General features: G+C 42.6%; 1 protein-coding gene and 1 pseudogene across 1 annotated transcript; one reads left to right on the top strand and one right to left on the bottom strand.

Annotated features, from left to right (window-relative positions):
• The first annotated feature begins 31,216 nt into the window (after positions 1-31,216).
• Positions 31,217-32,027, top strand: LOC120869769 (annotated as a pseudogene).
• A 25,441-nt stretch (positions 32,028-57,468) lies between these two features.
• Positions 57,469-122,972, bottom strand: TNFRSF21 (TNF receptor superfamily member 21). Its single transcript, XM_040249506.1, has 6 exons — positions 122,453-122,972; positions 104,582-105,233; positions 102,560-103,054; positions 84,676-84,941; positions 60,477-60,705; positions 57,469-58,869 (listed from the first exon to the last, which is right to left on the bottom strand). Exons 1-6 carry the CDS (start codon positions 122,537-122,539, stop codon positions 58,640-58,642), a joined length of 1,959 nt encoding a protein of 652 aa, XP_040105440.1. The 5' UTR covers positions 122,540-122,972; the 3' UTR covers positions 57,469-58,639.
• Between the last annotated feature and the right edge of the window lie 21,207 nt (positions 122,973-144,179).

Here is a 144,179-nt window from a genome sequence, read left to right as displayed (position 1 = left end):
TATCTTGGACTGCTCCTTTCATCAGGATGTTAGTCTTTATTGTTTGGTGAAGAGTATCCTACTATTATAGTTTTCCTATGAGTTTGCATGTTTGTCTGTGTTTCTAAATCAGAACTAATTATTAAACTTTATTAACTGTCTTTAGGCCATGAAGATTTTTTCCTTTGATTGATATCAGGGTAGTGCATTATGATAATATATGTCAAATACTTAGCTTTCAAGACAAACTTCATTTGCTGTATTTTAATGTCAAATTATATGCTTTTAATATTTAATATAATATTTTTCAGCTTTATTCTTAAGTGAGATTGGATGTTAGGTTTCTTCTTTAGTGCTATCTTTGTAAGATTTTGATACAATGTTTTGGTTTTCTAAAAATAAACTGAAAGCTTTGTTTATTTCTCTGTGCTCTGGAATAAGTTAAATAGCACCGAATTATCTGTTACTTAAAAATTTGAAGCAACTCATCCATAAAGCAATCTAGGCTGTATTTTCAGCAGTGGCCAGTGGGTACAGAAGTCAAGGAGGTGGGTGGTAGATCTTTAATAATCTTTTCCATTTCTTTTGTGGTGGTTGTTCTCTTTCATATCTTTGTATCTTCTGGAATTAATTCTGTTACTTAGAAAATGATCTTCTCTTTCAAGTCTCCAAATACATTTAAAAACATATTTAATAGAGCTTTAATATTAAATATTTCAAGAAAAACATCTACTTTTGCTTCAATGACTACACTAAAGCCTTTGACTGTGTGGATCACAACAAATTGTAGAAAATTCTTGAAGAGATGGGAATTCCAGATCAGGGTCTTTTCCAACGAGTCAGCTCTTTGCATCAAGTAGCCAAAGGTAGGTCAAGAAGCAACAATTAGAACCAGACATGGAACAACGGACTGGTTCAAAATTGGGAAAGGAGTACATCAAGGCTGTATATTGTCACCCTGTTTATTTGACTTATATGCAGAGTACATTATGCAAAATCGCCGTGCTGGATGAAGCACAAGCTGGAATCAAGATTGCCGGGAGAAATATCAATAACCTCAGATACACAGATAACACCACCCTTATGGCAGAAAGCAAAGAGGAATTAAAAAGCCTCTTGATGAAAGTGAAAGAGGAGAGTGAAAAAAGATGACTTAAAACTCAGCATTCAAAAGCAAAGGTCATTGCATCCGGTCCCATCACTTCTGGCAAATAGATGAGAAAACAACAGAAAAAGTGACAGACTTTATTTTCTTGCACTTTAAAATCCCTGCAGATGGTGACTGCAGCCATGAATTAAAAGACACTTGCTCCTTCAAAGAAAAGCTATGACAAATCTAGACAGCATATTAAAAAGCAGAGACATCACTTTGCTGACAAATGTCCATATAGTCAAAACTATGGTTTTTTCAGTAGTCATGTATGGAAGTGAGAGTTGGACCACAAGGGAACCTGAGTGCCAAAAAATTGATGCTTTTGAACTGTGGTTTTGGAGAAAACTCTTGAGAGTCCCATGGAATGCAAGGAGATCAAACCAGTCAATCCTAAAGAAAATCAATCTTGAATGTTTATTGGAAGGACTGATGCTGAGGCTGAAGCTCCAATACTTTGGCTACTTGATGCAAAGAGCTGACTCATTGCCAAAAATCCTGATGCTGGGAAAGACTGAAGGCAAGGAGAAGGAGATGACAGAGGATGAGATGGTCACCAGCTCAATGGACATGAGTTTGAACAAGCTTGGGAGATGGTGAAGGGCAGGGAAGCCTGGTATGCTGCAGTCCATGGGGTCACATACAAATGAGTGACTGAACAACAACAATAAATATCTTCAGAATGTGTGGTTTTTTCTAATTTCTCATTTATAATTATATTCATGATTAGTGATGGTTTTTCCTTTTGTATTCTTCATTAAGCTGGCTCAGGGTTAGCATATGGTTAAGATGTAACGGGCTCCCTTGTAAGAATACCTCGATTCAAATACTGTCTCAATTACCATTTGTCCTTAGTGTCTGCACCTATAAATGAGAGTATCCATCAGAGCAAATTAGGTTATGTCATGGAAACAACCTCACCAACATCTCCCTGACTCGCCCTCCAGTGTTCCCCATGTTCACTGCAGGTCATGCTTATCCCTTCATTGTGTCACATTCTCTCTAGGACCCCAGCTAGCAGAGCTGCCTCTTTCTGGAATCTTGCCTGACTCTTAGCAGAGAAGGGAAAGAAAAGAACACAGAGGCTCAGATGCCGGTTCTTAAAACTTCTGTTCAGAAGTGATATATTACACCACTTCCGCTTAGATTTCACTGGCAAAACCAAGGCATGGCCAAGCCTGCATCAATGAGGCAGATCAGTTTAATCCTTTCCAAGGAGGGACAGCAAATATCTTGAGGGATTCTACAGTCTCCTGGGGCAGTATCAATAAATTTGTTGGATCAATCCACACAACTTCCTATGCAGATGCCTAACCGTAGTAAGGGCTTCTCAGGTGGCACTGTGGTAAAGAATCCACTGGCTAATGTGGGAGACCCAGGAGACTTGGGTTCAAACCCTGGGCTGGGAAGATCCCCTGAAGAAAAATAATGGCAACCCACTCTAGTATTCTGGCCTGGAAAATCCCATGGACAGAGGACCCTGGTGGCTATAGTCCCAACTGAGCATGCATGCACGTATGCAACTATAGTAAAGACTCACTAAATGTTTCAATTCATCAATTATCACAGAACCACTCTTATAGCCTATGCACGATGCCGGGATAGACGGTAAGTACAGGGGTTCTCAGTTACAAATTTATCCTAGCCAATTCAATCTGAAGAATTGAATGATTTATCTGTATTATCTGTTTCTCAGAATCTGCAGAACAGCCAGAGAATTTGGCTTTCAGACTGCCAAGGCATGAACAAGCCCCAGTCCAAATGCAGACCTACTCCAGGCAGAGCTCACAGCCCCATGATGACATGAGCACAGACTGTTCCCACATGGCTGAATGTCAGATGCCAGAACCTTCACCACTCTTGTCTTTTAAACACTTGAGGCCTTCACCACCATCCTGGCTAAAATGTGCATTCCTCATGGATCCTGCTTCTTCATACTGGTGCTTCTCAATCAGCTTCAAGCAGGCTAGTGTGAGTGGCAGAGCCTGGACCACTTGCCTGAACTCAAGTCGAAAGGGAAGATATGTGACTTCTGCCTGCTTTCTTCAAGATGTAAGACTCACAGTGAAGAAAACTGGCCAAATTTTAAAAGGCAGTTTGAACATACCCAATGACTACACCCATGATAAGCATCTACGTCCTACTGTAAGGGAAAAGGCCCTTACTCTTGTGGAGCTTTGTAGTTCAATAGAGATACTGATATTAATCAGAATTTTATCAGATATGAGTGTATAAGGGACTATACACAGTTCTGTGAGAACTGAGAATGTTCAGGCCTAGACAGATGGTCAAATGTTCCCTGAGGAAGTGTTAATTGAGTTGAGTTCTGAAGAAAGTGTAGGATGGGGGCATTTATCCGACTCAAGGTGAGAAAAAAGCATAAGAGGCAGAGGGGAGGATTTGAGCAAAGGCCCTTCTCAGGAAGGAGCCAGGAACCTCAGGAGGGACTAAAAGAGAAGTCCCCAGGTCAAGTGGGTGGAAATCTTGCGGTAAGAACACTGGAGAAGGGACTTCCCCGGCAGTCCAGTGGTTAAGACTGCATTGCAGTACGGAGGGTACGGGTAAGAGCTAAGGTCCCACGGGCCACAAGGTAGAGCTAAAAGAAAAAAAAAAAGCAATTAAGCTATAACTATCTATCTATCTGTCTATATAAAGAAGACTGGAGAGGTGGGCGGGACTACCCCCTTCAGATCCCCATGCAGGGCTCTGAGATTCTCTCCTTGTCGGGGGTGGGAGAGGAAGTAGGGGAGACCATGAGGGGGGCGTTATCCCCACCACTTGTGAGTCAGTTCGTGAACAGGAGACAGGAGCCTGTATAATTGTAAACTCTCCCCAGGGGCTCTCGTGCACAGTCAGGATTCAGACCCATCAGTCTGGCCTCATACTTCAAGCGACTTTTCCAAGGGTATCAGTAAGGCCAGTGAGAGAGAAGGAGTGATCATTCTTTAAATACCTATCATTTGCCAAGCGCTGTGCCTCAGCACTATAGAAATGACCTCACAGGTGGGTGTATTTGCTTCTAGGAGGGAATTCATTCTCAACATGGTTAAGTAACTTGCTCAAGGTCATTCAGGTAATAAGGAACAGGAACAAACTTTGGGTTTTTTTAAAAATATAAATTTATTTATTTTAATTGGAGGCTAATTACTTTACAATATTGTATTGGTTTAGGAACAAATTTTGTGCTCACAGCTCTCTGTTTCCAGACCCCACAGTCTTCCCAAGATAGTGTGTAGCCAATGCATGTTGGGGGAATGAGGCTCCAGGCCAGTGATTCCCCAAGTTAGGTCCTCAGACCAGCCATATCAGTGAAGTATATTCAATATCCTGTGATAAACCATAATGGAAAAGAATATGAAAAAGAATGTCTATATATATGTATAACTGAATCACTTTGCTGTACAGCAGAAATTCACACATTGTAAATCAATTATACTTCAGCAAAATTTTTTTAAAAGAAACAATATAGCTTCTCAGGCTCCACTCCAGACCTACTGAATCAGATCCTCTGAGGGTGGCCCCAGGGAGTTTACCTGAGTCTTAGTCACTCATCCAGGTGAGTCTGAAATACACCAAAGTTTGAGAACCAGTGCATAAGGCCAGTCATTCTCAAGGTTATTTGATGAAGGGCTTCTAAACCTACGTTTACTACTTTTCATGCCTCTCTTCTCCTTCAAACAGGAGAAACTGTTTTAATGGGGCTTTCTAGAAAGAACTTGCCATTGCTTCCAGATCCTGCTGTCAGCAGCAGCCCAGTGAGGCCACACCACTCCATACAGAACTGGTGTTTTCCCAGATGCTATTGCCCTGCTCTAAAAATAGTCCAACGGGGCCTGCCTCAAGGGCCTGTGAGTAACAGCATAGGCTTTCTCCCCTCCCCTGGAGGAAAAAGAGCAGATGAGGAAAAGAGAGACTTCCTGTCCTTTTGTATTTGTAAAGGGGGTGGGGAGTGGGGTGGGAAGAACTCTCACCTTCTTTCATAAAGGAAATCTGGCAAGAGGGGCTCTAACTAGGCACAGTTACCCCAAGGAAGCAGGAATCCATCAGTGGCTTGTGCAGTTCTTAGGAATATTAGCAGCTGAAACCTTGTTGGAAAGAACATGGTAAAAAGAACCAAATAATGCCATTTGCAAGAGACACAAGAGATGGGTTCAATCACTGGGTCGGCAAGATCCCCTGGAGTAGGACAACTCCAGTATTCTTGCCTGGAAAATTTCATGGACAGTGGAGTCTGGCAGGCTACAGTCACACAATTGAGCAACTGAGCACATAGGCAATGCTGTTCGCAGCAAGACGGATGGACTGTCATAGAGATTGTCATATTGAGTGAAGTCAGACACAGAAAGACAAATATGGTATTGCTTATATGTGGAATCTTTTTTAAAAGGGTACAAATGAACTTATTTACAAAACAAAAAAGAATTACTCTTTACTGAAGTACGGTTGATTGACAATGCTGTGTTAGTTTCTGCTATACAGCAAAGTGACTTATACACATATATACATTCTTTTTTATATTCTTTTCCATTATGGTTTATTCTAGGATATTGAATATAGTTCCCTGTGCTCTTAAGCAGGACCTTGTTGTTTATCCATCCTAAATGTAACAGTTCACATCTACTAACCTTAAACTCCCAGCCCATCCCTCCTCCTCTCCCTTCTCCCTTTGGCAACCACAAGTCTGCCCTCTATGTCTGGGAGTCCATTTCTGTTTTGTAGATAGATTCATTTGTGCCATATTTTAGATGTGACATGCAAGTGATATCATATGGTATTTCCTTTCCTTCTTCTGACTTACTTCACTTAGTATGACATCTCTAGTTGCATCCATGTTGCTGCAAATGGCATTAGTTCATTCTTTTTATGACTGAGTAGTATTCCATTGTATATACTTACCACTTCTTCTTTACTGAACTTAAAACTTTTGACCCCCAAATTTATACCACAGTAAAATGAAACTTTTGAACAAGACTTGCCTTCTTGGAGCACACACAATGTAATAAAATGCAGGTGAATGAGAATTTTGTCTTTTAAAGTCCAAAGTGTTTGTTTTTATTTTGGAGCATTTTGAAAAATGTAGATACTAGTTGCTTCTTCCTTAAGGACGCAACCTTCCTTATTTCATGCAGTCACTCACAAAAATTATTTCCTTAGCTGACAAGCCTGGAGATTCAGGCACAGACATATCTCATTCATCTTAATATATCTCACAGTGACATTACTAGCAAAATGCAACAGGAAAATAGCATTCAGTTTTGGATGGCCTTAAAACGTGGAGCAAAATGAAGCTCGCACAATCCTCACACTGTCAGACCTGTCTTTGAGGCAGATTTTTAGTGGCCTATAAATGAAAAGCCTGCAGCTAGAAAACGCAGGGAATTCCAGAGTTCTGCCCCCAAAATTCCAAGTGTTATCCCTATTTGCATAAACCAGGGATTTTTAAAGCTACCACAACAACCCAATATTATGCACTGAATCCATTTCAAAGGTCTGTGAAGCAAATAGAGAAGGAAGCCTTGCTTTTTCCTTTTTTTTTTTTTTTTTTTTCAATTGAGTGATTCTAGGAATATGGAACATCATGGGAAATGCTGGGCTGGATGAAGCACAAGCTAGAATCAAGATTGCTGGGAGAACTATCAATAACCTCAGATATGTCCCTGACACCACCCTTGCGGCAGAAAGTGAGGAAGAACTAAAGAGCCTCTTGATGAAAGTGAAAGAGGAGAGTGAAAAAGTTGGTTTAAAACTCAATATTCAGAAAACAGATCATGGCATCCGGTCCCATCACTTCATGGCAAATAGATGAGAAAACAATGGAAACAGCAAGAGACTTTATTTCCTTGGGCTCCAAAATCACTGCAGATGGTGACTGCAGCCATGAAATTAAAAGACGCTTGCTTCTTGAAAGAAAAGCTATGACCAACCTAGACAGCATATTAAAAAGCAGAGACATTACTTTGCCAACAAAGGTCTGTCTAGTCAGAGCTATGGTTTTTCCAGTGGTCATGGATGGATGTGAGAGTTGGACTAGAAAGAAAGCTGAGCACCGAAGAATTGATGCTTTTGAACTGTAGTGTTGGAGAAGACTCTTGAGAATCCCTTGGACTGCAAGGAGATCCAACCAGTCCATCCTAAAGGAAATCAGTCCTGAATATTTCTTGGAAGGACTGATGCTAAAGCTGAAACTCCAATACTTTTTCCACATGATGTAAACAGCTAACTCATTTGAAAAGACCCCGATGCTGGGAAAGATTGAAGGTGGGAGGAGAAGGGGATAACAGAGGATGAGATGGTTGGATGGCTTCAGTGACTCAATGGACATGAGTTTGAGTGAGCTCTGGGAGTTGGTGATGGACAGGGAAGTCTGGTGTGCTACCGTCCGTGGGCTCACAAAAAGTCAGGCATGACGGAGTGACTGAACTGAGGAATATGGAAGATGTTTCTGTTAAACAAACAAAAACACTAATGCTGATTCACTGCAGACCTAGAAAAGCAAAAAAGCAATTTTTTATTCCTGGTGATGAAATTCAGAGGGAGATGGAAAGAGACAGAGAAGTATGCCACCTTTGGGATTATTGTGTTGTTTTTTCCCCCTTCATCTGTGACATCTTTCTCGCCTAGTCTTGCAGTATGACAGATTCTCAGCAAACTATAGTGAAAACTGCCCTGCCACCGTATTTAGAAATTTGGGGGTATAAACTACCTGCTAGGTGGGTTTGAGGTCAACTGATGGGCAAAGGTGCTTCTTCTAAGTCCTTAGTACCATGCCAAATGCTATAGAAAATTGAAATGTTTAAAAACTGGTCCAAGGACTTCCCTGGTGGTCCAGTGGTTAAGAAACACCTTGCCATGCAGGGAGCAAAGGTTTGATCCCTGGTCAGGAAATGAAGATTCCTCAAGCCACAGAGCATTATTTGTACACCACAACTGATGAGCCCATGTACCACAACTAAAGTCTGTGCATCTCAAGGAAAGATTCTGCATGCTGCAACTAAGACCCAATGTAGCCAAATAAATATTTTTTTAATGGTCCCTATGCTGAAAGAGTTCATATACTTTTATGGAAAAAGATGATCACAAATGAAGCAAGAGTGAGCCAATTAAGCACTAAATTATTACACTTTCTGGCATGTAGTGCGAGTGCTTTAAGGTTTCATAGGGAAGGAGAATTGATTTGAAGACTGTAGTTAGGTAGAACTGAGTTCATTAAATTCCTTAACCTGAATCTACCCCTTCCGCAAGGCCAACTCTAAGCCTTGAGGCTTTCATGCCAGGCCAGCTGGCACTTTGCTTTGGTATTAACTATAAAGACTTCAGACATTCATCACTTACTAGCTTCCAGTCCAAATAAACAGACATGTAGTAATAAACGACCACGTGCAAAGTACTTCCTGTCTTTTGAGGACACTGCAGTCATTAAGAAACCATTAGCGAAGAAAGCACTGAAGAAAGCTTTCTTGAACGACACTTGCTTTCAGTGTTTGGATGTGGGCTGCTGCAGGAAGGAGCCACATGGCTTTGAGCAAAGCAATTCTCTTTAGCCAAGGTAAATATTCCAGAGCGCTGACAGCTGAGGGAATCCGCACACAGCACTCCCAGCAGGTAGAGGAAGCAGACCTTTAGTGCCGACAGGGAAACGAGGCAGGGCATCATTGCATACACTAGTCTTTCCTTTATACCACTGAAGTCCATGCCTTTCAGTTCTGGAAGCATCTCCTCTAGAATTCCAGGGAGGGTGGTGAGGGATGGGGAGATTCTTTTGAGGGAAACTTAGAAGAGGAATGTTAGCCCTGGGCACTACAGCTGGTTTCAGGGTCAAAACTGAGGGTCATGGTCTCCTTTCTCTTCAGCCATTGTTCTACTTCCTGGTCAGCACTTCTGGGGTCATGGCGGCTTACTTCATGGCATCACGCACGTCCTCATCCCTGAGGAATCTCAGCTCTAATCATCCCGCCTTTATCAGATTGTGGCTTCTGCACTCTTTCATCATCAAACAAGGAAAGTCTGAGAGGTGCCTAGGTGAATTACTTAGGTTTCTCCATTGTATAACAGAGGGGCTTCCCAGGTGGCTCAGTGGTAAAGAAATCCACCTGCCAACGCAGGAGATGCGAGAGACACAGGCTCCACCTCTGGGTCAGGAAGATCCCCTGGAGTAGGACATGGCAACCGACTCCAGTATTCTTGCCTGGGAAATTTCTGGCGGGCTACAGTCCATGGCTTCCCTGGTGGCTCAGATGGTAAAAAGTCTGCCTGCAAAGCAGGAGACCTGGGTTCAACTCCTGGGTCAAGAAGATCCCCTGGAGAAAGAAATGGCAATCCACTCCAGCACTCTTGCCTGGAAAATCCCATGGACAGGGCAGCCTGATAGGCTACAGTCCATGTGGTCACAAAGAGCCGGACACGACTGAGAGACTTCACTCACAGTCCATGGGGTCGCAGAGAGTTAGACATAACTGAGCACACATACACACTGTATAACAGAAGCCATATTTGATCCTAATATGAGGCTTCATTACCCCTTTGGGACTGTGACATGAGCTAGCATATACAGCCACTGACCCTTGAATCATGCTCAGGTTTCTCCCTCATTCCTCAGATGGTTGTTAGGGATTCTCTGTACGGTCATCAATGTGAGCTAAGGGAGAGGTCCTGTTGCAACAGTAAGCTTCATCTCTTCTACCTGTGCTACTTGCTGAGAAATCTTGCTTGTCAAGAAATCTTGAGTATTTTGATTGCTCAGAAAACTTGTTATTTTTCTATAGCACTGGCCCTGCTCATGCCTCATCCTTCTTGTATCTTACAATCAATGGTTATTGGACCTATCCAGCTTTGTGACTCGGTGGGTCTAACAATACTCTGACCATGATGGACAGTTCTGACTCCGTGATCTTTGGTGTCTCCTGATCAGTCATTCCATCACTGCCTCACAGCACAGTCAAAAAAAAAAAATGTTTTTTAATTAAAAAATAATTTTTAAAAAAGAGATAGAAAGGGAAAGAATTTCAAGGATAACACTCATTTCCTTTGTTCCCCCAGGACGTAATATTCTTTTTCTCTTACTACCCTGCTAGGGGAGCTGCAGTCCATAGGGTCGCAAAGAGTCAGACACGACTGATCGACTGAGCTTAACTGAACTGAGGGGAACAAGGTGACATTTCAGAGGCTTCCTTCCATCCAGTCTTCCCCATTACACTAGGTCAAGAACCAATGTCAAGCAATGTCAACTTATTACCAAATATATCTTCTCCAGTTATACACTAGAGACTGGAAGAAAGACTCCAGACTGAGTCCACACGGTGGACATTGAGTGAACATTGTGCTTACCAAGAACTACCCAACTACCCAATTTAACTATCTTCAGAATTACAAGAATTTCCCATATTTCCACATACGGCACCTGTGACAATATTCTCTCCCACAAGAATACCTGCTAGCTCGCCTCTGGTCTAAATACTGATAAGCGCACTGCTGTTTTGTGCCAGACGCTGTCTGGTGGTCAGGGCAAATCCCCATTGCCAACTGAGTGGCAAGTGACCCAGATCCAAAATCTCACCTTAGATTTTGCTTCTCAAACCACTCTCAGCACCAACTGTCATGGGCTGAGTTCCCAGGAAGCAGATGGGAGACAGAGAGTAGAATGCAGGAAATCTATTCCAGATTGTTCCGGAGCATGACACCTGTGGAAGAAGAGTTCAGAAGCAAGACTGTGCAGAGGGAGAAGCTGGGTTAGAAGGCAGTTTTGACAAAGCATCAGTTGACCCACTGGGCAGCTCAGAATCTGAGATGACCTGGAAGGCTGTGCAGAGTTGGGGTGAGGGGCAGGCATTGTATCCACATCAACTAGACATTGGATACAGGCTGATTCAGGAAGAAGGTCTTCAATTTGAGCAAGGTAACCCTTCTTAAAAAACTGAGGACTCTGTGGACATTGCTCCCTGAAGCTTGAGGAAGACGGTCCTTTAGTGTTAACAAGGGACCTAGATGACACATTGCAGCATTCACACCAGCCACTTTCTTCATTGTGTAAGGAGATGGGGTAATTAATGAGGTCCAAAAAGCTTTAGAGGACCAGCTTTGAACAGTGGCACTAGAAGGCCATGTGCCCAGAAAAGTACTGTTGAGTTAAAAAAAAAAAAATGTGCAGATTAAAATGAAGAAAGCTTGCTGAGTCAGCAAGGTAAGCTGTAGGAAATGCACCATATGAAGATTCAGGAGACAAAGATTTTGACCTTCTCTTCCTCAGCTACTAAGTGATGGGTAAAGTCACTCTCTTACTCTGTCCCTCAATTTCCTTATCAGAAAATGAAAGATATACCTAGAAGATAACACAGGAAAAAACCTAAATGACTTTGGGTATGGCGATGACTTTTTAGATACAACACCAAAGGCATAATCCAATGAGATACAATGACACAATTATTAGAATGATGTGAATTCAAACCACTGACAGCACCAAATGCTGCTTTGGAGAACACGGAGCAGCGGGAACTCTCATTCATGGTTGGTGGGAATGCAAAATGATACAGCCACTGTGTATGATAGTTTGATGATTTCCTACAAAAGTAAACATACTCCTACTATACAATCTAGTAATTGTGCTCCTTGGTAATTTACTGAGACCAAACAAGAACAAGAATTACTTAAAGTGAAATAGCCTGGAGTCTTGAGAGTGACAATGTGGAGCAGGTATAATGTGCAAGGCCCAAATTTAGGTTGGAGGGGCATACAGAAGCTGGATCATATTAAGCTTCCAAGGCCCTATTGAGGACTTCAGCTCAGAGCAATAGGAGGACATGGAGGAATTTTGAGCAGAGTACGGGGTGATTGCAGCTGCATGAGAAATCTTAGCTATTTTAAGTTTGCGATTACAGTAGTAATTCAGCACTGGAATAAATTATCAACAGAGCTTGGGGGAACATTCTCCCAGAATAAATTAAGTAGACAGTTAAGGAAGATAAATAACTTCACACGGGAAAGTTGCAGAAGAGAGCACCAGGGGGCTACAAATGAGGTCAGAGTTGGGGGTGGGGGCAGGGCAGTTTAAACAAAGCAAAGATTTCAGGCTCTTGCCCCTGAGATTGAAGTCTTCAAAGCGGGAAAGGAAGGATAGACACTTTGGTTCTTTTGTCACAAGCCTAAGGTCCATTTTGAAGGAATATAGGAGCATTTTCCTGTTGTATCTTTGGCTTACTAAGATGCAGGGTCAGTTCAGTTCAGTTCAGTCACTTAGTCGTGTCCGACTCTTTGCGACCCCATGAATCGCAGCACGCCAGGCCTCCTTGTCCATCACCAGGGTAATAAGACAATATTTCAAAAGGGTAGAAATGATTATGATAGTCAAAAGAACTCGCCCTGACATCCACCGAGACTTTTTTCAAAGACTCCTCCATCCACATCAATGAAATGATCATTGCCCTGGAGCACCTTCTGTGCCCAAGGTGGGCAACTCATGAGAAAGAGAAATAGGAAAGAAGATAGTTTTCAACATATTCTCAGGGAACTTTTTCTTTTTCTATCCAGTCTCCCTAATGTCAAACTAAACTCTGTGTGACTCCTTTTCTTTTATTTCACAATTTCTGCCACTTCAGGACAAATAGTTTCACAGCTGGAGTGGGGAAGCTTGTAAAATTCTTGGTAACAGTGGTCCATGATAATCATTTCTAAGTACTTTCTAATTCCATTTGTGAAGTGAAGTCACTCAGTCGTGTCCGAGTCTTTGCGACGCCATGGACTACATGTAGCCTACCAGGCTCCTTTGTCCATGGGATTTTCCAGGCAATAGTACTGGAGTGGATTGCCGTTTCCATTTGTACTTAATAATAACATGAATGTCTACTGATGACATATTAAGTGCCTTGCTACTATAAATTTTATGTTTTATACATACAACTTTTAGAAAAGTATTGTCAGAAATAGTTACTGAATGAGTGACTGAGCAATAACTGGGAGTCATCATTAGGTAACCAGAAACTGACAAACCATGTGAATGGATCAATTAGAGAATCAGTGAAAGAGAGTCCTACTAAGTTAAGAAAAAAAAAAGTACCCTGATTGTACACTTTTATTAGAGAATAAATCTGGCTGAAAAAAAGGGCAGTCCTCTAATAACCTGTATTGAGAGATCTCTAAATTGGTTTGACACCTTGAAAATGCAAGTATATTCTGACTTTTCCATAATCATGGATTTTTTATCCCTGGACCACCATTTTCCTCTCTGTTTCATATCTTGAAATAGTTTAGGTTAACTTCAATTCCCAAGTGGATGACCCATGCAAAACGCTAATCTTCTCTTTATATGGCATCAGGTATGAGGACTGAATAAACTTAAGTCCAAAGAGCTTAGAACAGTACCTAGAACAAGAGGAAGTGTTACTCAAATGTTCCTTATTGTTGTATTTCCTTCAGTGCTCTTACAGAAAAATATGACTGTGGTCTGGAACATAATTCAGGAGTTCTTGGCAAATATACTTGTACACCCACTTCCATTTCATTTTTATTTGGGGCCAAAATATTTGTTTTCCTATCATACTTTTCCAGACTTTCCAGTGGAAGTCCCCCATACTGGAAGATCAAATTTCCATGAGTTCTGGGTCTACCGCAATCATCCGTTATTCAAATAAGTCACACCTCCTTTTCCATTCCTTTGGAAGGATAGTTCTACTCGACTGTTACCTGCTCATGGTCACTACAACATCTTGTGAAGATATGGACTTCACTTTTTGGAGCCATGCTTGTACCTCATTTAGTGAACTTCATTTTCCCTGGAGTTCTGACTTTATAAATTGTCCAGTTGTGTTAGTCATTTCTACCTCCTCGCCTTCAATCACACTGCCATCTTGAAATCTGCCAATACCCAGGAGAGCTTACTCTGATCTCATTTAAGAAAATTGCTGGAAACTTTCCTTCTTTGTCAGGGTCAAATACGTGTTAGGCGTTACTATTTTGGGATTAAAAGCATGTGTGACGGGCCCTGGAGTTCACCAACTAGAATTCCCTCCAAGCCAGGAGGGACTTGGAAAGGATAGCAGAGATTTAGATGAAATGACTTCCACACTGATTATGTGAGCCACCAAGCACCATCTTTCATTTGTAATCACCAGGCAGAAGTCATCAAAACAAGTTAACTTACAGGGCCTAAGAGAAGCTTGTGTCTCAAGCAGCCTGGATATATTGTTTATAGGCTTCTGGGAAAGGGTTTGGAGTGGGATATGGAGGTTTTACAACAGTGCCAAGAGACTTCCCTGGTGGTCCAGTGGCTAAGATTCACACTCCCAATGCAGGGGCCCAGGTTCCATCCCTGGTTAGGGAACTAGATCCCACATGCTGCAACTAAGACCCAATGCAGGTAAATAAATAAGGCCAGAAGACAGCTTGCTCAGCCAGGAACACGTACAGGCATGGGTCAAAAACAGAACAGAAAGAAAGGTGGATGAGTAAGAAGAGTGGGAAATAAGAATCAGATAACAAGGGTTGGAGAGGGGTCACACACTGGACCATGCATGCCTTAGAATCATTGAATTTCAGAACTGAAAGTGACCTTAGAACCTGTCTAATTTAACCAGCTCACTTTACAGTTAGAAAAATTTAGCTCACAGGGGTGAATGGATTTGTCCAAGGTCTTAGAGCTGATGGAAAATCCACTTGAGGGAAATCAAATTTTTTGTTTATATCAAGAAGTTTATGATAACATGCAAAAATGCTTGCCATATTGAAAGTTAAAATAGCATGATAATGTACTATGATAACATCATAATAAAATAAAATTAACCGAGAGTCAGTGTTGTTCCCCTGGTCAAGATACCATTATTACTATATGTAAGCTTTTTTTTTTTCTTTTTAGACTTTGGTATATCTCATCTATTCTAAATTTATTTATTTTTTATTTTACTTTACAATTCTGTATTGGTTTTGCCATACATTGACATGAATCCACCACGGGTGGACATGCATTCCCAAACCTGAACCCCCCTCCCACCCCCCCTCCCCACAACATCTCTCTGGGTCATCCCCGCGTACCAGCCCCAAGCGTGCCATATCCTGCATCGGACATAGACTGGCAATTCGATTCTTACATGATATTATACATGTTTCAATACCATTCTCCCTTTTAATCAGTAATGGCAGTTTTCTCTGGTACAAGGAATTAAAGGTGTTTTTTTTTCCTTCTGCTCTTCTGTGTTTTCATTATAATCACTTATTTCTTTCACAATGATTAAAAAAAAATGGTTTACCCATTTGATTTACAGTTATTGGTCCCTGTTGAGTTTTTCAGAGGAAAACAGTAAATTAGATAGTCTCAAATCTCATTTTGCAATGTGGAAAACTTGGCAAACTTCTTTTGGTTGCTATTCTTAGGGAAGGACCATTTTAACATTATGTTTCACAAAGATTCTCAGATACCTTTTCTGCTCTCCAGTTTCCAAAGCACTAATACACAGTGATCAATGAGACAGAACAAATTCCTATGAGAAAAGGGTCCTTTCTATGTCAGTCATATTACAAACACAAACTTGGAGGGCAGGGATAAATTGGGGATTTGGGATTAACAGATACACACTGCTGCGGCTGCTGCTTAGTCACTTCAATCGTGTCTGACTCTGTGTGACCCCGTGGACTGCAGCCCACCAGGCTCCTCTGTCCATGGGATTCTCTAGGCAAGAACACTGGAGTGCATTGCCATTCCCTTCTCCAGAGGATCTTCCCAACCCAGGAATCAAACCCGGGTCTCCTGCATTGCAGCCAAATTCTTTACCACTGAGACACCAGGGAAGCCCCATTGTATATAAAATAGATAAACAACAAGGACCTTCTGCATAGTACAGGGAATTATTGGAGAAGGAAATGGCAACCCACTCCAGGATTCTTGCCTGGGAAATCCGACGGACAGAAGAGCCTGGCAGGCTACAGTCCATGGGGTTGCAAAAGACTCAGACACAACTTAGCAGCTAATCAACAACACAGGGAACTATACTCAATATCTTATAATAAGCTACAATTGAAAATAATATGAAAAAGTATATATATATATATATATATATATATATATATATATATCTTAATCACTTTGCTGTATACCTGAAACCAACACAACATTGAAATCAGCTATACTTCAAACTAAAAATATGTTTTTAAAAAACACAAACCTAGGAGGATTCTGGGCTTCCCTGGTGGCTCAGATGGTAAAGAATCCACCTGCAATGTGGGAGACCTGGGTTTGATCTCTGGGTTGGGAAGAGCCCCTGGAGGAGTTCATGGCAACCCACTCCAGTATTCTTGCCTGGAGAATCCCCATGGACAGAGGAGTCTGGTGGGCTACAGTCCATGGGGTCACAAAGAGTCAAACATGATTGAGCGACTAAGCACAGCATAGTACAGGAAGATTCTAGAAAGATAGTGTGTTCGGTTCCAGACCACCATCATAGAATGAGTTACATGGATGTTTTTGGTCTCCCAGAGCATATAAAAAAATTACTTTTACACTACACTGTAGTCTTTTGAGTGTACAATAATATTATGTCTAAAAAAAAGTACATAGCTTAATTTTAAAATGTTATTGCTAAAAAAATACTAATCATCATGTGAGCATTCAAGTTGCAATCCTTTTGCAAATGTAACATCAGAGATGACTGATCACAGATTGCCATTACAAATACAATAATAATGAAAAAGTCTGAAATGTTGAGAGAATTACCAAAATGTGACACAGACATGACACGAGCAAATGCTGTAGGAAAAACACCATCAGTAAACTGGCTTGATGGAGAATTGCCACAAATGTTCGGTTTGTAAAAAAAAAAAAAAAAAAAATCTGTGAAGCACAATAAAGCAAAGTGCAGGAAAATGAGGTATGCTTGTAACAAAATATACTCTGTATATATTATGTAGGATATAATACATATTATATAATATAGCATAGTATATATAGTATAGTATGGAGCTTCCCAGATGGCACAGTGGTAAAGAATCTGCCTGTTAATGCAAGAGACACAAGAGACTTGGATTTGATCCCTGGGTCAGGAAGATTCCCCTAGAGTAGGAAATGGCAACCCACTCCAATATTCTTGCCTGGAAAATTCCATGGATAGAGGAGCCAGGTGGGCTACAGTCCATGGGTTGCAAAGAGTCAAACGTGACTGAGCGACTGAGTGTAACATACAGAATATAGTATAATATAAAACAATCTGTATTATGTAGTATATAATACAAGAATTGTATATATTTTTTCTAGTTTTACTGAGATGTTGACATGTAACTACTTTCAATTATGCAGCACAATATTGTCATCTGTAGTTACTCTGTTGTATATAACATCTCCAGGATTTACCTTGTAACTGGAACTTTGTAACTTCTGACCACCTTCATTCATTTCTCCCACCCCTCACCCCCCGAGGCTGGCAACCAACAACCTGTCCTCTGTTTCCATGAGTTTGGTTTTTTCAGATTCCACTTACAAGCAAGATCATATGGTAGTGATCTTCCTCTGTCTGACTTATTTCACTTAGCACAGTGCCCTCAAGGGCAACCACCATCACAGTGCTCTTCCTCTCCCTTCCTTCTACCTGTTGCTAGAATTCTCATTGTCCTTTTGAGCCATCCAGTTGAAGGTGAGATCTAACTCCAGCTTTCGAGACAATCACGAAGCCTGTGAATGGAGTCTGTCTACCCACACTGACCTCTGCTTACTCAGGAGTTGTCATGGTGATCCACCCTCTCTTCTCCGACAGAACCTTCCTCCTGTGCTGTCCATCAACTTCTCCGGCATCAGGGTCTGACTCTCTTAACATCCCTAAAACCAAGGGTTTCGTACATCACAGCAGACCATTCTGTATCTCTCCACTCCAACCCATGAACATTTCCATGGCAAGGTCCTGATAACAGAATTTTCGTTGTTGTCATTTCATCATTTGTTACACTGAGGCTGCTATTAACATGTCAGACAAAAAGAGCCATGATAAGTCATTAGAGACATTTAGGGGCAAATTACTTGGTTTTAGGTTTCCCAGGTGGCACCAATGGTAAAGAACCTGCCTACCAATGCCAGAGATGCAAGAGTTGTGAGTTCAGTCCCTGGGTTGGGAAGATCCCCTGGAGAAGGAAATGGCAACCTGCTCCAGTACTCTTGTCTCGAAAATCCTATAGACAGAGGAGCCTGGTGGGCTACAGTCCATGCGGTCACAAAGAGTCGGACATGACTGAACTGCACACACATATACTCTGTTTAGCAGAGTTACCTGGATGTCAAAACAGGGAGTAGGTGTTAGGGCAGCAGGACTTAACTTTCTGTTTTTCTTCAGGTTCTTGCTGGTGACGTGTGATTATTCCCTTCATGAGGCTCTTGGCTCTACCTGCTTGGTAGGGAAGAAAGAGTTGAGTTTGGAGACAGAACTGAATTCATTGCTAACTCACTTTGTGGCCCTGGTTCTTAATGTTTCTCAATGGGCCTCAGTTTTCTTATTTGAAAAATGGGAAAGGCAATATCTACTCTCTGAAATTGTTGCTTAAAGCACCTGGCTTATAATAGAGGCTCAGAACATGATGACTCCTTGTTCTAAGACTCCATCCTTGCTGCCTCCTTCTGAAGCACAAGGGAGGCATGAGCACACAGGTTTGGGGGACCTTGGACCAACCAGGCATGGTGTCCACATTCAGAGGAACACCCTAGGGCATGGTGACCCTCTTGTTTTCCTTTCCTCAAATCACTTCCTTCTCCAGCTTCCTGCCACTCACTCCACCCCAGGGTCACCACTCAGCTTCCTGCCAGCATCCGAACCCCTCCCTGAGTCCTCTCAGGGCAAACGTGTCAGCACTCTGTGTTGAGAAACAGAACTTTGAAGCCTATCGGGTGCAGCCAATAGCCATAAAAAGCACTTGGTCTGGATCCATGTGTGGCAAACAAGGGGCACCAGCGGGTATGCGGGCAAAGAAACCTCCATTCCCCCTTTCCTTTTTAATGTGTTCTATTTGCAGAATGCCATCCATAATTGCTTAATAGTTATATTCATGGACCAATCTCTTCCTGCCCCAGAATTCCTCACACTCAGGCTTTCAACTCTTGAGACTCCAGAACAATGATGATTGATGTCCCCCGTCCCATGCATCAAAGTTAAGAAGGCAAGTCCTCTGGGTTCCAATATGCCTCTGGGAGCATTTGAGCTCTTCATCCGGTTTTATTTATGGACACAGAAAAACAGCCTCCCTTCGGTTGGGAGGCCCAGCACTGCCCAACTGAGTCTTCTTTAGCCTCCCTCGTTCAATCCCCTCATGCTCCCCTCTGCCGTAGTCAGTTCTGCCTGGATGATACTCAGCTGACCCTCCAGGCTGACTGAGGTCCTCTCATGCAAATGCCTCTACTGTGGAGGTCAGCACCATTTTTTTGTAAAGGCCCAGTTACTGAATACCTTAGGCTTTGTGGACCAAGAGACAAAAATCAAAGAAATCATGTAGGTACGTATGCAGCCCTTTCAAAGGCAACTATATTTTACTTTTATTAATTCCAGTTTTTGTTTCTGAAAGTCCTATTTGGTTGTCCAAGTGGCCTAGTTAGTTTCCATACTCTGTTATTCTTTTGTTTATTGGAGTATATAGTCGCTTCACAATGTTGTGTTAGTTTCTGCTGTTCAATGAAGTGAATCAGCTGTATGTATGCCTATACCCTCTCCCTTTTGAGCTTCCCTCCTACCCTCTTAGCCCACAACAATCTCTTTACTCATCTATTTGACTGCATCTTTTCTTTGGTAAGCATACTAAATATACTTCAATTTATTCCTTAATCAATAACCGAATAGTCAAAGTAGATGTCAGCCCCTGTCTGTTGTCTGTTTTTTCTGCTTGTCTCATGGGGACTTGTTTCCTCAAGTGCTCTGTGATTCTTTTTTAATTGTGAATTCCAGTTCCATGGAATTTTAGATCTGGACATCGGAAAGTTCTGTGATAAAGGTGATTCCTTCAATGAGGATTTGATTTGTTTCTAGATTGAAAAACCTTGGCCCACATTAACACTATAAACGGGGGTTTTTCAAACCACAGGGAAAGTGTGAATTTGGCTGCAAGCCTGCATAAAGGTTAACTGGTTATAAATTCTCAGCTTTTTCCTCCTGTTATCCAGCAGCTGTTAGGGCAAGCAAGTTTCTTTTCTATCCTCTTCAGTGGGGAAATGGAGTTGCAGAAATTCCAAGTTTCAGCTGTCACTGAGGAGATATCTTTTGAGGACAAAATACTTTATAAGAGGGTCTGTGATCTGACTTCTCAGAGTCCCTGGTCTTTGTCTCACGTAGGCTGTGCAGATATTAAAGCCAATTAAAACCAACTCTCTGGGTCACTTGAAGATAGAAAGATGCCCCCAGGGGAGCCTTCAGCTTAACCACTCACTTCTCTCTCTGCTTCCTCAGTTATTTGTTCATTTTGCCTCTTACTTTCCAATCAGCATACGATGACTTTTGAAATATTTTTTAAAATATTTATTCAGAAATTATAGGTATTTTAAATAAGAAAATTTTTTTCGATATCCAGGGCCCCCTATGACCTCCGGTACATATCTTGAAAACTCTGTGTTGTGCTGTGTTTAGTCGCTTAATCATGTCTGGCTCTTTGCAACCCTATGGACTGTAGCCCGCCAGGCTCCTCTATCTATGGGGATTCTCCAGGCAAGAATGCTGGAGCAGGTAGCCTATCCCTTCTCCAGAAGGTCTTCCCGACCCAGGGATCGAAATGACATCTCCTGTATTGCAGGCGGATTCTTTACCAGCTGAGCTACCAGGAAACATCTTTTGAAAGCTCTAATCTCCCCAAAATATGATTTCAGTGGTACCAGCATTTCAGATGGTCCCTAGTGATGCCACCTGCTGGTATAATTCCCTTCCATGTTGTATCAAGGATGGTCTGCATTACCAGCAAAAAACTGCCGAGGTGATGCTTTCAGAAACTCAGTCATAAAAATCACCAAGCTTCCTGTTCATGCCTTCTTTCTTCCATCACTTATTACAAGGGAAATCAGCTGCCTTGTTGTGAGAACATGTGGAGAGATCCTCAAAGCAGGGCTCTTGCCAACAGCCACATGAGTGAGCTTAAAATCAGACACTTCAGCCCCAGTCAAGGCTTCAGATGACAGTATCTGGCCAATATCTTGATTACAAACTCATCCCATCAGTTTATGGCAAATAGATGGGGAAACAATGGAAACAGTGACAGATTTTATTCTCTTGGGCTCCAAAATCACAGCAGGTGGTGACTGCAGCCATGAAATTAAAAGACGCTGGCTCCTTGGAAGGAAAGCTATGACCAACCAGACAACATATTCAAAAGTAGAGACATCACTTTGCCAACAAAGGTCTGTCTAGTCAAAGCTATGGTTTTTCCAGTAGTCATGCATGGATGTGAGAGTTGGACTAGAAAGAAAGCTGAATGCCAAAGAATTGATGCTTTTGAATTGTCATGATAGAGAAGACTCTTGAGAGTCCCTTGGACTGTAAGGAAATCAAACGAGTCAATCCTAAAGGAAATCAGTCCTGAATATTCATTGGAAGGACTGATGTTGAAATGGAAACTCCAATACTTCAGCTACCTGATGTGAAGAGCCAACTCATTGAAAAAGACTGTGATACTGGGAAAGGCTGAAGTCAAAAGGAGAAGAGGGTGGCAGTGGATGAGATGGTTAGATGGCATCACTGACTCAATGGACATGAATTTGAGCAAACTCAGGGAGATACTGGAGGACAGAGGAGCCTGGCATGCTGTATGTAGTCCATGGGGTTGCAAAGAGTTGGACACAACTTCGTGGCTGAACAACAACAACAACAAAAAGTCTCCAGCCAAACCTACCCAGCCAAAGCAGCCCCTGAATTCCTGACCCTGAGGAACTATGTGAGATACAAGTTTGTTGCTTAAAGTGCAAAATTTGAGGCAAATTTACTGCATAGTAATAGATACCATGAGTTCTGTCTTACTTGTAATTCCAAAAGTTTAGAAATATTTTATAGCAATATGTCCAGAAATTCTTCATGTCAATGTACCTCAGTTATGTGGGTGGGTTCATATAGTAATGGTGTGTGGGGCTCAACTGGTAAAGAATCCGCCTGCAATGCGAGAGACCTCAGTTCAATCTCTGGGTTGGGAAGATCCCCTGGAGAAAGGAAAGGCTACCCACTCCAGTATTCTAGCCTGGAGAATTCCATGGACTGTATAGTCCATGGGGTCACAAAGAGTCAGACATGCCTGAGAGACTTTCACTTTCACTGTATTTTCATATAGTAATACCTAACCCCAGATTCTCTTATGTAGCTAACTAGTGCCCACTGGATGTGACACACATGAGCCGTAGGATGGGGAAGTTCTGCGGAAGAAAGCCTTGTGCTCTGGAATGAAGACTCTGCTTCAGAAGGGCTCATTGTCTTTGAGTGCCGTGCAGGGGTGGTGCTGTGGAGTGACTGGGGTTGCTGAGGTGCAGCCTCTCCACACACCATCACTCACATTATATTCTCTGCTTGCAATCCTGCCTGGTCTTCTCTGGTTTTCCCAGCCCTACCCAGTCTTCACTCAACTCAAGTCTTACATGGTATATTCTTCTGTAGCTGTACCAGAAAAGGGTGATTGTCCACTCTCTCTTGGGAGCTCCTCTTGCTGTCACAGTCCACAGCACTCAGGCAGAAGAGAGTTGGCACTGCCTACCTTCAAAGTTATATTCAAAATGTGCAACCATTTACGTAGCCCATACCCTAGAACCTGGCAGAATAATCTGCACATAGCAGGTGCTCTATACAATGAGGCTGATGAAGGCCCACTTTGGGAATGGTGTACCTCCCCCAAAAAAGTCTATGACTATTGAGTTGGTCAATGTATGTTTTATTCTCAGATTTCCCTTGTGGCCCAGTGGTTAGAATCTGCCTGCCAGTGCAGGGGACCTAGGTTTGATCCCTGGTCCAGGAAGATTCCACTTGCTGCAGGGCAACAGAATCCCTGAATCGCAGCTACTGAGCCTGTACACTAGGGCCCATGCTCCAGAACAAGAGAAACCACTGCAGTGAGAAGTGCAAGCACTAGAGAGTAGCCCCCAATCACCGAATCTAGAGAAAGCTTGCAGGCAGCAATGAAGACTGAACATAACCAAAAACAAATAAATAAAGATTTTAGTCCCTAGCTTCCTCACTGGTGAAAGGGGGACACACTTATAGAAAAGTAAAGAACTTTTCAAAGCCACAATGAACAGTTACAGAGCATGCCATGCCCAGTTGCTCAGTCCTGTCTGACTCCTTGTGACCCCATGGACTGTAACCCACCAGGCTCCTCTGTCCATGGATTTTTCCAGCCAAGAATATTGGAGTGAGTTTCCATTTCCAGCTCCAGGAGATCTTCCCAGTCCCTGGATGGAACCCTCACCTCCTGCATCTCCAGCATTGGCAGACAGATTCTTTACCACTGAGTCTGGCAAAGAGTGTGGTTATGTAAGCCTATTACAAGATGTACGGTCCCTCTACAAAGGGACCCAGCTCAGGGGGATCTGGGGGCTTAAATCCAGCAAACAGTCCTCTCCCCAAACCTTGTGCCAGCCCAGAGGAAGAGGCACATTTTCGTAATTCATCCACCTACAAGGTTCCTTTTGTAATGTACACAGGGTGTTCACTGGATAGCAGGGCCCTGAGCACTCCACAGTATAGAGTGGCATGGTCTTGCCAATCGTATCCTGCCCTGAAGTATAAAACAGTGGGCTCTACCCTTAGAAATCCCAGGATCGGCAAAGTGAAAGCGAAGTCACTCAGTCGTGTCTGACTCTTTGCAACCCCATGGACTGTAGCCTACCAGGCTCCTCTGTCCATGGGATTTTCCAGGCAAGAGTACTGGAGTAGGTTGCCATTTCCTTCTCCAGGATCAGCAAGGAGGCATCAAAAAACCAATCCAGGCAGGAAGCTGGTTCTGTTCCTTGCACAAATGGTAAAGAAGTGAGTGTTATTTGCTCTCTTCCCATTGTGACTAGCAACTAATATTTGGCTCAGATGGTAAAGAATCTGCCTGCAATGCCAGAGACCTGGGTTTGATCCCGGGGTGGGGAAGATTCCCTGGAGAAGGAAATGGCAACCTACTCCAGTATTCTTGCCTGGGAAATCCCATGAACAGAGGAGCCTAGCAGGCAACAGTCCATAGGGTCGAAAACATGACTTAGCGAGTAACATTGTGACTGACCGTACCTGGCTATGACCTTGATTTGGGTGCTTTTCCCCTGGCCAGCACTCTTGAAAGTTGTCACATTACTCTCTCATGACTCCTGTTTAGTCTCTCTTTTTTGTTTTTACTGCTCATTTGTTTCCCCGTTAAACCAGTTTTGAGTGTTGATATTTAATACATCTGCTCTTAATAAACCCTATGGGGTGTTTCTATTTGTACCAACAGCAGAAAGTCAAATAAATGGACCTTACAACTGCTACTTGAATGAGCTGCTGATGATCCCAGGGGCCTCTGGTTCCACAGCATGGTGCTCCTTTCCACCTCCTTTTAAAAATCTTCCTGAATCCTGGTACTTGCCTGATGGTCCAATGGCTAGGATTCACACTCCCAGTGCAGGGGGGCTGGGGTTCAATCCTTGGTCAGGGAATTAGATTTCACACGCTGCAATGAAGACCCAGCAAAACCAAATAAATAATTAAATATTTTTGAAAGTCTTCCTGCATCCCATCAGCAGCCTCCTATGGCCAAGAGAAGATACTTGCGGTTGTTCGGTCACTCTTGTGCCCAACTGTTTTGTGATTCCTTGGACAGTATCCCACCAGGTTTCTCTGTCCATGGGATTCTCCTGCAAGACTACTGGAATGGGTCGCCATTTCCTTCTCCAGGGGATCTTCCCAACCAGGAATCGAACCTGCATCTCCTGCACTGGCAGGTGGATTCCTTACCACTGAGCCACCGGGGAAGCCCCGAGAAGATACTCATATTCCCTTAAATTACCAGAGTATATTCTTGGTTATTGGCATGTAAATAAATTGACTCAACTTGTTCTCAACTTGTTTGTTTTCTTCTTGAGCAAAAACTCATTACAGGATGAAAATAGTATATATATGAAAAGGAAAGTGGACAAACTTCTGTTTCATTTACCTCATTGGAGCTAAATGGCTATTCTTTTTTGAAGAATAGCTCTTAAATTTTGGACTATATTTCCACTTCCCAGCAATATTATTGTGAAAATCAATATTTATCAACAACCCCAACATCCTCATTAGCAGATGCAAAGAAATTCTATGTACCAGGCACTGAAATGATTTCTGTATATGCATGTATCTTCCAGACTTTACAACCACCATATGAGGCTTATTGCTACTATTACAAATACTACTAGTACTGTTCTGTGCTTAGTCGCTCAGTCATGTCTGACTCTCTGTGATCTCTTGGACTATAGCCTGCCAGGCTCCTCTGTCCATGGAAATTCTCCAGCCAAGAATATTATTATTTTACAAATGTAGAAATGAAGGTTCAGAGAAGTTAACTTGCTCAAGGTCACAAACACACAGCTTATAAGTGGTACAGCAGACACTCAGAACCCAGCAAGCCCACTCAATAGTCAACATTCCAGCATGATTCTAGGCACCAGGTACACAGTGGTGATCAAAACAGGCTTGGTGCCTAGAAGAGCTTACAGTTGAGTGGAGGAGACATATTAAACAAATAAACATGCCAATTTTGCTTAGAGAATGAATTTTCATGGAAATCATGAGTGCGAGATTGTGTTACGCCTCATTTAGCAATCTAAAAAGCCCTGAAATTCTCCAGAATGAAACTGGCCAAAGACCACAGTCCAAATAAGTAGGCCAATGGTACTGAAAGAAAGATCAACTTCACAAACTGTAGATCATTAATGGCACATGACAATTTTCTTGGCAGGGAAGACTTCCTAAGGTGCCCTGAAGTTGAGAGAAAAGGGAGAAGTGAATATAACCAGAGAATTCCTTAGACTAAAATGGAAAGAAAAAGAAGACAATTCTATTGGGCACAAAAAATGAATTGTACAGCCTCAGCCAGCTCCCATTCTGGCCTGGATAAAGATGGAGTGAAAGAGTGAAGATCAACAGAGAAGAAACAAGTCTCTGAAAATGGGGTAACTTGCTGCGGAATATTCAAACAGAAAGCAGTGTAAAGTGAACTTAAGAAGTCTGGGAAGAGTCGCCAAAATACCTTTTCAAGAACTCTTCACACAGCAGGAGAGCAGGACATGCTGCTGCTTCCACCTCGGCACTTCTGAGCAGTTGTGTCCATATTTCCACAGTTCCACAGAATGTACTTATAGCTAGGATTGATCCCAGCAATGAGACAAATAATCTTTGACTACAAATCATAGAAAACAGGCTTCCCTGGTGCTTCAGTGCTAAAGAATCCACTTGCCAATGCAAGAGACACAGGTTCGATCCCTGGCCCAGGAAGATTCCACGTGCCAAGTGGCAAGTCAGCCTATGTGCCACAGCTACTGAGCCCATGAGCCCTGGAGTCTGTGTTCCACAAGAAGAGAAGCCACCACAGTGAGAATCCCAGGCACCGCAACTAGTGAGTAGCCCCCATTTATCACAACTAGAGAAAGCCTATGTAGTGACAAAGATCTTAGCTCAGGCAAAAATAAATAAAGAAACACTTTTTAATGTGCAAAATTTCAAGGCACAAAATACAAAATATTTCTAAAAATCATTAAAAAGTTTAAGGGCCCAAGTTCCACCAGTGGGGACAACGGGAGGGGGAGGTCAAATTAGACTATGTTTGATCCTTTTGTCTTATGACCTGTAACAGGCCAAGAGGACAGCAGTACAATTGCAATGGCTGTCAAAAGCAATTAAATCAGAATCTCTGGGAATGGGGTCCAGCCATCAGTCCATTGGACATATGGGTTGATTTAAAATGTGCAGCCAGGGTGAAGAACCACTGGCTTTGGAGAAAGAGCCTGAGGGGTGGAGTCAAGAAAATGGGTTTGAATTGCAGCTAGGAGTTACCAGCCTTGAGGCCTTAGAGTGAGTTACTGATCTCTTTCATTTTGTTTCCTCATCCACAAATTTGAGATAAGCACATAAACCTATGAGCGCTTGTGAATATTCAGTGGTACACTCTAAGCCAAGCATCTCAGGGTGCCTGGTAGAGGGGTCATTAAAGACAGGGAGAGTGGGTTTTGCACTTAGCCTAGTTGCGTTAAATACCTGTCAGACTTGAATGATTTTGCTAATGGCCACTCATCCAACTGTGCCTGGGTAATTAGGAGAAGCCAGAATGACTTATTTCTTCTCGCATCATACACACACACACACACACACACACACAGCACATTACACACAGTTAACACTTTACACACACACAAAAGGCAATAGTATCTAAGGGAAGTGGCAAATGATTTCTAGCTAGGGAACAAAGCACCCAGGATCTGGGGAAAGTGAGAAGAAGGAAGTAAAATATGGTCATAAAGGGCTGGATAAGAGCCTATACCATCTCAGGGAGCTATAGAGGAGTCAGAATGAGAGACAAAGAACTGACATCTTAAAAAGCCAGACAAGTACATTAGCCCAAGAGAAGGACATACCTTTGACTTGAGATACTGGAAAGAAAAGCCAAATAAGTTAAGATGCCTCTTCAAAGGAAAACTGGGATCCCTTCTGCATTTTTCTGTTTGCAACCAACATGTGTGTGCTAAGCCGTTTCAGTCGTGTCCAACTCTTGGTGACCCCAAAGTCTATAGCCCGCCAGGCCCCTTCATCCATGGGATTTTCCAGGCAAAAATATTGGAGTGGGTTGCCATTTCCAGGGTATCTTCCTGACCAAGGGATCAAACCCATGTCTCCTCCTGCATTGGCAGGCAGGTTCTTTGCTACTAGCGCCACCTGGGCAGCCCCTAAATGACATATAATTGTTTCCTTTATATAGTCCTTATCATTTATAGCAAAATGGTTGCTGCTAAACTCAAGCTATCAGTTCTGACTATGTTTCAACATTTACAGTAATAGCAACTAACAATTATTGAACATTTCCTATGGACTGAACAGCTGCTAGGCCCTTTACATACATTCAGAGCATAGAAGGTAGGTAGTACCTAAATAAAAGGTATCCTGTCTTCTTCCCATTTTACAATCATGAGTGGGTAGCTTGCTAAGGCACACATAGTTAGTCTAGTGATAGGAACACAACACATTCTGGCCCTCTGATTCCAAAACTAAGGCTCTCAAGAACTGTGCTCATAACCGCTGGTGTGACAGTCCCTTTACTCACCAACAAGACTTCACCAAGCAACTCCTTGGAGGAAGAAATAAGAGGATGCAAAGATGAATCCTTGCAGACAAGCTTGCTACTGTCACATCTTGTGCCATTCAATGAAGGATCCAGAAAAGTCTACAACTGTTAAAAAGAGTCAGGTGTGAGGGGCTTCCAGATACACACACACAATACAGAGGGCTCAGTTAAATTTTAATTTCAGATAAATGACAGAAAAATTTTAACGTAAGCTTTCCCCCTTATAATATTTGGGCCATATTTATACTGAATGAATGTACTCTTTGTTTATCTGAAATTCAATCTTCACTGAGCGTCCTGTATTTTATCTGGCAACCCTGCTGTGTAATAAGTTTAATGGCAGAGATTCAAAGCAGAAACACAGGAAAGAAAGAGCTCTGGGAACTATTAAACCCAAGATATGGAAATTGACAAAGAGATGGGACACTGAGATAACTCCGAAGATCACACCTCGTTGTGCAGTTAAGAAGGGCTCACAGTGGTATTTGCACTTGACCTTAGAGGCAAACTTAGAGCCTGTCTTCCCTGGCAATTCAGTCCATAAAGAGTCTGCCTGCAATGCGGGAGACCTGGGTTCAATCCCTGGGTTGGGAAGATCCCCTGGAGAAGGAAATGGCAACCCACTCCAATATTCTTGCCTGGAGAATCCCATGGACAGAGGAGCCTGGTGGACTCCAGTCCGTGGGGTCAGAAGAAGTCAGGCACTACTGAGTGACTAACACTTGCACTTTCACTCAGAGCTGAATAGGGTTTGCCTGTGTGTGAAGGAGCAGAGAGATACAATTTCAGGCCAAGATAATGGTATGAGCAAGGGCGGGGAGGTGGGAAAGGTCAAGATACAGCCCCATCTAGTTCAGAACAATGGATTGAGCTGGATCAGAAGCCAGGTTTTTCTGTTTCCAGAGCCCATGCCTAGAACATTCTACCAAGTAAGAAAAGGCACAGGTCTCACAGGGCAGAAGCCAGTGACAACAGTTGGCTGGGAACAGACTGTCCAGGGACTAGACTGCCAAGCTGAGTCCTATAGGCTTAATTAAGAATAACTCAGTATGAGGAAAGATGCAACCATCCAAGGACACTACATGCCCAAGCCCTAGCAAACAGACAGATGCCAGAACCTTTGGGACTGGGGGCCAGGAGAGAGGCAGGGCCACAAAGCTGGTAGTTGGCTAGAAGCTGTCTGTCCCCACCACTCCAAACTCATATGCTGTGTGGACATCTGCAGGACCTGTAACATAGTATGACTGTGGACCCCAAGCAGGCCCATGCCATTTTATTGGCCAAAAATACTTTTGACTCCAGATAAATATCAGTATTCCAGCTACTGCATTCATTTAGCACTTATTTTCCAAAAAAAAAGCTGCCACAGTGGCCTCTCTGTTGTAAATCAAACAAAAAGACAAAAGCAGTTTAACAAGCTCATCCATGATTGTGCAGCCTTTGCAAATGCTTTTCTGACGAGTAGCAGGTCAAGAAGCAACAGTTAGAACTGGACATGGAACAATGGACTGGTTCCAAATAGGGAAAGGAGTATGTCAAGGCTATATATTGTCACCCTGCTTATTTAACTTATATGCAGAGTACATCATGAGAAACGCTGGGCTGGAAGAAGCACAAGCTGGAATCAAGATTGCCGGGAGAAATATCAATAACCTCAGATATGCAGATGACACCACCCTTATGGCAGAAAGTGAAGAAGAACTAAAGAGCCTCTTGATTGAAAGTGAAAGAGGAGAGTGAAAAAGTTGGTTTAAAACTCAACATTCAGAAAACTAAGATCATGGCATCCAGTCCCATCACTTCATGGCAAATAGATGAGAAAACAATGGAAACAGTGAGAGACTTTTTATTTCCTTGGGCTCCAAAATCACTGCAGATAGTGACTGCAGCCATGAAATTAAAAGACGCTTACTCCTTGGAAGAAAAATTATGACTAACCTAGACAGCATTTTAAAAAACAGAGACATTACTTTGCCAACAAAGGTCTGTCTGGTCAAAGCTATGGTTTTTCCAGTAGTCATGTATGGATGTGAGAGTTGGACTAGAAAGAAAGCTGAGCGCCGAAGAATTGATGCTTTTGAACTGTGGTGTTGGAGAAGACTCTTGAGAGTCCCTTAGACCGCAAAGAGATCCAACCTGTCCATCCTAAAGGAAATCAGTCCTGAATATTCCTTGGAAGGACTGATGTTGAAGCTGAAACTGCAATACTTTGGCCACCTGATTCGAAGAACCAACTCACTAAAAAAGACACTGATACTGGGAAAGATTGAAGGTGAGAGGAGAAGGGGAAGACAGAGGATGAGATCATTGGATGGCATCACCGACTCAATGGACATGAGTTTGAGCAAGCTCCAGGAGTTGGTGATGGACAGGGAGGCCTGGCGTGCTGCAGTCCATGGGGTTGCAAAGAGTTGGACACGACAGAGCGACTGAACTGAACTGAAGCTGGGTCATGGTACCAGTCATTCTAACCTTATCTTTGCATCTTTTCAGCCAATTGTTCTACCTGCGGAGGGTGGGGAAGGCCAGCAAGGGCCGGGGAGATTTTGGAGAGGGGGTGGAAGGGGCCCGGGGCAGGAAATGGGGACAACTGTGCCTTGTGTTTTGTCTACTCATTACCAATGACTCATTTGAGAGCACCTGATCTTTGGGGCCTGCGTGCTTACCAGGTTTCTCATTCTAAAGAACAAACTCACTGACCACACAGACATTCACAGGCTACTCATGCCTCTGGGAATTTGCCCATAATAATCATGCCCACAATTTCAATGTTGAGGAGCTTTGTGCATAAAGTGCCTGGGGATGGGGAGGTGGGGTAGGGGGCGCGGTGAAAGGAAAAGGGAGGGAGGGATGAGGGACAGAGGGTCCTTAAAGAAATCAGATTTTGCAGACAGGGATGTTAAACCTTTCCTGGCCAGAGAAAGGACAGCTTTGACCACCAGCGCGACCAAGCCATTGCTGTTTGACAGTATTTGCTTGGTGTCAGGTACAGCATACTCTTTGAATAATGGGCAAATTTCTTCTTTAATTCTGATGTTAAACTCACTTCAAATGTTTTTACCCTGACCACTGTGCAGCTCAAAGACACCTGTTTAGCAAAACTTACGGGTACAGCCTTGTAGACGGCGCCACCCCGGAGCCTTCAGCCACGGTCAAGCCCACCCTATTCTTTGATATTGCCGACAATGGCAAGCCCTTGGGCCCCATCTCCTCTGAGCTTTTGTAGACAAAGTTCCAAAGACAGCAGAAATTTTTCATGCTCTGAGCACTGGGAAGAAAAGATTTGGTATAAAGGTTCCTGCTTTCGTAGAATAATTCCAGGATTTTTGTGCCAGGGTGGTGACTTCACATGCTGTAATGGCACCAGTGGTAAGTCCATCTATGGCGAGAGATTTGATGAGAATTTCACTCTGAAGCATGCAGGCTCTGGCATCTTGTCCATGGTAAAGGCTGGCCCCAACACAAACGGTTCCCAATTTTTCATCTGCACTGCCAAGACTGAATGGTTGGATGGCAAGCACATGGTCTTTGACGGGGTGGAGGGGGGCATGAATATTGTGGAAGCCATGGAGCGCTTTGGGTTCAGGAATGGCAAGACCAGCAAGAAGATCACCATTGGTGACCGTGGACAAATCTAATAAATTTGACTTACGTTTTACTTTAAAACAAACAAACAAACTTATGGGCACAGAAACCAGAGAGTACAGCATATCTAAGGACAGAGCCTCTGGGGACTGAATTTAGAATTTTAAGAGCCCTCCTAGGCCCAATCTTCCCCAAACCAAACATTCTTAATTTTCCTTTCCAGCATCCCTGGGAGACTCGGGTGGTTGAGGTACAGTGACCTAAAGTCCCTGCGAGCTGGGTTTTCTAAGTATGGAAAGAGATATTACAGAGGACTTGCCAAGACACATAGAGACATTTCTTCCATCCACTCTTGAGCCATTCATCAGTCTGATTAACCCCTTTACTTTCTGGGTCTTTAGCCTCCAGTCTCATGACTCATCCATCAGCCCCTACTCTCTTCTCTACAGACACCAGCACCCTCCTTAAGTTATGAAACAGTGGGTAAATGTGGAAAATGACTAAGATATCAGAGCTCCATAGGGACATTTGTACTACTCAAACTGATTAGAAGGTGATGGCCTTGGGGATTCACTGAAGGAAGGAGTAGAACCCTCGCCTGCTCCTTGTGCTCTATGGCAAGAGATGGCAGATGCTGAATTAGGAAGACAATGTTCTCATTCATACTCCTCTTCCAATTTATCATGCGACCTCGGGCGAGTCACTTCTGGTGGGCCTCCATTTCTTCATCTAGGCTGATGTACAAGGCACCTCACTCTGTGAAGTTGTAATATCACCCGACAGAGCCAGATGTAACATCACACAGCCTGAATACATCACCCTGGTCCCACCACTTATTAGGTAGATGAGTCTGGGTAAAATACTTAGCTTCTCTGGGTCTCATTGTTCTTATAACTAAAATAAGGACGCTAATAACGTCACTATCCATAGACTTATTGTAATGATTAAATGACCTAATATGAATTATGCCTTTAGCACAGTGCCTGTCACATAATTAGCCCTTAATAAATATTAGTTATTGTTGCGGCAGGTTAGTGATTCTCAAAGTGTGGTCCCTGCACCAGCAACATCAGCCTCACGTGGGAACTTGTTAGACATGCCAGTGCTCAAGGCTTCCCTGGTGGTCTTCTGGCTAAGAATCCACCTGCCAGTGCAGGGCACACGGGTGGATCCCTTATCCAGGAAGATCCCACATACCCAGGAGCAGCTAAGCCCATGTGCCACAACGCCTGAAGCCCCGTGCCTAGTGCGCATGCTCCACAGCCAGAGACGCCGCCACAAGGAGAAGCCCTCGCATCAGACCTGGAGAGTAGCCCCTGCTCACCACAACCAGACAGCGCCCGAGCGCAGCAAGGAAGATCCAGCACAGCCAAAACGCAAATGATAAATAAGTAAGTCTTTTTAAAAAAGAAACGACAAGGCTCAAGCCCATCCCAGACTTTGTGTACCAAGAACTCTGGGGGTCTGGACACAGCGATCTGTGCTTTAACAAACTCTCCAGAGGATTCTGATGCCATACGTTAATGTTTGAAGAACCATGGGTATAGACGGTTCCAAAATCTCTTCCAGTTCTAGAATTCCATTATTTCCTTCAAGTGTATAAACATGTATTCAAGGCCCAAGGAAATTATTATTATTCACCCACGTTGTTCCACAAACATTTGTTAAATCTCTCTTTAAACTGGGGCCTGGGGATGAAACAAAAAATGAGACATAGCCTAAACCCTAAAGTCATTTGTAGTTAATCTCATGACAATTTATAACTTTATACTTTACAGATTTATTTGTGAATTTCCCTTCATTTGTTCATGGATACCTGAGTTTCACTATATGAAGATATATAGTATCATTTTTTCATTAACAGTCTTTCATCATTATCCTCAATTTACAAATGAGGCAGAGAAGTTGTAATTATCTGAAAATTACAGGGTCAGAAATTTATAGAATAAACAAGGGACTGTGGTACAGAACAAACAATACATTCTTCAGGATTAAGAGCTTAACTTGAAACTATGCCGGTAACTAGCTCTGCAGGCTTATACAAACAATATATTTTAAAAAATGATTTTCTTGTGGTTATCATTTGAGGAAGATGTTAGCTAAGTGACCTTGAATCTCTTGAATTTCTTCATTCTAGAACAAGATTAACAATATGTTAATAATATTAATAATGACAGAATTAATAATTAACTTCTCATGAAGATTAATGTGATGAAATGTGATGAAATGTTTGAAATGGCATATAGATGTTCAGTAAATAGATCTCAATTTGCATCTAGTTCATAATTATCATTGATGAGCATAGATTTGCCTTTGTGGTGTTCAGTTCAGTTCAGTAACTCAGTTGTGACCGACTCTTTGAGACCCCATGAACTGTAGCACACCAGGCCTCCCTGTCCATCACCGACTCCTAGAGTTTACCCAAACTCATGTCCAGTGAGTCAGTGATGCCATCCAACCATCATCCTCTGTCATCCCCGTCTCCTCCTGCCCTCAATCTTTCCCAGCATCAGGGTCTTTTCAAATAAGTCAGCTCTTCGCATCACGTGGCCAAAGTACTGGAGTTTCAGCTTCAACATCAGTCCTTCCAATGAAGGACTGATCTTTAGGATGGACTGGTTGGATCTCCTTGCAGTCCAAGGGACTCTCAAGAGTCTTCTCCAACACCACAGTTCAAAAGCATCAGTTCTTCGGCACTCAGCTTTCTTTATGGTCCAACGTTCACGTCCATAAGTGACCACTGGAAAAACCATAGCCTTGACTAGACGGACCTTTTTGACAAAGTAATGTCTCTGCTTTTTGATTTGCTGTCTAGGTTGGTCATAACTTTCCTTCCAAGGAGCAAGCATCTTTTAATTTCATGACTGCAATCTGATACACAAAATAAATGGCAAATTAGTAGCTCCAGAAAGCTATAAAGACTGTCGTCACTTCTGCTTTCTCTTTTCTAGAATTCAAGTGATCAAGATACTCAGAAGGCACTTCGTACTTCAGAGATAAGTCAGAGAAGTAACTGGTGTTTATCCAAAAGGTCTTCTGATTAACCAGACAGACTACAGATTCCAGAGAAGATTCACCCCTTTTGTTTAAAATCCAGAACCTTCCCTTAGCTTAAATTGAAAATGAGATTCCTTGCAGTTTCCCAAATTCAGTTCAACAGATATCAAAGACCATGATGGACTGCCTTTGAAGTTCAGAGCTTCTTCAATGAAGAGGGCTCACTTGGAGCCTAGAAATGTTCTACACCTGGGGAGAAAGATAGCAACAATCAGTTCGTTGATATGTACCATTGTGTCTGCTTTTTGTTTATCCACTGGAGCTACTAAAGAGTTTTTCTTGAGTCTCTCCAGGTTGAGATTTCAAACGTGAACCAAGATTTCAGTGCTCCGGTAAGTCCTGAGCAGGGAGGAGAGGATTGCTAAAAGTCTGGTCTGTCATCCTACATCTTATCGACAGATGTGGACATTCCTTTTACTTACTGAATCATACTTCTCCAGGCACTAACTCTCTGTCCTGTTCCTTATCCTTTCCCAGCCCAAATCTAAGTGACTTCTCTGTTGTCCCTGAATCAGGTAAGCCTTGGAGTTCCAACAAAGCAGTATTGTCCCTGGTCTTATGAAATGAGATAGCAAATCAAAGTAAGAATGCTGTGAGCACTTTGGTGTTGAAAATGTCAGCTAAAGGAAAATGCACAACCTAAAAGTTGCAAGTGAAGTTTTATTTGTTGACCTTATTGAGGACCCAGCCCAGGACAGCCTCTCAGTAACTGGCATATGGTAACTGCCCCATAATTTTCCTGGAATGAAGACTGAAGGTAGTATATGACAGGTGACAAGTAGGTTGTTCAGAAAATAAGACAAGAAGATTTTAGAGTTTGAGAGAAGGAGGCAATCATAGTGGACCAGAGCTTCCGATAACATCCTCAGTTTATGTAAGAGAAAACCAAGGCACAGAGAGGTTAAGTATGTTGCCCAAGGTCACACAGCTAGTAAGTGGTAGAGATAAGACGTGAATTAAATTGTCAGGTAACAGACCCCAGGCTCTACCTGTATATACATTTTGTATTTTAACTGTTACATATTTAATTTACAGAGCATAAAAATACAAATATGAACCAGTAATTTCATTGATATTATTGTTTAGAATGAGGATAAGAAAGCAATGAGTCCATTTAAGGCAAAAGATCGAAACAGACATTTCTCTAAAGAAGACGTACAGATGGCTAATAAACCCATGAAAAAATGCTCACCATTACTTATTATTAGAGAAATGCATATCAAAACTACAATGAAGTATCTCATACCGATCAGAATGGCCACCATCAAAAAAATCTACAATGAGTGCTGGAGAGAATGTGGAGAAAAGGGAACCCCCTTGCACAGTTGGTGGGAATGTAAATTACTACACTCACTATCGAAAACAGTATGGAGATTTCTTTAAAAACTAGGAATAAAACTACCATATGAACCAGCAATCCCACTACTGGACATATAGCCTGAGAAAATCACAATTCTAAAAGATACATGTACCCCAGTGTTCATTGCAGCTCCATTTACAACGGCTAGGACATGGGAGCCACCTAGATGTCCATCGACAATGAATGGATAAAGCCGTGAGAGATATATATATATACATATATATACACATATACATACATGAGGTAATATTCAGTTCAGTTCAGTCGCTCAGTCGTGTCCGACTCTTTGCGACCCCATGAATCGCAGCACGCCAGGCCTCCCTGTCCTTCACCCTCTCCCGGAGTTCACTCAGACTCACGTCCATCGAGTCGGTGATGCCATCCAGCCATCTCCTCCTCTGTCGTCCCCTCTTCCTCCTGCCCCCAATCCCTCCTAGCATCAGAGTCTTTTCCAATGAGTCAACTCTTTGCATGAGGTGGCCAAAGTACTGGAGTTTCAGCTTTAGCATCATTCCTTCCAAAGAACACCCAGGGCTGATCTCCTTTAGAATGGACTGGTTGGATCTCCTTGATGTAATATTACTTACCATAAAAAAAGAACAAATTTGAGTCAGTTCTACTGAGATGGATGAACCTAGAGTCTTTTATACAGAATGAATAAATCAGAAAAAAGAAAAATAAATATCATATATTACTACATATATATGGAATCTAGAAAAATGGTACTGATGAACTTATTTGCAGAATGCCAATAGAGACACAGTATAGAGAAGAGACCTGTGGACACAGCAGGGGCAGGAGAGGGTGGGATGAATTGAGAGAGTAGCATTGAAATATATACCATAAGTAAAATAGATAGCCAATGGGAATTTGCTGTCTGACACAGGGAGCTGACCTAGAGTGGTGGGTGGGGTAGGGTGGGGATGGGATAGGGGTGGGAGGGAAGGCCAAGAGGGAGGGGACATATGCATACCTATGGCTGATTCATGTTGATATATGGCAGAATTAATGTATGTATAGCAGATGCATGTATGTAACGTGTATGGCAGAATTAATGATGTATGGCAGATATAAAGCAATTATCTTCCAACTAAAAATAAATAAAATTTTAAAAAAGCATGAGTCCATTTAAAGAAAATAATAGGAGGAGGGTAGTTGTCTGAAAGATCAAAAATCAGCAAGGGGGAATGCTAATGATTAATTAATGATTATTTTTATGTACATATCTGGACAGATAGTTGATGAGATGCTCTATATATCTTCATGTTGACCTGACTCGGTGAAATGTATTGACTGGGTAAACCCTGTTCAATTCAGTTCCGTCGCTCAGTCGTGTCCAGCTCTCTGCCTCCCTGTCCATCACCAACTCCCGGAGTTCACTCAAACTCACGACCGGTGATGCCATCCAGCCATCTCATCCTCTGTCGTCCCCTTCTCCTCCTACCCCCAATTCCTCCCAGCATTAGAGTCTTTTCCAATGAGTCAACTCTTTGCATGAGGTGGCCAAAGTACTCGACCTTGTTACTGTAATCTTAAAACCTCTCATTCCATTGTCAATGAATTCATTTACACTTTGGACCTTGGACTTAAACACTCACCTTTTTCTTTCCTTTTCATTTCTTTGCACTGCTGAGCACTTAACTTTCTCTTTAACCTAGTTTTTTACCCTCTCAAGTGTAATTTGAGATTATACCTAATTTCTCCTACATCTCAATCAAGAAAGCTCACATTCTCATCACCTTCCATTCCACTGTTGCTTCTGGATCATCTTTGCAAAAACCTTTCTACCTTCTGAGCTCAACAAACTCTTCTCTCTTGAAATCCATGTCAGATTATCACTTTCTCTCTATCTTTGTCCTGCTATCTACCAAGTTTCAGGTTATTTTTCCACATTCTGAAGACTATAACCACAGCAATATTTGAGTGTGACTGCCTTTTCCTTCTGGAAAAATCTCGTCATCTACTCTTTGCTGACTTTATGTTCCTGCACTGAAAAGGGGAGATTTCTTCAAGGTCCTTCTCTCTTTGCTTTCTCTTCTCTCCCTGGGGACTTTCACATCTTCAGCTATTACCTCTTTTCAAATGTCTCTCAACTCCATGTTTCTTTTCAAACCTTCTCTGAGCTACAGGCTGGAATTTCCAACTGTCTCTTAGCAATGCCTCCAAAGTATCCTTCCTGTCAACTCAAACCATATAGAAAATGACCTCACTCTTCTTCTAATCTTTTTCTTCTTTGTCTAATTGCATTTCTTCTAATCCTGGCTCTCCCTTGCACTCCTTGTCCCCGTGAATGGTAGTGATAAGGGAATGAATCTTCTCTTTCATCGTCCCTTAGCATACTTTGATAACTATGCATCTTAGATGGTGAGCTGCCATCTATGGGGTCACACAGAATCGGACATGACTGAAGCGACTTAGCAGCAGCAGCAGCAGTAGATTAATGCTAGAACATGGCATTCTCTAGCCCAGGTGTTTTTCAAGGGTCAGTTTTGTCTATAGAGTGGAGTTAAAACTTTTTTCTTTGAAAGCCAAGAATCTCCCCCAATCTATTTTTCCCCTCATCTCTTTCTTTATGCACCCTATTTTAACTAATGCAAATTTTTTATGTCACCTGAATAAACCATTCATTCATTCATTTAAGAAGCATTTATTAAGAGCTTGGTATTAGTCCACCACTCTCCTAAGTGTTAGGAATATAGTGGTGAACATGACTTCTGTATTTAGATTTAGATGATACAAGTATTGAAAATACAGTGTTGCCAGTACTTATCTAGGAAGATATCTGAGTACTATGGGTGTTCATCTAGAGGCTGCTGACTATACAGGAGCAAGATTTGGGGAAGAGTAGAGTAGGGAAGACTTCTTAAAGGAAGTTATAATTGAGCTGAGGGACTTCCCTGGTGGTCCAGTGGCTAAGACTCCAAGCTTCCAATGCAGGGGACCTGAGTTCTATTCCTGGTTGAGGAACTAGATCCCACATATGGCAACTAAGAGTTCACAGGTCACAACTAAAGACCCCTCAGGTGTCAGTGAATATTGAAGATCCCAAGTGCACCAACTAAGACCCAGCGCAGCCAAATAAATAAAAAATATTTTTTTAAATAATTGAGCTGAGATCTGAAAAGTAAATAAGAACTATTTGGGGGACTTCTTTGGTGATCCAATGGCTGAGAATCTGCCTTCCGATGCAGGGAACTCAGGTTAGATCCTTGGCTGAGAGATTAAGATCCCTCATGCCACAGGGCAACTAAACCCATGTGCCACAAGTAGAGAGAAGCCCGAGCACCGCAACTAAGACCCAACACAGCCAAAAATAAATAAGTAAATATTTTAAGAAAGAATGATTTGGATATAATATGAGAAGGGAGCATCTATTGCAAGAGAAGAAAATGTATGTATAAAGAATTGAGGCGAGAAGGAATGGCCAGAGAAAGGGAACTGAGAATAGAGCTTAGGGAAAAAGAAATGCTGTAGAAAACAAAGGAGGAGTGAAAAGGCAAGAGTGGACCATGGCAGCCATGTTACCAAGGGGTCAAATAAGATGAGGATTAAAGAACATCCACTGGATTTGTTTTTTGTTTTTTTTTTTTGAAATTTGACCAAAATTTGTACTTTAGTTAATAATACTGTATCAGTTGTTAATTTTTTTTAACAATATTTCTTTATATTCTCAATATTGGATTAGAAGTTTCAAGTCTCATTCAAATTTTTTTCAAAAAAACTAAGGTAATAAGCTTTCTAGGTTTTTAGCAGTAATATGCTATGCTGAGTCGCTTTAGTCATGTCTGACCCTTTGCGACCCTATAGACTATAGCCCAACAGGCTCCTCTGTCCATGGGATTCTTCAGGAGAGAATACTGGAGTGGGTAACCATTTCCTGCTCCAAGGAATCTTCCTGACCCAGGGATTGAACCCGCACCTCCGATAGCTCCTGCATTATAGGAAGGTTCTTTACCACTGAGCCACCAGGGAAGGCAAGATGCCAGAATAAATGTACCATATCAAAGTTTTGAGTGAATATAAATTAGAAATCTAACTTTCTATTCATGCTTAGTCAAACAAGTTGCATAAAAATGTCATAAGTTTTTTCGCTAGACAGAAATTCATAAGTTTTCTAAAATATATACATTATACACACTGTTTATATATATGTATACAAAAGCTTTTCTACTACACTTGATAAAGGCTTGAGAAAGAACCACAAAAAAATGAGAAACAGAAAAATTAGAAAACATAAACTAAATGAAATGGAAGCACTGAATAGAAAATAGAAAAAGTGAAACAAGCTAGATAAAAGTAAAAGATCATCATATAGTCCAGTTGTTTTTAAACATGGCTGCTCATTAGAATCATATCTGGGGCTGTGGAGAAAAAAAACAATACCCGGGTATTATATTTTTCAAAAAATTCCAAGATGATTCTAATGTGCATCAGGGTTCTAAAAAGTGATTACAGGTTTTTCTGTTAAATGATAGTTATAGTGATAAGGGCTTCCCTGGTGGCTCAGACAGTAAAGAATCTGCCTGCAATGCAGGAGTCTGGGGTTCATTCCCTGAGTTGGGAAGATCCCCTGGAGAAGAAAATGGCAACCTATTTCAGTATTCTTGCCTGGAGAATTCCATGGACAGAGAAGACTGGTGGGCTAGAGTTCATGGGATCGCAAAGAGTCAGACACAACTGAGAGACAAACACTTTCACTTATACTTAGTGATATAGAATTCTAATATTTTCTGTTGACCAATGATTATACAATTATTGAAATGAATAGTTGCATAATCGCAATAGTAAAAGATGTTTATCAGTTTTCACAATCAATCAGTTCAGTTCAGTTCAGTTCAGTTGCTCAGTTGTGTCTGACTCTTTGCAACCCCATGAACTGCAGCACGCCAGGCCTCCCTGTCCATCACCAACTCCCGGAGTTCACCCAAACTCATGTCCATCGAGTCGGTAATGCCATCCAGCCATCTCATCCTCTGTCGTCCACTTCTCCTCCTGCCCCCAATCCCTCCCAGCATCAAAGTCTTTTCCAATGAGTCAACTTTTTGCATGAGGTGGTCAAAGTACTGGAGTGTCAGCTTTAGCATCAGTCCTTCCAAAGAACAACCAGGACTGATCTCCTTTAGGATGGACCGGTTGGATCTCCTTGCAGTCCAAGGGACTCTCAAGAGTCTTCTCCAACACCACAGTTCAAAAGCATCAGTTCTTCGGCGCTCAGCTTTCTTCACAGTCCAGCTCTCACATCCATACATGACTACTGGAAAAACCATAGCCTTGACTAGTTGGACCTTTGTTGGCAAAGTAATGTCTCTGCTTTTGAATATGCTATCTAGGTTGGTCATAACTTTCCTTCCAAGGAGTAAGCATCTTTTAATTTCATGGCTTCAATCACCATCTGTAGTGATTTTGGAGCCCAAAAAGATAAAGTCTGACACTGTTTCCACTGTTTCCCCATCTATTTGCCATGAAGTGATGAGACCAGATGCCATGATCTTCGTTTTCTGAATGTTGAGCTTTAAGCCACTTTCACTCTCCACTTTCACTTTCATCAAGAGGCTCTTTAGTTCCTTTTCACTTTCTTCCATAAGGGTGGTGTCATCTGCATATATGAGGTTATTGATATTTCTCCCGGCAATCTTGATTCCAGCTTGTGCTTCTTCCAGTCCAGCATTTCTCATGATGTACTCTGCATATAAGTTAAATAAGCAGGGTGACAATATACAGCCTTGACGTACTCCTTTTCCTATTTGGAATCAGTCTGTTGTTCCATGTCCAGTTCTAAGTGTTGCTTCCTGACCTGCATATAGGTTTCTCAAGAGGCAGGTCAGGTGGTCTGGTATTCCTATCTCTTTCAGAATTTTCCACAGTCTATTGTGATCCACACAGTCAAAGGCTTTGGTATAGTCAATAAAGCAGAAATAGATGTCAGACAAAAATGAAAGATAATCACAATTGCAAGCCATAATGGGAACACGATTAACCTAATGATATAAAATAATTACATACAATTTGGGGAATCAAGCAAAGTGATATAGAGAGTGGATGTGCATATATACACATGTTTTCATCCACACAGCCAGTCTATGTCTTTCGGTTGGTGCATTTAAACCATTTATATTTAAAGTAATTATCAATGTGTATGGTCCTATTACCATTTTCTTAATTGTTTGGGATTTATTTTCTGTAGGTCTTTTCCTTCTCTTGTGTTTCATGCCTAGAGAAGTTCCTTTAGCATTTGTCGTAAAGTTTGTTTGGTGGTACTGAGTTTTAACTTTTGCTTGTCTGTAAACCATTTGATTTCTCAATCCAATTTGAATAAGAATCTTGCTGGGTAGAGTATTTTTGATTGTAATTTCTTCCCTTTTATCACTTTAAATATATCATACCACTCTCTTCTGGCTTGTAGTGTTTCTGTTGAGAAATCAGCTGATAACCTTATGTGAGTTCTCTTATATGTTGTTTGTTGTTTTTCCCTTGCTGCTTTTAATATTTTACCTTTAATATTTTCAGTTTGATTATTATGTGTCTTGGTGTGTTCTGCCTTGGATTTATTCTGCTTGAGAGTAAAAGTGTCTGTTGGGTTTGGAATGGAGAAATCACTGATGACCTGGCCAGAAGCCCTCAGAACAAGTGATGTCAACAGAAACTAGAAAGTGAAAGTGATAGTCGCTCAGTTGTGTCCAACTCTTTGCAAACCCATATGTCCATGGAATTCTCTAGGCAAGAACACTGGAGTGGGTTGCCATTCTCTTCTCCAGGGGATCTTCCTGACCCAGGGATTTGTCCTGCATTGCTGGAAGATTCTTTACCATCTGAGCTACCAGAGAGAAATAAATTAAAGGTGAGGCATTGCAATTACAGACAAATCTGAGGAAATTCAAAACCCACTACATCTTTATGTTGTATCCTCATTTATACCAGTTTTCTCCTCTCCTGATTCTTTCCCTATTTTACCTAAATGCCATCCCCAGTTCTCTTCCTATTGAAAGCTTAGCCTTTTTTTTTTTTTTTTTTTTAAGATCAAACACCAACTTATCTTGAGCTGCTCAGCACTCCTGGCAGTTAGGACAGATTGCTCAGTACTTGCTTCATAAATCTTTGCTGAATTAGCCAACTGTCCCCACCTCATCACATGGAATTCCCCTTGTATGTCTGTTACAGCACTGGCTTTTTATTACCTCGTAATCTATTTAGTCATACGTGCTTGCCTATACAACTTGACTATATGTTTTGATGACTAGCTAGTCATCTTTAAGCCTCTCATAGTTTCCAGGTGTGTTGGGCAGTGTCATCATCCAAACTGAACTCTACTGACTGCTTTCTATCTTGCATTGATATAAGCACATGCTATGTTTGGCATGATCTTTGTTCTTGGAGATAATGATTTTTAATGGTACCTATAACCCTAGGATTTGCTTGACTCGTCCTTAATCTCTCAAAATCTTTCCACTACTATTCACATGCTTTACATATTCTAAATTCTATAAAGTTTTATCAAATTGGCTCTCTGTATGAATGAATATAAGCCAACTTTCAATTCAAGGAGAACAGCCCATTCAACTCTTAAGCTCAGAAGACTCAAATAGCAGCTCATTAATGAAGTTAGTATTCACCTATATCTCTCTTTCCAAAGAACAACATAAGAAATGTTAAACCAAGCCACAATAGAAAAAAATGACATTGAACTTTTGAATTTCTAAGCACTGAAACCAAAAGAATAAGTCATATTCTTAAATTCTACTTACCGCATGAGTATTTGGATTTGGCTAATTTGAAGAGGGAAAGGACCGTAGAGTGATAAATGGATTTATTATGTTGTAGACTGGAAGACTTTCAAAAACTTTCCAAAAAAAACTTAGTAGTTGGGGAAATTAAGAGCTACTTAAACTCTGTTAAATTCATACAATTGATAAGCTAATAGTTTTAAAATATTTTAAAATTTCTATTAGGCATATTTCATAATTCTTCTAAAATAAAATTTGGAACTAGGAAATTTTGTCCCTCTCAAAGCTACACCTTTCACCTCATTTTAAAGACAAAGCACAGAAATAGCCAACTTATCTTTAGGTCACTTAATAGAATTGGGATTAAAGCCCAAAGCTCTATTCCTTTTTTCCTTCTTTTTATTGGAGTATAGTTGCTTTAATGCAGTATTAGTTTCTGCTTTACAGCAAAGTGAATCAGCTATACATATATCTCCTTGTTTTTGGATTTCCAAAGCTCCATTTATTTAGAAAATGAAATTCAGAAGTAGTGATGGCTAAATGCTAGTGTCTAACTTAACTAGGTGGTGAGAATCCAGGAGACTGCAGTATTACTCTGTTTTTTTTCTCTTGGTGTGAAATGATTCATACCTTTAAAATGAGAAGGAAGAATTCCCTGGTAGTCCAATGGTTAGGACTTGGTGCTTTCATTACCACGAACCCTGCTTAGATCCTTACTCTGGGAACTACTTAAGTCCTACTACTACTTAAGATCCCGCAAGTCCTGTAGAGTGACTGGAAGAAAAAAAAAAAATGAGAAGGAAAATATCCACGTTGTCCAAAATTCCTGGAAAACTCAATAAGTGGAAAAATTTCTTGTACTAATTCTTAGTTACCCAATTTCTCTACTTGCCCCCAGAGTGCTTAGGTCAGAGCTATTTTTTCAGTTTCCAGAGACAGAAACAAAAATAGTTAAGAGAAGCCATGTGATTCTGGAGTAAAGGTAGGGAAAAGTTCAAGTCAGAGTTAAAATTCCTGGAGTATCAATGGAAGAGAGGCTGCCTCCAAATACTAAAGGTGTAATAGACATCCAATTAGTACTGATTTGATTAACTAATTGCTTGTTTAGCAGAAGCGAGACCTCAGTTCCTTGGGAAAGATGGCAGGGGTCACCTGCCATTTATCATTGACTATGGCATTGCTGGCCCAAACTCAGGAAATCTTCATGACACTTCAGGAATAGGAACAGTTTAATGCGGAACCAGTTGCTGTCTCAAGGGGTTGTGCATTTATAAGGTGACTGACCCAGGGTTACAGGTACTATTAATAGCCTCTGCATGGAGCAAAGTTAATAAATCCAATGCTGGAAAGAACTACAGAGCCTAAGAAAGAGCAAAAACATCCCCAAGGAACTGACATCCAATCTCCCTCATGGTGCAGCATTTCTGTTGCATCAAGATGACTAGATGGTGCTGATTTATTTGGTCCAGGAGTCCATCAAACAAATAAGGCAATGCATGGTGGCTCCAATCCAGCTCTTTAATTCTGCCTTGCCCGCCAGTTTAATACAACAGCATTTATTAAGCACGAACCTTTACTGAGCACCAACAGTAAGACACTAGACTGTCTTCTTCTCCCTTGCCTCTTCATGGTGTCATCTCTGCATCCATCCTCTATCAATCTCCTTCTTTCTCTCTCTCTGTCTCTCTGTATGTGTTACTGTCTTTCTCTCTCTCACACACACACACGGCATGGCTAGCAATTTTTTCTGCCCACAAGAAAACCATCCTCAGAGTCTATGAGGCATCGCTTGAAGCAGTTGTAGGGAGTAGAATGAACAAAAGAACCTCAGCTCTCAGGAAAGGTATTGGCTGAAAAAACAAATGGAGCTCTTGTCAGTGTTCATTTCCTCGTGGCTGTCTTAGGATTCCTGGGCAGTGCTAATTCATAACTAAGTCACGACAAGCAGCTCACCTTCCGTAGCAGCTACACACACAACCTGGACCCGCCGTTCCGGGTGCCAGCTGTTGAACTCAACCCCAGCATCCTTGACTGATGCCTCCTTCTCTCTCCAACATCATCTCCCACTGCCCATGAACTCTGCCTCAGACAGGCAAGCCCAGGCTCATCTGAGACCCCATCTTTCTCACATGCATCTTGGTTTGTGTTCTCCTGGGAAATCTCCCTGAGTCCATTCCACATACCAAAGCGTCCAGTCATCACATCTGTGCATCCAGAATCGCCTCTACAAAGCTCCCCTGAACCTATCAGCTCCTACAAAGGAGGACCCTTGTATCACTGACAGCCTGGCCCCTCTCTGGATAGTTATCACATAAACCTCTCTGCAGGGCCCATCACCTGTCTCTCTTAGCCAGACTGATACCTTCCTTCAAGCTAAAACCCTAGCCTGCCCTGGTCTGGGACAGCACCGTGGGTCATGCCAGAGTCTTGAGGACCTGGGATACCCATCTCCTGTTGCGGGTCAAGAATAGCGGAGAAGAGGATCTGGCTATTCAAGGGAAAGGGGTAGATCCAAGGGTCTGGTAGACTCTCTGACTTAGGGACCACATGAGCCCATTAAACATATAAAATTCCCCTTGGCTTTGTCTCACCCTAGGGCCATTACATGATTCAGGAGGATTCCAGTGATAAGGACATGGATGGTACCTTCATGGAAGCTTCTTGGGAGAAGTGTGGTTCAAATGCATCCTCTTGGAGAGAAATGAGTCAGAATCACAAGAAGCAGAGATGTGTGTGTGTCTATGTGTGTGAGCACAGGTGTGACTCCTGTTTGTAGAGGTGATTCCTACCCAGAGGTGGCATTCATGTGCCCTCCCTGGGCAGCCACAGCCCTGGTTGGAGCCAGGACCCTGCCTTGGCCGGGGCTGAGGTTGGGAAGGTCCTCAGGGGATCCAGAAGGATGGAGCTGGAAAGCATTTAGCAAGACTTACCCACTCCACAACCATTGCCCACTGGAGAATTAGGACCTGGGGATGATGCTTCCCAGGTGGCGCCAGTGGTAAAGAACCCATCTGTCAATGGAGTAGACAAAAGAGACACCAGCTCGATCCCTGGGTCAGGAAAATCCCCTGGAGAATGAAATGGCAACCCATTCCAGTATTCTTGCCTAGAGAATCCCATGGACAGAGGGGCCTGGCATGTTATAGACCACGGGGTTGCAAAGACTTGGATACGACTGAATGACTTAGCAGGCAGGCACTATGATACTGAGCCAGGACCAGACTCTGACAGTGAGAAAGTCAGCTCAGACTCTGTTCCTGACCTGCATGGGGTGGGGTAGAGATGCCCACCAGGAGCCTTCTTTGTCATCTATAAGACACCACCAGTGACTGAGAGGAGGAGGCATGCGGCTCACGCTCTCGTTAAGTCACCCTCCCAGGCTTGGCAGCACTCAGCGTCTTTCCAAACCTTGCCCCTGGAAGCTGGCAGTGGGATTTCTCCTCTGTGGCTCCATGTGAAGGAGCCAGAGAAAGTTAGAGACGGTTTCGAGGAGCACAGTGAAAGAACAGGTGGGAGTAAGGGCTGCACAGAGAGAAGGGGTGTGAGATGAGCCACAAGGAAGCTGAGGTCAACCCTGGGCACGTGATGGCACAGGCCGAGTTGAACAATGCCTGTCTCCTCTCTGCAGGGGCGGAGAGCCAGACCAGGCAAGTTCTGGGAATGGCCTCTGAACACTCCAGCCTGCTGGATCCTTTGGTTCCTGGGACCTGGAAGTGGCAGGTGAGGGGACGGGGTGGAGGCAAAGCTGGCGGTAGGATGAGTCCCAGACACACCCAGTCAGGGTCCCCGGGGAAAACCATCCTTCCTAAGGAGGCTGCTGTCACTGCACCTGCGGGCCCAACGCTGGGCCAGACATTGGACTAGGACCCCTCCTTCGGGACTTCTCATCAACCTTTGGCCTGAACTTGCCTAAGACCAAGACATGCTGTGCCTCAGCCAGCCTAATCCTCCTGAAAAATGCTTTCATCTCACCCCTCCCTGGATCAAATCACTCTCCTGGCTCCTGACTGCCTCCTGTTTCAAGTCTCAACTGCTCTGTCCCCTGGCAGGTGCCCCCCAGTCCACCCCCTGCCTCCTTGGCATCCTCAGATCCCACCCCTCCCCGCACACCTACTCTGCTTGCTCACTCCCGACTGCCTTTCCCCATCTTCGCTTACCCAGGACATCCTGTCTTCTTTTCTCCCTGCCTAAAAAAGAATCGGCTTATCCATCCCAGGGTGGCTTGGACTGACTTCTCCCATGAATCCTGCTTCCTTACCAATTCACATGGATCTCTCTCTTCTCAAAATGTCATTGTAACAATCGAGCACACACCCAGGAATGTAGACTCTGTGCTCTGGGAAAAGCCCACGTTGACTCCTGGGAAGCGAGATGAGGAGACAATGGTCTGACTCCCAAGTCTTTGGGCAGGTTCACATGGGGCACCCAATTGCCTGGATGACATCTTTGTGCCCATTAGAAAGGGGTGCCCTTAGACATCCTGGTGGTCCAGCGGTTGAGACGCCTCCCGCCAATGCTGTTTCGATCCCTGGTCCAGGAAGATCCCACATGCTGCAGGGCACATAAGCCTGTGCGCCACACCACAGAAGTCCTCTAGAGCCCACGCTCCACAACAAGAGAGGTCCCCGCAATGAGAAGCCCTCACACCACAGCCTGGGAGTGGCCTCTGCTCACAACTAGAGAAAGCCTGGGCACCAGTGAAAACCCAGCACAGCCAAAAATAAAGGAAGAAAGTGGTGCCCCTATTTGTACCGTGGTACACAGAAGGCCTGGTGCCAATCCCTGGCCTGCAGTGTACCCTGAGGCAAGTCCTCAGTTTCTATCAGTCTCAGTTCCTCATCTGTAAGAAGGAGATAACAGTGCCTATCCCACTGGGCGGTTCTAAGAGTTAAGTAAGAAAACGGATACAAAGGGCTCAGCATTCGCAAGCATGGATCTGCCCTGTCATGCGTTACTGTCAGGAGCCTTCATTGCCTCTTTGAGGAGCTACCTCCAGAAAGAGGAGAGGGTATCAGTCATCTCAAGACACCCACTGTTACGTCTGCCTCCCTTTCTTCTTTTTCCTTTGCCAACATATCACCGCATCTCATGATGGGCAACTTGAAAGACCCTGGAGCCAAAAAGAGTATATCTGAGGAGTTAGAGGATCAGATTTAGCCTAGGGTAATCCAGGCTTCAGGGACACAAGAGAGAGAAAAAGTTAACCTCTCAAATGGGAGAAAAGAAAAAAAAAAAAAAAAAGAAGAAGAAAATAAATAAATAAAATAAAATGGGAGAAAAGGAGTGAGAACGTTGTCCCTAAGGCCAGTATCCGAGAACAGGAAGGTGGGAGCGCAGATGAAGCGGGTGTGGACTGCAAGGCACCATAGGGTTGACTCAGGCACTCCTGAATGAGCAAATGAACTGACTTTGAGGTCTGACACCATAAGGTTCAGATCTTCAGTTTACCCCTAACTCGCTGTGTGATATTGAACAAGTTACTTAACCTCTCTGTGCATTAAATTTCCTGTCTTGGGATAGTAGATGAATGGACTGATATAACAGAGATAGCAGAGTAAATGTCCCCATCTTCGGTGGATAATTGGTATGTAGGAGGCCCTTTGTGGAATCCTCTCAGAGAAGATATCTACATCCACTTCTCAGTTGTGAGACCATCTCCTCCAGAATAAATCATCCATGACCTGAGCCAGGGTTCAGGACAACCAGGATTCAGACTGAGGAGGAAGCAGGAAACACAGGGACAGTTGCCCTGCTCACAGTAAATATGTGATGCCTTGCCAAGTATCGGGCACATTAAGACATGTATACATATGCAGTTAGTGTATCATTCAGCTTGGTAAGCTACTTAGAACTCATATTCTCCATGAGGATTTATTTTGTATTTTTTATTATGAATAAACAAAAGCAAAAAAGTTTCATAAACTCCAGGGTATTCATTACCCAGATTCAACAATAGTCCATTCACGAGCAGACTTCTTTCATAGACAGTCCACCATCTCCCTTCCCAAACCCACATTATTTTGAGGCAAATCCAGAAACACTGTATCATTTCTGATGAGATTTTTTTAAGGAAAGGGAGAAGGGACATATACCATTCACAAACATTTCATTTTTCCTAAAGCAAGTCATCCATGGCACTGAAGAGACAGGATGAGCACAAAGTGACTAGTTGTAGTCCTTTTAAACTGATTTTCCATCTATATTTACACCCTGTATTTATTTACTAATTTTTAATTTTTTGTCCATGCCTCTTGACTTGCTGGATCTTAGCTCCCCAACCAGGGATTGAACTTGGGCCACAGTAGTGAAAATGCCATGGCCTGGTCTGTGGCTGAGTGTGGCTGAGTTTTGAAGAGTAAGAATGAATTAGCCAATAAAGCAGATGGAAGGCAGTGGAGAATGCAGGAGGATTATTTTAGGCAGAAGAAGTAGCCCTGACAAGGGTCTATGAAGAAAATTTGGGTCTATTTGGGAAACTGCAAAATGTACCATGTAGCTGGACCAATAAATTTGAGTGGCTAGAGGGGGAGAACAATAAGGATTGTAAATGTCGAATTAAACACAGTACAGTCCTTGGAGGATAGTACAGATTGCCTGGGGTGCGGACGTGGGCTTAGAGCTGGTGGGAGAAAGGAGGGCTGCCATGATGGAGACACAGCTAGGATGCACTCTGCAAGCACCTGGAAGTCTTTCCAACTTCCACAGCATCTCCTGGGAAAGCATGCTTCCAAGACTAGCATATCTCTTTGCTGGTATAAGAAAGACTTCCTCCCACAAAGATTTTTCCTTGATAAAGAACCTGCTTGTCGAAGTAGGCATAAGACCCAAGCAGGCACATTTATTTTGTTTGCAAACATTTGTTTTCCCTGAAAACATTTTCAAAACAGAAGCTAGACGAGATCTTATTATTTTTATCTATTTCTTCCACTTGGAGCAATAAAACAGATGTTATTTGGGATGTGTGCTCTGTTGCTTCAGTCGTGTCTCTTTGCAACCCTGTGCAGCCTGCCAGGCTCCTCTGTCCATGGGATTCTCCAGGCAAGAATACTGGAGTGGGTTGCCATGCCCTTCTCCAGGGAATCTTCCTGACCCAGGGGTCAAACCTGCGCCTCTTATGCCTCCTGCATTGGCAGGTGGGTTTCCTACCATTAGCGGAAAGGCAGTAATATAGATAAATCACTTTTATGGTGGTTGTTTTGATTAGATTGACTGTATCTGCATTGCACCTGTGGAAATACATTTGGAAATTATCACTTCGTATTCTAAGAATTGTTTAATCATGTAGCTGAGGCTTTCAGTTAGATTTGTAGAACTTGAAATCTAGAGTTGCCAGTTGACCACTGGATTGGAGTATGTAGATAATCATTTGCCATGGACTCATCTATTCTATCATTACTGCCCCAATTTGCTTGGCAGTTAAAAATTTCACACTTTGCACTTGAGTTGTTGCACTTGACTGCTTTTAGAGCTCAAGGGCTAGATGGATGTTTTTAAATTTCAAGGGTCATGAATCTGAATGCCATGAAGTATGCAGTTAGAGTGTTTTGGAGTGAGAAATGTGATTAAATGACCTCTAATGTTCCTTCCATTTACGTAATACTCTAGTCCTTGGACCACAGAGATCTGGAGCTATGAAATTTAACTACATATGTTGTTTTTTAAAATTATCACTTTTGATGTTCCTTAAAAAGGAAAAGGCTAATTTCTACCTAACAATCTTAGTACGGTCAAAGAGAGGCCGTATACCATGGGACAGGCGGTGTTTTGATGGACACTCTCCTCTTGCGGGGCTGGCAAGGAGAGTCAGAAGTGGATTGGAGTTAGAATTAAACTAAATTTCAGAAAGATGACGCAATGACCAGTTAGGTGGAAGTGTCCATATTGAGCTCTAGTTTCATATATTACGAGCTGTGGATTCAGGGACCACCAAGAATCTCGTTCCACGACAGTTCCACTTTTCCTGCATCCAGCTGTGACTTCATCTGCACTCATTTGCTCCCCCTTTGAATCAGGGGCTCACTCACCCATCTTCCTCATTTCTGGTGATTTTTATGCTGATTGTATTGTCTTGCTTGGTTCTGGGAGTGTCTGTTCACTCACCTCTCACCTTCATCCATAATGGCAGTTGTGCCCCCAACTTCATGGATAAATCTGATCTTGGAAGAAGCAGGTCTATTTGGGGAGTACTTAGGGCTTCCCTGATGATTCAGCAAGTAAAGAGTCCATCTGCAATGCAGGAGACACGGGAGATGCGGGTTTGATCCTTAGGTCAGGAAGATCCCCTGAAGGAGGAGGAAATGGCAACCCACTCCAGTATTCTTGCCTGAAAAATTTCATGGACAGAGGAACCTGGCAGGCTACAGTCCGAAGGTTGCAAAGAGCTGGACATGACTGAGGGACTAAGCACATGCGCAAAGCACGCACTGAGCTTAAAACCCCTATCTTTTAAATCTCCCCACTCTCAAATCATCATGAGCGGGGTTTCTCTTCCTATTTCCAATCTTTGAAGGGCTGCATGCGCCATCCATGTTGCTGGCCTTCTAGGTACTAACATCCTGCCCTCTGGGCATTGACTCACCTCCCACCGCGCTCCTGCTGGTGGCCACCACTTAATTTTAAACTGGGCAGCCTTGAAAATTGTCCTTGACCCAAAAGTTCTATTTTAGATCCCTGGGACACAAACCCTCTGGGTCCTGCCTCCAACTATTTCTCCCAGCTGGGCTCCTACGTGAACTTTCAGATTCTGTCTTGACTCAAGCTAGGCTCATAATCCATAGTCCATAATTGCCTAGTCTGTCCCACCCGCTGCCAAGCCTATGACCCCGGACTTGGTTTCGGGCCAAGGAGAAAGTGAAGGTGAAATCTCTGGCTCTGCTAAAGCCTTTCCTCAGTTATCAGCTCCACATTGTCATTTTCTAATTGCTTTTCTCTCATCTCAATGTTCTTTCTAGTATGTCTGAATCCTGGTCTCTGATCCAGAGCTTGACCTGACCATGGTAACAATGTCTGTCTTATGTCTCTTGCTTCCTTGAAGCTCTCAGAGCCTCCTTAGTCCTTTACTCTGATAGATAGCTCAGATGTGCTGACCTTCCTGGTCTCTCTTCCTCCTTTGCCAGGTCTTAGCTGCGGCAAGCAGGATCTTTGATCTTCATTGCAACACACAGAAATCTTTTAGCGGTGGGACCTTCATTATGGCATGTGGGATCTTTAGCTGTGGCACGTGGGATCTAGTTCCCGGATAGGAGATCGAACCCAGGTCCCCTGCACTGGGAGTGCGGAGTCTTAGCTGCTGGACTACCAGGGAAGTCCCAGACCTTTCTGGTCTTAACCAACAGCAGCTGTCGGTTAAGGACTTCTGACCCCAAACCCAGCGTTCTTTCCGGGATGCCACAATGTTATGATTTATATCAGTGCCCTAACTTCCCACCTGAAAACCACAGGCTCCCTGGATGATATCCAAGGTTCTGTACAAAAGGAAGGACTACAATTTTACTAAAACAAGATTGGATTTACTTTTCTCAAGTTGAAGGTCAAGGTAGGTTAGCTGCTGCATCTACAGGACTGGACAATGAGATTGACACCCTCGTGGCCCAGGTGTGGCCAAAGTCTGAGATTCTGTGATTATATCAGTGCAGCTTTATGTCTCATGATATCTTATTTCATTTCTTTGAAAACTGGTAAACCTTCAATCAAATATATATAGAAACATAAATCAGAATAATATCACTTCCCAAGGGTTCTTATTTAATTATACATTCATAATATCCCTTCCCAAATATTCTTGAGTAATCATACCTTATATATTATGCTCAAAGCCACAAGAATTGATTAGTTGCAGGTGGGTTCGTCAGAGCAATTAAGCCATAAATTGTTGCCCCAACTGGACTTGAAAGTGTATACATTCCTAACAGTTATATAACATGTTAAAGCAGGGTTATGGGTCCTAAAGGCCTTCCCAGGTAGCTCAGTGGGTAAAGGATCTGCCTGTCAGTGCAGGAGATGCGGGTTCAATCTCTGAGTCAGGAACACCCCCTAGATGAGGAAACGGCAGCCCACTCCAGTATTCTTGCCTGGAAAATTCCATGGACAGAGGAGCCTGTCTACAGTCCACGGAGTCACAAAGAGTCAGACATGACTGAGCATGCGTGCTATGGGGCCTAAAGCAAGTCTGCAGAGTTGAGTGGAACTGGCGATAGCAAGATTCCCAGGTTACCTCCCTGTAAGATTTACCCATCAGATCTGGGGTAGAGCTTTAAAAGCACACTCTTCGTTCACTCTTCTATCAGCGGTTGTCCAAGCTGACAACATCAGCATCTCCTGGGGAGCTTTCAAAAACTCTCATGTCTGGGTCCTATCCCTGAGATTCTGACATAACTAGTCTGGAGTTTAGCCTGGGCATTACATTTCTCAAAGCTCCCCTGGCTGATTCCAGTTGCTGTAGGTTCTGACCAGGATTGCCTCACTCTGGAAATCTCTTTGGATCATCTCTCCTGTGGAGTTGCTGTAAACTTCTCTCATATCAGTGCTATTCTTTGTAAGCCTCCTGGAAACCAAAGCTTAATCTCAGACTGCTCAATATGATCTGGTGGCCAGCAGCACCCAAGTCCAGGTACCTACCCCCACCCCCAACAGCTGAAACAGAATCTGCACTTTAACAAGATCTCCAAGTGTTTCATTGCTTATTAAAGCTTAAGGAGCACAGCAAAGTGGCCTCAAACTATGCATTTCTAAAAGCTCCCAGATGATGTAGCTGGCTGGTCTCAGGTCCAGAGTCAAGAATCTAAACCACTTTTGTCAATGTGGCCCAATGAGGGTGTTCAGAAAAATTGTGGGGAAGCTCGTTTTCCATGTCACCACAAATCTCCTGAATCATACTCTCTGGAAATCTGCCTTGTTAACAACCTGCTCATTCCCAGACAATGCTTACTTACACAAAGAGGAGCACTGAGGCACAGCCAACATCTCCCCAGGGTGGGAATCATTCTCTCCTTTGAAAAACCAGCCCTCTCTGTTTCAAAGCTCCTCTGAATTTAGCCTAAATTGGCCTACAGGAAAGTTTGACTCTCTAAAGAAAAATAAACTGTCCCTTCCTTAGCCTTTCAGATTACTCAAGATAGTGTTTCTCTAGCCTCCATGGATCTTCATCAAGTGTAGATTTCCCAACCATTGCTCCCCTTCCTGTTTCTTACTCTCCTGTTTATTCTCCTCTTCCCTACACTGGAGACCTTCCAGTTTCCCAGACCCCTCAAAGGAAGGCAGCTCCAACCAGAGAGAAAACCTCCAAGGTGAGCAGCGTACTATACGAATCATATTATCATTAACTCTGACCAAAACAAGATGTTTTTTAATAGTGCAACTAGCCTTAGCTTTTTTTTTTAATAGCTATATATGTTGCATTAATTCAATATTAAGCTTCTGAAATCCCAAAAAGATTTTGCACAGTAGAAACTAACAACATTGTAAAGTAACTATACTCAAATAAAAATTAATTTTTTTTAAATGTTAAACTTCTGTTTAACCACAATCCCTATGTTCCTTTCCCCTTGCGTCACCAAGAGCTGTCAGCCTATCGCTATATTGTCACAATTATTTATTCAGCTTAAGTATAACATTTTTCCCTACAGTGAAAAAGTGAAATTGTTACTCACTCAGTCGTGTCTGACTCTTTGCAACCCTATGGAATGTAGCCTGCCAGGCTCCTCTGTTCATGGAATTCTCCAGACAAGAATACTGGAGCAGGTAGCCATTCCTTTCTCCAGGGGAACTTCCAAATCCAGGGATCGAACTCGTGTATCCTGTAGTGCATATTCTTTACTATCTGAGCCATCTTATTCATTCAACTTAAGTATAGCATTTTCCCTATAACCCAGATACATTTCATCACAATGGTCTCTGACAAACGCGTTCTGGTTCTGGTTCTAGTACTGAATAAACAGTCTCAGATTCAAGTTCAAGTCTGATCTCTACAGCTCTTCTGTTGGTCCTTAAGCAAGTTCCTTAGCCTTTAAAATAAAGCCTATTTTTCATCTATAAAATGGGCATAATAGTTCCTATCTTACAGGATAAATGTGAGAAGTCACTGCAGCCTACCAGGCTCCTCCATCCATGGGATTTCCCAGGCAAGAGTATTGGAGTGGGTTTCCATTTCCTTCTCCACAAAAAAGTATAAAGCTGTGTAAACAATAAACAAAAGCATCCCCAAGCTATGAAGAATTTACGAATTTAATAACCACAATGCTGACTCATTCATTCATGTTTTCCACCCCCACATTAAATAAACAGTGCTCCTGAAATCTTATGAGAAACAAACAAAAATCTGTCTCTACCACCATCCAGGACCCATTCTGGTTTAGCTTTTCCTTTTGTGAAGAGTTTCTGTGCTCTGTCGACAAGAGGAAGGGAAACCTGGCCCAAGAGCCACGAAACCAAATCCCAGGATGGCTCTCTAGAAACCAGCCACATGGAAGCACACAAAAGCAGAAAAACCCTTTCATGTCGCTGACACGGGTGTCAAAGTGTTCAGACTGGCTATCCACTTCCAATTTCTTACTGAAAGAGGAACTCAAAGTTGCTGAGGGTTCTGACTGTGAGAATTCCGTACAGCCAGGGTTCCCAAGCTAAGGGGGATATGCAGTGAAACATAAACTATAACATAATAGATAAAATGTAAGGTAGTATGTCCCACCCACATAAGATGCCATACTTCCCAGAAAGTTCCCCATAGTTATTCAGGGGCAATGGGGCTTCATACAGAAGTCTGTGAACTTGTATAGACCCGCCCATGAGTGTTAGTTTCCTAGATGGAAATGAGTAAGAAGCATATAGTCCAAGGCCTAGTCAGCAATTAAATCTCTCCACCTCCAGATCCTCACTTCTTAAAGTAGAGACAATTTCAAAAGCAGAAGCCTCAGATTCACCCCCATAAAACTAGGAAACGCTTGGAAGTTGTTCTCTATGAATTTCCGGGTACTTTTACAAACATAAATCTTTGCTAATATGCATGTTTCACAAATTAGAAAGGCTGAAGTTTTTATTTTTTTAATTTTTGAAATGCTTCTTTCTTTGGTCTTGTTGGGTCTTAGCTGCCTCACATGGGATCTTTCGTCGAGGTACGCAGACTCTCCAGTGTGGCGAGTGGGCTCTCTAGTTGTGGCCCACTGGCTCCAGAACATGTGGGCTCAGTAGTTGCAGCACGGGGGCTTAGTTCCCAGACCAGGGATGGAACCCAGGTTCCCTGCATTGCAAGGCAGATTTGTAACCACTGAACCACAGGTCCCTAGAAAGGCTGAAGTTTTTAGAATATACTTTTCCAAGAGACTGATCAAAGAGTTCTGCCTTGAACACACAGATAAGACAAGGATTAAATATACTCCAACTACTCAAGTAACAAACACCTAATATTTATTAATAAATTAGTACACTTGAAGGCATTTTTCTGATATCAGTCCCTCACCATTATACCCACAAACCCCACCCACACAAAGGGAGTCCACACCACCTTTGCGTTAGAATCCATCAACTGAGCATTAGACAGCACGTCTATAAATGGGAGCAGAGTTGCAAATATATCAGGTAAGAGTTCTTACAGCTGCAGCCATTTTTAATTAAAGTGATTGAATGAAGGAAACCCACCAAGACCAAGGCCTTGAGGGCAGACTGGACCTATTGACTATGTGTGTATAAAAAACAAGACATCTTGTCAAGCAAAGCTGGGTAAATTCCCTTTGGAAAAGGTGCCAGTTGTCACCAGCACTTCAATTGTGACTTTCCAAAGTGCAGCAATAGGTTCCAGAACAGCTCAATCCCTAAAAGATGAAGTTCAAGTTCTTTGGTGGCCTGGTTGTCAAGCCACTCGAATAGTAAAGTCGTGATGGCTTGTGAGGACTTCATGTCTCCAGCCCAGAGCAGATTAGCGTAAGGGGAGCGCAAGTAATCAAGCATTCAACACGGTGTCCAGGTGAAAACCATACAGTCAGCAACAGTGTGGTCAAGTTTCAGCCATGAATATGAACTATCCAAAAAGGCATATTAAAAAGATAACTCAAAATCTAATTGCATTACAGTAACTCAATGGGGTCTTACATTTCTCGAACCCTTAAGAAAACCCATAAATGACGAATAATAAAATAGTAATAATAAAAGCAGAAGTGGATTTTGAGACACGAAGACGGCTTATAGCATTCATAAGATGCCATGACACTTAAGAAGTTAAGAGCCTCACAATCCAGTGTGTGAGAAAAGCCACACTGCATTTGTGGTTCATTAAGTGAATTTAAAGTGCACAGAACAATTTTGAGAATACATCCAAAGGCAAAACAGAGAAAATAGAGAACCTAAAAAAAACTTCAGTGGTGGATATTCTGAAACAGTCGAAAAGGCTTATATGCTCATTTCCCAGATGGGTTTTTAAAAAGAAAGAACTGGCCATATACTCTGTTAAACACACACACGCGCGCACACACACCAAAAAAAAATAAAAATTAAAAAAGAAAAAAAACGCCACCCTGCCACTAAATTGAGTAATTTCCAGAGTGCAGTATTCCTCGTGTTCTACAACAGGTCGGGAAGATGACTATAAACAGAGTCCAGGAGGGTCTGGCTGGCTTCCTGGCTCTTGACTCCAATGATCTCAAACAGCCGATCCAGCTTGTCCTCGGCCTGCGGAGTTTCTTCAATCGCCCGCAGCTCCTCAGGGTTCAGGATGTGGAGCATGTCATCAAAAATAGGCTGCAAGTCGCAGGGGTCCAGACGCACCTGTCGCAGGACTGTGTCCTTCTTTTCTGCAGGGGAGAAAGGGGAGGGACAGCTGTAAAGGGACTGTGCTAGGGAACAGGAGGGTTAAGGTGACAGTGATCCTCTCCCCAGGCGGTCCCCACCCCCGACAAGGTGAGGGAGTGAAGCTCTGGCACACTGTAAACAACACGGTGGGTTTTGCCACCACTGTGCTTAAGATAACAAGCAAGACTGGCCTAATAGAGATCAGACAAGGATCTGCTTGATTGGGTTGTTGATGGAACATGACATTCTGCCTGGACTCAAGTGACTTCTAAGTTCTTCCAAAACTCAGAAGGATGCTGAAATACTTAAAGGAACTTAAAAGAAAGAAATGTCACTACTTTTCCCATCTGTAGTGTATGTTAGTAAGCAAAGATCAGCCCAGTCTTTCCCCCACAAACATTCCAAGTTAATAATCAGCTTATCTGACTTTCTAATTACACTGTTGTATTTTGGGCTTCCCTGATAGCTCAGGTGGTAAAAGAACCTGCCTGCAGGAGACCCCGATTCGATTCCTGGGTCGGAAATATCTGCTGGAGAAGAGAGTAGCTACCCACTCCAGTATTCCTGGGCTTCCCTTGTGGCTCAGCTGGTAAAGAAACCACCTGCAACGTGGGAGACCTGGGTCCTGGGTTCGATCCCTGGGTTGGGAAGATCGCTTGAAAAAGGGAAAGGCTACCCACTCTAGCATTCTGGCCTGGAGAAATACATGGGGTCACACAGAGTTGGACACGACTGAGCGACTTTCACTTTGTTATCTTTTAAAAGTAAACTTCTAAGAGCCAAGGTACATAAATAAGAAAATAATGCTTGTTGGTTCATATCTTAAAATGGGGTAAGAAAGTAAACTATTATTACCATTATAAAATGTATTCTCTAAAAGATAATATGTACCAAATTACAAACTAAAATATAAATCTTTATAAGGATATATGACTATATAAAGTATAAAATATAAACATGTAAAATAGAATATATTTTATAAATACGTAAAATATAACAACATAAAACATAGCCCTTTCAGTAAAATATAACTGGTGTTACCCAAACTAGGAAATTTCTAACAAAAGTCAGTCATCAATATAGTATACCTGTTAATTCCCTACCCTGCTATTCAGAACTGCAAGCAGCAAATTATTTACCAAAAGTGTCAGTCCAGAATCTTTAAAACATTATTTGCAACCAAGCTTAACAGAGTGAATTTTAATTTGAGTCAATAAAACCTATACTCCAGACTCTCAAGATAAGTTATACTTTAAATCCCTGTGTTCTACAAGCTTGGTAAATAATTTGCAAAAAGGAAAAAAAAAAAAACAACCCTGTCAGACTACATGTTATCGGACTTTCCCTGAAACACTTGATAACATCATGAGGACTAAGGGTGACTGATACTCCTGGACACAGGCTCCCGGCCAGACAGTCAGGACTGTAAAGATTTTCCAGGCAGGTCCCGGGTGGGTAATGACGTAGTTTCTCACAGGCTAGCCTCACCTCAGAGGCCAGAGTAGGTCATTCAGTTGATCCTACTCCTACTGGAATGATAGAGGGAGAGATCCCTGGGGCTGTTCTGGAGGAGACTTAAGAACGAATGCGGGTTGCCAGCCATCTGTACCTTTGGTTATAAAGGAGCCGTTCCTGCTCAGCGCGGAGGACCCGCTGGAAGTGGAGTCACAGCGAAGGAGAGGCTCAGACTCATCCACGAAGAAGCCCTTGTTCTTGTCCAGAGGGGACGGTTCCACCGTCAGGAGTGTGGAATTCTCAAGTTTCGTGTTGGGGCTGGGGATCGGGCTGGGGCTGAGCGGGCTGGGGCTCATGGGGAGAGCCAGCTTGTCAGTGTCCAGCTGTGGGAAGAAATAAACCATTGTGAACTACACAGTCCAAAGTTATACAAATTACAATGGACAAGAATCTGAAAAGGAATATATATATATATATATATATATATATATAACTGAATCGCTTTGCTGTACACCAGAAACTAACAGAATATGGTCAATCAACTCTACTTCAATTGAAAAAATAAACATATTTTTTTAAATTAAAAATTATAGAGAAAAATGAAATTAAAAGCCCTTTCCAGACACTTTTTGTTCCACTTAACATTTTATAGAGAAATTCTCCCATTTTGACTGTCCATAACTTACATTATTGCTACACACATACTCATAAACCCTTCAAAATATACCTGAGGATTAGGTATGAAGATCAAAAATGAGGAATTATGTGTATACAAGCTGTTACCTCACAGGAGTGTAACTGGACAAGAGAGTGAAAAGGAAGATCCCCAACCTACAATATAATTCTGTACCACTGGAAAGAGTTTAGATAATATACAGCATATTCTTGTCTGTTTCGAGATGACTTTGTGTGCCCCTACAATTCATATGTTGAATTCATAACTCCTGATACCTCAGAACATGACTGACTATTTTTGGAGACAGGACCCTAAAGAGGTAATGATTGTACAACTGGGCCCTCATCCAACGTGACCAACGTCCTTGTAAGAAGAGATGAGGATACAGACACACAGAGGGGAAGCCACATGAAGACACGGAGAAAACGGTCATCTTCTGCACACCAAGGAGAATCAACCCTACGACATTTTCACCTCAAACTTCTAGTCTTCAGAATTGTGAGAAAATACACTTCAGATGCTTAAGCTTCCTTGTCTGTGCTACTTGACCATGGCAGCCCTCACAAGTGACTATACCCTTCTCTTTACAAGTAAGGAAAAAGGCCCAGAGAAGATAAGTTGACTGTCTTCAGGGCACGCAGCCAGGAAGTGGCAGGACTCAGACTAGACCCTACATCTCCTGATTCCCATTTCAAACTAGCTCTGGGACTCAATAAAACTGTGTCAAAGAATGAGAACACCAGAGGCAAAAGCAGCTAGAAAGAGAAAGGGAGCAGCACCCCTCTGAAACCAGTAGACGGGCTCTTCAGGATGTAGTGGAGACCATGACGCTCGCATTCCAGGGTGGGGGTCAGAGAGACAATCACAAGAAAGCCACCCAACAAGATGATTTCAGATGGAGACAGTGAGCATTGTGACCACTTTGGCTGGACAACGAGACTGTATTTTAGGGAGGCAAGAATCAATGTGCGGAGACCAGGTAGGATGATGCCATGGTGGCCAGGTGAGGTATGATCGTGGCCTGTACCAGGATGCACAGGGAAGATGGGCAGAAGCGACAAGTAGTATCACCCCATTTTGCAGGTGAAATGACTGAGGCCCAAGAGGGCACACAGATCCTGGGAGAAAGCCAATGTTCAACTGAGCCCAGGTGGATATCTCTACTTGCCCTTGTCATTTGACACCACAGGTTAGAAATGTGGCAGGCACTGGTGGCATCTCCCAGTCGGTTGACTTATCTTTTTATTTGCTCTTCTGGCTGGGAGGGAAATCCGGGAGCCAGGTGGCCAGATGACACAGGGCAGGGTTCAAGGGATGATGTGTGCTCTTCCCAGAGCTGTTAATCACCTTCATTATAAACCTCATGACTAGACTCCACGCATGTCAAGCGAAACATTTTCAAGTTCCTCAATCAGGAGGACACTGACCCTCATTTCAAAGCATGACGCTGACTAGTGGTAAAATGCACAAAGAAAAGCACAACTGCCTCTTTTACAACCTCTGAGCCCAGATAAATTCTTGCAACAGAGTGCAGATTCTGAAGACCTCTGATGATGGCACGTCTAATGACCTAACAGCATCTGTCCCCTGTACAAACCACCAACATCCTGCTTCTGCTTCCAGTGCAAGCTTAAGATTTGGGTAACATGCATTCCCACCAGTCCCCTTCTGATCCCAGCCAAGCTTTACAGATAGTTTTTTTTTGTTGTTTTTTTTTTAATGTGGGCCATTTTTAATACCTTTAGTGAATTTGTTACAATATTGTTTCTGTTTCATGTTTTGGTTTTTGGCTAGACGAGACACATGTGGGATCTTAGTTCCCTGACCAGGCCTCTAACCTGTACCCCCTACACTGGAAGGGCAAGTCTTAACCACTGGACCACCAGGGAAGCCCTTATAGATATGCTTTGAAGATCTGAATTCACTAGGCCTTGGCATGCGCCCCTCCTCCTTGAAAATGCACATGGCCATTCATGCCAATGTGTGTTTTTTATTCACTCAATTAGACAAAGAACACTTGTCTACACTCCAGTACATGGATAACCCAGTCAGCCGATATATAGTGCACTATTCTTGCTTTAAAAAGAAATTCCCACCCACAAATCACATGCCAACAGACTAAGAAGTCCACCCACCTATTTCCTGAACTCAGCTCATTATTTAATTTTCCCCCCATTTTTACCAAAATTAGGCACATGACTCCCAACACAATTTGGAAAGACAGAATGCTAAAGCGGTGCTGTCCAATCATTAGCAGTGAGTTGAGTGAATGGGAAAATGCCACTAGGAATGGTTTTAGCATCTCCACAATAGTGCTCACAATCGACTGTTTGACATGCATCTTTCTAGAAAATCAGTTTTGCTACCAAGGAGAGATATCTGTTACTAGATAGAAGATACACAGTAGTTGGTTGCATTCCAGATTTCTCTAGAGTTACCTGCATTTTTTTTTTTCCCTATCAGAAAAAAAAAAAAGAAAAAACTGCCCCTAGAAACTTCTTTCCTCCCTTTACTTGCCTATTGACAATATCTATCAAAACTAGTTTGCAACACTGAAACTCAAACATTGTATTACCTGTGCTTTCTCTGACAAGAAGCTGAGGCTTGGACTTCCCTGGTGGTACACTGGACAGGAGTCCACTGCCAAAGCAGAGGACACGGGTTTGGTCTCTGGTCTGGGAAGATGCCACATGCTGTGGAACAACTAAAGGCTATGCTCGACAAATACTGAGCCTGTGCTCTAGAGCCTGCGAGCCTCAACTACTGAAGACCATGCACCTAGAGCTTGTGCAGCAAGAGAAGCTACTACAATGAGAAGCCCGAGTACTGCAACAGAGAGTATCCCACGCTCACCGCAACTAGAAAGACCCCATACGGCAAGGGAGACCCAGTGCAACCAAAAATAATAAACAACAACAAAAAAAGAAATTGAGGCTTCAGGATGTGTGTAATACTTAATTCTTTATCAGTTCCAAAAGTTCATGGTTCAGTATTGACTTTATAGCAAATAAAGAGCACTTATAAAAAGATTCAGGTACTAAAAAAGAAGACAAATGCTCTAAACAAGAAAGCCGGATGTCTACAGAAACAGGCTATATCCTCCTGGAAAAGATCTGAACATAATCAAAATATTCACAAAAGAGATTCTGACTAACTTAGTTTATTCCTTTTTCTTCTTTAAGCTTTCCAAATGCTCCACAGGGACATTACTTTTTTTTAAAATTAATTCTTTTATTGAAGGATAATTGCTTTACAGAATTTTGTTGTTCTCTGTCAAACCTCAACATGAATCAGCCAAAGGTATACATATATTCCCTCCCCTTTGAACTTCCCTCCCATCTCCCGCCCTATCCCACCCCTCTATATTGATACAGAGCCCCTCTACAGGGACATTAATTTTTATAATTAGAAAAACAATGCTATTTTTAAAACACACTCACCACTGATAAGTGTGTTTTCCCTGTGTTAACTTGAAAACGTGGCTGTAACAGTTCTTATTTTTATTGATAGCCAAGGAACAGGACGGCTAGAAAATCATCTACTTGACTGAGCACCTCTCTATACTTTTCTTAAGCGTTCACGGGTACAAAAGGACAACAGCCCTCCCAACTTACTGCAGTGAGGCAAACCCTGACTTAAAGGCCTCTGGGAAAACTTGGCCAGTAAAGGCAATGGATCCACCAGATAGATATTTGAAGTTCCTTTGGAGAAACTTGAAAAGTAGAGTTGTTTTTGCTCTATAGCCATGACGTGATCATGCTGAGAAGACTCAGTTGAGAAATAAGGGTTAGACAGTCAGACAGACCAAGAATGGGGAGTAAGCAGGGACTGTGAGGAGAGCTTCCCAAGTAGCCCAAATCTATATGGGTCTATTGTGTGAACTGCAAGACCACATGATTTGACATACACTCCCCTCTTAACATACATACACTATCATAGATAAAGTAGATGATCAACAAGGACCTACCCCGTAGCACAGGGAACTCAGTATTCTGTAATAACATCTACAGGAAAAGAATCTAAACAACGATATCACAATATGTGTATGCATAACTGAATCACTTTGCTATACAGCCAAAACTAACACCACATTGTAAATCAGCTACACCCCAATGATTTTGGCCAAGTGAACCCCAAATGTTCTTCTGATTAGTTTCCATGCAAATGCACTTTGTCCTTCCAGATACTGTATTTTTTGGTCCAAACTGATAAGAAAAGAGAGATAAGTGGTTCACCGTACTTGACACCTGAGTCATACCTAAAGCTTCACTGCTGACTACTTGCCTTTCTGATTTACCAGAACCACTGAGTACAAGGAACCAACCAAAGAGATTAGGTACACAAGCTATTGACTGAGATTTGTGGCCTAGAATGTCTCTGGGTTACAGAGGCTTGGGCAGCGTTGGTGAGAACAATGATGTAACTTGTCCCAGGTTGCACCGGAAAGAGCAAACTCTAGTTTATTCTTGTCTCCCTCCCCTCCCTCAACCAGCTCCCCAAATCCACCTGCCCGTTTTGGGTGTGCAGTCAATCACAACCTGAAACTGAAGTTCAAAACTCACCCCCCTCTTAACATACATACACTACCAGAGATAAAGCATTTGATCGACAAGGACCTACCATGTAGCACAGGGAACTCAGTATCCCGTAACAACATCTTCAGGAAAAGAATCTAAACAACGATATCACAATATGTGTATGTATAACTGAATCACTTTGCTATACACCTGAAACTAACACCACATTGTAAATCAGCTATACCCCAAGGAAAAATTAACTCTCCTCTTTTAATATCAAACCAAAACTCACTTCCCTGTTGACTGGCCTTTCCTAGGATGACACACTGTGGAAGCCTGAAGTGTCTCTCCAGCCCCAGGGATGGTGGGGCCATGGATACAGACGATGTAGTTATGGCGAGGGTGGCAAATAAACAAAACAAGGGCTTGAGAAGATTTTGCTTCTCTCCTATGATGGAACAGCATCCCTGAGGATACTCTGCAAGCATGAAAGGGTGGAGGACTCCAGCCCCAGAAGCCTTCTTTTCAGCATGTTTCATGATCTTCACAGTCAACTCCTAAGACTCAAAGTCATGCCAATCCTGGAATGTCATGGCAAGGAAAGAAAAGAAACCTATCGATAACTAGCTGTGTGGTTTTAGAAAAACCTTGTCCCTTTTCAGACTTGTTTCCTCATTTCTAAAAGAATAAGGTTACTCTAGGTCATCTCTCTTCACATTGTCTTGCTTATTGTTTGTCTCACTAAGGCTCTTTCATTTTCTCCCCTCACCACCTGCAGACCCCCCAACTCTCTTTCTCCTTCCAAGTTACTCCCACTGGTTCCTCAACTAAGGTTTAGCACTGAGTTATTTTCAATTACTACCCAATTACAATCTCCCCGTGGTTGTACAATCTGTTTTCATAAAATTAATTAACAACTTTGATGCATCAGTGATCTCCTGAAATGAAGCCTTCATTACCCAGCCTGAATGCCCCTTGCTAATCTGCCAAAATGGTTCAACTTAACCCCTTGGCTCCTGGCATCACCCAGTCAGATTCCATAAGATCCTTCTCTCTCCTCTCTGTAGCCAAATATGCCTGATAGGGTTAAGGAGAAAGCCCCTTACAATCAAGTCTCCCTTCCAACTGAACCTTCTCTCCAGATTTCATCCAATACTTAGAAAGTAGGTAGAATTCTTATGCCACATTTGTGAAAATTTCTATCACTTAAAGATGGTTTTCAAAAACACATTTGCTAAATTCAATGGAAACTATTATTCCATCTGAGTTGACCAGCTTGTTACTCAGCTCCAGTAAACAAAAAAGGACTTTAAAGAACGTCATCATCAATGCTCAGCTAAGTGGCGCAACACGAACATACGCAATCTATCTGATGCTAAGGTAGCTCTTATTAGTTCCATTTTACAGATGAGCAAACCATGACTCAAAGACGTTTAAGTAACCTGCCCAAGATGACAGAAGCCACTGTTATTTTCTCCAAAGCTCCAGATGTGATTCTAATGAGCAGCCACGTTTAAAAACAACTGGACTATATGATGAGCTTTTACTTTGTTTGTTTCACTGTTTCTGTCTCATGTTTAATGCTCCCATTTCATTTAGGCTCTCCAGTTTCTCTCTCTTTCGTTGTTCTTTTTCAAGCTTTTACCAAGTGTAATAGAAAAGCATTTGTTCACAAAATACATAAATAGCATTATAATGTAATGTATATTTTAGAAAACTTCTCCATTTTTGTCTAGCTAAAAAAATTTATGACATTTTGATTCCACCTGTTTAACCAAGTATGAATAGAATGCTAAATTTCTAATTTACATTCACTCAAAATTTTGATACAGTTCCACTTATTCAGACATCTAGTGTCACTGCTAAAAGGCTAGAAAGCTTACTATCTAGTGATTAAAAAAAAAAAAATGAATGAGGTTTGAAACTTCTAATCCAATTCTGAGAATATACAGAAATACTATGTTGTTTAAAAAAAAAAAAAAACAGGAAATTAACACGTGATACAGTATTATTAACTAAAATACAGATTTTGATCAAATTTCACTCACACAAAAATATGATGCCACAATTACATTTAAAATATATTTTAAAACTGTGGGCTTCCTCGATATCTCAGTTGGTAAAGAACTCACCTGCAATGCAGGAGACCCCAGTTTGATTCCTGGGTTGGGAAAGTCCACTGGAGAAGGGATAGGCTACCTACTCCAGTATTCATGGGCTTCCCTTGTGGCTCAGCTGGTAAAGAATCCACCTGCAATGCGGGAGACATGGCTTCGATCCTTGGGTGGGGAAGATCCCTTGAAAAAGGTAAAGGATACCCACTCCAGTATTCTGGCCTGGAGAGTTCCATGGACTGTATAGTCAAGAGTCAGACACGACTAAGAGACTTTCAGTTCAGTTCAGTTCAGTCACTCAGTCATGTCAGACTCTTTACGACCCCATGAATCGCAGCACGCCAGGCCTCCCTGTCCATCACCAACTCCCAGAGTCCACCCAAACCCATGTCCATTGATTCGGTGATACCATCCAACCATCTCATCCTCTCTTGTCCCCTCTCCTCCTGCCCTCAATCTTTCCCAGCATCAGGGTCTTTTCAAATGAGTCAGCTCTTCGCATCAGGTGCCCAAAACAACTTTCACTTAAAATCTGCAGTTGTTTCTTAGAAAGTTAAACGAAGAATTCTCATGTAAGTCAGCAATTCCAATTATGCATATGTATCCAAAATAATTGAAATCTGGGAATTAAACAGATACTTGTACACCAATGCTTAGAGCAGCCAATTCCCAATAGTCAAAAGGTGGAAACAGCCTAAATGCCCATGAACAGGCTAATAGTTAAACAAAATGCTGTTTATACATATAGGGAATATTATTCAGATTTTAAAATGGAATGAAATTCTGATACATGCTGCAACATGTATGACCCTTGAAACTGTTAATGCTGAGTGAACAGATCAGACACAAAAGATTAAAGATTGCATGATTCTACTGATAAGACACACGTAGAACAGGCAAATTCACAGAGACAGAAAGTAGAGCAGTAGTTGCCAGAGATGGAGGAGCAGAGATCATTCGACATCATCATTCAATGGGCAGAGAGCTTCAGTTTGGGATGATGAAAAAGGTCTGGCCATGGATGATAAAGTTTCACAGCACTGGGAATAGACTTAATCCCTCTGAATTGTACACTTAAAAATGATTAAAATAGTAATTTCATGTTACGTGTATTCTACCACAAGAAAAACTTCAAAAAAAAAAAAAAAAAAAAAGATCAGGTTTGGTCTAGTTTCCACCCAAGTTAATCCTCTTTGCTGAGTCATGTCACTTGCCTGTCTAGACTCACTGTATTTACAGATACTGACAAACCCTGTAAACTCAATACAAAGACATCACATGAGCACAGGGAGCTGCTCTGCCCTGTCCATCAGACTGCAGGGGCCAGAGGACCTATAACTCAATGGCAGATCTTGCACCCCGGCTGGATGGCTGCCCGGAGGTAAAGACGAGATTATGTAAATACCAGATACTTCAACTGTAGCCAATAACCTTGTTTTCTATTAGAAAATATTTCAGATCCTAACAGACCAGTGACTATTTAAAAAAACACAAATTCAATTTCCACTAAAGGTCTATCTCAAATGAATTACAGCCACAAATAAAGAGATAACTACAACTATTTAAGGATGATGATATTATCTGAAGCTTGTTTTCCCCACTCTCCCAGCTGCCAAGATCAAATTAAATTTCATGACTTTTGATAGGTCTATGTAGATATATAAGACTGGGTTCTGATAAAAAACGAGGACTTTCCTCCTTACCATACAAGTATCTCTTGATACTGGAATCTATATGGTTCCTATGTTTAGAGAAAAGGAATTCAGATAATAAGAAAGGTTTTGTTACCCAAAGTTATGTGGTTCCTAAATGAGAGTTCAGATAATGATGGTTACCAGCCCCACCTCCTCAAAACATGTACCTGAATCTATTTAATTCCTAAGTTCAGATACTAAAGAATTTCTGTACAAGATGATTTCTCCCTTAAAAAAAAAATCCCACCTCCAATAAAAGGGGAAAGTTTCGTTAAAGTCCCTGCTGATAGGAAACAATGACTTTATTCTTCTGAGTGTGAATTCTTATTTCAATACAATCCAGAGAAAGGGGTCATGAGAAGCAGCAGCCAAGTTTACTCAGTAAATATTTTTGCTAATGTAAAGAAAAAAGAAGAAATTGAGAAGACGATGATTCCTAAACCTTTAAAAGAAAGGTTGGCAGTTCTAACAAATTTGGAGGGAAGTCTTACAAAAAGAAACGGGGAGTGGAAATATACATACACACACATATACACACATATACATAGATAAAGCAAAGATGTCAAAACATAATTTGTTCAATCTAGGTGGTAGGTTACGCGTGTGTGTTGTACTATGCTTTAATTTTTCTTTGTTTCCTGAGTCTTTTTTTTAAAGGGAGGACAATAAATACATAAAGAAGGGCTATGGGCCAAATAACCTGAAGGCAAAAATTCCCCAAACTTTTCCTAAGCTTCTGATTGTTAAGTGCTTTGTCCATCTTCCTTCTTACTTCTTCTGCCCAGCCCAGATTATAGGAAAGGGAAGCAAAGAGGGGTTTCTATTGCATAACTAGGGGACAGAGCTAACATTTAAATCTAAACCATCAACTGGCAAGCGATGATTGCCACTAAGACACCGGCAATGATTGCAGCTAAGACACTGCAGCCTTAATGCTTTCTAGATCTCCTTTCTAGAGGTCAGGAGATGGAAGCAGGAACAGAAGTACAATGTCAAGATGCCAAGATGTTCAAGTTCCCTGGGAACCCCTGTGCCAGACAACAGAGGTGGCAGAGTTGAGTGAACACTAAAATATGCATTTCCCAGGTGAGCTGCAAGCCAATAGCAGAACCTGCGGAACAAACTCACTCACCCTCAGGAAGCTCTCAGGATTAACTTGACCCAAACATGCCAAAACCACTAGAGTATTATTTAGAAAGACACCCTCAACCCACCCTAGACTGGTCCAAGCATAGAATAATTCAAGAATTGTGTTTCAACTGCAACTTAAGATTCTATATAAACATCAGCCCAGGTTATATAAGCATCACCAACTCAATGGACATGAATCTGAGCAAACTCCCAGAGACAATGAAGGATAGGGGAGCCTGGCGGGCTACAGTTCATGGGGCCGCAAAGAGGAAGACACGACTTAGCCACTGAACAACAACAGGTTAGCTGGCCATGGTGAGTTTCTCCTTTAAGCATCTCAAGCCCCAGTCAAGGCAGTTGCTATAGTCTTATACGTGGCGGTTTAGCCGTTAAGTCAAGTCCAAACTCTTGCAACCCCATAGACTGAAGCCTGCCAGGCTCCTCTATCCATAGGATTTTCCAGGCAAGAATACTGGAGTGGGGTGCCATTTCCTTCTCCAGGGGATCTTCCTGACCCAGGGATTGAACCCGGGTCTCCTGCACTGCAGGCAGATTCTTTACCAACTGAGCTACCGGCCAGGGAAGCCATCTACCTATAGTCGTATATATACAGTTCAGTTCAGTTCAGTTCAGTCGCTCAGTCGTGTCCAACTCTTTGCAACCCCATGAATCGCAGCACGCCAGGCCTCCCTGTCCATCACCATCTCCCGGAGTTCACTAAGACTCACATCCGCCGAGTCAGTGATGACATCCAGCCATCTCATTCTCTGTTGTCCTTTTTCCTCCTGCCCCTAATCATTTGCTAATCCTGATCTTAAGAGTTCATTTCAAAACTGAATCCCAAGGGCTAAAAAACCAGCCACATATAAGCCAAGGTGTGGTTGCTAGCCAATATTTGCCTTAAGCAAGATAACTTAAGAGAATTGGGTGCGCAGGGTAACAGGCACAGGAAGCCACAAGCAATGCGGTATAAAGCTGCCAGAGCTGGTAAGAACCAGCTGGCTCCGGAGGGAGGCGAGGAGGGCGTGGCAACCCACTGTCTGCAAGCTGTTCAGGCTGCTGACATCAACCCTGAGCTGACTCACCAACCGGCTTTCTCAAAAAAAGGAAGTGAGGAGAGTAAGTCAGGGGGCTCCCTGAGTTCAGAGCTGGAGCCAGCTCACAATCAAACACACCACCCAGCCTTATAAGGGCTCAGCCCCATCATTACAGGAGGAGTTGGCCCTGTTGGAAATGACAGGTTTCCCTAAACCTCACTCAGTGAGACCTATTGCTCATTAGGAAGCCTTTCCCACAAAAAGAGCCTTGGGACAATTCTAGTGACGAAAAAAAGATTGCAAGAATCATAATCTTGCCTTAAGACACGATTGAAGTATCCAACTATATAAAAGGTCCTGTGAATTTAAAATTTGCCAGCTACCTGTGTACTTAAGATATGTATAGAGACTTACTGTGCAGTAGCTTTGATCCTTTAATTGGGGTGCATTAATCCTATGGTAGGCTTTCCAGGTGGTGGGCTTAGTCATGCTCGACTCTTTGCAACCCCATGGACTGTAGCCCACAGGCTCCTCTGTCCATGGGGATTCTCTAGGCAACAATACTGGAGTCGGCTGCCATACCCTCCTTCAGGGGATCTTCCCAACCCAGGAACTGAACCCTGGTCTCCCACATTGCAGGCAGATTCTTTGCCATTTAAGCCACCAGGCAAGCCTGCCCTCCCTGATGGTGCTAGTGGTAAAGAACCCACCTACCAATGCAGGAGAGCTAAGAGATGTGGGTTTGATCCCTGGATCAGGAAGATCCCCTGGAAGAGGACATGGCAACCCACTCCAGTATCCCTGCTTGGAGCATCCCATGGACAGAGGAGCCTGGTGGGCGATGGACTACTGAAGCGATTTAGCATGCATGCAGGCAATCAATCTTATGGTATTGATCCACCCAATCAGAGACTAAGGTATTGTTCCAAAGGGCCTTTGGTAGCTGCCAACATTATTTTAATATTTGTCTTGAAGTTAACAAGTATTATAATGAAAAAGTCTACATGATGCTAAATAAAGGCTTTAGAATGGTTTTTTTTTTTTAGAAGTGTGGACAGAAAATAATTTCATAAAAACACCTTGAAATAAGTAGGCTCAAGCTGATCTTTCTGACTCAAATTTTCTGAACTTCCCAAATCTGATTAAATTAGTGTCATTTAATAAAAATCTTAGTTGAATTTATGCCATTAGAATTAGACTATATGTGGTGCACAATGCCACAGGTGCAAAAGGGAACTCTGAAAATACTTTCCCCTCACTAATCAATGATGTCAGCTTCTCATTTTCCTTCCAGTGTTAACTGTTACCAGCTCCGCATGTATTCTTCCAGAATAGTCTACACTTACACCAATCTGGTAAGTACATATATTCTTCTCCCTATTCTAGACCTTCTCTTTCATTCTTTACAATTTTTTTTTTTTACAACATGGTGGCACAGTTTATGTCCATACTGTTCTGTACCTTGCACTTTTTTTGTTTAAAAATGTTTCTTGAGGTTAAGCACATAAAGAGCTGACTCACTGGTTTTGATAAATGCGTACTGTTCCACTGTATGGATGTTCCATAGCTTACATAACCAGTTCTCTTTTGAAAGGCATTTGTGTCGCTTCTACCTTTTTGTTACTAGCAAGTGACGCTACAATGAATAACTTACTTGCACCATTCTGCACATATGTAGGATGTATGTAAGGCTATACATAGGATGAGGTGGAGGAGGGGTGGATTGGGGGGTTGGGATCAGCAGATGCAAACTACTACACAGAAAATGGACAAACAACAAGGTCCTATTGTGAGCACAGGGAACTATACTCAATATCCTGTAATAAACCATAATGGGAAAGAATAAGAAAAAGAATGTGTGTGTATATATATATAACTGAAACACTTTGTTGTACAATAGAAATTAATACAACATTGATTTATAATATACCTCAATAAAGTAAATTTTTGAAAAGAACATATGTAAGATGTATTCCTAGGAGTGGACTCCACGGTCAAAACACGTGTTTTGGTACCTGCCAGATGGCCCTCCGCTGGGGCGGGCTCACGTGCACACCCGTTCGCAATGGACACTGTTCCACCTTCTTTATTCCCTTCACAACACAAGAATGGAGTTATACCTTTCTCTCTGCCAGTCTAAGAGGTTAACATTGCATCTCAGTGCAGGTTTCAATTTGAATTTTTCTATTTTGAGCAAGGTTACAAAAAAAAAATCCCTATACCTTTAAGAGCCTTCAGGATTTCTTTTCTGTGCACGCTCTTGTTCACAAACGATCCATTTTTCTTTTGGATGGTTGGTTTCTTAATTAACTTGCAAAAATCCTTCATTATTAAAGGAAATTAACCCTATACTGCAAACAACTTTCCCAGTTATTATTTTGTCTTTGGTTTGTATATGGTGTTTTCTGACTTATATACGGCTTAAGGAGTTGAACTTTTCTTGTATGGCTTCTGTGTTTTGTATCATTCTCAAAAGACACTTACTTATTGTATAAGTAAGTGATTATAAAAACAAAACACTTCCTGCATCTCTTTCCCTAGTACTTTTTTCCCTAAGCCATTTTAATGGTTGGTCGTTTCAGCCTGCCCCTGACTCAGCCCAAACTGTGGATAAATCAAAGTTTCTTATGTAAAAAAAAAAAAAAAAATTAATTAATAGGGAAATCAGAAATGACAGCTGTCTCTCCCCCAAGGAAATGGTGAGGAACAAGCAATTACCAGATGGTGCTAGTGGTAAAGAACCCGCCTGCCAATGCAAGAGACAAAAGAAACTTGGGTTCGATGCCTGGGTTGGGAAGATACTCTGGAGAAAGGCGTGGCAGCCCACTCCAGTATTCTTGCCTGGAGAATCCCATTTCCAGAGGAGCCTGGTGAGCTACAGTCCATAGAATCACACAGAGTTGGATACAACTGAAGCAACTGAGCGCGCACGCACAAGTGATCAAAACGATGAAATTAACTAGTGTACAATAAAGCCTACTGCTGCCTGAAATATAATTCCTTAACAGTAAGTGTATATGCTTTTGGCACTTGGGTTACAACAGATGAAGAGACAAGTCTCATGAACATAGAATGGAGAAGCTAGGCCAAAACTGAAAGATATTACACTTTGTCTGAATATGAGTTTGGGCTTTAAAAAAGCAAACTATGACATCCAGCACTGGTAATTCATGGAGAAAACAAGCTTCTTTTCACAATATTGATTCTGTTTCTCTCGAATGCACTTTTTGAGGAAGCCAGTAAGGATGTGGATTAAAGGGGCAGAAAATAGTTTTACCTCCCACTCCCCATCTCTATCATCCATTGATAGACTCAGCCTTTTCTGAATGTAGAGACACCGTCCCAAGAAAAAAAGAAAAGCCCATTTCAAGTCCTCTGTATGGCCATTTCACAGAGGATATTCCAACATCTGGCTCACACAGGTACCCTTCCTATAAAATGCCGGCATCGTGAGTGATGATTCTGTTTCTGTGTGTTTTGGTGTGTGTCTGTTTCCTTTGTTTTTTTTAATAATTTTGAAAGGTTACTTTTCATTTACAGCTATTACAGAATATCGGCTATATTCCCTGTGTTGTACAATATATCCTTTTAGCCTATCTTACACCCAATAGTTTTACCTCCTTCTCCCCATCTCTATTTTGCCCCTCCCTGCTTCCCTTCCAAACTGCTAGTTTGTTCTCTGTTATCTGTGAGTCTGATTCCTTCTTGCTGTATTCACTTGTTTGGTGTATTTTTTTAGATTCCACATATAGCTGATTTATATAGTGATTGTCTTTCTCTGTCTGACTTATTTCACTAAGCGTAACACCCTCTAAGTCTACCACGTTGCTGCAAATGGCAAAATTTGTTGAGTGGTATTCCATGGTATATATTGTGTGTTTTCATTTAGTATCTGTAGTGCCTAGTACAGACATTGAAACAAAATGGGTGTTCCTTTAATGTTTGCTAAATAAATTGCTTGTGTCAAACCATCCCATCTTTAAAAGCTACTAAAGGGACTTTCCTGGCAGTCCAGTGGATAGGACTCTGTGCTTCTACTTGTAGGGAGCACATGTTCAATCCCTCGTTGGGGAACTAAGATCCTACATGCCACGTGGTGCAACCAAACAAAAAAATTCATTAATAAAAAAGTAAAGACTACTAAAAAAAAAAAAAAGAAAGAAAGCATGTGTAAGTATGTGTGTGTTAGGGAGGGAGGGTATACCCAGTCCCAAGATCCCAAGAATCTGTTTCCCAGACTTTTCTATCACCTGTCACACTTCAAATGCTTTTACATGTCTGAAATTGGGCTGTATCTAACAACTATAATTCACAATGTTTTCATTGCTTTCTTAGTGGTAACTAGAATAATGATATATACACGGCTGACACAGCTTTCAACAAAATACAGAAATATATGTTAATTCTAATACCTGTCTCTCACAGGGCCATGAAGCTTGTGAGATAAAAGCAGATGCAGAGCACCTAGACAGTGTTTGGGACACGGCAGATATGTGGCAAACACTGGTTCACTTTCTCCATAACATGCATTCACAGAAAGTAGAGTGCTATTGCTTGAGTCAAAGAAGGAGTGCGTGGAATTCAAATTCCAACACATAAAACAGTAGCGAAGATGTACTGAGCCCCACTAGAAGATGTCAAGTGCAGGCCTGGGCGTGTACAATCATTATCTCTACTATTTACAAGCTATTTCACCAGATGTTTATAAGACAAGGGCCTAATTGTTGGTTATGTCAGCTCCTTTTACTTGTTTTTGGAGATTCAAAGTTCCAACTCCTGCACTTGATGTGAAGTGAGACATTGAAGCCTCATTCTTGTACCTTTCCTATTACAGAACAATGAACGTTCTGATAAGCTCACTGCTGAACCAAATGAAACAAAATTCCAAGTAAAATACATGTTCTTCGTAGAGTCAAAAGTTTGAGACCTTAGCGTTAAAAAACAGATGGGGCTCCCTCAGCAGAAACTTCATGAGAAAGTCTTGGACAAGAAGACCAAAATATAATCTTAAAAGAAATTAGAGCCTGTCTTCAAAAAAAAAAAAACAACTTTCAAATAGAAATGTATACATTTGTTCTTATTTTCTAGGTATATTGTGGTGGGTTGAGTACCCTTACCTTCTGACGTTATAATTCCTCATGCACACTTCTGTTATAACACTTGCCTATGCCACTAAATTGTCATTATTTGCACACGTCTCCATCTTGGTGAGTGAGCTGTTGAAAGGCACACACCTTTCTTGTTTACATAGTACTAGGCACACAGCTGCTGCTCAACAAAAGATTGTTGACTAACTGAATGAAACCATGGAGTACGACAATAAGTAGAATGGCCTGAAATGTCATTAAATGTCTAAAGGCTCCTTCACAGGCCTGGCTCCTTTGTACACAACCATCACCTTAAACACAAGCATCGCTCAAACTTTCTGGCCTATTGTGTGTCAACATGCCTTTACAGTGTCGCCTTCTCACCATACTGCAAGTTCCTCAGAACCCACAGTCACACTCTGCAAATTAAGTAACTTGACCTGAAATGACCCTCATGTAGTGGCCACACAGCAGAAGTCAGGGGCTCGATACATGCCAGTTTAGCTAACATCTCAAGGCCTTAGGACAGTAATCCCTGTTTTCTAAGAGACGGTCAACTGGCAAGTTAAGAACAAATCTGAAAAGCCAAAAAGTCAACAGCTAAAGGTACAGCTGGTATTTGCCTCCACTCGCCCTCACTATATTAAATTTCTGAAAAGAGCTGCTCTCAGACAACGTAGATCAAGAGAGGTACATCCTGTAGCTGATTAAAAAAAAAAATCAGTAACTATAGTTCCCTTTTCAGCAGAAGCAGTGGTACTATCCTCACAAACAGAATGCCAGTGCTTATCATCTGACGGTTAAGATTCTCCCAGTGGATCATACACAGCAAAACCACTCAGTATCCAATACAGAGTCCACTATGGTTGAGAGAGAGAGAATTCTGTCCCTGGGACCGACGTCTCTAATGTGGTTTCTGGAAAGGATTAAGAATTTCTAACAAAGAATCATTCTACTACGTAGACATTAACCACAACAATACTGGTTTCAGATTCACCAATTGGTACATTACGGTATGGTTTTAATCTAGCTAATCTCATGAAAGGAGGGAGAGAGGGCTGAGACACCCCAAACCCTCTGCCTGATCAACATGAACTCTTTATAGTTGTGAATCTCTGGTCAAAGCAGGCAGCTAAAGTAATGCTTTATACTATTTTAAATGATTGTGATTGTTTTTAACATGACCATCCCCTTTCATTGAAACGCAGCTGATTTACAACGTTGGGTTGGTTTCCGATGTACAGCAAAGTGATTCAGTTACAAAGATACATCCTTTCTCATATTCTTTTCCATTATGGTTTATTACAAGATATTGAATATATTAATAGTTCCCTGTGCTACATGATAGGACCTTGTTTATCATTTTTAAATGTACATAAAATTGCTTTTTCCTCCCTTTCTCAAAATGAAACTCTAAAGGAAGGCTGGGAAATTCAAATCACCACGACTTCTGAACCTAGCCGGTAAGCGTCCCTTTCATATCCTACGTTTTCACATCCCATAGTATAACAAACCATTATCTGATTTAATGCTTAAAAAAAAAATACCACTTGAATTCCCATTTTAAATAGAAAAACAGGAGACAGAGAAATCATTTGCCTAAGATATCCTATAGAGCAAGTCTAAGATGAAGGGGGAAGAAAGGAAAACCAGTACACTGGGTAAGTCTATTTGAATATAAAAAGACCCGGAAAAAAAAAAAAACAAAAACCCAGCAACAATATAAAAGGAAACCTAGAAATCCAGTTGCTCAATTCTGTATCCTTTTTCTGACAGCCCTTGAAAGAGCAGGCCGTTGTCTACATACACCATCCCCTTTGTTTCTTCACTAGAGAAAACATTCCTGCCAACCTAGGAACACTCACTCAGGCAGTACAAGAATAAATATTTACAACTAGCTGGAATTTCCAGTCCTTGGGCACTGAATGCAGATGGCAACCCTCATGCTCAACCGTCTACCCATCAAGCAGTCTTGAACTTGGCAGTCTCTCCCTATCCCACACTGAGTAACCCTTGGTGTTCAAGATTTAAAGAATCTATTGATATGTGAGTTGGAGCTAGTCAAGAACATTCTTCCATCTCTCTTGCCTCTAGAGCCTGGAAATAACTGCAGTGATTCACGGTAAACATTCACCAAGGGTTTTCTCTGGGTCACACTCACCTAATTTCACAACAGCTCAGAGGACAGGCACTAAGGGTGTTCCCATTTTCTCATGAAAAAACCGAGTCAGTGATGCCAAGTATGTGACCTGGACAGGAATTTAACCCGGTACACTCTTCACACTGACATCCTGACTTGGAGCCTTTATGTTGATAAACTGCACACCCACCAATTCCCTTCTCCCTCCCTCCTGGGTTTACTCCCTTAGATAAAAGATGTACACCTTTCTTCCCTTCAACGATAGGTTTCTCTGACAGCAACGACTCTTTCTCCCTTTGTCTTTGCATTGCCCAAAGTACCTGGCATAATGGTGCCCATGCAATTTGTTATGTAATACAGATTTAAAAATAAAATTGCATCCTCTCCCTTACTGTTTAGCAGAGGAAACTTAAACTCGGGCTAGAAAGTACTGAAAGAAAAAATAACTGTCAAGCTTAAGTTCCATTTTCCAGCTCTCCTTCAAAAACAAAGCCCAAACAATGCAATTTATTTTAGTCAGTGGGCATTTTCCTAATGAAGAAAAACAGAGTTTATTGCTGGAAACCAATGCTAAGTATTTTTTAGGCCAAAGTAAAAGGAGCTCAGGCAAACATGGGGAATGAGCAACAGAAAAAAATCAGTAAGCAGGTAAATCTACATGGAGTGTGACTGTGTAAAATCGTAATAATTATGCCTTTGGGAGGCTAAGAAATGAGTAGTGTTAAAATGTATGACCGTAAGTCAGAAAGAGAAAAACAAATATATAACATCACTTATATATGATATCCAGAAAAATAATACAGATGAACATATTTGCAAAGCAGAAACAGAGACACAGGCATAGAGAATGGACATATGGCTGCTGGGGGATGGACTGGGAGTCTGGGATTGAAATATGTACACTACTGATGTTGTTTAGTTGCTAAGTTGTGTCTGACTCTTTGTGACCCCCTAGACTGTAGCCCACCAGGCTCCTCTGTCCATGAGATTTCCCAGGCAAGAATACTGGAGTAAGGTTGCCATTTCCTTCTCCAGGGGATCCTCCTGACCCAAAGACTGAACCTGTATCTCTTGCACTGGCAGATGGATTCTTTACCACTGAGCCAGCCGCCAGGGAAGTCCATACATTACCGATATTATGTATTAAAATAGAGAACTAATGAGAAACTGCTGTATAGCATAGGGAATTCTACTTAGGGATCTGTGGTGACCTAAATGGGAAGGAAATCCAAAAAAGAGGGGATATAACTGATTCATTTTGCTGTACAGCAGAAATGAACACAACATTGTAAAACAACCATACTCCAATAAAAATTATTAATAAAAAAATAAAATGTATGACAACAAAACACAAGAGAGGGATAAATATGTTTAAAGTCTTTTAAGGCTGTTGTGTAGTCTGGAAAATAATAAAAAGTACACATTTATAAAATAGTTCATAATTTAACTGTGTGTTGTAATCTCTGGGGTATCCATTAAAAGTAAAGTAAAAAAAAAAAAATGTGTACCTAAGAAGTTAATGAGAGGATAAGTAGAGTAATAAAAACACCTTATTAACAAGAAAGGAAAAGGGAAAGAGAACAGATAAGACAAATATAAAAAATAATAAGATGGTACATTTAAACCCAAATATATGAGTAAAGAAACCATTCTTAAATTACATTAAAAAAATGTTACCACACAGAAACTTTCTTAACAACAAAACTGTTAGAATAGATTTTTTAAAACTTTCAATATATTTATTTACAAAAGGCTTTCTGTATAAGACACAGATTGAAAAAAAGTTAAAGGACGGAAAAAATAGACAACATACAATTTGGAAAGTTCTATTAGGCTTTTGTTTTGTTTTTTAAAGAGTTCTGGCAAAGTCCCAGTAATTTCCAACTACTGTCCTTTGCTGATTTTCTTAAAAGTTCATGCTTGGGAAGGAAAGAATAGAGATGATTCTGGAAGGCTGGGGTCCATTTTGATACTGAACTTGAAAGAAAAGCGTACTGAGAAACTCAGGCCACACTCCCGATAAGAAAAGAGTCAGGCAAGTAAATGAATAAATAAACTGTGATACACCCAGACAATGAAACAGCACTAAAAACAAATCAGCTATCAAGTCATAAACAGACATAAACAGCCTTCTCCGAGGCTACAGTCTAGGGGGTCACAAAGAGTCAGACACAACTTAGCAACTAAACAACAACATCAATAGTGAATATATTTCAATCCCAGTCTCCCAGTCCACCCCCCCCAGTATCTGGGAAGCTTAAATGCAGACGACTGAGTGGAAGAAGTCCATCTGAAGGCAAAACACCCCATGATTCCAACTACATGACATTCTGAAAAGGCGAAACTGTAAGAGACACTGAAAAGGGTTACTGGTTGATGGCGGGGAGGTGTGGGTAGTGGGGAAGAGAGAAATGGGTAAACCGTGGAGAATTTTTTGGCCAGGGAAAATATTCTGTATGATAATGATGGACATGCGTCATTTACCCAGACCCACAGGACACGTCCAGCAAGAGTGAACGCTAAGGTAAACTGTGGACTTTGGGTGATTATGATATGTTATTATAGGTTCCTTCTTGGTAAAAACTATTTTGACGGATACCCCTGATACTCCTCTTTTGACTGATACTGATAATGGTGAATGAGGGGGAGGCAGTGCATGTAACTTCCCTCTCAATTTTGTTTTAAACCTAAAACTGCTCTAAAAAATGGTCTTTAAAAAAATTTAAGGAACCATACACCATAAAGTAAATTGTACTTATAATTTGTTAATGCATAATTTTGTTTTTAAGTCAAACTCTGGATATGCTTAATACATAAATGGCTAACAGGCCACCAAGGTTAATAATGGACTAGCTGTTCTTGACAGAGGTAACCAAAAGGAACACCAGGACCAATCCTCTGAGTGGAACATAACATAGGTGTTCTCAGGCTCATGAACAGGAAAAAAACATTAACCATTTTAAACACACACACCAAGTCATTTTTACACATTAAGAGCCCATTAACTCCTGGGGCAAAGTCTCAAATTGCCAGCAGTACCACCATACGCACAGAATACAAATCCACCAGAAAATGGAAAAGCTAAGTCTCAATTAGGCCCCCTGTGTTCTCTGATTCTCTTGTTTGACTCCACAAATCTCAGAGATAAACTAGGAACAAGCTGCGCCATTAATAAGAGCTGGCAACCAGAAATCCATGCTCATTGGCTATTAAAATTAGAATCAGAGCTGGGTCCACAACACTGCCAGACAATGATGGACATAATTAAAACATGGAACAAGAAGCTTCTACCTTCTCAGCCTCCATCAAAAATGCAGGCCACACTAGAACCAAGGAGAAAGCTACAGAATGTTTTGGTGCTACTGTCTCTTAAAAAATAAACCACAAAAAAATAGATACTAGAATATTTTATATATATGGAGTAGATATGAACAAGGAAAAAATTATTCTCCCTGGCATGCAGTCTCCTCCATGGAATCTGCATCTTTGGGCCCACCTTTCCCAGGACCTAGGACAGAGCCTGGAATAAAGCAAGTGCCCCATTGATGGAACTCAATGGAACCATCAGAGAAACATACCAAGGTCACTTGTCAAGGTCATTTGGTGTAGACAATACTCCACTACCATCATTACCACCCCCAAAAAGAGAGTACCTTAAAGACTAGGAACAAATTCTAAATGACTGCTGAGTGTACACAGAGAAAGAGGAGACAGATGTGCAGAAACCAAAAATGAAATAAGTTTTAGGCAAATCTGACCCAACATTGCAAACCTCCCAAGACAGAATGGATTGGCACATAAACCACTGTTGGCTCTTCCTCAATTAAAACAAGGATGGTGCCCTCTTTCAAGTTAGCACAGTAAAACAAAGCCCTACTTATCTTTCTCATGGGTCCCTTCAGCTGTCATTTTTTTAAATGTTTTAAATCACAAAATAATATTTTCATTATAAAAAATAATTTTAAAAAATCACTTCTAATTCTACTGCCTAAATTTAATAGCACAATATTAACATTTATGTTTTCATTTTCCTATGTTTATATTTGTTTTTCCTAATGAAACCTTCTTTTGAACCCTTAACAATACCTCGTGATCATCCTTCCACATTATTAAATATTCCATTTAACCAAATCCTATCACTGCATCAATTATATTTTCTCTTTTTTGGAGGCAATATCAAGGTGATCCAGTGACTTATTCCCAAGTATCTAAATCCTTCAATCTGCTGTTTGCCCTAACAGTTCTTTCCTTAAACCTGAGATTTCAAGGAAGCACAATGTTTTGCCTCCTGAGCCCCTTTGTTTGAACTGCAGTCATTTTATTTAATTGGAGGCCAATCATCTCCCTTTTCTTTCCCCAAATCCAGCTATTCAAAGCCTTATTTTAGTTGTGAACCATATTTAATTGAGATGGTTTCTCAGAAAGTCACAAGACACCGTGTGTGCCTTTGAATGCTTACCCCTGCCTCTGTGCCTTTGAATGCTTACCCTTGCCTCTATTAGTAAATCTTTTTTTCTGAACTTCCACATTTCAAAGGAGTTAAAAATACACCAAGATTGTAAAGCAATCATCCTTCAATTAAAAATAAATTTTAAAAAGTATACTAGGAGCTCTAAAGACTAACTTCAGAGTCAATTAGCACCAATGAACTTTTATCCAGTCAGTCACTTAGATCAAAGAGTCAACTGATGAACGTTTATTTTAATAATGAAGAAACACTACACTGCTAGTATAGAAAGATGAAGGCATTTGGACTTCTTAAATATATAAAACTGAGTCCCTTGATACACAAATGTGGTGCAGAATGATAGCAGGCTAGAGTGGACCAGGGAAAAAACTCTCTCCCTCACTCTTTTAGGTAATGAGTTTGGACCACTGGAAAAGAACACAGGCAGAATGGTCTTTAAAATTTTAAGTGGTTTTTTATCAAGTCTCCGCAGCAGTGTTTTTCCCTGAGAATACATTGCAAAACTTCAATCGAAATCTGAGAACTATGATTCAATAGCCTAATTTGTAGTTAATTCACGGCCTTTCAGAGAAGTACCTTATGATTAAGGAAGGGCTAGGTAAATACATCATGACTGTAACTATGCTATGTAGAACATCTTCAGTAGGTCAGGCATTTTATATCCTTTACTCCTAGAGTCTTAATGAACTCGGGTGACGAGCTAACAGAGGCAGAGAAAGTTAAAGTGAAACATACTTGACCACTCAGCTAGTGTCAGAGCTAGGGTTCCTATCCCATGCTTTCTGAGGCCAAAACCGGGGCTCATGGACCAACAACTATAAATAAATCACCCTCCCGGGTCCCCTCAGTTTCATCTGAGACACTGATTGGACAAGCCCAGGGAGAAATATTAATCTTGTTACTAAACACTGCCAGCCTCACCTGCATCCTCGCGGATGCTTGGTGGTAAGAGGGAGCCTTCTTAAATGACATCACAGAAAACATCGGCTGTTAGAGGAAGGGAATAGAAAAAAGTCCTCCTTCTTACTTTTGTTCAAAGTGTGTTATGCAAAATGAAACTGTAAATTGGGGGAAAAAAAGGATAGATCTAGATGTAGTCTGATGCCAGAATCCATCCCGAAGGCAAAGATTCTCAGTTTTGTACATTAGAAGCACTTACAGGGCCTTTAAATATACTGATTCCTAAAAGTACTCCTTCTGAGTCCTGTCCTCATAAATTCTAATTTGGTCTACAGTGAGGTCCAAGTACCAGAATTTTTTAAAGTTCTCTGGATGATTAATGGAAAACAGCTTAGAAGCACTGCCCTAGAAGAGATGTGCGCGTGCGTGCGTGCGTGCGCGTGCGCGTGCGCGTGTGCGTGTGTGTGTGTGTGTGTGTGAAGCTAAATAGCAAGGAGCAGTTCTTTTCTCTTCTGACATATACCTGGTAAAATCTGGAGCTCAGGGACCTAAAGGTTAGTGGGAAGGACAGACAGCTGGGCTGCGTTACCTGGGCCGTATCCTCCATGAGGCCTCGGATCTTCTCCACCACATCGTTGCGCCGGTGCTGGCGCAGGGCGCTAATTAACTGGGCCAGGCTGGCCTCGGGGCCCCGGATGGTCCAGTGCTGCAGCGCTGCGTAGGCGCGCTCGTGGTCCGCCGTGTACCCGTTGGAGAAAGCGGCCACCTCCCTCTCGCTGGCATTGCACAGAAACTGATAGATATCCTTCCACTGGCTTCCCACTTGGGCTGCTACCAGCTTCAGGATGTCAATACCTATACCAGACACAAAACAAAATAAAGAAAAAATACAGAAACATGAGGGCTTTATAGAAGGCCGTTCTGTTTTAACAAACTTAAAGAAGCATGCTTTCCCAGGCTCTAATCAAGGGAATGCAGTGTCTTCTAGAAGCACTTGGCATACGCCGCCCACCCTTGGGATGAGTTAGCCCCCCTCCTGCAAACGTCACCTCAAGAAAGTAGAACCAGGAGAAGGAGCAACCTGGAAGAATAATAAATCGCCCCTTAAAGATGTTTTGAAAGCCAAACTCAAAGTACTCAAGGTGATTCCTTTATTTGCTGCTAAAAACTGGAATCAAATAAACAAGAGGCTCCCAGATGAAAAAAAAATGGTGACTTCATGAAATCTAGAAAAACATAAGCCACAGGTTCAAACTGAAGTGGAGTTAATCCAGCACTGTCTGGGTAAAGGGTGTTGAGAGTCGAGGCTATGGTGTCCAGTACACAAACTGACAAACACCCATCTGATCCAGTCCAATTCCTTCTTACGCTTTAAAATACTATACTCAAAGGGCAGCTTTCTCATCTATTATTATTCAATCTCCTAAGCTGACTTCAACAGCTATAATGAAGACAACAGCAAAATGACAGTATAATAACAATAGCTATTATCTTCCAGATATTATGTGAAGGCATTAGCTCCTGGAACATTTTTATAAAGTATTAACATTTCAATTGTCTGGGTTAAAAAAAAAAAAAAAGAAAAAAAGTAAGATAATTTGCCCAATATCACAAAGGTAGGCAGGTTGGATTCTGAACCCAACTCACTGGATACCGAGTTTTTCTAGCTCATCAGTTACTTGTAAATCCGTCAGCGTGGATCTATAGTTCCCAGATCTGATGATCAGTGTGTGAAATGCCAAAATCAAATCTTGGGGTCTGATAACTAGGATAAGTACCTGGCATCCACCTGCTGTGAAGTAGGGGCTTCCCTACATGGCAAAATTTGGTGTCCTCCTCTACAAAGCACCATCTCTTTGCAATTATGCATTGGCTTTGCCCAAATTTATCCAATATAACCCCACAGTAAGGGCTCTGGTAGTTACTACCACAGGTGAATGAATCCTCTGAGTCAATACCATATTGTTCAGTAGTCATACTCACATGCCCAGATATCAGTTACTATAGTTAACAATGTCTTGGCTAACTGTAGCTAGTGAAGATGATATGGTATATATATATACACAGTGGAATACTACTCAGCCATAAAAAATGAAATAGTGCCATTTGAACAACACAGATGGACCTAGAGATTATCATACTAAGTAAGTCAGAAACAGACAAATAACATATGGCACCACTTATATATGGTAACTAAAATATGGCACAAATGAACTTAGTTACAAAACAAACAGATTCACAGATGCAGAAACAAACTTATGGTTACCAAAGGGGAAAGGGAGTGAGGGAGGAATTAATTAGGAGTTTGGGATTAGCAGATACAAACTACTATATAAAAAACTGATAAGCAACAAGGTCCTACTGTATAGCATAGGGAACTATATTCAATACCTTGTAATAAACCGCAATGGAAAAGAATCTGAAAAAGAATATATATGTGTCAAACTGAATCACTTCAGTGTACTCCAGAAACTAACACAACATTGTAAATCAACTATACTTCAATTTTTAAAATAAAAATCTTGAAGAAAAAGTTTTTAAAGCATTTACTACTCAAAAAAAAAAAAAAAAAAAAGGAGTCAAGTTCCCAAGTGAAGCTTGGGGAAGAAAGCAAAGGAAGAAGAATTTACCAAGATGGTTAACTGAATTTTTCAATTAACTAGAAGTTAGTCTTGGAGAAGGCAATGGCACCCTACTCCAGTACTCTTGCCTGGAGAATCCCATGGATGGAGGAGCCTGGTGGGCTACAGTCCATGGGGTTGCTAAGAGTCAGACACGACTGAGCAACTGAGCGACTTCAGTTTCACTTCTCACTTTCATGCATTGGAGAAGGAAATGGCAACCCACTCCAGTGTTCTTGCCTGGAGAATCCCAGGGACAGGGGAGCCTCGTGGGCTGCTGTCTATGGGATTGCACAGAGTCGGATATGACTGAAGCGACTTAGCAGCAGCAGCAGCAGCAGCAGCAGAGGTTAGTCAGGAGGGAAAAAAACAAAACGTTTTTTGCTCCAATCGTTGTTGAGGAAAATATTTATAAAATAAACTATCCATTTGTGCCTAAGAAGAGAGCACTAAGAATTCCAGAAGAGTCCTTGTAAATGGAAGACTCTGTGGTTTGCATAGCCATGGAAACCTTTCCTCAGTCACAGCATGCTACTGAGGCAGAAGATTTGGAAGGCTGCGAATATCCTGAACCAATCCCCTAAAAATGGTTTCGGAAAGTAAGTGCCTGGTAGCAGGCTGCTTTCTTGAAAACTGTAAAAGTGGGATACCACACTTTGAGAAATGACTGTACTTCTCACACTATTTTCCCTGGCAGTGTGAAATACACTTGAAACCATTGCTTTTTTGTTTTCATAAAAATCTTTAGCAATACATAGTTTTTGATTTCAAGCAAACAGACTCCTCAAAAAAAAAAAAGTCCTATTAAAATTGCAAATAGAGCTGCCTTATGACCCAGCAATCCCACTGCTGGGCATACACACCGAGGAAACCAGAATTGAAAGAGACACATGTACCCCAATGTTCATTGCAGCACTGTTTATAATAGCCAGGACATGGAAGCAACCTAGATATCCATCAGCAGATGAATGGATAAGAAAGCTGTGGTACATATACACAATGGAGTATTACTCAGCCATTAAAAAGAATACATTTGAATCAGTTCTAATGAGATGGATGAAACTGGAGCCGATTATACAGAGTGAAGTAAGCCAGAAAGAAAAACACCAATACAGTATACTGACATGTCTATACGGAATTTAGAAAGATGGTAATGATGACCCTGTATGCGAGACAGCAAAAGAGACACAGATGTATAGAACGGACTTTTGGACTCTGAGGGAGAGGGAGAGGGTGGGATGATTTGGGAGAATGGCATTGAAACATGTATACTATCATGTAAGAAACAAAGTGCCAGTCTATGTTCGATACAGGATACAGGATGCTTGGGGCTGGTGCATGGGGATGATCCAGAGAGATGATATGGGGTGGGAGGTGGGAGGGGGATTCAGGATTGGGAGCTTGTATACATCCGTGGTGGATTCATGTCAATGTATGGCAAAACCAATACAGTACTGTAAAGTAAAATAAAGTAAAAATAAAAATTAAAAAAAATAAAAATAAAATAAAACCCCACAGGTAACTTTCAGAAGCAAACCAGTTCTTTGTGGTTGATGCAGTCGATTCTTCCAAATATGCTTCATCCCTGAATCTTAATGTAGGTCAATGTGAGGAAGGCCCACAGTGTCTTGCATGGAAACATGACTGTGTTTTCTTGTATGTGGGACCTTTGCTTAAATCTTAGTGATGCCAGTGACAGTGTGGCTTTGGGCAAACCACTAACTGTCATGTTCATTTCCTCATCTGTACAGTGGAGATACTCAGGACGGTCCCTGGGGATGAGCTGATTAACATTTTCTATAGAGTCGATTTATTTTTGGAAGTACCCCATCATTATAAATGCTCCATACACTGAGCACTACAACTTAAGACAAAATGCATTTCTGATGCAAACACACAGGCTTTATGGAGTAATTACAGAGTTTAAAAGGCTTACGCTTAACAATAGCTCCTTCTTCCGAAAGCCAGCATTTATACTTTTTTTTAGCCACAAAAATTACAAAAAAAAAAAAAAGGAAAACACGAAGAATGGGTGCAATGAGATTTTCCTTCAACTAAGATTGACTGGAAGCTAAATTTAAGGACCATGAATCATGTTTCACCTTATTCTTTTACTATGTAAACATGGAGTCAACTCATGTGAACCAGCCCGGCCCCTCCCACTGTAGAGCAGATAAAGACAAAGAAGGCGGAGGCAACCACTGGCTCTGGAGACCCCAGCCTCTCAGCCTAGCACAGGATCACAGACCACCACAGATGAAGACCAGTCTGAACTAGCCCATGACTCTAGGTATACCTTGCCCAATCCCACCATCGCCACCAAAGGGAAAAGAAAAACCTGCAGAGTATTTCAAGAGTCTTCCCTGGGCAGCCACTGTGTGTTAACTGCATTTGCTGGACTGAAAGCCCTTGTGAGATTTTAAGACAAAGAGTTTAGCACCAAGAAAATGAAGTCATGCCAATGGAGCACAAAATTTGATGGGATCTGAAAGTGTTCTTTGTTTAGAAAAAAAAAGTTTCAGGCAAAATCAGTAATACAAGTATAGGAAATGCAATAGAATGATTAACTGAGATCACTACCTCTCGGGAGGGAGGGCGGCATTACTGGACAGGTGCACAGAGGGGGCTTCAAAGGTATTCACAAGGTTCAACTTCCAAAGCTGCATGGTGGGAGAACAGGTCTCTGTATTTTATTACTGTACTTGATATTTATTTTTACTTTATTACTCCTTTTAAAGCTATATATGTAACATATATAACACTTCTACAGACATGTATTCATATATAACTCATATATACACATACTATTACGTGGACATATAAATTTTCTTTAAGTGTTTAATTTTATGGTGAGGAATCTCATGGAGAAAGATTAATGACCAGTTTTAAGGCTGCCTAGGATAGCTAGTGGTACCTCTGCTGTGGATCATATGGAATGTGGTGTCATAGAGGAACATTATTATTTGCTTGAATTCTGCTCCTAGGGCACAGTCCACATATGAATGCACTCAGGGTTGGCCACGAAGTGTGTGCTTCTTCCTGGCCTGTTATTACTGACCAAGCAGATGCTGGGAAAGTTTTTCTCTGAGGATACCAACTGTAGTTCTTTAAACTATGGTCCCTTAAAAAAAAAAAAGGAAGTTTCAGCAAGCTTTTTCTGTACAGGGTGAGAGTAAATACTGAGAACTATACAGTGTCTGTTGCAGGTTCTCAATTCTGTTGTTAGCTGACAGCAGCCGTAAGCAACACAAATGAGCCCATGTGCTGTAGTTCTCTCTCACCTTTGAGATGGTAGCATTTTAAACTGCTTTAAACCAGGATGTACGGAATGAAAACAGCAAAGAGAAGAATGTGTTTAGCATAAGCTTTTTGCTGGTACTACATTCTCATCAGTTACAAGACTGAAGTATCAAATGGCAAAAAGACTTACAAAAGCACTGTGTTAAAAGAAACACACACACAAAAATGAAAGGTCCTACTCCAATGATTAACCTCACTGTGAAATGCTAGTGAAATTGAGATTGAGACCAAGTCTCTGCTTGGCAGGGTGCCATGGTCATCTGTCCATCAGAGTTCTGAGAATTTTCATTGAAGACAGTCACTAGGTGTTGAATTAATCTTAACTTATTTAGCCGAACTTCTTTTTCCTTAGGTTGAAAAGCAATATAATTGTCAACCCATGAAAGTGCTGACTGATGGACAATGAGGTTAACTTCACTTTTCTTGTGTTTGCAGGTCCTTGGAGCTCTGGGGAATGGTAGAAGTTTCTAAAGAAGTCATTGAAGGAGTCAAGTCCTATAAACCAGGGGCTGTACTAGCCAGGGGCTGCATCTGAGAAGGTGGGCCTCGTCCAAGGGAAATGGCTTGTGATCTTTAAGGTGCAAGTAGTAGAAAGATCACGAACTTATAAATCCCAAGATATGGTTTCAAACTCTGTGACCTGTTAGTTGTGTGACTTTGGGGCAAACAACTTCTAAGATTTCAGTGTCCTCATCAGTAAAATGAAAATACCACTTTTTATTTCATAGGCTGGATAAGGAGATGGATGGGGTCAAGGGTTAAAACTATAAAGCACCCTGGTTCTCCTTGCTCTGTTTCTTCCATTTCTGGACCAGAGTCACTGAAGCAATGAATCTGAAAGGTAGCAGTTCTACAAAGACAAGCTGTTAGCACCAGGACCACGGGCACCGAAAGATGAAGCCAGGCTCCAGCATCCCAACCTGCTGGGTTTCTTGAAATCTCTCTAGTATGTGTCTGAAGGGGCATCATTGCACAAGACTATAGCCACCCACAGAAAGGGACAGGTGAAAGGTCAATGCCACCTCCCCTGCCACACGCAAAGCATCAAGACAGTACTCAGGGGCTCCCTCTTCTGAGTGAGCAGACTGCCCAGCTCCACTCTGAGGGAGCTCAAGAAAAAGGCATGAGGTTATCGTGAAAGACACAGTATTTTCCCAAACACTATAAAACCCTGAGTTAGGTATAATCTGGGTGACAACCCTCACTGGAGGCTCATTTCTTTTCAAGCTCCATGTCAATGCCAGCATGCAAGAAAGGGTTCGTCCTCTTTTAATAACAACCTGAACTGGCTTTTATAAATAAAGTATTAAAGCTCCTTTCTTTTCGAGATAAACATCTGAAATGAATGCCATCATTAAGAAGCCACTGTAAAGCCTTCTCTGGAAGAGACACAAAAAACGGTGATCAAAGAACCGGAGGAAACAGAGGTCATGTGGACCCCACGATACAGCCCTCTGAATTCCATGCTATACAACCATGAGGTACAGGAACGAGTACATCGAAGGGATTAATGTGTTTAGTATAAGCTTTTTGCTGGTACTACATTCTCATCATTTAAAAAGATTTCCACTGCATCTCCCATCCTTGTGAAATGTATAGCAGTTCTCATTATCCTTCTAGAAAAAGAAGTGGGGGAAGAGGAGGGACAAATAATGAAAAAACTCTCATGGAGGCAATTAGTACACAAACTCTTCCCAGGATAGATGACTCCACAGTTATCCCTGTGCTGGTTTCTACACACACACACACACACACACACACACAGAGTCTCCTGAGACATACATGTAGAAAACAGGACACATGAGCTCAAAACCACTTCACTTCTACCCCAGCCTCACTCCACCCCAAACATGCTCTTCATCAACACACGTTGTAATCTCAAGTTTGCCAACAGCAGACACAGGGGAAAGATAGACACAGCACATAAAATGTTTGTATAGAGCAACGTAGGTCAAGTTCAGAAATCTGCATAAAAGCCTAGCTTTAGCATTCCATGATGCCCTGTACAATGGTCATGTTCTCAGAGATGCCTGTTCTGGACCTCTTTTGCCTGAGCCCCATGCCTGCTCTCATCACCATGATCCCCACCAACTCCTGGAACCTAGCAATAATAAAAAGTACAATGAGTATCTCTGAATGAATGAATCAATGAATGGGAGCCATTCTCTCATCCCGTCCCTCTTGCCTAAACTGCTCACCCTCACCATTTATCATCCCCTTAGTGTGTAACTTAAACCCCTGAGAATGTAAGAGACCAAAGGCTATCACATCCTTGCTGTGTGGTCTGGCCAGGTCCACAGTCTTTATCATGACCAGAAGTTAGGCCAACATGTGGCTGTCAGTGAGGGGAACCCAGGCTTCCCAGCACAGGAACCCAGCTGTTGTGCAAGAACCTCTCCCTCTGTCAGGGGTTCCATGGAAGGGGGTCCACTGTTTGCACATCCGAGCCCAGAGCTCATGAGGCAAAGAGGTCCCACGAGGGTGGAAACCTCCTCCAGAGATAAGCTATCCAAGCCACGGTCTGACTGGCCTGATAATACAGTAAATGCTCCTAAAAGCAGACACCCCACACATGAATGTGCTTTGCAGTAACCAGCATGTCATAGGATGGTTAGAAGATGCTCTATCGGGACTTCCCTGACAACCCAGTGGTTAAGACTCTGCACTCCCACTGCAGGGAGCGCAGGCTGGATCTCTGGTGGAGGAGCTAAGATCCCGCACGGTTAAAAAATAACAATAAAAACACACTGTATCTACAACGATCACTCCCAAAAGCATCACACAGAAAACTGCTTCATCCACGCCGGGAACTTGGTTTGCCCCAAGTTAAAAATACTCCTTCCCTGTGGAGGTGAAAAGCTGGGGGAACTGTTTCGATTTCATTTGAAACCCTAACGTGGTTTCCAAGGCAGAATTCATCACTATCTTGTTGAAGCTTCAATGGGCAATCATTACAAGCTCAGATGAATCTAGGGAGCCGCTAAAAACCACCGTGCAAAGGTCTCGCGGTTAACGGAGGAACTGTTTACCAAGGGCAAATTCTGTCAAGACAGTAGATGGTTTTCCAGATGAAAGATATCAATTTCACTGATGCTGTGAGGACAACTAATAACCTTTTTTTTCATTTCTCAGAGGAACACACACACAAAAAACCAAAGCCAAAAATGCCCTCTTCCTTCATCTTAGCCTGTATCTGAAGATGCTGATTTATTCATTCAACAAAAATGCACTGAGCCCTTACTGAGCATCAGACACAATTCTAGGTAGTGGGCAGTGGCAATGAATGAAGCAGTCCTTCCCTGGTGAAGCCTACATTCAGCTGGGGGATATGGGAAGTAATGAAATATTCCATGTGTTGGACAGCCAGCCAGGAGAGCTAGGGCGGAAAAGAGAGCAGAGGGAAAGCGATGGGGCAGGCTGGGCTGCAATTTTAGATACGGGCCTGCTCCCTGGTATCTCAGAGAAGGGTCCACTGAGCTAACATTGGAATCAAGCCTTAGAGGTGAGGGGGCGAGCCCTGTGGAGAGAATACCAGGTGCGAAGGGAGGAAGGGTGTTGACACGTACACTGAAGGGCAGGAAGGCCAGTGTGGCTGGAGCAAGTCAGCCATGGGGAACATGGTGGGCACTGGAGGCTGGAGCTGACTGGCTGGGAGGGGAGCACAGACCACACTGGGCCTCCAGGCTGCTGCTGGGCATGCAATGGTAAGTCACTGGGGTCTTTGACTTTTCAATGACACAAATGACACTATCTGACTTACATCAAACAGGATCACTCTGGCCATTGTGTCAAGAATAAACTAAAAGGGCCACAGGCAAAAGCGGAGCGACCAGTTAAGATGTCAAGGCAATGATTCAACAGAGAGGTGACAGTGGCTTGGGCCAGGGTGGTGGCTGCGAAAAGGAGGGGAAATGGTCGGCTTCTGCATCTGTTTTGAAGATAGAGCAGGTGGGATTGGCTAATGGATCTAATATGGGGTGAGAAAGAAGGAAAGGAGTTAAGGATGACTCTAACATGCGTGCATGCTCAGTCGTGTCTGACTCTTGGCAACCCCATGGACTGCAGCCCAGCAGGCTTTTCTGTCCTTGAAATTCTCCAGGCAAGAATACTGGAGTGGGTTGCCATTTCCAACTCCAGGGGATCTTCCCAACCTAGCAGACTTTAAGGTCTGCTTAGGGCTTCCCTGCTGGCTCAGACGGTAAAGCGTCTATCTACAATGCGGGAGACCTGGGTTCGATCCCTGGGTCGGGAAGATCCGCTGGAGAAGGAAATGGCAATCCACTCCAGTACTATTGCCTGGAAAATCCCATGGACAGAGGAGCCTGATAGGTTACAGTCACATGGGGTCGCAAAGAGTCGGACACAACTGAGCGACTTCACTTTTACTTTCACTTTAATCAGGGGGAAGACTGGAGGCGCCATCTGCTGCATTGGGTAACTGATGTGGACTGGATGGTTCAGGATTCAGATTTTCCCATCTGAAGTGGGAGGTGCCTGTTGGACATCTGGGTCCGTCAGGCAGGTGGTAGGCATTCTGCCTGAGTTCAGGTGCAGGATCCAGGCTGGAAGATGCACCTGGAATGACCAGCGGATAAATGGTATGTAAAGCCATGGGTCACCCAGGGAGGGAATCTGTGCAGGTGGAGCCTGCTCGCCATTATTCAGAGGTGGGGTCCAAGAGGAGGACCTAGCCAAGGAGTTGAAGAAGGCACAGCCAGAATGGTGGGAGGAGACCCAAAGGAAGGAAGAAAGGAGGCCAGGGAGCCAACAGGCCACAGTGGAAAACTCAGAACTGAACAACGCAGTTAGAATCAGGCCGTCAGACTTCATGGAAAAGAGGCAGGACTGGGGCTACCACATTGCCACCATATTTTAGACATTCTAAGATATCTGAAAGCACTTTTTAAAAATTGAAGTACAGCTGATTTATAACGTTTCAGGTATACAGCAAAAACAGGCTGACAGATAGACAGATACTCTCTTTCAGATTCTTTTCCAGTATAGGCTATTACAAGATATTGAATATAGTTCCTTGTGCTATATGGTAGGGCCTTGTCATTTATCTATTTTATATATAGTGAAAGTGAAAGTCGCTCAGTCGTGTCCGACTCTTTGCGACTCCATGGACTTCTGTCCATGGAATTCTCCAGGACAGAAAACTGCAGTGGGTAGCCTTTCCCTTCCCCAGGGGATCTTCCCAACCCAGGGATAAAACCCAGGTCTCCCACATTGCAGGTGGATTCTTTCCCAGCTGAGCCACACGGAAGCCCTATATATAGTAGTATGTATCTGTTAATCCCAAACTCCTAATTTATCCCTCACTCACCCCTTCTCTCTTTGGTAACCACACATTTGTTCTCCATATCTCTGAGCCTGTTTTGTAAATAAGTTCATTTGTATCATTTTTTTAGATTCTACATATAAGTGATATGTTTTTAATCAATGCCTTTCCATAGCTCCGTTGCAGTGTTTTTTTTTTTTCCTCCTTGCTGCTGCTGCTGCTAAGTCACTTCAGTCATGTCTGACTCTGTGTGACCCCATAGATGGCAGCCCACCAGGCTCCTCCGTCCATGGGATTCTCCAGGCAAGAGTACTGGAGTGGGGTGTGATTGCCTTCTTTTTTCTCCTTATTGGAGTATAAACAGTACATCCCACAATCAGTGGCATCTTTAATTTGACAAAATATAGTAAGAATTTTTTTAATTTATAAACTTGAACCCACCTACTTTTTACAATTTGACATATTAGCAACCCAATACATCAAATTCTGTACACACATTGCAAGGGTAACAACTAATTACTCGTGAAGAACGATCAACAAAATTCTAGCAACTCTTCCTCCTCTGCAAAATCTGCTTACATAAACCTGACCAGGTTGATTCAAGGACACTCACTGGTAAGGGACTTTTTTTCCCTGCTTGTATTTTAGCCCTACGTGGTGAAAATGCTGATGTGTTTTTCCAGTATCCCAAATAGCTTAAATTCAAAAACTGTTAGTTAGATAAATGAGAGACTAAAATATACATCAAAAACAAATATGCTCAGTAGCTCAGTCATGTCTGACTCTTTGGAACCCCACGGACTGTAGCTAGCCAGGCTCCTCTGTCCATGGGATTTTCCCAGCAAGAGTAACAGGAGTGGGTTGCCGTTCCTCCTCCATAAAACATAGATACTGTCCTCTAAAGTCTAGAGGAAGAAGTCACCATAGGGTGGGCCTGGGGAGGACAGCAGCCTTTCAAGGGCAAAGGCCACACCTCCCTCCACTCTGCACGAGGTAATGCTTTTGAAGTTGTCGCGGTAAGAGGCTTTTCTCCTGCAACGGCTGTGTGTGCTTTATAATTCTCAAACATCCTAGAATCCACCGAAAGGTGCCGTCTGCTGGAAACAGCATTACTGGAAGCAGAGGTGGCAAAGACAGAGGGTGGGGAGTGGGGGACTGGAAAGCAGCCCGCCTGTTCCTGCCTGTTCCCCGTGAGATGCCTGCAGCCCTAAGGACACAGCAAGGACCGGGCAGCCTCGTCAGTGGAAGAATCTGCTCCCTTCAGCCCGGCTCCCCGGTGTTTACACTTCAAGTCTACTTGCCATAGGAAATTTGGGCTGACAGACAGGATGACCGTCTGGAATCTGGAGTCCAGGAGGCTTCTGGCAAAGCAAGGGGGGTTTCTTGGTTGCAGCTGCTGCTGCTGCTGCTGCCATCCAGGGCTGAGAAAAGCACTACCAAGTTCAACAGATGTGAGCTCCTATGAGCACAACTCCGTCACCTCGGACTTCTCTGAAACAGCTTTTCTGTTTTCAAACGGCCCTCAGAGCCTGCAGCCCTTGGGTACCTGGCTTGAGAATGCTTCCACTGCAGGCAATCCAAGAAAAAGGGAAAAGGAGGTAATCGGAGTGGCTTCCGTGGAGGCAAACTCATTACTGATGACAATTTTATGGTTGTTTTATTTCAGAACAAGTTGGGTTTTGCTAAGGGAAGTAAATTTTTCTTGATTGGGCATGGTAAAAAAAAAAAAAAAAAAGTCAACCACAGAAACCTAGAAATTTCTAACACTGGAAAAATTAAAATCAAGATTTTTTTTATAAATCCAGACTCTGAGAATCAGAGAGCAGTGTCCAGAGTCAGATCGGTGCCTGAGATTAAAACCTGGCACTAATTCTTTATAGCTGTGTGACCCTGGGCAAGTGACTCTCTGCACCTCGGTTTTCCCACCAGTTAGAACTAGACATGGAACAACAGACTGGTTCCAAATAGGAAAAGGAGTACGTCAAGGCTGTATATTGTCACCCTGCTTATTTAACTTATATGCAGAGTACATCATGAGAAACGCTGGGCTGGAAGAAGCACAGGCTGGAATCAAGATTGCCAGGATAAATATCAATAACCTCAGATATGCAGATGACACCACCCTTATGGCAGAAAGTGAAGAGGAACTAAAGAGCCTCTTGATGAAAGTGAAAGAGGAGAGTGAAAAAGTTGGCTTAAAGCTCAACATTCAGAAAACGAAGATCATGGCATCTGGTCTCATCACTTCATGGGAAATAGATGGGGAAACAGTGGAAACAGTGTCAGACTTTATTTTGGGGGGCTCCAAAATCACTGCAGATGGTGATTGCAGCCATGAAATTAAAAGACGCTTACTCCTTGGAAGGAAAGTTATGATCAACCTAGACAGCATATTCAAAAGCAGAGACATTACTTTGCCAACAAAGGTCCGTCTAGTCAAGGCTATGGTTTTTCCAGTGGTCATGTATGGATGTGAGAGTTGACAGTGAAGAAAGCTGAGTGACGAAGAATTGATGTTTTTGAACTGTGGTGTTGGAGAAGACTCTTGAGAGTCCCTTGGACTGCAAGGAGATCCAACCAGTCCATCCTAAAGGAGATCAATCCTGAGTGTTCTTTGGAAGGACTGATGCTAAAGCTGAAACTCCAGTACTTTGGCCACCTCATGCGAAGAGTTGACCCATTGGAAAAGCCTCTGATGCTGGGAGGGATTGGGGGCAGGAGGAGAAGGGGACGACAGAGGATGAGATGGCTGGATGGCATCACCGACTCGATGGTTTGGGTGAACTCCGGGAGTTAGTGATGGACAGGGAGGCCTGGCGTGCTGCGATTCATGGGGTCGCAAAGAGTCGGACACGACTGAGCGACTGAACTGAAAATGGTGATGGCAGTAGGTCACCTCATAGGGTTAAGAAAATTAAGTTAAACTTATAAAACTGTTTAGAACAGGATATGGCATTCAGTAAGGTTGATAGCCCGCCGGACTACTCTGTCCATGGGATTTCCTGGGCAAGAATACTAGAGTGGGTTGCCATTTCTTTCTCCAGGGGATCTTCCCGACTCAGGGATCAAACCAGAGTCTCTTGTGTCTCCGGCATCTGACAGGGGGATGCTTTACTGACTGAGCCTCCACGGGAGCCTAAGGATGGTCCCAGTCTTTGTTAAAGAAAAGTAGATGATGAAAACTTAATGGTGGCAGAGACCCTTCTTATAAGGTTAGAAAATTATATTAGAAAGTCACAGTTTATTTGGGTGCTTTGCAACCCCAAATCACCTCAAGATCTCGCCTGGGTTGGTAGTAGCAAACACCCCCTAGTCCCACTTCAGAGAAATGTGGAAAAGTACTCATTATTGAATTCCTAATGCACTTCATTTGTTCTTCATTTCTGAACACTGCTTATGGTGGCTTTAATAATTCAGATGAAATGTTATGTCATTCCTGAAATCTGATTGAAGAATATATTAATGTTGTTCAGATACATCCAGGGCACAGCTTCCAGTTACTCAGCATTTGTCCCCAACCAACCCCTGCAACTTCGGGGAAATATTTATAAGAGAAACACAATCACAATTCCCTTCCTACAATTTGTTTCTTACTGCTTCTCCTGGAAAGAGGGGGAAGTTCTGCAGAGTTGTGAAACCGGGAAATGGTCTTCCTTCATAAGCCTAATAAAGACCAGTTCAATCCCGAGTTTGACGCCTGGTTTGGGAAGATCTCACATGCCACATGGGAACTAAGCCCTGCACCACAACTGCTGAGCCTGTGCTCGAGAGTCTGAGAACCACAGGTACTGCAACCCGAGTGCCATAGAGCCTGTGCTCCTCAACAAGAGAAGCCACTGCAATAAGAAGCCTGTGCATCGCAGCTAGAGAGTACCCCTGCTCACCACAACTAGAGAAAACCCTTGTGCAGAGACGAAGAAGATCCAGCACAAACAAAATTAAATAAATGAATAAAAATTTGAACAAAGACCAGTTCTCCCACAATGGACCGAGCTCAAAGGAGTACAGTGCCAACTGGCCAAACAGAAAATTGCTATGACTTTAGAAGTGAAGGAAACATAAAACACACAAAATGCCACAGCATTCTCAGTCTCCCTTCCTCCTGGCCACATAAGACCTCATCTTGTGTTTCCAGCACTAGGATTCCATGAAAGTAGGGTAGCAGTTTTGTGGAATTCAACTTTAAAACCATAAATCCATAAGGGGCGAGAGGACCCCCACCACCACCAAAAAAAAAAAGATGCTCTTGTTGATGAGGAAGGTGGGAACCACTGGTCTGGCTTCAGAGTGCTGGGGTCTACAGGGCATTCAGCAACACAGCACCATCTGCTTAAGGTGAGCAAGGGTAAGTGAAGTCTTACATGACCTCTTATGCAGAACACCCAGGACTAGGTGATTTTATCCTCACCCTTATCCTCCTGAACAATTCAGTGTGAAATGGATAAGGACCAGAAAATGATCTTACTATACAGGATTATCTGCTGCCCAGAACTCACTGCAATCAGATCAACAAGGTATTGTTTCCAGAGGCCTCTCTGAGCACCTGGAAAGGTTTTTCTGAAACAGAACCTCTCTTTGTTATGGGATTTTACCTGAGTGTACCTTTGAGGACAGCAATTTGGAAAGAAGAGATCTTCCTTTAAAAAAAAAATATATATTAAATATAAACCTCCCAAGGCAAAATCCTAGGGAAAAAGGTTAAACTGCTGAAAGAGATGATAACATCTGAATGAGATGACTGTGATTTAGCTGGAAAAACAGAATGCTGAAGCTCTGCTTCCTCAGAAGGTAGGGTCAGGTATTGTTTGATTTGGCCCTTCCATTCTTTCTGCAAAATAGGATTGTTTCAAGGACAGAGACACAGTAGTTTACAAGGTTACGGCGGCCATAAAAACACCTAAGATCGTTGTATTAAGTTGCTTTGTGTTGCTGGACTAGATTTACTTCTATAATTTCCTGTATTCTCAAGAATTCTGAAAACTACACCGCAAGAGACTTTTAGAAATACAGCTGTCCATAACCAAATCCATAAACACAGCTACTGAAAGAATGAAGTCGCTTCTTTAATTGAACAGGGTGGACACATTGTTTCTGCTAACTAGATATATGAGAACAAAGGTTCTGCCTGGCCACTTAAAGGGCAGTTTAATGAAATATCAGATCTTAGGCAAGACCCTATATTACAGGAAAAAGCATACTGTCTATCACCGGCCTTTTACTGGGTCAGTTGACAACTGAGGAATACGCATGGTAAATTAAAATATTGTATCCATGTTAAACTTATTGAAGCTGAAAACTGCTATTCTTTAAGAATATATCCTTTTTGTTAGGAAATAAATACTGAAGTAGCTGCCATAAATGGTCATGAAATGGTTCAGAAAAACTATTTTATGTTTAGCCCTCCAGGCTTCTCTGTCCATAGAATTCTCCAGGCAAGAATACTGGGTAGCCATGCCCTTCTCCAGGGGATCTTCCCAACCCAGGGATTGAACACAGGTCTCCCACATTGCAGGCAGATTCTTTACCATCTGAGCCATCAGGGAAATTACCTATATATTGTATATTATGTTATATGACATTTTATATATAACTAAATTACCTGGCACATTTTATAACATAAAACTTACATATTTTTATAGAAAAAGACCAAATGATAATGCAGAAGGGCAAAATGTTTGCAATAGGTCACCTGGGGACATGAATATAGATATTCTTTGTACTGGTTTTGCAATTTTTTTGTGGTTTTGCAATTATATCCATATAAAAATGATTTTTCTTAAAAAGGGAGAATTGGAGTCTTCCTTCTTCAGCTGCCAGCAAAAGGTTGTTTCATTCAAATCTGTGCAGGCTCATCCCAAGTAAGAAGTTCACCCCAGTCTTTCACTTGGTTTGACATTCACACAAATTAGCAAAGGGAAATAAAATGAGTTATTTTCTTAAACTTCCTCCACATTTCTTATTATAAGCGTAGCATGTGCTTGTTAAAGAAAATTTGGGTAAAAAACAAAACAATAAGGGATAAATCCACATAAACACCACCAAACTGAAAGAAACTTAAATTGTCACTTTGGCATTTTGTTTTTCAGAATTTATTCCCAAGTTTTAAGATAGCTAAGATTATATAAGGTGTATAGTATGGTGGTTTTTTCTATTCTTTAATCTTGTATAAACGTTTTCCCATGTCATGGGTTAAAAAAAATAAAAATTTCAGAATCCTCCACCTCAATGTAATATTCACAGTCATAATATGGATATGCCACAATTTACTTAGTCATTTCCCTAAAACCAACCCTTCGATTACTTTGGTTTTTATTATACATGATGTTGAATGAAAAGTTCAAGATCCTTGTGCTTAAATTTGTTTTTTTTAGTATTTCTGGTTTATATCTTTATGATAAATTCACAGAAATAGAACCGCTGGGCCAAAGAGTATAAGCAAGTTTAAGACTCAAGACAAAAGGTCAAACCACTTTACAGGAAGTTAAGCTTTACGCCTTTATCTTTAAGGAGAAAGATCCTGAATGGCATTATCAAAACTTGGGCTAAAATCTTATTTAATATTAAAGAAATGGAAGTTTTACTGCCACAGTCTGAAAACTGCAGTCTTTAGATCACACTTAGCTACCAGGAAAAGTTTCATAAGCTATGTTTTGCCCTCCAAAGAGAAAAAATTGAAATATTCCAGCCCATACTCATACACACTGATAACTAGGTAAGAGATATGGGGCCAGCCTCAAGTGATCAAGATACTAAGCTTTGGGTATCTAAAACCCTAAAAGCCTTCCTATCTTCCCGATAGAGATGAGATCCTAAAAATATAAGAGGGGAAAAATACATGTGGGTAAAGTGATAGGAACCTAAAGGCAAGGTTCAAATTCGAAAAACCGCACTTGAGACAAGTTGCCTTTTTCCTCCCTCTATTTTCTCAGCAGCCTCATCAGGAGATACGGATCCAGTCCCACCTTTGCTGAAACAAAAGACTGACTCCCCTGGGTCAAGGCAGCCAAACTTCTCTGAACTTGATCCCCTCACCTGTTACACAACAAAGTCAAACAAAGACCCTGAAGGTCACTGTCACGTCTCATTTGGAAATACTGTCCTTTAAATGCACAGGGGAACCAGGAGAGATGAGTAATTCTCTCTGAACATTACCGCAATCACGTGCTAACCACTTGATTTCTCCTATCACAACCAGATCAAACAGCACGTGGTATAAAAAGAGATTCCAAAAACTGTGGGATCTCTTTTTGGAACGAGTTTGGCAGGCTCACCGTGGCCATTGCAGTAGTAGGTCCACTTCTCCCGGTTCTGGGTGGGGGTCATGGAGTTCTTGAGCCCCGCCTTTTCCACAATGGCGCTGGGATCCTGCCGGGGCCCCTTCTTGAGAGTCCTCGAGCTTTTCCGGATACTGCACACCACTATCACCACCAGCACCAGCAGCAGGAAAAGCACAATCATCCACGGAAGATGCTCGTTGATGTCAAAATGTTTGTGTGGGTTCTGCCTGGGGTGGCCCCTCTTGAGGCCTTTGATGGGCGTGCTTGACTTCTCACCCCCAGTGGCCTCCATGGACGGCAGCAGCTTCAGGATGTGTCTGTGGTGGGGCCCTTGCTGGTGGTTCACTACCTGGAGCTTGGGGAAGGTCTTGTTCATACCTTCCTCCCCGCTCGCTGAGCTTGTGTTGTCAGGGACTGTCCCTTCCTGGGTGCCACTTGGCACCTTTGGTCTAACAGAGGCAGAAGAGTTGGATTCTGTTGAGTTGATGCCTAGAAAAAAAAGAGTAAGGAGGGGGGAAGAGCTTTTCTATATGTAGGGTATCTACACATTCATCCTCTTCCTAGTCATCTCCAAACCAGGTCAGATAATCCAAGAAGAGATGACCTATGGAGCTTTAGAATAAATGATATTGTACATTTTCACAAAGACCTTGACAATGCCTTTACGTGGGAGGTTAAAACTCAGCTGAACAGCTAAACTCACTCTCTCCTGCCAAAAGCAAGGGCATCTCAGGGACCAAGTGCCTGAGCTTCATAGTAGCTTCTCCTGTGCTGCACGTACTATGTCAACTCTTAATTGTTTTGATTATTAGAAAACTAGCTCCAATTGAATTCCACTGTCTTTTAATTTCTTTATTCTTCCTCTCCCACCAACTGGCTATTTCATGAGGCAGTGGTAAAATGGAAAACATAACTAAGATAAAGGAAAGAGTTCAAACCCCAATCTGTGTTGGACCAGAGAAAGGTTTGGTGGGATACTCAGTGAACAAAATAAAGCAGGACTTGCTTAGTATGTGTTAGTAATAGAGCAGCAAGATTTGGGCACGCAGCTTAGTGGACTGTTTTCAGAGAAGCTTCCACAAGCAGTTTTCCATTAAGGAATGAAAGCCAGGGATTTCAAGTCCCGAGAGACAGGACCTGACCCCTGAGCAAACCTGGAGAGATCACAGGAGCTCTCTGAAGCTGCTTCTTCATTTCTAGTGGCGGCTGTGAGAAGGCCTTCCTTATGGGGTCTCATCAGAAGGTCAAACATAACCACACGTGAGAGCTCGCTGGACAGTTTTCGGCCATCATCTCATGAAAATTAAACTCAATCAAAAGGAATTTGAAAATAAAAGCTAAATGTTATTCTTGCCTGAGATTCAAAATGAATTCTGAGGAAAACTGGGGTATACTTGATGAAGGACATAAAGTCCTATGGGAGAAAAATAAAAAAACTCTTTTCCAGATGTGAACGCCAGTTACCCTCAATATGACACAAATGTGTTTGTTTCCTGACATTCCTGCCTGACCTTCCTTTTCTCGCACTCCCCTCGGATCCAACGTTCATCTTTCCCTTCCAGATGTGTTATTTTTCTCCCCTTCTCCTTCTGACCTTCCGGCTGTGTCTCCCCAGGACTGACTGGGTGTTAGAAACCTTTTAATCCGAAGGGACCTTAAAGGAGCCAAATCACTCATTTATGGTGTCATACGATTGGCAAGTTTGTGACCAGGGCCTGCAGAAGTTCAGTGATTTCCCCAAGGCTACGCGCTGACCTTGTTTCTCCTGGTTCTAATTTTCTAGCTTGATGTCACCTAGTTCTCAGATATTTACTCCTCCCTAATAGCTAACACTTCTGAGTCTCAATGTTTCTAATAGGTCCATGGAAGCTAGACTTTAAATAGCCACAAAAGGCAAGCCCCATCTGCAAGGGGTGACTTTGGAATAGACAAGATAGAGAAAGCACCATGGCTCCCAGCCTCGCTCCACAGGGCTCGGAGCCCTCCGCACATACGCAATTCACGAGGTTAAGTTACCTTTGGGAATGAGAGTGGAGGAAGGGGCGTCGTGGGGTTCCGTGGGCTCAGGGCGTGGAAGGCTGGTTGTGCCAGGGGAGGGTGGGGCGGTGCTGGAGGAGGACGGGAGTGGGCCGCAGACGTTGTCTGCCTCCTTGGTCCCCAGCTTAATCACCACCATGTTCTGACTCAGACAGTCTGTGTATGCTTTGCATCTCATCACACTGGAAGGCACGTCGGAGAAGGTCCCCCGAGCACACTGCTTACACCGCACGTCCTCCATTTCTGTCCCCTTCTTCCTCACCCCCCAACCCACAGGGCACACCGTGTGGGGGGCACAGGTACCATTCGACTGGAACATGCCAGGTGGGCAAGTGCATTCTCGGTCAGTCAAGGCAGTACAAGGTAATTTCTCGATCATCGGCCAGGGGCACGGCTGACTACACTCGTGGCATTTCTCAATGCCATTCTCGTGTCTGGTAAAGGTCCCCTTGGGGCAGCTGCTGCAGACACGCAGGCTTGTGTTGGTACAGTGCTCGGACACATAGGTTCCTGCTGGACACTTGTCACAGGTGAGCTCCTGGCCGGTGATGCGGTCGACGTGGTGGTATTTGCCAATGAGACTCGGTGCCTTCTGCTCTGGTTGAGCCCCGGTGGTACTGAGGAATCCCAGCTGAAAGAAAAAAAAAAAAAAGGGAAAGGAGGAACAAAAGCTAAGAAGATATCACACAGGAAGAGAAGGAGAAAGGATGAACAATCCCTACCCGACCATCATCATTCCCATCAAAAGTCTGACCAGTACTGCGCCATTTTTTTTTAATATTCATTCATTTATTTTGGGGTGCATCGGGTCTTAGTTGCAGCTCTTAGGTTTTTCTCTAGTGGTGGCACATAGGGGCTTAGTTGCTCGGTGGCATGTGGGACCTTAGTTCCCAACCAGGGATTGAACCCAAGTCTCCTGCACTGGAAGGTGGATTCTTAACCACTGAACCACCAGGGAAGTCCCCAGTACTGTGCCCTTTTAACAGCTACATCGTAAGAGAGAGAGAGGAAAAAAAACAGACTACAATTCCATAGGGGGCCTGATCTCCTGGCTGCAAAGTTTTGGTTTTGTTGCCTGCCCTTTGCCTCAGCTTTCTTTTCTTCCATCTGTAAAATGAAGCTGCAAACTGATTATAAAATCAGTGGAGAATATGAACGTGAAAGCACTTTGGGACTCATATTAAAAATGCTACACAGCAGTTAAAATCTTAATGCAAGAGGAAAGTAACTTGCTGAATAGTATCTTCCTGCTACAACCCAACTGATGGGTAGCCATTTGTTGATACCTGGACAAATCAGCTGAGATGGCAGGATACAAATATTCAAGCTGTTACTACAGGTGACCCAGTTGGCGTTAACCAATAGACAAAGTGTGATTTTTTTTTCAAAGGTTTTGTCTTTACAAAGCTAAATGGCCTTTTCTTTTTATTTTGTAAATCAGAGGCAGGCCCTTGGTGTTCTGAATGACCTTTAAACAACAGAGTTAATACTTTTAGATGCACCTCCTATTTGTTGAGGCCATGATTAATGGAGCATGGACCTGCAGCCACCTAAAAGCCTAAGAACAAAGCATGGGAAGGAGGGCAGTTAAAGTTCAAAAACAACATTTAAGAAAGTTCCCTATAAAATGTAAAAACAAGCTGAGATGATGCCTAAAAGCTGATGCTAGGGAAAACATCTAAATCAAGAGACACAGTCAATGAAAAAAGCTGAGGAGAACAGGAGCCAGAAAACCTGAGGCTGGTTCTCTATGATAAAGATTCTTCCATCTCTCCTTGATACCGAGTCAAGGGAATTAAATCAGAGCTTCAAAGCAAGCCTGGGGCCTCAACTGCAACATCAACATTACCTTGAGAAGCTTTTTGAAAATCCACATCCCCAGCCCATCATCTGAGATCAGGTGGATCTGCAATGGGGCCAGGAATCTGTTTTGGTCTGATTTGGTTTTTAAGCTTTCCCAATGATTCTGATCCCCAGCTAAGTTTTGGACTTCCTGAAACAAGACGGGCCCCTTTGGTCTCTAATCACCTGGGATTCCCAGAACCACTTTGGAGACAACCCAGTTCAACTGCCAGATCCTTCCCTCCAACTCTCACCCAACCTAGCACTTTCTACTGTTTTTGTTTTTTTTTTTGGTTGTGCCGTGTGGCCTGTGGGATCTTAGTTCTCCAACCAGGAGAACCCTAACCTTGAATTGGAAGTGTGAAGCGTAATCACTGGACCACCAGGGAAGTTCCCTTCGTGTTTTAATATTGCTCTTTTAAAATCATTATTTATAAGAAAAATAAACATTCTTTTTTAACTTTTTATTTTATGTTGGCGCATAGTTGATTAACAATGTTGAGTTAGTTCCAGGTGTACAGCAAAGTGATTCAGTTATACTTATATATGTTATCTCTTCTTTTTCAAATTATTTTCCCATTTAGGTTGTTACATAACATTGAGCAGAGTTCCCTGTAGAGTAGGTCCCTAATGGTTATCAATTTTAAATATGGCAGTGTGTACAAGTCAAACCCGCATTCCCTAACTAGTCCTTGTAACCATTCTAATAATTATGAAATAGAGTGAAATGTTTAAGTCTCTGCTCAAAGCCTCCCACCCCCAGAGAAACACTCTCTTTATTATGGTAGGCATCTTTCCAGACCATTTTCTGAGCATTTACACATAAAACACACATACATGCTTTCACTTGGCCAAGTTGGCTACCTCAGGTTTGGGTTTGGTTTACATATATAAAGGGGAAAGGCTATATATACCCACTATTCTGTGACTTGCTTTTGTTCATCTTCTATTACTGCATCACTGAAATCTTTCCACATCAGAGCACACAGACTACTTCCTTCTTTATAGCAGTCAAGTACTCTAACAGCACGGATATGCCTTTGAACACGCACATGTAAAGAAGTTAGAGACTCTTCTTACTGAGGACATGTGGATTGCTTCCTTGTCCACATGTCAGTGTACCCATGCATCTTTCTATAATCCATATTCACCTCCTTCCCTTCCCACTCCACACTAGTTTCTCTTTTCTTTCCTTCTCATCCCAAATAATAGGTACAATCATGCTATTCTCAGTCTTTTAAGAACCCCTTTCTTCAAGAACCAAATAACCCATAACTTGGAACCTCTCGGTCCTTCTCTTCTTTACTGCTACAAATTTACTAGATAGGTATTTTCAGACTGTGGGAGGACCAGACCTGAAAGAGAAAGACTACCTGGGCCAAGATTTAGAGAATAGAAGACTTGTGTTCTTGTCCAGGCTCTGGCTTAAGATCAGTTCCACCTGGGTTTACATGCTTGTAAAATTAGCAGGTTGGGTTAGGTTATATTCAATTCAAGGTGTATTCAACTGCAAGGTGTCTGTGATTGTCAGAGTTCCACCTTCTCCACGAAGCCTTTACAACCATTCCTAGACGCTCATTCCAAACCAATGAGCAAACTCACCCCATTTCCTGTTTCTTCTGCTCATCATGTTGGTGCCTAATTACATATTGCCTTGTAATGTTAGTTGATGACTTCCAAAGTGTATATACTTATCTTCCCATAATGATTATAAGCAGCTCAAGGCCAGGGACAAGCATGTAGATTGCATTTCCTCTCTTGCTCAACCACCTCAATGATGAAGACCATGGAAATGATAAACAGAGCATCCTCTGAGCCAAGGGGCAGCAAACTACATCCCACATGCCACCTGTTCCCGTAAATAAGTTTTATGGGAACCTAGGCATTTATTTGGGCTTCCCTGATGGTATAGTGGTAAAGAATCCACCTGCCTTGCAGGAGATCCCTGCATGGGGTTCAATCCTTGGGTCAGGAAGATCCTCTGGAGAAGGAAATGGCAACCCACTCCAGTATTCTTGCCTGGGAAATCTCATGGACAAAGGAGCCTGGTGGGCTACAGTCCATGGGTCGCAAAAGAGTTGGACATGACTTAGTAATTAAACAGCAACAACAGGCATTCATTTAGGCATTGTCCATGGCAGTTTCCATGCTATAACGGCAGAGATGGATAACTGCAAGAGACCATATGGCTGCAAACTTATCTGCCTCTACAAAGGAAAAAAACAAAAAGCCTGCCAACCCCTATGCTGAGCAATCAAAAGAAACGTCAAAAATGCAGGAACCAGGAGCTCCCTCACTGGAACACTCAGACTTCCTTGAAGAGTCTAGCAGAGGATGGAGTTCGTGGCTTCCTTTCTTGAGCACTCATTCCAACTCACATGCCAAATCTGATCCTTCCAACCCTTGTTTAAAACTCTCAGTGGCTCCTCACGTGACTTAGGGTAGATGCAAAATCTTTACCAGAGTTAAGACTTCCTCCAAAATCCCAACCCTGCTTTCCCCTCCCCCACTTAAAACAGGTCTCCCATTCACCCCTTACCCCCTTTCCTTAGGTTAATAAATGTTTTGTTTTTAAAATTTATTTTACAGAAGTATAGTTGATTTATTAATACAACAGTGTGTTAATTTCTGCTGTCCAGCAAAGTGACTCAGTTATACACATACACACATTCTTTTCCATATTCTTTTCCAGTATGGCTTATTGCAGGATATTGAATATAGTTCCCTATGCTATATAGTAAGGCTTTGTTGTTTATCTATCCCCTATTCCTTTTTTTCCTATATGACAACCATCATTCTGTAGTTATACATTTATCTGTTTAGTGTGTCTTCCCCTCTGGACCACAAGCTCCATGAGGATAAGAATAGAATCTATGTTATATGCTGATGCTCTCCAAGCCCTGAGGACAGTACTCAATGCATGGTATACCTGACCAGGGTGTGTTGGGTAAATGAATGAGTGGATTTGTAGACCATAATTAATTAGAAGCAGCAAAGTAAAGGGTGGGAGTGGAGGAGGTTGCTGGGGATGAACGCAGGTATAAAAGCAAGTGACAGAAAGTCAAGATGCCTCCACCACGCAGCCACCATATCTCAAACAGGCTGGCACCCTTCGGTGTAAGGGTAAATATTACAGTTTCACCTCTAAAGCCCCTGAGGATATCATTCCGTTTAAGAATTATGCTCTGTGTGGTGCTTAAGATGACAAGAAAATGTAATGAAGACTTTAAAATGGCTCTCATTTCATAAAAAGATTAGAGTAACTTGGTGATTAGAACGATAAGCAGTACAACACGATTATTCTCCAGAAGTCACCTATGTCCCATCCTGATTTCTGTCTTAGCTATTTGAAAATTTTCGTTTACTTAGAGGACACTTATTTCAACAACAACAATGATAGATGGACCAAAATCAGTGTACCATTCCAAACTGCACAGGATACAGAAGCACGACAAATACTCACGAACTGATTAAAAGGGAAAACCCAGGACACAAAGCACATTTCAAGGAGGGAAGGTCTCCACACTCACCTTGATGACTTGCATCACACCTGTCCTGTTATATCACTCTTACTCTAGGACACAGAGATGGACCCAAGAAACACCAGATGTGCTAATATATGTCAGAATGTTGACGCTTATTTTTGCTTGTTTTCCTTTTTCTTTTAAGATTTTTTTTTTTTTTTTTGATGTGGGACATTTTTAAAGTCTTCACTGAATTTGTGACAATACTACTTCTGTTTTCTGTTTTGGTTTTTTGGCTGCCAGGTATGTGAGACCTTAGCTCCTTGACCAGGGATTGAACTCACACGCCCTGCACTGGAAGTCTTAACCACTAGACTGCCAGGAAGGTCCTGATGCTTATTTATCTTTAACAATTATTATCCCATGACCTCATCCTTCTAATAAATGAGGGAAAGAGCCTGTGCAGTTTATAAGTAAATGTGTTTGTCATTCTTGTTCCCTATCAAATCTCAATCACTTTTCATAGAAAATGAGCAAACTCAAGGCAGGGATAAACTTTTGTCTATTCATAATGGACCAGCAGAAAGACCGCTTATGAGCTTACTATAGAAAAATTGTTAATACTGCCTAAAACTAATATGTCAAAAGGAATCTCAGCTTCCTTGGATACAATAACTAAGGGAAACAAGTTATTCCTGAGATGGTAACTATAAAAACATGGTGAGGATAAAACATACTAATAGGAACTTCCCTGGTGGTCCAGTGGTTAAGATACCATCTTCCAATGCAAGGGTTACAGGTTTGATCTCTGATCAGGGGGCCAAGATCCCACATGCCTCTCAGTCAAAAAACCCAAATGTAAAACAGAAGCGATATTGTAACAAATTCAATAAAGACTTTAAAAATGGTCCACATCAAAAACATCTTTAGAAAAATAAAACATACGAACAGATGCTCAAATGGCAAAAAGCCAGGCAGAGTAGAGATACTCCCAGAAGTTCTGACCGTTTTATTTTCCACATCACATTAAATTTGTAATCATAAGTCACTGACTGCCCGGAATTCTAGAGATTTGAAGGGAGAAAAAGAATGTACCAAGAGAAAGGTGCCAAGCAAAAAGCTTCTGCAAAGCACAGAGAGACCCGTTACCAGTTACATTATATAAATTTGGCCGACTCTGGCACTGTCTACTATCCTCTCTGATTTAAAAAAGCCTTCTGTTGCTAAGGCAAAAGCAGGGACTGCCGTTCAAGCTGGCGAATCCAGAGAATGCTGAGGCTAGAATGTGCTGACGACAGGACCGGAAGGAGGCAAGCTCAGAGGAGATGGAGGGCAAAGGGAGGAGAAAAAGCAAGACAGAACCAACCCAGATGCTGTCTTCCCTGGAACCTACAATGCAAGAGAGTGTGTGTACTCAGCCTTCAAGGGCCTGGACCATAGAAACACATCGCACGCCACCCATCACCATGTTACTGTGTCATGCTAGTCACGCAGTCGTGTCTGACTCTTTATGACCCCATGGACTGTGGCCCCTCAGGCTCCTCTGTCCATGAAATTCTCCCAACAAGAATGCTGGAGTGGGTTGCCATTCCCTTCTCCAGGGCATCTTCCCAACCCAGGGATCAAACTCGGGTCTCCAGCATTGCAGGCAGATTCTTTGCCATCTGAGTCACCAGGGAAGCCCCCTCGTCACCCATCACAATAGCTAGTTCTATAGGCTAAGATCCCAACTAGATGGAGAAGCCAAGTTATAGATAAAACAGTGGTGAAGGTGAAGAATTTACAGAGTCCTCATTAAACCTGGCAAAACTGCCACCACCAGCCAGGGCAGCAACTGTAGCCTGTATAAACAAAACCTAATTTAGCCTGAAGCATCTGAGCAAGCCCAGCTCTACCAGATCCTGATGGGGGTGCAGGGGAGGGGGAGAGCAGTTTAACCTGTGTCTCCATTTCTTCATTAGTATATTATATATACTATTTTATTATATAATAATATAATTGAATAATAAACTAAAAATAATTTTTATAATACAATAAAAATAATACATACGATCACAACCCTAGGATTGTTTTCACAATTGTTACTACAGATAAGAGCAGGTGAAACAGTCATGACACAAGGTTGTTCTTCATGAATGCTATTTTAATCATCACTCTTTCTATTTATCATCGTACTCTAGTTTAGCTTCAGTCCCTTGGGCTTAGACAACTTTTCAAAACACTCCAATTAAAACACAAATACCCAATAGAAAAGAAGCTAATGGTTACTAGTGTAAGGAGGAAAAGGGGAGAAATGATATGGGGAAGGGGGAACAAAGGGTTATTATGGAATTATAAGAAATCATATATATGAGGGACTTCCTGGGTTGGGTGGCCCAGTGGTTAAGAATCTGCCTTTCAACACAGGGGACTCGAGTTCAATCCCTGGTCGGGGAACTATAAGATCCCACATGCCTTGGACCAACTAGGCCTGCATGCCACAACAAGAGAAATCCAGGCAATGCAACTAGAGAAAGTCCGAGTGCCGCAAGGAAGAGCCAGCGCAGTCAAAAATAAAAAATAATTTCCAAAAAGAAATCATATGTATGAAACTTCTGAAATTTGCAAAGCACTATAGAATTTAAAGAATCTTTAATTCAATAAAAATAACAATAATCCCTGTGTTTTTACAACACTAGTTAAATAAAGGTGTAGCCTCCTTTTATTTAAAAAACAACAACAATATGCCAATAACCAATTCCTGATAAGTGTGTCAAAGACTCCAGATTTTTAAAAAACTATAATCCTAAAACATACCCTACTAGGCTTGGAGCCCGCCACAAAACCAAAAATACAGACTGCATGGCAAGGAGGTAAAAGAGAAGCAAGAACCAACTGGCATTTCCAGACAGATTTAGAATATACAGTACCGAGCAGATGAGCAAACACAGGAGGAGAAAGGATTCGTTATTTATTGGTACACTGCAGATGGATGGAGGGAAAGTTAAGGAAACATTTTCCAGAGGGAATTTTCCTGATCTTGTCCCACAAGATTTTGATGATTCTAGGGTCTAAAACACGGGTGAATAAATCCAGCCAGCTCCCTGCTTTTTCATAACTCACAAGCTTAAGGTTAGTTTTCCCATTTTCAATAGTTGGGTTAAAAAAAAAATCAAAAGAATCATAAAATTTTATGATACATGAAAATGATTTGAAATTCAAATTTCGGTGTCCACAAATCAAGTTGACTTGGAACTCAGCCACACCCACTCTTCTGGGCATTGCCTAGATCTGCTTTCAAACCACAGAGGCAGATCTGAGTGGTGTCCACAGAGATCGTAGGGTCCACGTGGTCAGAAATCCTATCTAGCTCTTTACAGATAAAGTTTACCAACCCCTGGCCTAGAAGTTTAGGACACTGGAATCTTCTCTTGGAGAGGCACAGTTCATGGCAGCCTCATGAATGCTGCAAGAGGCCCGCCCAACCCAGGAGGGCTGCAGAAAATGGTGACTTAGTTGAGCCCCAAACTTCCCAAACTTATGTGACCATGAAATCCTTTACTCACATCAGGAGCATGAACATCCTGCACAATACACCGATGTAGTTCTCACCACTAACATGCTAAAGTCCAGAAATGTCAACAAATCCAACATTAATAAGATCAAATATAAAATTCAAGGTGGAACTTTCTTGGCAGTCAAATGATTAAGGTTCTGGGCTCCCACTGCAGTGGGCACAGGTTTGATCCTTGGTCGGGGAACTAAAATCCCAAAAGCCTCGAGGTGTCACTAAGGAAAAAAAAGAAAGAAAGAAACTAACCAAAATGTTTGCATTATAAAATATAAAAACATTAAAAGTAGCCTGGGAAAAAACTATGCCATATACAGCTAATAAAAGCTTACAGCTGAAAATGTAAAAAATTAACACAAAGCAAGTTAACAAAAATTGCTCTCAACAGTGGAGACAGAATGATTATACGGATAAGTTGCTTAGTCACTAAGTCGTGTCCAACTCTTTTGTGACCCAGTGGACTGTAGCCCACCAGGCTCCTCTGTCCATGAGATTTCCCAGGCAAGAACACTGGAGTGAGTTGCCATTTCCTTCTCCAGAGGATCTTCCCAACCCAGGAATCGAACCCACGTCTCCTGCATTGCAGGTGGATTCTTTACTACTGAGTTTCCCATGGATAAATTGATAATATCCCTTGCAACTACTGAAATGTAAATTTGCACAACCAAGGACCTTTACATATCTCTATTAAAGCAGCATAAGTAAATTAAAATGATAAACGTCAATGTTGGCCGGCTTGTGGGGTAGTAGGCACATTTATAGGCTGCTGGTGACAATCTAAATCAATCAGTCTTTCTACAAACAATCTGGCAACATGCAGCAAGAGCCGGAAAACAGTTCATTCATTTCCTGTGACCCAGCAATTCCACTTTGGCGAATATACATCAAAAGTACCTCACTTTTGGGAACAACCCAAAAGAAAAAAGAGCAACTGGTTTGTACAGAGACAACTCTGTCTGTGCTGCTTGCCTGCAGCAGGAAAACAACGAGAACAACAACCAAGGGTCCAACGACAGTAGGATGACTCAACACACTGCCAACCAGAGGAGACGTCGGCATAGAAACTGGCAGGCAGGAAGGTTGCACTGACATGAATCACAGCACCTCAAATCACATCCAAACTTTGGGTGACCCAATCTTATCCGCTCCTTCCTCACCCACCACTTCAAAGTAGTCAGACCATCAGAGACTAAACTCAAGAACCAGGAAATCATGGGACTTTCCTGGTGGTCCAGCAGTTAAGACTCCATGTTTCCACTGCAGGGGGCATGGATTTGATCTCAGATGAGATAAAAAAAAAAAAAGTAAAAAGTAAACAATAAAATGTTCTTTGTTAGTAAGTCAAAGACCCTTGAGATGTAGCTCAAAGTACTGAGACTCAGATCAAGCTCCCACTACACTCTAACTTGTCCAGAATGAATGAACTGTTAGTTTAGAGCAAAATCCTTCTGGAATTCATTCAACAATCATTTATTGCTTAAATATTGTGTGTCAGGGCATTGGGCTAGAAACACAAAGATGAATAGTGCGTTGTCTGTCGTCTGTAAGAAGCTGAAAAGGAATAATAACAACAATGGCCTTGAGCATGCTGTATGCAGAAGCATACCCAATCCTCATCTAATCCGGTATTTCTGGACCAGGTTTCAACCAAAGAAGAGAGAGGAGCCATGGACTTGCAGAAGTAAAGAGCAAGGAGTGACTAACGACTAGTTAGATTATTCTGGGAACCTGTCACCATTTGCCTTGAGTTTTTTCCTCCTCAGCCTCTTGCCTCTTTTAATCCTGCATATGTTGACCGGGCCATACCTAAGATGATATCTGATAATCATCATAAAATAATAATCCTTCTCCAAAGGGTTCTTTGGGAAATCAGAAGGCCAACCTCCTTCCAGGAGCAATGATAAAATTTCTTCTCACCTTCTGCCATTCTTTAGTGTACTCAGCATCTACAATCTATGAAAAGACATGTTGAAAAGTTCCCTTAGGAGAGAGCTCCATGTGTGATAAATCACATACAAACACCTCACGTGAGCCGAGACTGCAAATCACAGAGCTCAACCAGTTTCTAAGAGACCTGAAATGAAAAGTTAACAAAGAAAACGCCAATAACAGATGATGCAAACCTGTGGACTGATCCTGTACGAATAATCAGGCCGGCAGCAAAGGAAACCCTGAGAGGTCCTCGAGTTCTCAGGATGAGTTGAAACTAGCTTGCTAAGCAGAATTCGTGTCATACTGTTACTCACTAGGCAAATATTTTTCAAAATGACCCCAGGAGCAGGAAAGCACAGCATCTCTTCCCTATTTATAACATTTCAGTTTGCAAGAGAATCTTTCCATCTTAACTGTGGAACCATTGCCGGTCAAAGTCACACCATAGGAAAATGCTTGCCAGTTGCTCCATGCCCTTCTCTTTCAATCGGCACACACAGGTTGCTCTTACGCTATAATCAGCCCTTTTGGCTAAACTTCCAAATGCCACCACAGGGCAGAACCGCTCACCCAGTGGAAAGAGAATGTTCGACTCTCAGGTAAAAGTATTCCTTTAACGGGAAACAAAATTCCAGTAAATTAAGGTTGCTTGTGCCCGACCCACACCTTGGCAGAAAGAGCAGTGTGTATGAAGGCTGACTTAGATCTGAGTCCTCGCTCTGCTGCTGCTGCTGCTAAGTCAATTCAGTCGTGTCCGACTCTGTGCGACCCCATAGACGGCAGCCCACCAGGCTCCGCCATACCTGGGATTCTCCAGGCAAGAACACTGGAGTGGGTTGCCATTTCCTTCTCCAATGCATCAAAGTGAAAAGTTAAAGTGAAGTCGCTCAGTCGTGTCTGACCCTCAGCGACCCCATGGACTGCAGCCTACCAGGCTCCTCCATCCACAGGATTTTCCAGGCAAGAGTACTGGAGTGGGGTGCCATTGCCTTCTCCGAGCCCTCGCTCTGGCAGTTGCCAATTTCTTGACCATGGCTTCTCCTAAGCCTCATTGCCTGTAAAAGGGCTAAAGCTACTACCTCATGGACTTGAAGAGTCTATTGAGATCATTTGTAGAAGCTGTTCAACACAATGCCAATAGTATGTGCTCAATAAATAGAAGCTTAATAATCAAAATCAATGATTCATCTTAAAAGCCGTTAATATTCTTCCTCTCTATCGGGACCAGAGACCTCTTAGAGTCACTGCTGCTCATTTGATTCCAGAACCTGTCTCACTCCTCTCCTCCCTGCTAAATCCATTCAACTCAGGCTCCTTTTCCCAAAACAGATTTGCAAATGGCTCCAAGTGCCACACCCTGAGGACACATTGAGCACAACTTTCCCACCACAGAAGCATCTGTCATCTTCAAGGCCAGGGTGCTGATGTGTGGGATTTTTTTGCAGAATCCAGGAGAATCCTGGTGGCCTTCAGCTTCTCTCAAGGAGAATGAGATCACGGGACTTTCCTGATGGTCCAGTGGTTATGCCTCCACGCTTCTAATGCAGGGGCACAGGTTCGATCCCTGGTCGGGGAACTAAGATGCCACATATCTACCCTTCGGTGTGGCCATAAAGAAGAGAAAGAAGAGTGAGATCACCACTGCTCTGAAGCAACAGCCTAAACATCCGTGAGCCCTGTGTTTCTACAGCCTCCGTGAGTGTTCAGCAGATACTTGCTGACATCAGCCAGTTCCCTTCCTACTTACAAGCTCTGCCCAGCTCCTCTCCTCTCTTGGACTCAGGCTGGACATGGAAGGTGGTATGGAAGCCAGGTGGCAGCACACAAGCCAATTCAGGATGCCTGTTTACTTTCTGGTATTTGACAAATACAAACACTGGGGCATGGCCAGTATTTATTCACCATCTCGCCCCTTTCCTAAAGAATCGCAGTTCAGCAGCTGCTACTCCAACTACAACACCCAGTGTCCTACTAATGCTAAAGGGGGATTCAACTTGGGGGCCAGGATAACTCCTCTTGCAGCTTCAGTTTTCATTCTGTCCAATAGACATCATCTGCGCCTAATGCTCCAGGCCAAATCCATTCCAAATGGTCATCAGGCACAAGCCCAAAAGCAATGAAAGACTTCTGTCACTGAAGAGAAGCACCTGAATTTTCCAGGAAGTTGCCGAGTGACCTGGTATCACCAAGTCTTTGCCAGGCCTGCTTGGGAGAAGAGGGCCAGCAGAGTCAGTGCTTCCTGGAAAAAGAGGCACTGCAGTTGACAAAAAGCCACTCAATTCACTCTGGCCCTGGAATAATCTAATGATGCCTCTCACCATTTCCCATTGCACATACACACACACACACACACACACACACACACAGAGTTAATAAAGTTCCCTTAAGCCAATTATAGTTTACATGCTTTACAAAGGGCCAGATGAGGACAAAACCGATTTGCAACGTGTCCCCAGAGTCTCTAAAGAGACTGCACCTCTCACCCTCACAGTCAAGCGTAAGGCTGAAAAATGATGTCTCCTCATTCTGATCTACAGATAGATGGGACACAGCACCTGCTGAAACCAACCTGAACCCACACCCACTCACTCCATCCACTTGGAGAAAGGGGCCTGCTGCAAATGGTGCTGGAAAATACAGTATTAACTGTGCTGACCACCTCCAGCTGGAAAGACTGTGTCCAAATTTAGCCACACTAAAATACGCAGTTTAGCGCGTTGGTGGGTCTAGTGATGGTATTTTCTCAACTTTGGGTAGCAGGGATTCCATGACAAGGAATTTTTTCTTGCTGATTTGATGTGCCTGTGTGTCTTCTTTACACCGTAGGTTTGTTTTGTACTGGGCTTGTGGCAGATTCAGCCACATGCCTTTAGAAACAGCTGAGAATTCGGGTGAAAAAGCTCAATCCCATCCTATACAGACAGTTTGACAATAGGAATGGGAGATTCACATGGTATGTGAGAAACCCTGCCTTCCAGGACATACCTGACTTGTGCGATCATGAGTCATTTTCTCTACTAAGACTAACAGATGTTATTCTGAGACTACAAATTTTTTTCTTTTGACTTTCAGACTAAAAGCCACAATTTCTTCAAGTGGTTTTTTTCTTTCAAGATTTTTTTTTTTTTGATGTGGATCATTTTTTAAGTATTTAGTGAATTTGTTACTATATTGCTTCTCTTTTTGAGTTTTGGTTTTTTGGTGGTGAGGCATTGGGGGTCTTAGCTTCCCGACCAGGGATCAAACCCTCATTCCCTGCGTTGGAAGGCGAAGCCTCAACTTCTGGACCGCCACGAAGTCCCTCAAGTAGTTTAAAGATGCTAACATCCATCACATTTTGTGTATTACTTTGAGCATAGTACATTCATCTGTGGGTTCTTTCTGAAAGTGTGAAACTCAACCAGCACTATTGATAGCTATGTCCGTTTATACACCATATACTTTGTACCTGGAGGACAAGATCCAAGTTCTAATTCATTCCTGGGTTCCCACTACCAAGAACAGTGCCTCTGAGAGTAAGCGCTCAATGTAGGTTTGTTAACATGAAAAAATAATCTGCTTCCCCCATCTAGGCTGTTTTTCCCCTCCAAGTTTTCCCTTGCAGCTTTCACGCTCTAAGACTGTGAAGTTCAGGTGTATATGAAGGAGAAAATCTTTTGGATATAACATTAGCTCTAATTCGAAGTTCTCCTTGAACCTGTCACTTAATCTAGCATCTATTCAGGACTTCAGCCCCAACCAGCTACTCCACACCAATCTAGTCAAATAGCCGAAGTCAAATGCCAGGATGCTAGATGATTAACTTTAATAAGCAAAGGTCAGGAGATGGCACTAAGACATGTAGTCTCAACAACAGTAACAAACACCCATATGTGGGACTTTCTAGGTGAGCACTCATCTGAAAGCTCTTACAGTAACTGTTCTATCAGGAATTCATAATATACGCAGATTAGTGGGTTCTAACATTTCAGACCTCATTTCCTTTATCAATTACATCTCCTTTTTCTTCTGACTGTCCCACTGCCAATATTCTATCTGTGCAGTCAAAGCAAGTTCCTTGAGGGCAAGAGACATCTCTGAGTGTGCTGTCAGCCCATTCTAGGGCATTTCTTAACACTGGCACAAATCTCAAGGTCTCATTCATCTGCTCTCCAGATTTTTGGCCTGAAACACACAATATTTTGCCTTTCAGTGTGTGGTTTACTTTCCAATATCATGCAGACATCTCAACACATCAGAAACAGAAGTGCAAGCAGCAAGAATACTTTCCTCCAAAGGTATGCATGCAATTCTCATCCGTGTCCTGCAACAAATCAAACCACCAGCCTCAACTCTCCCCCAGTGAGTCTTCTCTCTTGTTACATTTCCTCATCGGGCAATTTGGAGTTGTGAAACCTGCAGAGTGGCACAGCAGGCAGGCAGCGGAGTCGTGAGAGGGAGCCTAGCGATCCTGAGTCCCGGTACCAGCGCCCTCAACACTTGGGAGCAGGGTGGCCCAGAACTGCCAGTGACGTTTTTGCAGTCTCCATTTTCTCAACTGGAAAACTGAGCTCATCCCACTGGCTTCACAGAGATGTTGGGACTAAGATAGGTACTATCTATAAAGCACCTGATATATACGATAATCATGTTATATGCTGTATATACATTATATAAAAAGGGTTTTTAAAGCTTACAGTAAGTTCTCCTTCAGTTAGCCTGTCATCACAAGAAAGAATCAAAAATGATGACAGTAACAAATATCTTCACCCTGAAAGAGGAAATATTTGAAAGAAGAGGAAAACCATGTGCCTTGAGCATGCTGCTGCATGGACCTGAGCTGCAGTACATTAAGTCTGTCATTTTCATAGGGCCAAGAATCCCAGTGGGATAAAGAATCCTTATAACAATGTCATGAAATCATCTTTTTTTTTTTTTCTTTCTGGCCACATTGTACAGCATTTAGGATTTTAGTTCTGTGACCAGGGATGGAACCTGTGCCCAACCGTGGAGTCTTAACCATGACATCATTATTTCATATGCTATCAATGTCTGGGCTAAGGACTATAGCTGGTAGAGTGGGAAAAATAAAAGACATTGCTTCCCCACCCTGGTGACCCCTGTCCACTCTCTCAGCTTCCCTTCTGGACAAAGGGGTCAACTCAGGGCACTCAATGAACTGCAGTGGAACTTTTCTGTTATAATTAGCAAGAGAATAAGCACTCTCATTTTAGTTAATATCTCAAGGTTGCATCTAAGCTCCACTATAAATTACTTTTTAAAAAAAGATAGGCAAACTTACTTTCTCAAGTCTTCAGTTGCAAATCCAGTGCACAATTTTTTAGGTCAACCAGACTTAATGATTTCAGAAAAGGAGCTGGGCTCTTTCTCTGGAGGTTAAAGCAACCTATGCTTTAATTACACCACGACCTTACTTTAAGCATCTCATTGCAGAAACGTAAAGTCAATGAAATATTGCACTGACTTAAGACTTAATCCAGGAGTGGACTCCAAGGGGAGCATAGGTGTAGGGCAGTAGATCTAAGACTGAGAAGGAGGCAGCTTGAGGATGGACCTACCTCCACTGATATTGGGCTCGATGTTCCCCAGGACTTAGATGGGTTTCTCTCCACACCAACTGTCCAATGCATGCCCACGGCTTTCAAGGACCCTCCCAGCCTACTGCCCACCATCCAGCACCCTTGTGTCAAGGAGACACAAATCTTGACTTTGACACTGTTATAGAATGGGCAGAAAAGGGTCTTTGAAGGGAGTCTGGGACCTGCCTCATTATAAATCCGAACAGCACCAAACTTTTCTTTAGTGTCTCTCTTCCCCTTTAAAACACGCCCTCGCACAGGGAACCAGAGTGTCTGTAGGATGAATTCCCAGGCCATAGCAACTGCAGTGCCCTGGGATCTAAGAGATCTCGGTTGGCCGGGCATTAAGCCCTTTTCGGGAAGGAGACAGCAAGCCTGCCTCTCCTTGACACGGCCTTGCCATGAAAATAGGCTCTTGTTTTTTGTTCGGTTTTTAGCTAAGAATCTCCATCCACCCGGCAGACACAGAAAGATAAGCACGGAAGCTTATGGTGGCTCGTGGGTTTGATCTCAAATCAATTTTCTTCTTCCACCTAATTCATCCCATCCCCCTGCCAACATTTGGAAAGGCAGGGAAGGGATGTGGGGAAGTTGGGGACAAGTTTTGGGTCGAAGGTGCTTTCAGGCTTTGGCCAGATAAGTGATGGAGAGAACTAGCTACAGGGCACGCCCTGGAGCTGAATGCAGACCGGGTGCAGAAGGAAGCTGCTCCACCCTCCATGCTCACCTGCCCGGCCACAGGTAAGCGAGGGATGGGGAAAAACGGGGGGAAATTCAGCTTCCTTTATGGTGGGCTCTCCCCTTCCCCCACGCAAGTGTCAGCGCGCTGGCCGCCTGGCTGGGAGCCGGCGCTTTGGGGGCGCCTGAGAGTGGGTCTCAGGGTTCCTTTCTGGGCGTGCCGAAACCGGGACCCACCCAGTCAAGGCGGAGAGAGGGGGAAGGGGACCAGGCGCCCGCTCCTACGGCGAGGCGCCCGTACCCGGCGTTCCGGGGGCCGGCGCGCCCGGGTCCCGCGCTCTCCACTGCAGTAGCATCCCGGCATGACACTGCAGCTGCAACAAAGCGGCGGCCGCCGCCAGCCTCGGCTCCCCGGCCCCACACCCCGCGGAGGTGCTAGCGGCTGGGGGCCATGGGGGTGCGCCGAGGGCATGGGGGCCCCGGAGGGGCGGAGGAGGTGAAGAAACCCTGAAATGCGCAGGAAGCCGAGTGGCCATCTCCAGCGCCTCTCCCGGCGCAGCCAGACTGCAAGGAAAACAATTCGCCTTCATTCCGGAGTCGGGCTGAGCTCTGCGGCTCCCTCAAAAGGACCCGATCCAAGCCCTCGGGTCTGTTGCCTGCCCTCGCTCGTAACCTGGCCCCCCTGCACCCAGCACCCCCGAAGCCCCGGCCCCGGGACCCGCCCCGCTCCCCGAGCGCGGCGTCCTCGGCTCCAGCAACGCCGCCGCCGCCCCCGACTCCCGTCTACCCCACCCGGAGCGCTCACCAGGAGAAGGGAGCCCGCGATCATCGTGGCTCCCGCGATGCGGCTGCAGGAGGCCGGGGCGGTGCTGCTGCTCGTGAAGGTCCCCATGGCTGAGCCCGGGGCTTGCAGGGCGCCCGGGGCGCGTGGCCCCCCGGCAGCTTGAATCGGTGGCTGCTTCTGCCCAGCGCCGCATCCACCGCCGCCTCCCGAGCCGGGAGCCCATCTACCTCCAACACCCCATGTGCACTGCGGCAGCCGGACGGCCGGACACAGGAGGGAGGCGGCGAGCGAGGCTCCGGGGGCGCTTAGCACCTGCCCAGCTGCGCGGCTGTCCGGACGGGGAGAAGCAGCCGCTGCTGCAACCCGCACCTCCCCGTGCTCTCCTCCGACAGCGGCTGCGGAGAACAAGGGAGGAGGGCTGGGCGCGAGAGAACGAAGGAACAACTTCCCATAGCGAAGCCTCCGGCCGCTGCCAACCACCGTCCTCCGCTGCCCTGACCGGCCGGCGAGGGACTGAGTCGTGGGGCCGCCGAGCGCGGGGAAACACGTGGTGGCGCCGAAGGGGCGGGGAATCGGCCCTTTGTGATGTCATCGCGAAGGAGGCCGGGCTCTTTGTGCGAGCAGAACTGAGAAGGCGGTCCAGAACAAGCAAGGAGGTGCAGGCTGCCCCCTGCCGTTCGCTGAAGAACTTGCAGCTGCTTTCTGATCCAAGGGAAACGTTGCGAAGGTATGCCCACCCTTGACCCAAATTTCCCTCTTCACTAAGATGATTCTCAGTAAGTTATTTTCTGTGACAGACGCCTTTCTATTGTTTCTGGCTCGATGAGTAAGATCAGAGAAAAAGCATTTAGATCAACGGTGTGCCATAAAGAGACCAGCGAGTTGGTTCCCAAACTTAGCTGCGCTTTAGAATCACCTGGAATGTTTAAAACAAACTTTGATGCCTGCTCCCACCCTAGAGATTCTGCTTGAATCGGAATAGAATGTGGTCTGGGCGTTGGGATTTTTTTTTTTTCCTTTCACTTCTCCAGGTGATTTGGGGAGATTTTGGAACAAAATTTGAAATCCTCTGGGGTAATAAATGCAATTAAGGAAATCCAGACTAAAGAATTCCAAACCTGGAGTCCACGGAAGTTGGATCCATAGATGCTCTTCCAGAGGCCTTGGAAACCCCTGAAATATGTGGGCAGGTGCATTTTCCTAAATAAAAGATCCAGAGCTCTGAATCAATTTATCACAGAGATAAGAAACACTCTCCCTCCAAAAACATATTAAACATTTTTGAGTTGAGTTCCAAATGCCTTTGTGGGAGGTGGGTGGGTAGAAAGGGAGGTAACATAGTGCCTCGGAAGTAAGAGCACAGAGCATTCCTGGGCATAGTTGGCACCGCATGCATTTCTGAATGTGAGTGAGGACCTGGCAACCCTTTTGTTGTCTCACCTCGGGGGAGGCAGAGTCTCCTGGCAGCACCACCATTTCTGGTACAGTGTCCATCGTCTAGGTTCTGACAGCATGTGTGTGCTCAATTGCTCAATTATGTCTGACTCTTTTCAGCCCTGTGCACTATAGCCGGCCAGGCTCCCCTGTCCATGGAATTTTCCAGGCAAGGATACTGCAGTGAGTTGCCACATCCTTCTCCAGGGGATCTTCCCCACCTAGGGATCGAACCCGCACCTCCTGTGTCTCCTGCGTTTACAAGCAGATTCTTTACCATTGAGTCTCTGCCAGCACAGGGCACACTATACTGAAACTGCCTCTTTGACCATCCGGTTCACACCACTCATTTGTGAACTCTATGGTGCTGGACTTCTCCTAGCTTCTGTGACCCCTGCTACTTAAAGATAATATACTTTCTCGATTATCTGCTTCAAGAATCAACACAGTACCTCTGAAGGTAACCTACAAGGGAAAGGTGCCAACTATTTGTTTTCTTATTAAAATATTGTGCTTTGGCCTTTGTACTATGCACACTTGAAAGATGCTAAAAATTAATCTGAGGATTAATTCCAATCTGTTCTTTCAAACATCTGCCAGTAAAGAAAATGATTGTCCATAAATAGTAGAGCTAATGTGTACCGTCTGGTGAAAATCAAAGTTCTAGGAAACATTACTACTAAATATGGAATTTGGAGGAGAGGATTATGTTTGCACTTGAATTTCTCAATCTAGTTCCAGAAAGAGGGAGATGCATTGTATCTCCATAGATAACAGCTTCATTTATTTCTTCAAAACTTCAAAATGACTAATCAGTACCATCATAAGTCTTGTTTATGGAATTCCCTGGTGGTCCAGTGGTTAGGACTCAGCACTATTATGCAGGGGCTTGGGTTCGATGCCTGGTAGGGGAAATAAGATCCCACAAGCTGCCTGACAAGGGAAAAAAAAGTCTTGTTTAAAAGAAGTTGAGGAACTTCCCTGGTGTAGTGGTTAAGAATCCACCTGCCAGTTCAGAGGATGAAGATTTGATCCCTGGTCCGGGAAGCTTCCAGGTGCCTCAGAGCAACTATCCAGAATATAAGACTACTTTTCCCAGTCTCCAGTGCACCTATGTATGACTGAATTTCTGGCCAAGCAGAATGGCCATTCATGTCTTCTGGGAAGTATTCTCCCTGGCTAGACAATTGTCCATCATCCCTCTCATTCAAGGTCATGAAGACCTGCTATTTCTCTCCAAATTAGTTGTAGTTTATTTTTGTCTCTGACATTTTTTTCCTCCTTGCTCCCTCTCCAGTATTCTTGCCTGGAGAATCCCAGGGACAGAGGAGCCTGGTGGGCTGCCGCCTATGGGGCTGCATAGAGTCGGACACGACTGAAGCAACTTAGCAGCAGCAGCACCAGCACCTGCTCCTCTATACCCCTTCTACTCCTGCCCAGATGATTACACAGACATCATGATTTTTGTCTCATATTTTGCCTGGACCTCTCAGTCCTGCAAAAGAAACTCTTCTTAACGTCCTAAGGATAATGAACATTTTAGCACCTAAATCTGATTATGTCCTTCTCTCACCAAAAACCCAACAAATATTCCTCATTACTCTCAATGTGAAGTGCAAAGGCCTAATAAAACCATTCATTCTGATCTCTGATTATGGTTCAATCCTCCCCATGGCTGCAAGTTGAGTAAACATATACAGATAAGGCACATGGAGCCTTTACTTCCTACATCCAATTTCATTCCCACTGCCTGCCAGTCCCTACAAACCCTAGATTCTTCATGCTAATTCCGCTAGATCATTGGGTTTCTTACCTACCTTGTCTTTGTCATACTTCCGAGTCTTTGCTCGCTTTTGTTTTCTTTTCAATTCACCTCTGCTTGTTGATTTCCTATGAATCTACCCTTTGAGACCAACCTCAAGTGGTACCTCATCTAAGAATGCTTTCCTAACATCTTCTTTCACCTTCTATACCCTTATATGGAAAGACACTTGTTCCTTCCTCAAGATTTTTCCTACATGTCTCTGTGATAGCACATACGACAGGACACTGTAGTTAGTTTTCCTGTCTGTGTTGCTGGCCACATTTTGAGCTCTATGGGGCCAAAGTCTATGTCTCAATGATCTTCTATCTCCGTAGTCAAGATTCAAGATATTGACCTGGCTCAATAAATATTTGTCGAGTGAAACATAATTGAAAAGTTTGACAGACCATGGAACAGTTAACACACCTGATATACCTTTTCCTTTTCCAAGCCTTAAATCAAATATCCTGAGCTGCGTTATACAAATAATAAACAGTTTAATATGTGTTTTGCTAAAGTGCCATGTCCTGGACTTGGGTTTAAGTGTTTTGTCCTCAGCTTTGTTTCCTTAAACTAGTTCATTTAAGAACTTGTCATTCTTGGGGACTTCCCTGGAGGTCCAGTGGTTAAGATTCTGCACTCCCAATGCAAGGAGAGGGGGTGATTCAATCCCTGGTCAGGGAACTAAGATCCCACGTGCCATATGACACAGCCAAGAAATTTTTTAAAAATAAATTGAAAAAAGAACTTGCAGTTTTTTGGCTTAAGAAGGAGTATCAGCCATTCGGCAGCACATTGCGATATTAAGCACATGGGCATGATTTGATCAAGTCTCCACAGAGACATTCTACAAAGAAGGCATTCTTGCGTAAGATCAAATGGGACTAGAATTGCAAAGCAGGCATGGTTCTGAAAGCTTCCTTCTTTCTTGGATAGTAAGAGAGGGATGATTTGATAACATAAAATAGCCAATCCTTTGAAGGTATAATACCTTTGTTTCAATCTTGGGGACAGCGAGGTAATTAAATTAGTTTCTTTTTCATCTGGAGCACTGCAAGAGGTGGCATTGACCTTGAGTTGTCCATCATTGATGTGCAATAGGAGTTCACACCTGTAATGTTCCCATTTTGCTATATGATTTTCCACACAGGGCTCCAAATAATTTTCACTTTACAGGTGAGTTGATGAGAAAGTAGGCCTCGCTTAATAGTTTAATCAAAAGACAATAGATTTGCTGCTGCTGGGATCAAATCTCCATTATACTACTTATACATTAAGTTTGGGCAAGTATCTTCAACTTTTTGAGTTTATTCATTTTTAACATAGTAAGAAATATCTCCTAGTGCTGTTAGGAGGAATAAGTAAGATAAAATAGGTAAAATTACCAGCACAAGGCTTGTCTCTTACTATGTACTCAATATTCCTTCTCCGAGTTCCTTTTTTTGAGAGGCTTATCTGTTATAATCTACTGTAATTAGAGAAGAAACAGTAGGTTGGAAAATTTGAAATTTATTCCAAGACCCATTAGAATTGGGAGTTAAGATGGATAGAAGAACTGCTTACTCTGTTTATTATATGAATGACAAAGAAAATAAAAGAAAAATTGCTTACTCTGACATGATGCAATGTAGTGTCAAGAGAAGTGGAACAGTCAGGAGATTTGATTTCTGGTCTCGGTCCAGCTTCATAGCTCACCTGCTGAGCCAATGCACAGGAGATGGCCTCACAGTAACTGACTGTTGGTTGAAGAAGATCCTTTGGATAAATAGTTACTCCAACACCTCTCCTGAGGCATTCTCTCAGTTTTTATAAGTGATAAGAACAGCATTAAAAGCCTCTGACAGTGTTTGTCTGCACCTAATGTATGTTGGAATGAATTTTAAGGTTAACTTAATATACGTCCTATGAACAGATTGTACCTTTTTCCCCCCCTGTCTATATAGTAGTTGAGGTGATGGAATTCCAGTTGAGCTATTTAAACTCCTGAAAGATGATGCTGTGAAAGTGCTCACTCAATATGCCAGCAGATTTGGAAAACTCAGCAGTGGCCACAGGACTGGAAAAGGTCAGTTTTCATTCCAATCCCAAATAAGGGCAATGCCAAAGAATGCTCAAACTACTGCACAATTGCACTCATCTCACATGCTAGTATAGTAACACTCAAAATTCTCCAAGCCAGGCTTCAGCAATACATGAACCGTGAACTTTGAGATGTTCAAGCTGGTTTTAGAAAAGGCAGAGGAACCAGAGATCAAATTACCAACATTCTCTGGATCATCAAAAAAGCAAGAGAGTTCCAGAGAAACATCTATTTCTGCTTTATTGACTATGCCAAAGCCTTTGACTGTGTGGATCACAATAAACTGTGGAAAATTCTGAAAGAGATGGGAATACCAGACCACCTGACCTGCCTCTTGAGAAACCTCTATGCAGGTCAGGAAACCACAGTTAGAACTGGACATGGAGCAACAGACTGGTTCTAAGTAGGAAAAGTAGTACGTCAAGGCTGTATACTGTCACCCTGCTTATTTAACTTATATGCAGAGTACATCATGAGAAACACTGGACTGGAAGAAGCACAAGCTGGAATCAAGATTGCCGGGAGAAATATCAATAACCTCATATATGCAGATGACACCACCCTTACGGCAGAAAGTGAAGAGGAACTAAAAAGCCTCTTGATGAAAGTGAAAGAGGAGAGTGAAAAAGTTGGCTTAAAGCTCAACATTCAGAAAACGAAGATCATGGCATCTGGTCTCATCACTTCATGGGAAATAGATGGGGAAACAGTGGAAACAGTGTCTGACTTTATTTTGGGGGGCTCCAAAATCACTGCAGATGGTGACTGCAGCCATGAAATTAAAAGACACTTACTCCTTAGAAGGAAAGTTATGACCAACCTAGACAACATATTCAAAAACAGAGACATTACTTTGCCAACAAAGGTCCATCTAGTCAAGGCTATGGTTTTTCCAATGGTCATGTATGAATGTGAGAGCTGGACTGTGAAGAAAGCTGAGCACCAAAGAATTGATGCTTTTGAACTGTGGTGTTGGAGAAGACTCTTGAGAGGCCCTTGGACTGCAAGGAGATCCAACCAGTCCATCCTAAAGGAGATCAGTCCTGGGGTGTTCATTGGAAGGACTGATGCTGAAGCTGAAGCTCCAATACTTTGGCCACATGATGCGAAGATTTGACTCATTGGAAAAGACTCTGATGCTGGGAGGGATTGGGGACAGGAGGAGAAGGGGACGACGGAGGATGAGATGGCTGGATGGCATCACCGACTCAATGGACGTGACTCTGAGTGAACTCCGGGAGTTGGTGATGGACAGGGAGGCCTGGCGTGCTGCAATTCATGGGGTCGCAAAGAGTTGGACACGACTGAGTGACTGAACTGACTGACTGACGCTGGCCATCTTATACAAGGTACCTAGAACAGTCAAATTCACAGAGTCAGAAAGTAGATTGGTAGATGCCAGGGGTTGGGGAGGCGGTGGGGAGAGGATGGGAAGGGGTTAATGTTTAATGGGGACACAGTTTCAGTTTAGGAACGTAAAAAATTCGGGAAAAGGATGATGGTGAGTGTTGCACAATAAGGTGAATGTACTTAGTGTCACTGAACTCTACAGTTAAATATGGTTAAAATAGTATACTTCGTATTATGTGACTTTACCACAATAAAACAAAAACATTTTTTAAAATATAAAAAATGAGACCTTGAAAAAAAAGAAGCATCTGAAAAATGGACAGAGAAGCAAACTTTTTCAGAAAGAGAAAATTGGACCCAGAATCATTTAGCTGATGGAAGTTTAGTCAATATAACCATGGTACCACCCAATGCACCATCTCTACACACCCTGCCTCACGCCTTCAAGAGCCCATAGGGGTTTTTTGCATGATTCGTCTTTGGTGCCCTACCTGCATCAATTGATCTAAGGAAAAAAGGATTTTTTTTCCCTTGAGAGGAAATTTTCCCTTCTGATTTGATCTTTTTTTCAATTTTGTTCTTTACAGCACTTACTATATATGGTATTTGACAGAGTATGTCCTAAAGTTCTTGGAATTTTAAACGTTAATACTTTCAGAAGTATAAATGTTACAAACTTTATTTTTTTTTTCAAATGCATGTGTTTATTAAAATGTATCATATTCTGGATCATAAAGTAAGTCCAAGCAAATATAATTTGAGTATAATGTTTGACTACATTAGAATTCAGCAAAAAATCAATAATTAAATAAAATCTCAGAAATTAGAAATGTTTAAGGACTAAGCAATATATCTGTAAATAACCATGGTGAAAGAACTTATTAACATAGAAATTAGAAAACAGTTTCCACTGAATCTTTTTTTTTTTAATCTTTTCTTTTTTTTTTTTTAAATTTATTTTTTTTACTTTACAATTCTGTATTGGTTTTGGCATACATTGACATGAATCCACCATGGGTGTACATGCGTTCCCAAACATGAACCCCTCGCAAACTTTAAAAACTATTTGAAAGCTTCATTTTTTTAACTTTTTCTTACAGTTGCCACATTTTTTAATGTTTTGAAAAATTCACATTTAATTTTAATTTTTGTCCCTCTCATCAAAGTTAGCACATATTTGACAAACAAACAAAAATTAAAACATTAGTCATTCAAAATTCACCAAGATACATAAAGGTAAAAAAACTTGAACTATTAACACTTTCAAATGATTTTTTTGATGTTTGTAACATATACATTTTTGAAATAATGAAAGGCTTAAAACCACTTTTAACATTTGAGGGACATTCTGCACACACCATGTCTTAGGCTCAGTTGGACTAACTTGTTTGTATCTGAAGTCAGTTTTAAAGCAGTATTCATTTTGCTTGGAAAATAATCGTTTTATGGAAATATCTTAAATATTCAAAAGCTTTAAGAGTAATCAACAAAGTGGTTGTCACTTTGTGGGATTTTCAGCCATCTCTCTTCACAGCACTGAAACTAATAGTAAATTTAAAAAAGTCATAATGGTGAATACAATGGATAATTGCATCTTAATGTAGTCTGTTCTAGAATTAACTTATGAACAGGGTTGTTTTGAAAACCTATCCTTTCATGTCTATTCCCAAATCAGTTAGATTCTGTCTTTAATATAGAAACAGTCACTACTTTTAAAAGTAAGGATTGTAAATTACTTCACTGGTAATTTATGCAATTTTTCTCTTAGAAGTAATTGTAAAACTGAGTTTCATTTTAAGGCATTAAATTCTTGTTTTCCTAATAAGTTTATCTGTTTACAAGCAATTAAAAAAATTTTTTTAAATAACTTCACCTTAATTTCTGTCCCCTTCTTTTCTTTTTTTCCTTTGGCCATGTAGCATGGCTTGTGGGGTCTTAGTTCCCCAACCAAGGACTAAACCCAAGTCCTTGGCAATGAAAGCAGCACAGAGTCCTAACCACTGGGCTGCATGGGAATTTCTTATTACTTCTTTTTGAAATTCTTCTGTCAGATGCACTGAACACAAAGGAATTTGCAAGGTAGACAGAGCAGAGAATTTAGAGATGGGAAAGCCAGGGATGGAAGGTGGAGTGTTATTTCTATCGAACTCAGAAAAAGGTACAACTTGAAACTTCAGGTCATGCAAACTTTTACTTTGCATGATTACTCTATGTCAGACATTTTTACAAAATCATACTATAATAATCCTATGAGGCAAGAATCTTTAATCATATATTGCAGATGAAGAGACAGATTTTCAAAGAGGCAAGTGGCAGGTCCAAGCTCATATGGCCAAGTGATAAAGCTAGAATCCTACCCAGTTGCTTAGCGATGACACCTGTTGGCGGCAGAAACTCAGATCTAGTTTGAAAAATGCAGCTTTATTAGTTAAAGAACCATAGACCAGAAAAGAACCTGAGATACATCTTCTTCTTACCTTCAACCCTCGCTGAAGACAGCTGTCTCAATTTACTATGTACACTGCCCCCAGCCATTAGGTAGCCAAACAATTGAAAGTTGAAAAAAAAAATTTTTTTTAACCTTTTGATCCCCTTCACCCATTTCTCCCATCCCCACCCTCCACCTCTGGCCACCACCAATCTGTTCTCTGTATCTATTAGCTCGCCCTTTGGGAATTTTGTTTTGTTTTGTTTTGTTTGGGGGGCTTCCTTGGTTGCTTAGATTCTGCCTGCAATGCAGGAGACCTGGGTTCAATCCCTGGGTCAGGAAGATCCCCTGAAGAAGGGAATGGCTACCCACTCTAGTATTCTTGCCTGGAAAATTCCATGGACAGAGGAACCTGATGCTGTACAGTCCATGGGGTGACAAAGAGTCAGACATGACTGACCGAGTAACACTTTCACATATAAGAGTCGTACGATATTTGTCTTTTTCTGTCTGACTTTTTTCATTTAGCCTAGTGCCCTCGAGTTCCATCCATGTGCTGTAAATGACGAGTTTTCCTTTTTTTTTTACACACATACTACAGTTTCTTCACCCACCCTTCCATTGATGAACATTTAGATTGTTTCCATGCCTTTGCTATTGTAAATAGTGCTGCAATGAATATGGGGGTACAGATATGTTTTTTGAATTAGTGTTTTCATTTTTCCCTGGAGAAGAAAGCCAAATTTCTTTCCAAACATAAGAGGGAGAAGCAAATCCTCTGAAAGAACCTGTTATAGGGTGATGACTCAGATATCAGGGCTTTGGAAAGGATGGGTCCCTTTGTCTCACAGGAAGGCTGAGCTGGTCCCACGCAGAGGCTGGGATCTTGAGAAGTGAAGACTTGCCCAAAGTGAAGACTCTCAGGGCCTTGGAAGAGTGTAAGAGGTCGCAATCAGTTACACCTTCAGGGGATACAGGCGGGCTTCTCAGTAGAGATGACACATAGGAGGGCTTTCCTGAAGGGCCGCATGGGAGACAGACATTGCACCAGAGGAGCAGCCGAGCAAAGGCATGAGGGTCCTCCAAGGCTCTCCACGCTGCGGTCCCTGGAGACCCATCCACCTTCACCTACCAGTCCCGTCCAAGCTTACTCCTCTCCAGCCACACCCACTTCCCTGCTGGTTCTCAAACTCACCTTGCAAATCCTTCCCCAGGGCTTTTGTGCTTCCTTCCCTTCTCCCTTATCTGTCTCTTCCCCCGTCCCTCACTGCTCACTTGCCACCTCCTCAGAGATGTTCTCTCCAACTCCTTTCTTTTTTTTAATAACTTTTATCTGAATATGGTTGATTCACAATGTTACTTTCTGCTGTACAGTAAGGTGATTTAGTTATACATATATATATCCAGACTTCCCTGGTGGCTCAGATGGTAAAGCATCTGCCTACAATACGGGAGACCCAGGTTCGATCCCTGGGTTGGGAAGATCCTCTGGAGAAGGAAATGGCACCCCACTCCAGTACTCTTGCCTAGAAAAATCTCATGGACGGAGGAGCGTTGTAGGCTACAGTCCATGGGGTCGCAAAGAGTTGGACACGACTGAGCGACTTCACTTTCACTTTCTTTCATACATATATCCAGTCTTTTTCTTCTTTTCTTTTTTTAGCTTCTTTCCCCATTTAGATCATTACTCCAACTCTTCTTGCTAAAATAGCAATCCATGTTATTTTCTGCAATCTTCCCTGTTTTATTTTGATCAGCATTTTTCTCTGCCTGGCATTGTATTTTATCTTCTTGTGTTTATCTTATCACACTCTGTCTCCCTCATAAGAATTAAGCCCTGTGCTTACACAGCATTTTCCTCTAGCCTCTTAGCAGAGTTGGAAAGAGTCCCCTTTTCTGTATTGACCTTTTCCCTCTGCCTAAGAATTCCATCACCCACCCAGAGGGCTTCTCATAAAAACTCTTCCCAGTCAGAGTAAATGTTCCTCACAACTCATTTTTTAGTCCAAAGGAGATTGTCTTATCCCCATTTAACCTTCACTATCTTTTTTATTGGACACCTGTCTCAAAATGAGCCATTCTGCCTCTCCCTTGCCTGCGTATGGCCTGGTCTGTGTCAGATTCTCTGCTGAAATACTTAGGACCTGTCTCAGATCTGGAACTAAAAATGGAAAATGGGACCCAGTGTCACAGTGATGTTTTTCTCCAGACTGATCAAGCTGTTTGGATGCAGACATATAGTTGGTGGAGGGTTGAGTATTCAAATTGAAACTTACAACTGTTGGGTATTTAAGTTGAAGCTTACAGCAGAAGGGAGAGGGGAGGGTATGGAGGTTACCTACAAGGAGGGCCTCAGAGATGGGTCCCGAAATGTATGCTCAGAAAGTGGGAACGAGGGGACAGACTGTCACCCGTGGCTGTGATAGGAATTCCTCCCCAGATATCCACATCCTAATTCCCAGAACCTGGGAAGCTTACCTCATAAGGCAAAAGAGACTCTGCAGATGTGATGAAGTTAAAGATCTTGAGATGGGGAGATTACTTGGGGTTGTCTGGTGGGTCATAAATGTGATCACAAGGCTGTTTATAAGAGGGAGGTAAGAAGGTCAAAGGATTGAGGAGTTGTAATGACAGAAGCAAAGGTAAGAGTGATATACTTTGAAGATGGATGAAAGCTGTGCACTCAGGGAAGTAGGTGACTTCTAAAGTGAAAGTCACTCAGTCATGTCCGACTGTTTATGACCCCATAGAGTATACAGTCCTTGGAATTCTCCAGGCCAAAATACTGGAGTGGGTAACCTTTCCCTTCTCCAGGGGATCTTCCCAACCCAGGGATCGAACGCAGGTCTCACACGTTGCAGGCAGATTCTTTACCAGCTGAGCCACAACGGGAGGTGACTTCTAGATGCTGAAGAACACAGGGAAATGGATTCTTCCCTAGAGCCTCCAGGAGGAACCATCCCTGCTGACAGCTTGACTTTAGCTCAGTGAGACTGATTTCAAAGCTCTGATTGCACAATGATGAGAATAAATTCATGTTTCTTTAAACCTCCTTTTCCCTCCAAAGAAAGACTGTAAGGACTGTCAGCTCCCAGGGTGTCCCCTGAATTTAATCAGGAAGCCACATTCATGGCATCATCATCGTCATTAGCATGGTCCTCACCATCCTCGCCCTTAGCACCCTCAGGATCACCATCGCTGCTGACAGGACCTCAGCAACAGTATTGACTGAGCTCTCGTCATCTACCAGGTTCCTTGATAAGTGTTTTATATGTATTATTTAATATTATTTAATAATATTATTTAATATCTATAATAACTCTCCATGGAAGATACCATTATTACCCTTATTTGAGAGATGAAGAACATAGGACTGCAAATTAACTTTTTGCACAGAAGTTTCATAGGCTTTCTACCAGGTAGAGATGCACTTTTTTCTCATTACATGGTTTTGCCAAATGGTGCTAAACAGGGTTTGAGATTGGAAGTAGGGGAGCTGGTGGGGAAATGGATCTGATCCCTTAGTATATCCCTTTCTTAAATCTGCTCCCTTTTGAGGGATGTTTGGCAGGGGAACAGACATCCCATCCATGAGAACCAAGCTAAGATAGAGTCTTAGTCCCTGATCCATGACTCTGGCTGTGGGTCCCTGGAAGACACTCCAGTAATAATAATCACCATTTTCAAACTACTGTGTCCTGGGCATGCTATAAATGGAATTTCTAAGCTTCACAACTATCTGCATGGTCTGTTATGACTGACATAGACAACAAAATAAAAGCTTAGCTAGGTTAAAGGACTGTTCAGGCTTCCCTAACTAGTTAGGAAGTGACCAAGTCCAGATTCAAAATAAAGTTCATATCACAGTCCACACGGTTTCAGTGACACTAGGCCACTCTCTTATTTATTTATTTATTTTTACTGCATTGTATCTCCCTTGTTGCCTGTGGGCTTTCTCTAGAGGCGGTAAGCAAGAGCTCCTCTCCAGGTGCAATGCTAGGCCTTTTCACTGTGGTGGCTTCCTTGTTGCAGAGCACAGGTTCAGTAGTTGCGGCACACAGGCTTAGTTGCCCCGAGGCATGTGGGATCTTAGTTCCCAGACCAGGGATCAAACCCATGTCCCCTGCATTGGCAGGCGATTCTTAACCCCTGGACCACCAGGAAATTCCCAAGGCCATTTTCTAGTACTCAACTCCCACAAACAAAGCATGTCTTGAGGTCCTTTGGGGTTTACACCCAGCTTTGGCTTCAGTATCCGGTTTTGGCTTAACTGGGGCCTCAGTGGGTGCTATGACTACAGTGGCTGAGATTTCTGCAGAGCCGGGCGTTTCATAAATGGTGTTCTAGCCTCTGAAACCAGATCACAGCTATCCCAACCTTGGGGGTGGTGGCTTGGCTAGCTGCTTGCTCAAGCAAGCCTCAGGATTTCACTCTGAGATGGTCAAGGGTTCCAGGGTTGAGGACGTGGCCATCTTTTATTAATTATTCAGCTAACTCAGCAGGTAATGCAGATGAACTCAACCTTGGACCTGGCACCCTGGTCTCTGCTGTGCAAATCTGGCTTTGGATTCCACATCTCATCTTACACTCTGTCCTCTTGTCATAACTGGCCAAACTCTACAGAAATTCAATAGTAAATAGTTATCCAGTGTCTGTTATATGCCAACTACTGTGTGAGGCTCTGGATATTCCAGAGAACTGACTCTCCCATCACAAATGGGAAAAAAACAACAGAGAAAAAAGTAAAATAATTGAAAGTTTTGGTAAGTTCTACAAAGTAGCAGCATCCTAAGTGATACGGGCAAGAACTCTCTGAAGAGATTCTTCAGAGAACCTGACTCCAAAGGAAGAAAGAGAGCAAGATCTCTTGAAGATCTTGAAAAAGAATATTTCAGAGAGTAAAGCCTTTAAAGAACTTAACCCCTTCCAGGCACTGAAGGAAGGGGACAATGCCAAAGATGGCCGATGGATGGTCAGGGCCACACCGTGTGGATGCTGTGGGCTTCGATAATCCTCTGGATGTTATTCTCAGTGAAGACCATTGAAAGGAGAAGACAGTTTAAGCTGAGAGTGAGACGTCATCAATGATATTAAAGGACCGACTTGCCCTCCAAACATTAACGCAAGTTCGCGCGCCCAACGCAAAGTGAGGCCAAAAAAACAGAAGAGTTTGGAGCAGAGAAAGGTTTATTGCAGGGCTACAGGAGGAGAATGAGTGGCTCACGTGCTAAAAAGCCTCCACCTCCTCAAGGGGTTTCAGCCAAGCATTTTTAAAAGGCAGGTGAGGGAGGGGGGATCGTAGGGTGTGTGATCAGCTCGTGTACAATTCTCTGATTGAATGACAGTGAAGTGGCGGGGTGGTGTCACAGGGCTTAACACTATCAGTCCTTAGGCTCCAAGAAGCCTGGGGCTGTGTGCCCCTGGTCAAGTAGTCACATCTGCCATTCAGTGGGGTGAGAGGGAGTTCACATCTGCAAGATAACTCAGGAAATGTGCATACTATCAATATGATCTAGGTACTTCAGAGAGGAGCTAGAGCAGAGGACGTGGGGAAAGCCCGTCCCAGGAAGGCTCATATTGAGTGTCCTGCTTGGTTACACCAACTCTGGTTGCACATTTCTCCAACAGAGAAATGGAGGACAAAATGCAAGCCACACGTCAAAGCAGGCTCCATCTCCTTGCTGGAGGAAACTGAGTGTTCACTCAGGTATGTTTCTCTGGACTTGGGAAGAGGGTCCTGGCCTTGTCCCCAAATCTGACACTGCAGCTTCTTTACAGCTCAACCTCAAAGATAATTTTTTTTTTTTTTTGCCTTAAATATCATCAGGCTTTTTCACTATTTCCCAGTCTGGAAATCTATCTTAAGGAATAGTCATCAATGCAAATAAGGATGTATTTAGGAGACTTATTTGTTGTTGTTTAGTGGCTAAGTCAGGAGAAGGCAATGGCAGCCCACTCCAGTACTCTCACCTGGAAAATCCCATGGATGGAGGAGCCTGGTAGGCTACAGTCCATGGGGTCGCAAAGAGTCGGACACGACTGAGCGACTTCACTTTCACTTTTCACTTTGGAGAAGGAAATGGCAACCCACTCCAGTGTTCTTGCCTGGAGAATCCCAGGGACAGGGGAGCCTGGTGGGCTGCCGTCTATGGGGTCGCACAGAGTTGGACACGACTGAAGCGACTTAGCAGCAGCAGCAGCAGCAGTGGCTAAGTCATGTCTGACTCTTTTGTGACCGCATGGACTGTAGCCTGCCAGGCTCCTCTGTCCATAGGATTTTCCAGGCAAGAATATTGGAGTGGGTTTCCATTTTCTTCTCCAGGGGATCTTCCCAGCCAAGATCAAACTTGCATCTCCTGCACTGAAGGCAGATTCTTTGCCACTGAGCCAGCAGGAAAGCCCTTATAGCATCATTGCAATAGTGAAAATTTGAAAACAGCCTAAATATCTACCAAAAGGGAAATACTGTAAATTAATTAAAGTTAATATAAATATTAAGAATATCAATACATGTATTGATACAGTATATTGATACATCAATATATTGATACACACATTCTCATTTTTTTTTTTAAGCATTGAAATCGATCAGGATCCTATGGAGTCCTCTGGGGTACAAAAGCCTTTCCATGTCTCCCATTTCTTTTTTTTTAATTATTTATTTTAATTGGAGGCTAATTAAAATATTGTAGTGGCTTTTGCAATACATTGACAAGAATCAGCCACGGGTGTGAAGCCAGGGGGGATGTTTTTTGTAAATATTTTAATTTTTACATTCATTTTTCACTTATTGTTCTGGAACCCAAGTCCATGTGCCTGATGCACAGTGAGGCCAAACATGAACATCAGAGTTTGGGCAGAGAAAGGTTTATTGCAGGGCCAAGCAGGAGAACAAGTGGATTGTATTCAAAAGACCTGAACTTCCCAGTGGTTTTTAGGGATGAATTTTTAAAGACAGTATTTGGTGGGGGAGAGCTGCAAGGGGGTGACTTCCTTCTGTCTGGTGGTTACCCAGAATCTCAATCTTCTACCTTCTGGTTCCAACCAGGGTTTTAGCAGGTAGTTACCTTCCCTCACCTGGGTGGGGGCCGTAGTTCCTGCAAAACAACTGAAAAATTCCTATCAGATTGTTAGGGATTTCCCTTGAGGAGGAAGGAAGACTCTCTTTTATTGCTATCCTGAACGCCCCTCCCACCTCCCTCCCCATCCCGTCCCTGAGGGTAGTCCCAGTGCATCGGCTTTGAGTGCCCTGTTTCATGCATTGAACTTGGACTGGTGATCTATTTCACATACGGTAATATACATGTTTCAATGCTGTTCTCTCAAATCACCGCACCCTAGCTGTCCATCGGCAGGTGAATGGATAAGAAAGCTGTGGTTCATATACACAATGGAATATTACTCAGCTATTTAAAAGAATGCATTTGAATCAGTTCTAATGAGGTGGATGAAACTGGAGCCTATTATACAGAGTGAAGTAAATCAGAAAGAAAAACACCAGTACGGTATATTAACACATATAAATGGAATTTAGAAAGATGGTAACGATGACCCTATTGCAAGACAACAAAAGAGACACAGATGTAAAGAACAGACATTTGGATTCTGTGGGAGAAGGCAAGGGTGGGATGATTTGAGAGAATAGCATTGAAACATGTTTGTAAGAAAAGGCTTTACTCTCCTAGGCCTTCTGTGAGTTCCAAAGAGCAGATTTAAGCAATTGCTAACTATAGAAGTGAGGAATGCAGAAACAAAGGAAAAGCAGTTAAGAAACAATAGTGTAGCAATGAAAGAGAGTCCTCCTTCCTCAAGGGGAATCCCTAACAATCTGATAGGAATCTTTTCAGTTGTTTTGCAGGAACTAAGGCCCCTACCCAGGTGGGGGAAGGTAACTACCTGCTAAAACCCTGGTTGGAACCAGAAGGTAGAAGATTGAGATTCTGGGTAACCACCAGACAGAAGGAAGTCACCCCCTTGCAGCTCTCCCCCACCAAATAGTGCCCTTAAAAATTCATCCCTAAAAACCACTGGGAAGTTCAGGTCTTTTGAATACAATCCACTTGTTCTCCTGCTTGGCCCTGCAATAAACCTTTCTCTGCCCAAACTCTGATGTTCATGTTTGGCCTCACTGTGCATCAGGCACATGGACTTGGGTTCAAGAACAGTAAGAAAAAAATGAATGTAAAAATTAAAATATTTACAAAAGTAAATATTTTTAAAAATATCACCCAGTCCCTAATAGGCACTCTAATAATATTTGTTGGTTAAAAAAAAAATGTTACTGAACAAAGTTCATGTGCCTGACATGCAGAGAAGCCAAATAAAACAAAAAGTCAAGAGTTTGGAGCAGAGAAAGGTTGAGTGCAGAGCGAAGCAAGGAGACAAAGTGGCTCATGCTCAAAACCCCCAGACTTTCCAATGGTTCAGGGGGGAAGTTTTTAAGAGGCAATATTTGGGGTGAGGGCTGCAGGGTGTGTGACTTTCTTCTGATTGGTTGTTGATGAGGTAACAGGGCGGTGCTCCAGGAATCTACTCAAGCCTGAATTTGCCATCCCATCCTCCACCTGGGGTGGGGGGCTGGGGGCTTGGTTCTGCAAAGAAACACAAAAATATTGTTTCATATATTCCTTGAGCCAGAAGCAGGACCCTGCTCCAAGGCTGCACTATTATTTCGATACCATTTCTCCCTTGTTTCTGCATCCCCTCTCTTCCCTGATCAGCATCTGTTTGAATTTATCCTTTGGAACTCAGGGAAGGTCTGGAGGCTGAATGAAGTCTATTTCCTACAAACAAGAAACAGGAGACACGGAAAGAATTTGTACCTGGGAGCCCCACAGGTTCCTGCTCTTGGTTTCAATAACTCTCCAGGAGTACATGAGAATTAACTTCAGGTCCATAAATGACAACTTACCTCTGCCTTGCAGGAGAGTACAATGAGTAAAGGAAAGTTAGAGATTTCTTAAATCAGAAAATTTTCCCTTATATAGGGACTTTCCGGTCCTTCACCTTGTATCTTCTAAGCCTCTTATAGAACATTAAAAAAAAAAAAAAAAATCAAGCATGCTTTTAGAGCATAAAATGTGCTGATTTTTGCCTATCTTGACATCCCTAATCTGGGCCATTAACTTCTGAATCTTCATCAGTGAAATTAAGGTGGTGACCAGGGAGATAATATATGTAGAAGAGACTGGAAGCTATATTTATTGGCATGAAGAGTAAATTACTGTGTATATGGTAATTGGAGTAGCCCTGGGAAATTTGCTCCCTTTCAAATCTTTCCTTCTAGCACAGTCTGAAATGCCACATTAGAGAGTAATTTGTTCGGCTTAAGGCATCGTTAAAATATAAATACCCAGGATATAGACTAAGCTATTCTCAGTTGTAATTAGTTTATCGAGTCCTTTTCAATAATTCCAGGATCTGAACCAAGGCCCTGCTCTATGGGAGAGTGAATGCCCTGTGGGGCAGGAGATACTAAAGTGGCTGGTGAGGAAGAAAGACACAGGACCAGTGAGAACCCAGAGGAGTCTGACATGAAGAGGAGGGCATGGAGTTAGATGTCTATACACATGGATTTAAGCCCTACCTGGGGCACTAATAGTTAACCGGAGAGGGTGCATGGAGAGGAAGTTCGATACTGCCACCAAAAGTCCTGTCTAATAGAAGCAAATTACTGCCACCCTGGGCACAGGCGATAGATCCCAGGACAGCTGATCCCTAGGTCAGGCGGCTATCTTTGAGAAGGTCTGGCACAAGAATATGGTCCATGAAGAATAACTATGAAACAAGGAGACGATCAGTTCCAGAACCGAAAGTCTTGGAGGCTTTTTTTTTTTGACCTTACCAAATGACTTACAAGATCTCAGTGAAAGCCGGGAATCTCAACCACTAGGCCACCAGGGAACTCCTGTTAAGGCAAGATCACATGTCCGACACACAGTGAGGCAAAACAAATGGAAATGTCGGAGTCTGGAGCAGAGAAAGGTTTATTGCAGGGCCCTAAATGGAGACGGGTGGCTCAAGCCCTAAAACGCACTAGTTCCCCAAGACTTACCGGAAAACCCTTGTAAAAGCCAGGTGGGGGTTGTCGCAGGGTCTGTGATCAGCTCGTGCACAGTTCTCTGATTGGCTGACAGTGGGTAGGGTGATGTCACAGGAGTTAACTTAATCAGTCTTTTGGCTCCAGAAGGCCGGGGGCCATGTGCTCGTGGCCCTCAAGTAGTTAACATCTTCCATTTAGGGGGGTTGGGGGATCACATCTGCAAAACAACTTAGGAAATTTGCATCAGGTACTTCAGAGAGGAGCTCAAGCAGAGGATGTAGGGAAAGCCTGCCCTGCGAAGGCCCTGAAGGTTCCCCCTCAGTTATACTCCCTCTCCACTTTAAAGGCTGGACTGAGAGAGGGACTTAGCAATGGGTACAAGCTGATGATCCGCAGAAACCCAGCAAGCAGAAACTACAATCAGGAGAAGCCAAGAGTCAGCATGAGCTACAAAAAGACCAATGAGTTTTTTTTTGGTTTTTCCCCCAAGTTATTAACCTAAAGCAGCAGAAGTAGGAGGAACAGCAGAGGCATAAATGAGAGGAGTGAGGCTGTCACCAGGCATAACTCCTGGGAAGGACTAAAATTCCCTGATGCTGGGGCTGTGGCTGGGTGCCTGAGTTCTGTGCTGTATTAACCCTTGCAGAACCCAAAGAATGTTCTAGCATCCATAAAGCATGGCTGTATGACTGATGGGATTGCATCTTACCTTTTCTGCTTGGACTAGGTGGACCAGCCCGACCACACACACACACACACACACACACTCTCTCATGAATATCCCCCATTGATGGGAGATATCAGAATAAGCCTCTGTTGGTTTCAGCTCCAGAGCCTGGTTAACTTGAGATGTTTCCTTGAGCCTGTTTTTTTCCAAAATGAAAAAGCAGGATTTCACTAGACAGTCTCAAGGTCCCGTCCGAATATTGCCTTTAGAATTTTATGAATCCAATTAGGATGAGAAGAGATTAAGGTTTGTCGTTGTTCAGTTGCTAAGTCACGTGTGACTCTTTGAGACCCCATGGACTACAGCAGGCCAGGCGCCCCTCTCCTTCATTGTCTCCCAGAGTTTGCTCAGATTCATGTCCATTGAGTCGGACATGATACTATCTAATCATCTCATCCTCTGCCACCCTGTTCTCCTTTTGCCTTCAGTCTTTCCCAGCATCAGGGTCTTTTCCAATGAGTCGATTCTTCTCATCAGGTGGCCATGTTTTTATTATAATGCCTTCTCCCACACACTAAGGGAGGTAACATCTAAAAATTTCTCTCTTCTTCACTCTGGGCTTCTCTGTTGGCTCAGACGGTAAAAAATCTGTCTGCAATGTGGGAGACCCAGGCTCTATCCCTGGGTCAGAAAGACCCCCTGGAGAAGGGAGTGGCAACCCACTCTAGTATTCTTGCCTGGAGAATTCCATGGACAGAGGAGCCTAGCAGGCTACAGACCATGGGGTTCAAAGAGTCGGACACAACTGAGCAACTAATACTTTACCATGGAAATCCAGTAAATATTATGGTTTGTTATAGCAAGACAACAGGAGAGAGCCTGAGATAAGTGGTGTGGTGGGGGAGGCGGCGGGAAGGGCTTAGGAGTGGAGAGATGGAGAAGCTTGAAAGACAGGCTGAGAGACAGAGTGGGCTGAAGCAGTCAGGACTGAATTAGGAAAGCTTGAGGTTTGCTGCTTTCAAACTAGTCCTAATTACATTATTTGAGTGTATGTAATGGGTCTGGTGCCTTTTCTCCAAATGATGTTGACACATGTCTGCTCAAATAAATTAATGCTCCCATCACTATGGACTCATTTGGTTGGGAATGACAAGCACACATGCTGACTGGAATAGAGACGAGGAGAGAGCACAGCAGCAGGAGAAAGAAAGGCAGAAACATTGTACGATTGATTAGACCTTCCCTTTGCCACAGAATAACATCCAAACTCCCAACTATGTGCCTTCCTGGCCCTGCTTCCATCTTTGTCTTCCCACTGCAATCTGAGCCAGTCATATTGTTTCCTAGTGATTTAGTTTCATTTCATTTTATTTCTTGCCTTTGTGCATCCTGTCTTCTCTGCTGGAAAAGTCTTGACTCCCTTACCTATGCAGTGAACACCTATTCTTCCTGCAAAACGTGAATCAAAATGAATACATGCCCCCACTACAATGGAAACTCTGATAGGGCACAGCCCTTACTATCTTGTCCATGACTATATATCCAATGGCTAGAGCAGTGTCTGGCACTTAGCTGGCATTTAGTCAATGTTAGATGGATAAATTGATGGACAGATGGGAGGATGGATGGATGGATGGATGTGTGGGTGAGTTGATGGATGGACTACTCATAAGGCTTTGCTTTCATCCCTACAAATCTCGTTGCAAATCTTTCCTTTCCTGATGTCCTTTTAGCACTTAGTATATATCTTTATTAGGTGTTATTCCCCGGAGACTAAAGTTTCCTAAGGGAAGGTATCATGCAACAATAGAGGCAGAGAGTAATGGGGGTGAAGGGAGGAAGAGATCTGCTATTTATAACCACAAATTTCCATTTACCAAGGCTGGATTCTGCAGAGACCCTCTACTGTGCCACTGAGCTCGCAAATACCCAGTGAGCCTGGA

Source organism: Oryx dammah, unplaced genomic scaffold (genome assembly GCF_014754425.2).
Source record: "Oryx dammah isolate SB20612 unplaced genomic scaffold, SCBI_Odam_1.1 HiC_scaffold_11, whole genome shotgun sequence".
NCBI lineage: Eukaryota > Metazoa > Chordata > Mammalia > Artiodactyla > Bovidae > Oryx > Oryx dammah.
The sequence above is the reverse complement of the archived record's forward strand: the minus strand, read 5'-3'. Positions and strand labels throughout refer to the sequence as shown.

Bases quoted from the DNA above. Each gene is read 5' to 3' on its own strand.
- TNFRSF21 (XM_040249506.1), bottom strand. From the start codon at position 122,539: ATGGGGACCTTCACGAGCAGCAGCACCGCCCCGGCCTCCTGCAGCCGC. The intron at 103,055-104,581 runs GTAACTTAACCT...TTTTTTTTCTAG, and splicing joins CTCCACTCTCATTCCCAAAG to GCATCAACTCAACAGAATCC. The intron at 84,942-102,559 runs GTGAGCCTGCCA...TGTCTGGTATAG, and splicing joins CTACTACTGCAATGGCCACG to GTATTGACATCCTGAAGCTG.